This window comes from Protopterus annectens, chromosome 4.part0 (genome assembly GCF_019279795.1).
Source record: "Protopterus annectens isolate FY-2018-M chromosome 4.part0, PAN1.0, whole genome shotgun sequence".
NCBI classification, from domain to species: domain Eukaryota; kingdom Metazoa; phylum Chordata; order Ceratodontiformes; family Protopteridae; genus Protopterus; species Protopterus annectens.
The window spans coordinates 708,777,877-708,922,055 of record NC_056733.1 but is presented as its reverse complement, the minus strand read 5'-3'; positions in this window follow the sequence as shown (position 1 = coordinate 708,922,055).

The following is a 144,179-nucleotide window of genomic DNA, read 5'->3' as shown; positions in this document are numbered from 1 at the left end:
TATAAGTGAAGACATTATGTCTAACAAAGAGTAATTTAATGGGAGAACATGCTTGCTGATGGAAATCAGATGTGTCTAGATCTGGGTGAATTATTTATTTACTGATGGAATCAAACCGAAGTCTATACAATGCTTGTTGCAGATCATGGGTTTAACACTCTCTGCTATATAACCATGCCTTTAGCTAAACAGTTTTGCAAAATGGAAATTCTTAAACAGGATCATTGAAAATTGTGGGTACAATCTGCCATCTGTTACAACAAAGATAAAGTCTAGATTATAATATTCCTAATCAATGAAATTGGACTGCAGTTCCTAGAGTATACTGGGAGAGATTCGAGTGTACTGTGGTTCCATAGAATATTTGGCCATTTGGCTTACATACTGCTAAGTGTGTGAAGTGGCAAATATATATATATATATATATATATATATATATATATATATATATATATATATATATATATATATACAGAGAGAGAGAGAGATGTATATATATATATATAAGGATCAATTACATTGATACTGAACCTGATTTCAGTCCCTTTATCTCACTGAAGATTGATTTTTCACCCGAGTTAAACGTTAAGAATGCATTATCTCTTAATTCTTCAGTTTCACATCAGAGGCAACAGAAGCCAACATATCATTGTATTTTTGCAACTGAAATCTAAATTAGTATATGAATTTATTACAATGTGCATGACACACTTGGGTCATCAGTCCACGTTGCATACTAAAAGTTTGGTGAAAGTCTGCCAAGCCAGGTCTGTGAAGTATGAGCTATTAGGCAAGTCATTCAGGGAGCTAAGGGGCAACTTCATACCTATCCCATGGAGATGGTAAGAGAATTTACTAGAAATTACAATCAGAACTCATAACAAAAACATAATTTAGCAACTTTGTCTGGAAGAAGGTTTAAAAATATACCATACAAAAATTTTATCAACATACAATTAATGAAACTAAAACTGAGTCAGAGAAAAAGGAAAAACAACATTGTCTTTAGAAACAGTCTAAAAAGCCAGTGACATACAGCACAACCACTGAAATGAAATGCATTGAAAAATGCATTACTCTGTCAAGGCCTTTTCAATTAATGGGAAAACAAACTATATTGTGGAACAAACCCAGACCTGTTCAAATCAGTTTTCAGTATAACTAATTATAAAGTGATATTAACCTCCTGCCCTCAGTTGATGGAGCATGATAAGCACTACTTAAAAGATTAATCTGTAATATTTTTTGTAATTTATGCGTATATTTATCCTTTAAAAATAAACATATTCCTTATGTGGTAAATCTAGGGGCATCATCTGCAAGAATATTGCCCCCTGCTGTAAAGTTAACATTTCAAGATGCAAAACCAGCCTGACTCAGGACTATGGTGATGACCAGTATGAAGTATTGCTGATGGCAATAGTCACAGAACACTAGGTCAGTCAAGACTGCCCGCATGCACATTTACCATTCTATAACGCACTGGTCATGCCACCTCTCCTGCCACTGTTGAATTCGCTGACTTTCACACACACACCCCCTACCCAGTACATTACTTCCACACTCTTTGATCCTTTTTTACCTCTTTTTTCCAGAAAAACTGTAGAAGTGACCAGGGATGAGCTTTTAGATAAAAGAGACCCTGTTTTAGCAAGATGAAAATGACTATTGTAGTAGCTCCCTTACATCCCTTAATGTTTCGGAGTGGTGCATGCCAAAGCTTGTTGTTGTTGTAGTGGGAAACTTCACACTGCCTTCAGGTATGCCGTTGTATTCTGGTGCTTGTTGACTATTACAGTAAATGAGCAGAGGTGCCATTCACCTCTAAAATTACTTCTACTATATTACAAAGTAAAACTTGTGAATAGCAATAGCTTTTGTTCTCATCTGAGTCTAAACCTTTCCTAGCTGATAGGACCATTAAATCATTCAACACTACTTCATTTCTGGGAAAGGGACAATATGTTGGGCAGCCTCTTTCTCTAAGTTATTTATGTAAGTATGTCTTATGCATGTTATTGAATTGTGCGTTCTCATAAGTTCATAGGTTCATATGTGTTTACTAGGCTAACGACCCAAGGGACTTTTTAAGCCTAGCCATGCATCCCAAATCTCTGACAAGTTCTGATACCCTTGATAAATGTAAGCATGGGCCTGGGAGATGAACCATTTGCAGGTTACCTGTTTACATCAGAGACATGGGTGCCAAACCAGGGATGAATTTCCAGTTTCCCACCCAATTGTCCAAGCTGCACTTGTATTGGGATAGGGAGGAACTCTGCTTCACATGGATGGGGAGCCTGATCCATAGATAGGGTAGTCTCTGGGATACAAACCTATCTCTCCAGAAGGTCCTATTTATATCACAGGCAAGGTTTAAGTCTTTAGAATGGGTAATTCTGATGCTGTTTGTTTTGTGGATATGCAGGAGATCCATCAGAGTGGGGTCTGAAAATGCCCTGTATGGCAGGCATAGATCTCCTCTCAAAAGCCTGTAGGAGACAGAATACAAGGATAGGGCCTTGAGGTGATTTGCATAGGACATTTTACTTACACCCTGTATTCTTTTAGTGAAGAACCTCTGTGGACATTGCAGTTGTTGGATATGCTGGTTAGATACATACCAACGGGGGCATTGTACTCAAAGATATGGCTGATGAATGCCAAATACAGTGGAACAATGACTTCCTTGGACTTACATGCCATACCTTTGATTATAAGTTGCGCAACATGAATGATTTCCTCACCACAGTTGACACGTGATGGTCAAAGGCTAGATTACTATCTATGTGTGTCCCTAAGTCCCTGACTACTGGGTCATCTCTAAGGGGTGTGTTATCAATATGATAGTTACCAGGGATGGATGACTTTCCCAAGGATACTGTTATGCATTTCTTGGTATTTAGTTTTAGTCCATGGCTCTGACACCAGTTGTTTTTCTGTGTCAGCCCCTCCTGGAGAACATTTGAGTCAGTGTGAGATTCCATGACAGCTCCTAATTAGCCATAATCTGAAAATTTTGTGAGTGCTTTTATCCTGGTGGGTGCTGCACTTCCTAATTTTTGCCATGATTTTCTTCCTCCTGTTATATAGCCTATTGATTTTGTGATTCCACCAGGCTGGCTTGTTTTTTAAGTTAGTTCTGTACTTCTTCCTGGTGGGTACAGCTGCCTCTGTGTAAGGGGTTTATGTGAACAGTTCTGCATAGGCAGCAGTGTTATCAGGGTTTATGGGGGCTTGAAATTTTCCATGTTCTCACTTAACAGCAGGAGATTAGCCTTAGAATATGTCCTGAATATTCCAGGTTTTGCTGAGGGTCCAGGTTTTATTTTTACTTCAAGGGAAGGCATTACAGTACGGGGTGTGCCACAGTCTCCCATATTAGTGAGGACCAGATCCAGTATGGTTGCACCCCTGGCTGATGTATTGATTGTCTGGTCCAGGAAGTTTGTGTTTACAAAATCCAGGAATCTCTGTACAAGTACGTTTAAATACATGGCATGGCTTTCCTGGGTCATAGAGGGGGAATTATAGCTTGCAAAGAAGTGGTATTGGATTTTACCTATAGTGATTTGAACATGGAGTAGCTCAAGTGCATTGTCCTGTTTGACCAGCCTTGAAGTATATTTATTTTTGATGTAAATAGAGACACCACCACCTTTAGTCACTGCCTGTGAAGTAGCTGACCTAAATATGTGGAAGGCAGTATAACCCTGCATTGTTGGTGTGCTCTCCACGGCTTTAAACCATGTCTCAGTGACTGCACAGATGTCAGCATTCTCTAGGGTAAAGAGAGCTTCTTGAGAGTGGAGTTTTTTGTTTAGACATCTAGCACTGAGCAGTAATACTTTTAGATTTTCTTGGTTTTGATTTGCTATGTCAGTAGTACTTTCAATTTGGCATTTCCTAAAAAAGGCACTATAGGAAGACAATCCCCTGGATTCATGAAGCTCCATGCAAGAATAAGGCTATTCTTGCATGGAGTGGTACATTTCTGTTTAAGATAGCAGCATGCCTTGCATATGCATGAAGGCACGCTGCTATCAAAACTAATCAGCAGTCCCAGCACCTGAAACACACCCCCTTCGCTCTGAAAGTGCTGTACAGTACTTTCTGGCACGGATGAGTGTCAAACTATATAATATTAGAGCCTGGCTCTAATATTATATAGTAAACAAGTGTCCACAGACACTGAAATGTAAATATCTAATATTTCAGTGTCCGTGGACACTGAAAATAAAAAAAAAACACAAAAACGTCTATAGAAGGCAGCAGCTTTCAAGTGCCCACCCCAAATGTATGCACTCTTGCCCTACATGCATGGAAGCAGTAGGGCAAGAGGAAAGGAGTACAAAATAAAAAAAATGGAATAATTTTTTTCATGAAGTAAATCCGAAGTTTAAGCGCTGCGCAGCTTGTTTGCACTGTGTGCCGCTATGCTTAGCTTGGCTGAAATCCTGAAAATGATAGACAAGTGCTACTGTGATAGAAAATGTCATTAAGCTGCTGTAGCATAGTGGTACTGCCATGGTATAGCATGTAGAACATGTTTGGTTCGAATCTCCCCTCTGCCAAATTGTTTAATAAACTTTTAAGGATTTTGAACGCTAGATGTCAATCATATGTGTCACATATAGCACAGTAAGGGTGGAAATGTGTATAATATAAATGTAAAAAACAATTTAGAACTTTAATGAAAAAAATTAGATTTAAGCAATGCATTGCTAGTGTATGCATTGCTTACCTGCATTCAGCTCTGCTTAGCTGGTGTAAGCATTGTTATAAGGATTTACATGGAGCTAAGCATAGTGCAGCATATTAAAACTGGCCAGTCATGAAAAAGTTCTGGAAAACAGCCCTATTTAAACTGCACAGGCAGGAATATAGCCATAACCATTTGGGGACAGCACACAGCAGGACCAAAATGGCTGGTATCAGAGAAGGTGTGCGCTTCTGAGCACAACGTCGGGGCATCCAGGAGTCCAGTGTCATGGTTGGTCTCCTAGTTAAAAACCATGATGGCATGCTGCTGCAGGCCCAGGACCAGGGCTTGCAGTACAAAGCGGTGGCCTGGGACAAGCATGGACGTGATTTCACCAGTACCACTGGCATACCCCAGACTGGTGAGCAGGTACGTTAGCACCATAATGACCTGATGTGAAGGAGAGGTGCACTCTTGGACCAGTGGATCCAAGAAACCTGAGTGCAGGATGTCCCACCTATCTGTAAGTATGCAGCCTCGTGTATCTCTAAGTATGGAAAAAGTTCAACTTGTGACTGTGCAGGTGTGATTAATGTGTGATGTCTCCCGATACAGCTGAGAGGTCCCAGAATGTGCAGTGTCATGCACAGCAACTGGCCCGGCTGTGTTGGCAGCATGGTGAGTACAGAATACCCCCCTACTATTAGCAGTAAGAAATCAAAATTTTAGTAATGGTAGTACTGCTTGTATATATAATTGTGCTGTAAAAGTCAGGAATAAATTTCTGTGTAAGGCTGCCAGCGTTCCAATGGAGTATTCCTGGCTGCTGTGTAAGAACAGATATCAGTAGCAAACAAGGTACAATATGCAGGAGAGGAATATTAGAATATGTATGAATGTGTCTGAGTGAACCTACCAAGAAAGTGCCATGTCAGGGCTACTATAACAGTTACAAATGAAAAGCATTCCTCTGTGCAGATCATGCAAGAATAGTTATTGTGGAGTTCTGAGCTGTACACAGATATGTATGTTAAAACTAATAAAGGTGATCCCAAACCCTGGTGTGTGTCATCTCAATTGTACCTGATAAATAGAAATGTGTATGTCCTGCAGAATGCATTAACTGAGATGAACTGATGTAGCACTACTTGTCTGCATACTTTAGAATGGCCATGTCAAATAACTGGAAAAGAGCAACAGCACATATAGGTTCATAGGTAGGTACTAGGCTATTGGCCGTAGGGCCTATATAAGCCTAGACAAAAAGGTACCCTGGCTTTCGCCACCCAAGAAAATTATTTTCCTGTGCCCCTGTCGAGCAGAGCCACAGAAGTGATCCCTGGGGTGAATTTCCTATTTCCCATCCAGTCATCAAGATATTTCTTGAAGAGTGCTAATGAGGAGCTTTGTTTGATATAGATAGGTAGTTTGTTCCAGAGTATGGGAAGTCTCTGGGATAGGAATCTATCCCTCCAGCATGTTCTGTTTATTGTGGTGACAAGGTTTAGGTCCCTAGAGCATGTAGCTTGGAGGGATTGGGATTTCTTTAAGTGGAGCATGTCCAACAGCTGTGGGTTTGACATAGCTTTGTATGTTAGGCAGAGATCGCCTCTAAGTAGGCGATATGCAACGGAGTAAAGCTGGAGTTTTTTGAGACGGTCTGCATAAGGCATCTGTTTGAGGCCTGTAATCCTCTTTGTGAGGTATTTCTGCGGCCTTTCCAGTTGTTGTAGATGTCTTGTGAGGTACATACCAAAAGGGGTGTTACACTCTATAATGGGTCTAATGAGTGATGAGTAGGGGGGAAGAATGACCTCTTTTTTCCTGGATGAGAAACCTTTTGTGATGAGGTGTGCCATGTAGAAGGATTTCCTGACTACTGTGGTGATGTGATTATCAAAGGAGAGACTACTGTCCACCTGTGTCCCAAGGTCTCTTATCAAACTTTTGGTGTTAAGCAGACTATGCCTATGTGGTAGTTCAAGGGTACAGAGTTTTTACCAAAGGGGAATGACAATACACTTTTTTGCATTGAGCTTGAGGCCATGGCTTTGACACCAGGCATCTGTCTCAGTGAGGCCCTTTTGTAGGATGGCCACATCATTAGGAGTTTCGATTATGGCTCCTAGTTTGCAGTCATCTGTGAACTTCATTAGCCAAAGACCTTCTGTGTTAGCCCGTACTTCAGAGAAGTAGATACCAAACAGGAGAGAACCCAGGACTGAACCCTGTGGTACTCCACTTGTCACTGGTCTGAAGTCGGATTTGGAGTCTGCTACTTTCACAGTGTGGGTTCTGTCCGTGAGTAGGTTGGCAACCCATCTTGTGCATAGGGATGTATACCTAGTTTAGTGAGTTTATCTATAATTCCAGAGTGGGGGATGGTGTCAAAAGCCTTGGCGAGATCTAGATAAGCTGTGTGAACCACCTTACCCTCGTGTATGGCTTTGGTGACTGCTTCAAAGAAGTCTATCAGGTTTAGGAGACGTGATCTGCATTTTACAAACTGGAACTGGGTGAAGTCCAGAGTTTGGAAATCACCAATGTCTTTATTTATAAGTTCCATGATGATACATTCCATGGCCTTGCAGATCCAGGCTCATCAGGCTAATGGGGCAGTAGTTCCCAGGGTCCGTGGTGGTTCCCCCTTTGTGGAGTGGGATAACCGTCACTGTGCATCATTAAGTGGGCACAAAGCCTGATGTGAGGCTGTGACTGAACATGGTACTTAGGTGGGGTGCCAGTTCATTCTGTAGTTCATGTAGAATGCAGCCTGGGATGTCAGGTCCCATGGATGCTGTGTTCTTGGCATTGGAGAGTGTGGTTTTTACCTGTGCAGCCATGATTACAGGAATGTTGCATTTTTCCGGTATAGAGATGGGCCCTTTAGGGGGTGAGAGGAGGGTAAAGTTAGCACTGAAACTATCTGCCAGGATGTTCGCAATCTCAGTTGGTTCTGTATATTTAGTGCCATTGTACTGTAACCCAGAAAATATCTGAGTGTTGCCATTGAGATTCTTGACATAGCTATAGAATGCTTTGTGGTTGTCTTTAGAATCAGTGGCGATTTTTGTTTTTGTGACTAGCTTTGAAGGATTTTATGAGGGATCTCAGCTTCTTACTGAGGCTGACCAGGGAGTTCCTCCAATCATGGGATTTTACTCTTTTTTGCAACAGTTTCTTTCTTCTGTTGTAGAATTTGTTTATGGCAGGGGACCACCAGATTGGCTTCCTTTTTTTGGAGGATAACATCTTGGTTCTGTTAGGGGTAGCATGATCCATGCACTCGTATAAGTGCTTATAAAGTGCATTTGTGTAGGATTCAACAGTCATACCTCTATTGTCTGTCTGCATGAGTGTCGTGAAGTTTGCCACTTCTGTCTTGAGAAGCATAAAGTTGGCTTTGGAGAAATTTTTTAAGGTGGTTTCCCTAATGGGGGATGGGGGCAGGATGTGGATGTCTAGGGTGATTAGCTTGTGGTAGGATCTCACCAACGAGGAATTGACCTCTGGTGTGGAACACCAGTCACCCATGTTGGTAATGACCAGGTCTAGGATATTGCTGCCCATGGTGGGGATATGGATACGTTGATTTAAGGCATTGGAATTTATGAATTCCAGAAAACGTTGAGCAAAAGAGTTGGTACATGAGTAGTTTTCCCAGTTAATGGTGGGGTAGTTGAAATCGCCCATTATTAGGTTGTTGGGTTGTGCGCTAATATCTTCCAGTTTATCAAGAAATGAGGAGTGGGAATCCTGGGGCATGGTGGGGGATCTGTAGCAAGCTAAATTTTGGATTGCGGTCTTGCCCAGAGTTAGTTGCACTTGGATAATCTCAGATGCATTATGTTGAGCAACTTGGAGGTGTGGATATCCTTAATGAATATGGACATGCCTCTGCCTTTAGTGTTTCGGTCCAGGTTAGGTGGCCAAAAGGTGTAGTATGAATTATAGCCTAGTAATGCAGGGGTGCTCTCTGGAGCCTTGAACCAGGTCTCTGTCACTGTACAGATGTCGATGTTCTCCATTTTAAGGAGTGCCTCAAGTGAGTGCATTTTGAGGTTTAGATTTCTAGCATTGAGTACCATTACCATCAGATTTTGCTTGCTTGTACCTGTTACGGTGGCAAATTTGTAATTTGAACCTTGCCTAAAAAAGGCACTATATGGGTGGCAAGTGCCTTAGCCAGTATCCAGAATCCCAAAGGTGACAGGTGCAGGCCATCTCAGGCAAAGCATTGTGGTCTGTCGATCATATCATCCCAGGCAGACAGATACTGGATTCCCTTAGAATGACACCAGAAGCTTAGCCAATTGTTGAAGTCAGTCATTTTGTCCTTGTACTGTGGTATCATTCTGGGTTATGGCAGGATGCTACTCAGGACTAGGGTCATACCTGCCTGGGCTACAAGATCGGAGAGCTCCTCCATGTCTCAGTATGTGTTTTACTTGTCTGCCAGCATTGTCCTGTGTTAACCTTTCCATTTCAGCCATATGTAGCTGTGAATGTACTGAAAATGTATAAGGATAACAGGTGCAAACCTAAAACCTACACTGTGTACTCAGGAATCTAAATTGCAGTATGTAGTTGTAAAACAGTCAAATGTGAAATCCAGCTAATGTGCACATGTTTCACAAACAGTGACACCAGTATTTGTTGTGTATGCATAAAATGTACTGAAAATGGGAAACAAATAATGCAACATGTGATAATAAAAGTATTGTACACAAAAATATGTACTAGATAGAAATGTCACAAGCAAAGCACAACACTTCCCCAGTAGCTCAGTCTGATAAGGAGTAGGCCTGTAGTTCAATTCTGCACACACAGCATGGTTTGAATCCAGGGACTACCACTAGCATCTCAGTCTGGTTCATAATGTACTGCAACACATGCATTTTCCATACAAGACACACAGGTAAAGCAATCTGAATAGAAATACTAGTATGATGTGTATAACTATGAAAGGTGTACAATTGCTGTGTTGATCAGCCCCAGTCCTACAAATAGTTGCAAGCTAGACATCCTCAAGTGTCACGCTGTCACAGATAGTATCCCCAGTTGACAAGAAACCTGCACACAGAGAATGTCCCAGTAGATGTATGTGAAAGACACAACACACACCCCAGGGGCTGCAACTAAAATATGAATCTGAAATATGTGTAGAAACAGCAATGTAATGCACACACAGTTCATCTAGACAGGTCCACAGGTAAAGAAATCGGCATAGAAACAGGTCTGATGTGTATAACTAAAATAAGAGTACAATTGCTCTGTTGATATCTACAGCTGTTGGTGTGCTGTAGCAGCCCCATGGCCCAGCTAGAGTGTAAGTGTGGTCAGAATGTAGAGTAGTGAATAGTAGTGTACTGACAAATATACTTGATAGCAGCTGTCAATTGAATCTGTTCCCTTACCCCACCACTCAACTGATCCAGCCATCACACTGAAACCAACAATGGGTATGTTCCTAAACAAACCTCTACTGTTGGGATCATTGCTCCATTTGGTTTATCATTGTTTAAACTGTGCGCATACCAATGTCCCCTGTTGAATAATCATCTTATTGCCTGCCTGACATACCACTAACTGGCATGCTGTTGCAACCCTGAATGCCATTCCATATATGCATGGGTTCTGTTTGCTATGGCACTGTTATAATTGCACTGTTTTGGGTTAATGGGAATATCCATGCATGATATTTTGACTAATGTAATGTGTTGTGCATGACTAACCAATAATCATTGTTAATTTCCACACCATAGCACATATGGGAAGGCAGATCCCAATGGATCCGCCTCTCCCGCCTCACCTAGCCAATGCACCATGTCCCAGCCCATCTGGGACCCAACCCAGACTTCCCTCATTTGCTGGTCCTGCATCACCTTTGGATGGAACCGCTGCAGGGGATTGGGCTCGCTCCCCCGCAAGTAGGCACGGTGAGTACATTATCACCACGGAGCTGGATGACCGCCTGTGCCAGGTGGAGGGCAGGCTGTCACAGCTAGAGGGTCAGGTGGCCCCTCCAGCTCAGCCCCCAGCACAGCCACCTTCGGGGCTATGAAGGAGTAGTGGTGACTGCCATCAGGTGGGGACATCAGTGCCACTACTACCATCTTGGGGGCTCATGAGCCTCAGATTCCCAACCACCCTCCCTGTAAAGGTGTCTACCCCCCCATGAGTCATACACCACCCCTTCTGCTGTCTTGCCTGTCTGCAAATGCAACCTCTACTACCAAACATCCCTCACCACACTTACCAATAATTCTTCCTTAACATCCCACTCTCATCTTAAAAAAAAAAAAAAGGGCATCTGTCCCACAAAAAAAACATGTCCCATACATAGATCTGCATTTCATACAGTAACATGCACCCAGCACACAAGCTAACCCTACCAATCATCTGTATTGTATGATGCCCACATACCTCTCTGTAGGATGCGAGGTTCCAAATTCTAAATTGCCGACAATGAGAGCTATGGTCCTTTCCTACATCTGTCCTGTAAATCTCTGCTTGTTTCTGCTCTTGTTTGCCCTCCTGCTTGCCCCAATTTCACCAGTTTCCTATCTCCCTTTTCTATTTTCTTTATTTGAAATTAGCATGGGTTTAAGTGGGAGTAAGCGGCCGTAAGCGAAGCTAAGCTCACGTAAGCATCGCTTAGCTCCGCACAAACCCACTTACAACTGCTTTAAAGTCCTTAATCACTCTGTCTCTAACAGCCCTTGTTCTGCCCAGCAACAAAATAAGTATCCTTTGCAAGTCTCAAACCCAGAGCCCTGAACATTATAGCCAAAGTGATTTACCACTAAGCCATTTCACATATAAATAGGATGGATGTTTTCTCAAACATATCATCCAGCGCAGTAATTTAACAGTAGAGGAAATGTAGATATATATATATATATATATATATATATATATATATATATATATATACACACACACACACACACACACACATATATATATATATATATATATATATATATACATATGTATACATCTCTCTCAATATATAAGTAAAATTATATATATATATATATATATATATATATATATATATATATATATATATATATATTATATAGGTTCATAGATTCATAGGTAGGTACTAGGCTATCTGCCCAAGGGCATTTATAAGCCTAGCCAGAATGTGTTGGCTTTCGCCTCCCTTTTAAATTAGTTTCCTGGGCCTCTGTCCATTGAAGTGATCCCAGGGGTAAATTTATGATTCCACTCATCAAGATTTCTCTTGAAGAGAGTCAGTGAGGGGCTTTGCCTAACATAAATTGGGATTCGATTCCAGAGCAAAGGAAGTCTCTGGGACAGGAATCTATCCCTCCAGCATGTCCTGTTTATTGTTGTGCTAAGGTTTAAATCCCTGGAGCGTGTGGCTATAAGAGATTTGGTTTTCTTGAGGTGGAGCATGTCCATTAATTCTGGGTTGGACATGGCCTTGTACATCAGGCAGAGATTACCTCGGAGTAGGTGGTAAGCAACCGAGTGGAGCTGGAGTTTCTTTAGTCGAGCTGCATGGGGCATCGGTCTGAGGCCCACGATCCTCTTGGTGAGGTACTTCTGTGGTCTTTCCAGCTGTTACAGGTGTCGAGTAAGGTACATTCCAAATGGGGCATTGTACTCTATTATGGGCCTGATGAGTGATGAGTAGATGGACACAATGACCTCTCTTGATCTAGATGTGAACCCTTTTGTGATTAGGTGGCTACATAGAAGTATTTTCTAACCACTTTGGCAATGTGATTATCAAAGGAGAGGTTGGTATCTACCTGGGTCCTCAGATCCCTAATTACATCTTCCGTGCTTAGTGGATTACCACCTATGTGATAATTCATGGGCACTTTGTTTTTCCCAAAGGGGATGACTATGCACTTTTTGGCATTTAGCTTGGGGCCATGGTTCTGACACCAGGTGTTCATCTCTGTGAGACCCTTCTGGAGGATGTCTGTGTCAGCCGGAGAGTCGATTATGGCCCCCAGTTTGCAGTCATCTGCAAACTCGGTCAGCCATAGTCCTCCCGTGCTTGCCTGTACCTCAGAGAAGTATATACTGAACAGGAGGGGTCACAGGACTAAGCCCTGTGGGACGCCACTTGTAACCGGTTTAGAGTCGGACATGGCACCAGCAACTCTGACCATGTGAGTTCTATCCGTGAGCCAGTTGGCAACCCATCTCGTGACATAGGGGCTGATGTTCAAGCTGGTAAGCTTATCTATAATGCTAGAGTGGGGAATGGTGATGAAGGCTTTAGTGAGGTCCAGGTAGGCTGTGTGGACTACCTTTCCCTCATCTATGGCCTTAGTAACTGTTTCAAAGAAGTCAACTAGGTTTAGGAGGCAGGATCTGCCTTTAACAAAGCCGAATTGGGTAGGGTGCAGTGTCTGGAGGTTCTCAATGTCTCTATTAATGAGTTCCATGATACTGCGCTCCATAGCTTTGCAGACCAGGCTAGTCAGGATTATAGGGTGATAGTTGTGGCACCACCTTTGTGGAGCAGGATAACTGCTGCTGTACACCATTCTTTGGGTACATAGCCTGTGGTAAGGCTGAGTTTGAACAGTGAATTTAGGTGAGGGTTTAGTTCATTTTGGAGCTCGTGTAAGATGCAGCCTGGGATACCATCCCATCCCATTGATGCTGTATTTTTGGCTTTGGAGAGGGCTGTTTTCAGCTGCGTGTCCATGATGTCTGGGGCTCTACATTCTTCTGGGATGGACACAGGCCCTTTTGGGGGTGAGGGGGGGTAAGGTTTGCACTGAACCTGTCAACCAGGATGTTGGCAATGTCAGTTGGTTCAGTGTATTTTTTGCCGTTTTGCACTAGCTCAGAGCAGATCTGAGAGTTGCCACCTAGATTCTTGATATAGCTAAATAAGGCTTTGTGATTATCTTTAGAGTCTTTGGCAATTTTTCTTTCAAAACTGGCCTTGGATGAATGTATGAGGGATTGTAGTTTCTTGCTAATACTGATGAGGGATGCCTTTCCTTTTTGGGATTTTGCTCTATCATGTAATAGTTTCCTCCTTCTGTTGTATAATTTATGGCCGAGGACCACCAGACTGGTTTCCTCTTTTTGGAGGAGTGAGTCTTGGTTTTACTTGGGATAGCTCGATCCATGCATTCCTGTAGGTGCTCATAGAATGCATTTGTAAAGGATTCAGCGGTTTGGGCAGCATTATCCCTTAGCAAGGGGGCTTTGAAACTTTCCACCTTGGTCTTGAGAAGTGTGAAGATTGCTTTTGAAAAGTTTTTCATAGTGGTTTCCTTGACAGGGGGTGGGGTCGGGATGTGGATGTCCAGTGTGATTAGTTTATGGTCTGATCTTACCAGTGAGGGGTTTACCTCTGGTGTGGAACACACTGATCCCCCATGTTGGTGATGATGAGGTCCAATATGTTGTCACCTCTTGTGGTAGTGGTGACCAGTTGTTCCAGGGCGTTTGAGTTTATAAACTCTAGGAAGCGTTGGGCAAAGGAGTTTGTACTTGAGTAGTTTTTCCAGTAAATGTTTGGATAGTTGAAATCACCCAATATTATGGTGTTTGGTAGGACCTTCATATTTTCCAATGTTCTCAGGAATGCTGAGTGGGGGTCCTGAGACAAGGTGGGTGATCTGTAGCAAGCTACGATCTGAAAAGCAGCTTTGACCACTGCTAGTTGCACATGGATGGTCTCCAAGGCCTCATGCAGTGCTACTAACCTGGAGGTGTGGGTATCCTTCATGAAAATGGATACTCCCCCTCCTTTAGTATTTCGGTCTGAGTTCTGGGGCCGAAAAGAATGGTATGAGTTGAATCCTGGTAGTGCTGGGGTGCTCTCTGCAGCCTTGAACCAGGTTTCTGTTACTGCACAGATATCAATTTCATCCATACCGAGGAGTGCCTCGAGTGCGTGCTTTTTGAGGTTTAGACTTCCGGCACTGAGTAGCATTATCCTCAGTTTTTGGTTACTTGTGTTGTTTATGGAGGTGGGGTTGTCTTTTGAGCCATGCCTAAAAAAGGCACTATGGGGGTGGCAAGAGCCTTGGCCAGTATTCGAAAGCCTAAGGGCAACAGGTGCAAGCCATCTCTGGTGAAGCAGAGTGACTTGTCGAGCATGTCATCCCAGGCTGACAGACTCTGGATCCCCTTTGAACAACACCAACAGCTTAGCCAATTGTTAAAACTGATCATTTTATCTTTATACTGTGGAATCACTATTGGTGAGGGCAATATGCTACTCAGGGTCAGGGTCATACCAGCCTGGGCTACATGATCAGAGAGCTCCTCTGTGTCTCTTTTCATGTAGTCCAAGGAGGTATGTCTCAGGTTGTTCACACCAACACGGACAATGACAGAGTCATATTTGTACTTGTTTTGGAGTGACCTGAGTGCTTGTGTTATGTGGCAGATCCTGGCACCCGAAAGGCAGCTTACAGTAACCTTCACCTTGTTCAGTCTAGTGAGTGGGACGTAAGTGTGCCTGACAATAGAGTCACCTATTACTAGTATATTGGGTGTGTTATTTAGCCTTAAGGGCTGTGAATGTGTGGCACACTGACTTTGTGAAGTATGTGATACGTGGTTGTTGTTAGAGGGTGGAGGTTGCTTGGATGTCTGCTTTGGAGGTCTCCGATGCTTTGGCAGATTTATATATATAAATAAATATATATAAAGATATGTATGTATATATATATATATATATATATATATATATATATATATATATATATGTATACATCTTTCTCTCTCTCTCTCTCTCTCTCTATATATATATATATATATATATATAAAATATCAATATATATGTAAAATTATATATATATATATATATATATATATATATATATATATATATATATGTGTGTGTGTGTGTGTGTCTACATATCCATGTCTATATATATATATATATATATATATATAATATATATATATATATATATATATTTATTTCAATATATATATATATATATATATATATTTCTCTCTCTCTCTATATATATATATATATATATATGTCTACATATCTATGTATATATATATATATATATATATATATATATATATATATATATATCAGTATATATATCAATATATATGTAAAATGAGATATATATATATATATATATATATATATATATATATATAGATAGATATAGATATATATATATATATATATATATATATATATATATATAGATATATGTCTACATATCTATGTCTATATATATATATATATATATATATATATATATATATGTATATACTCCTCCAAACAGAAAGTGCGCATTACTGTTAAAAGGTGCTCAGAATCCAAATCACATGCAAAAACCAATCCAGCACTCAAAAATAAAAATCAAACAGCCATAGTAGGAAGAAGTTGATTAGGCTTGCCTGCCCAGGCGTGCCTATAAAACTTCTTCCTACTATGGCTGTTTGGTTTTTATTTTTGAGTGCTGGGTTGGTTTTTGTATATATATATATATATATATATATATATATATATATATATATATATATATATATATATATATACATGAAAATGTACAGCCATATACCTTAAGGTTTCTTACTACTGATATCCCTCACATGTTGTAACAGCCTAGGTTATAAATGATACATACCCCTCCCTCACAGAATGACTTACCAGGGCATATAACAGTGTTACATACACTGACCTTTGGACTGTAGAAGGACACACATGTTTTGTCCAGCTGTAGCTCACATATATATGGATCTACCCCACAATATTTGTGGGGGTCCACAACATCACTGGAATGACGCCAGGAATGCCAGCACTACATAATGATAGGCCACTACTTTACAACCTCTTACTGCATGACATATGGACAAAGCCTGGTATATAGGTGGAGGACAGAGACTAGAACATAGGGCCATATTTGCAATATTGCTGGTATACACCAAGAAAGTTGCTGGTGTTACAGGATTGGCTGCAACATACCCTTATTCAGGAATATGAAGTCAGAAAAAAATGGATTTAGCCATGTACTGATAGCACTCAACAGACAGAATGCCACTGATGTATCAGAGATAACACCTGTGTGGTGAACAGACAAAACATAACAGCCAATCCTCTGGCCATCATGTGGATAGGCCCACAGATGAGAGCTATGCAGACAGACTGCATTCCATACTAAACTAGCGTGTACAATAAAACCCTGTAAAACTAGCAGTATACAATGCATATAACAACACCACTCACATTTTCCATAGGTCTAGAACCTTATACAAATATGTAGTTGGCCTGTGTCTGCAAGTCCTGTTGTAAGAGGTATTACTACCTGCTGTCTGTAACACTGCTGCCCACACACACGAAGGATGTCTTCCATGCAGGAAAGGTAAAGGGACAAAGTCCACATGATGTAGTAATTTATAGTAGTGGGTTGCAATGACAGTGGTAATTGGAAGTACTACACAGCTGGCTTCATGCAAGTAGCAAGTGGTGAACACTGGTGCAGAGGCCATCACCTGATCATGTGCATCACCTACAAAATCCATGCTGCAACCTATTCAAAGCAGCCTAATCCCTGTAGTGGAGAGAGAGAGAGAGAGAGAAAAACAAACAGGAAAAAAATTATCTAAACCAACTAAAACTACAAACCAACCCTACATAACTAAGGGAACACATAATAGTGTACCTAGAAGAGAGGACAATACTACAACAGGTATGCGAAACATATATGCATGTAACTGAATGTAGTATTTGGTCTATAATAATGGTATAAATGATGTGGAAAGATTTATATGTGCCATCAGGAGTTGTTGTAATGATGTCTTGCTGAACAACTGCTATGGACATAGTGTCTGGTCCTGTGGGCAGTGGGCCATACCTGTCAACTGTGCAGATCAGCACTGAATGACAATATGTAAGCCATCATTTGTGTGTTCTGTACCTCAAGACATGTATAATAGTGTGGCAAATAGCTGGTGGTGGATGTAATGACGTTATGATAGACACCTGCATTTCAGACCACATCACTTGCAAGACAGTCATGTTAACATGTAATGTAGCATGCACAAATGCCATAGGTGTGTAATAGGCTTACCTGCAATCTGTCCCTATATATACCCCCCTAATGTTAGACTGTGTCCACATGTGACACCTGTCTGTGTTGTAGCAAGGCAGAACAGTGCAGCTGTGGAGGAAGGAGAGTTAGAGAGTGTGGACCTGATGTTTGAATGCACCCCATATATATATATATATATATATATATATATATATATATATATATATATATATATATATATATACCTGTATGTCCACATATATACAAACACACACACACACACACACATGCATATATATATATATATATATATATATATATATATATATATATATATATATAGATATATGTGTGTGTGTGTGTGTGTGTGTGTGTGTGTACATACATACATATATATATATATATATATACTATATTTAAAAATACATAGCTGTCCCAAAAAATAGCTCTTACAACTACATATCTCAAAGTATTAACTGATATGGTACATCACTTGTCATCTGTTTTTATTAAAAAAAAGGGAGGGATTCTTATAACATATAATACAAACATAGAAGTTCCAAGTCCCCTACATGAACTCAGTGAATGCTTATCTTGTTCATTTTTTATTGATTTTACTTATAATAATTTAAGTAATTAATTAACTAAATCAACAAGGTACCATTTATCAGAGTTCAGACTCAAATATAACAAATTAACATCATATATAATAGCAGTAACAGTAGAGTATTTTGAAAAAAAGTGCTGTCATGGAGACTAATGCCTTCTTCAATTAAAGTATGATTTAAAAATGTCATGTATATCCTGGTTAAATAATAGTAGCAAGCTCTTAGTACAAATGTCATCATTATTCTGTCTAAATATAGTTAATATCAATTATGGCAGGTATCACAGCTACAAATGCTTTTTGATCAATCCTGACATGGTGTGCGTGGTTGCAGCCATGTCTGGCAGCTAGTACAAAGGTCATTATTGTTCTGTCTAAACATAATTAATATCAATTATGGCAGGTATCATAACTTCGGGTGGTGTTTGATTAAGCCTAACATGGTGTATGTGGATGCAGCTGTGTCTGGCAGCTGTTATATGTCGCCATTTTCATCTCCGGGAAGCTGTGAGTTGTGGCTTGTGATCGAGGTTTACTGATGCTTGTGTATTAGGAAGATACATTTGGTGTTTTAGCCTGGATCCAGGGAAAGGGGGAGAACAGAACTGTGATTTGGGATATTTTGGCAGAGAATGCTTTGTTTGTTTGTCTACTGAGTGAAAGGTGGGAGGGCTGGAGGATTGTGTTGTCTCTTGATGTGGTGGCTTGCTGGGAGTTTTTTTTTTTGTTTGTTTGCTCTCTGTTCTTTTCCTAGCTGCTGCCTTGCTGAAAAGAAGGGAATTTAGGTTTGAAGTTGCAGTGAAGTGAAACTTTGCTTCAGGTGCATCGCGAGCCTCTGGTATGCAGTACACAGACACACTAACAGAAACAGATGTCCCAGGTTGCTATGGTAATGGAGACAGAGTGATGATAATGCTTAATGGCTCTGAGGAGCATCCGAGATGATTCTCAGCAATGATGTTTTTAGTTTAAAAAAAAAAAAAAATATATATATATATATATATATATATATATATATATATATATAAGGGCTGTTTTAAACCACATGTACACATATTGGTGGTCTCCCAACACTTCGTTTAGCTCATTAAGTTGATTCTTGAAAATAAATAAATAAATAATAAGCGCAATTTTATATTTAAAATGTATTTTGGTCCAAACACATTAAGGACTTCCGTAAGAGTGGAAGTCTGAGTTATTGTGAAAGACTAAGAGCACTTGGTCTTGTGCAGATCCCTTTGCAGTGGTCTTGGAGGTGAGCTTGGTCGGAAGTGTTGGGCATATGAGGATAGCTGATTCTAGGGGTGTTTGGGGTTGCCAGGAAGTGCTAGAGAGTCATCAGATTTCCTTCATGGAAATATCTGTGGGAATGGAAGGTGTGTTGAGTGGTTCACTGGCAGAGTGGCCACTGCATGGAACAGGCTGGTAAAATGGAACAAGACAAATACTGGTTTGAATACTTTAAGAAAAGCCTGGAAACACACCACATGAACTAGTGAATGGTATTCTGGCAAAACTTGATGGGCATTGTTGCCCATGCTTGAAGTACTGATATGTGTGTATGTAAAGATAGTAATATACTTATGACAAGAAACTAGAAGCGTCTCATATTTTAAAGTCTATGGACTGTATAAACATGCTTGGAAGGAGATAATAATAAGAATAAACATTACAGCTTGTGGTCTCTCAAATAACTAAGCAACAGCCAAAAATAAAAAAGCACCCAATAGTTATGTAATGTATGATTGTAGTAAATCTAGACATAAAATATATAATCATCATATAAAATAAAGCAGTCTGCTGAATTTAGATAGTAAAGACAGGATTTGTGTATAATAACACTACTGTTTTAACTTGTCATAAATGACATACAGTATATTGAACATCAAGGGGAAGAATGATAATTTTCTCATATAAGTAAATGTGCATAACAAGTCATATAATTGCTTTAACTTGAATTGTGGTTTTGTAACCCATCTTGACCATAATTGATCATAATACTTAAGCTGTTACCAAGGTAACTAATGTTTTATACATGACATCAAACTGACAAAGTTGTTCAAGGGAAACAATAGAAGCCTAAACTAGGAATGTGACAGCACGTAACAATCACATTCTGAACAAATAGTATTAAACTGACAATAATCACTCAGTTTAACCTTTGCTGATTATACAAAATAGAATGTTGCCATTTAAATCTAAAAACTTTCAGTATATGCCATAAAATGGCAATTTATGAATATGGAAAGGGAACTTGTAATCATTAATCACAATAAGTGAATTTGTTGTTTTTAATCTATAATTTCACTAATAATTAAAAGGCACTAACTTTCATCAATGTTTACATAAAACAAACTTAATGCTTTAAGTAAGATAGCAACAAAGTGATTACTTAAGTGCTGGTAAACAATGAAATATAACTTCTGATATATCAAGTAAAATGCATTGTATTATAAACATTAGGTATAAATATCATTACCATCTATTTATATTAAGTAATACGTTTTGAAAGACTTCATCAATAAGGGTGAATATGTTAAATAACTGTGTGCTATAATCTTTTTCTGAAAGTTTATATAAGATACATCCTAGTTTACTATGATTGAATTGCTTGACATCTATCTTTCGTGTAAATATTAATTGCTTATACAATAAGTATACATTTATATTGTATTAGAATTCTGTCTAATCTAGAATAGTACTACATCTGTTCAAAATAATATAAATATTGCTTATTCCTATTACAAATATTCTCCATATGATAATTCAGTTTATGGAGCTCAGATGTTCTGGATTGTCAAGGTATAAGTGATAATCTGATGGACTTAGGTTTATCCATCAGATTAGGAATGATTTTCATTCCATGGCTAGTGTGGATCTTAGCTTTGTTAACATTTATTAATTTAAATTTATTTCACAAAAACATTTTTAGTATGCCTGACCAAAACATTACTTTATTGGTAAACACTCAAAGTATAAAACTGATAATTTCCTTTAAAAGCTCAAACATATACTTTATAGTTAGAAGAAAATATTTAATAGTCACAATAAAACAAAAAATACATTGTCTAAATAACCTAAGATAGATTTAACTTTATTATCTTTAAATACCATTGGCTTAAACAATCCTAGCAAGAGATCTAATCTTCTGAAATATTTAAAACCGACCAAAGCACAAATTGTCTTCCTTCAAGAAACTCATTTCAAAACAAATGACATTTACAAATGGAATCCTAAGGAATATATGATATTTCTGCAATCCACTTATAAGACAAAGACAAAAGGAGTAACAATTTTATGGAAAACAAATGTGATTAACTCATTTATAAGTATGAAGACAAAGAAGGCCTTATGGCATTAGTAATAGTTAAATATAATAACAGGGAAGATTATAATCAGTCAGGAATACTGGCCATGGGGTGTGGCTAGGATGCTGAACTGATAGCTGCACTTCATTTCAGCTCTCTTACCTCAATACAATTCCTGACAGGAATTTTACAAAATAATATTTAATCTGAATAAATATTTATTACTGACTTATTTCTAATAACTTCGAGCATCTATAAGAAATAAATTATTGTCAGAACTTGAATAATTCCTGTCAAATTAATTACTGGAAAATCAGCACCAATATTAGCTTCACAGCATGAGTCATCTAAGGAATTCAGCACAAGACTCTTCTCTCAAAAAAGACCGGCAATCTCTCATTACAAATATACAGGAACTTACAATAAAAATTGACAAGATGGACAATAAAATAAGTACTTTTAAAGAAAAGTGCTCACAACAACTAGAACAGCTTTAAGAAATGTTTACTCAGCAGAAAGGACAGATATCACTTATTGAACAGTCATTAAATGACATTGACACTAGAGTCCAAATAGAAGAACAACAAACTGAATTCTTACTTCAACAGAACACATATTTACTAGAAAAGCTTGATGATATGGAAAATCGAACAAGAAGAAATAATATTAGAATATATGGTCTACCAGAAAAATCTGAAGGGGACAATATGATAAACTTCCTTACCACATGAATACCAGATGTAACAAAAATACCTGAAGCTCTTTCATATGGTATAGAACATGTGCATAGATCACTAGCAGCTTCTGGAAATACTTCTTCTCCAAGTAAGAACAAGCCAAGATCCATAATTGTGAGACTTTTTTCTACACAAGATAAAGGTCTTATATTAAGAAACGCTTGGGCAAATTCTCCCATCAAATACAATGATTCATTAATAAGATTTGACAATGATTATTCTACAAAGGTGGTTTCGAAAAAAAAAAAGAATTTCTATCAATAATAAAAACCTTGAAGAAGAAGCAATTGAAACTCCATCTTTTATTCCCAGCAAGACTGAGAGTTTTTCTACCAAATGGAATAAAAGTCTTTGAAACAGTAGCTTTAGCAATAAAATACCTTACCAACAACATCCTAACACATGAAGAATCTATGGACTGGACAATTAGTACACCAAAAAGAAATGCTGAAGTAAATAACTGGAAAACTGTTGAGCAAAAGAAAAAAAAAACTAAAGGACAAATAATCTTACATATGTTATATTCTGTAAAATTTAAATAATACTACTAACAACAAAAGAAAAGTTCTTTCTGTCTTCAAGTCATACCGAAACAGGTACTGTTTTCAATTATACTTTAAATGTCAAAATTAGCATACATTTAAATACATTTATCTCAAATCACATTAATATACTAAGCATAATTTAAACATTACTCTATTTTTCATTATTATCCATCTATTATTTTCATATTCTTAATCAGAGTAATCAACAAATAATAATGTTCTCAAATATTTTTATTTATTTTTTTTTGTATTTATTTTTCTCTTCTTTTTATAAAGTCTTCATTAACTTATAATACTTTAATCAGTATTTGGTTATATTGTTTAATAGGTATAGTAATAGCTGCTATATAACTTATTATCAGTTACATCTCTGACAACATTTCTTTCTATAAGTTAAAAATGTCCCTGTTTGGATAAACAGTAATGCTGGGCGGAAATGTGTTGGTTTTGAAATGAAGTATTTCAGTTTAGATGTATCATAAGACTACTTTAAATAGCCTTAAAAGATCTTCTGTCTTTGACCCATATGCACATATTGATATAGTACAGTGCAAAAATATGTTGTGAGTGATATTTTGCGGCTATGAGTCAAGTGTGTTATGGCTCCGGACATCCAGAGTTGAGAGATACTTATAAGTAGCTTAGATATCCTGTTGTCTTTTCTTTTGTAAAGAAATAAGGCATAGAATGTTTAAAATGCAAAGTTTGATAGATGTGAACACTATTCAGCAGACTAGAGTGTTCGCATGCACACTACATGATTTTGTCACAAAGTAAGAGAAGGGAAAAAAAAGAAAAAACACATACCTTTTCCCGCTTGGTTCTCGAGACAATTTAACAGCCACAAATATCACTAGAAACTCGAGTTCCTTATTGCTTGTCACATTTACTTGTATACATCATCCCGACTCTTTCTAATTGACGTCTAGTCAGGAAACAAGCTAGGTTCACTTTTAAAGATACAGGAACCTAAATTTCTTCTAATGAAACGTAAATAATATATGCAGTTCATCTAAATATACACAGATGTATTTTTTGAAGCACTTTCAGCTTATGGCTTCTGATGTCTTCTAGCACCTTGACAGATAAGGACTTATGTCTGCTTGTCTTTCTGTCAGTTTAGTTTTCCAGACATTTTAGCTATCCCTTACTATGTTTTGTACAACAGAGTTTAAAGAACAGAAATTAATCATCAGCAAATAGAATCACTGCTGTTTTACAAATTCTCTAAAGAAACTAGTAACTGTCAAGCAACGGGCAGGTTTATTTTAAGGAAAATTGCCATTTGCCACACTGGTGCTCCTACAAAAATACTACTAATGTCCTGCTGCCAAACTATGCCCTCAAGTGGACAAATGGGCTGCAACAAGAAGGTTAAATGTACATTTAACAAATCAAACATTAAAATAACAGTACAATATACTAGATAGAGAAAGTAAAAGCAATAATCATATAAACAACTATAATAAGTAACATAACAACAAAGGATTTAACCCAATGTGTCAACTATACAATATTTATATCCCATATAGGTTTGAACTTTGCTGAAGCATCCATGTTCTACACACATATTGTATTGAATCCAATTTGAATAGCAGAGGGAGAAGCTTAGCCCACACCCTAATTTATTACTAAGTTACCATGCATTGTGAATATACACTGTGGCAGGTGCTCAGCAAGCTATGCTTCCTTAGATGGCTCATGCTGTTCCCATTTACTCATCTGAGTAATGACTGCGGCTGTACTCTTCTTATTATATTACCTGGCTGTGACTACACCCTTCTTATAATATTACCTAGCTTTTTGCATTATCAAGAATGACACAATGCTAGTGTATGTGGGTATATCATGTTACTCTTAGTCTAAACAAAATGCTTGACAATGCAATCATAATTCTCAAACCTTTCTGCAGACAAATGTATAGCATTGTCTAGCAGTTGAGAGCCTGATTGTTCCTGATCAGCAGACCTGTATTTTCACGTTCCAATATGACTACATGAAAAGACACCAATATTAGTCTGCAAGTTTAGTAAGCAGCAAATTCATCAGGGATTAATTCAAGGGGACACTCATATTATAGCTAAAGCACTTGACATTTGATAAGTGTATCCTCTCAATGATGCATTCTATCTAGTCATTAACTATAAAACATCTTTTTCTGAGAAACATTGTTGTAATGCCAGTTAATTATTTGAATTAAATATTTCTATATACAGTCATAAAACAATTACCAGGATAAATAAAACTCTTGCAGTGCATGGATCACCATAGCTATCCTCTGATATTAGAGGAAAAACAAGCTTCTTAATCACCATTCTGACTTAATAAAGATATTACCCCATAGTTTAAATACATTTTGTCTATTTACTGCAAAGTGGGTTAGGAATTTTAACCTGCAACATGTTCATACATAATAGTTTAAATCTTAGCAGCTTCCATTTTTTTGATATGTTCTTCAGTATACTTTTTAAATACTATAATGAAAAGCTGCTGATGTTTAATTCTAAAATTTTATTCAATCATAAGGTTAAATTAATGGTGTTAAGTAAGCCAAAATTATATCTCCAACACTTATTGTCAGCAGATAAACTCACTGGTTAAGTGTCAGTCTAAGCTGTAAGAGTTAATATGTGATATACATAGATGTTTGCTTTGAAAATGTGGTCAAGTGCATTGTAGTTTTACCTCTGTACTGTGTCTTTTTGATTATACAAAGTCCCTATGAAAAATTGATAAAAGTGTTAACAACAAAACAGTCAAGTAACAACATTATAAGCAGTCTCTTAGATAAGGGAGACGTCTAAATTTTGATCTTGTTGTCTCCAGCCGTGGGAATTGTCTTTGAAAAGCTGAACAATGCAACCAGAGGAACATATTTAATGTCCACTAAAGAAATATTAATATACTTGTACATTGCATTGAATTTCAGGTTATGTTAAACATGAAATATGATGTGGTTTCAGAACTATTCATGTTTTTATTTCAATGTGGCTTTGCAAATACTAATCTAAGCACTGGTTTCGAACTTGAGTAATCTAAAAACATTTACACAACAATGGTATTGTATTGTACAGTAATGTCCGTAAATAGTTTTCAACAGATGTCTGCAATATACAGTTATAGATTTTAACATGAGAAAATGTTTATTAATACCCTAAACTATTTTGAAATGATACTACCTTAGTCTAAATATTTGTAACATTTTGAAACTTGATTAGAACTAAGTATTATTGAATTACAATAAGATAAGAGTAAAGAATATATTTATATATATATATTTAGCTGATTAGATTAAATGAATATATTATTCAATTATCTTTATTTAAAAAATAAGAGGATAAGAGAAACTGATCCAAATATTATTTGTGAGGGTAGAAAGTTTGTTTGGTTAGATTCACCAACCAAACAAAGAGGTATATTACCTCATAGTGATAGGGAATGGTTTTTAAGGTTAAGAATTACAAGTTTGGAAGTTCTTTGTTTTTTTTTATTTTATCACTTTGGTGTCACTCAGAAACATGCAAAAACCATCCAAGAAAAACTTTTTGAATTCTGTATCCAAGATGGAACTAAGAATAAACAATATTTACAAGAACTCGCATATAAAACAAACTCAAAACTAGGAAATGAAATGTTTACCCATAAATGTTAATGGTCTAAATAATAGTAATAAAAGGAGAAGCCTATTCAAGTACATAAACTTACATAAACCACAAATAGTCTTCTTACAAGAGACACACTTATTAGATAGAGATATAAACAATGTAAATATTAATAATTACACAGTACTAATAAACTCGCAATACAAAACAAAAAAAAGAGGAGTAGCTATATTACTTTGCAACTCGACTATAACTCCTAAAATAATTACTACTCATCAAGGTACATCAGGTATGTTTTGTCTAGGTTCAACAGAATTAAATAAGAGAATCTATACATTAGTAAATCTATATTGGATCCCAGGACTAGGATTAAGAACAGTTAAACAGCACTTTGAAGAGATAATTCATTTAACTAAGGGTAGCCTGATATTGGCAGGATACTTCAACTGTATAATGAATGAAAAAGATACAGATTCTAAATCTAAAAGAGGAAAACAACCTATCTCTAAAGCACTATTAAAATTTATAGATACATTATATTTAAAAGATATAAATGAATTTGCAGAACCAGACTCACTAATCTTCACATTTTATTCTCATAGATATAAAACTAACTCTAGAATTGATAGAATATATGTTGCCAATGACCTAATAACAAAAATTGATAAAGTCAAAATTATAAATTGTCCCTTATCTGATCATAATGCCATAGTCTTTGAGATAGAGCTTACACCTTTTTATTCAAATCCCATTACTAGGATACCTTCCTATATCACAAAATTTACAGATTTCAAAGAATTTTATGAAGAAACAATCAAAAACGTTCTAGAAATAAACTACACAGAAGATATTTCAGAAATATATGTCTGGGATTCATTAAAAGCAGTTATATATGGGAAATATTATCCTGGTACATAAATAAAAGGAAGTTATGAAATAAAGATATGCTAGAATTACAAAACAAAGCAGATAAATTGAAACTGGAAATACAAAAGGGTAATACTGCTCAAGTTCAAGAGCTTACGCAAATCAATAAGAAGTATGCAGAATTGTTACATCATAAGATTATGATTAACTTAAAAAATATAAAAAAACTCATACTCTACTAATTCAGCACACTTAACTAATAATTAAAAAATAATCAAATCTAAGCAAATAAAATAAATATTTATTCCTAATACTAACAAAAGAGTTACAGATCTAAATGATATTTTAGAAGCATTCAGACTTCAATTTAACATTGATAATTCCATAAACACTCAAGATACACCTACTAAGGATATAAAAAAACACTTAGAAAATATTCATATTAAATTAACACAAGAACAAATAGACATTATAAACAAACCAATCAATATGACAGAATTAAAATCACAAATTAAAAAGCTCAAGACAAATAAATCACCTGGCCTAGACAATATGCTACCAGAAATGTATAAATTAATACCCAATCAAGCCATATCCTTACTATTAAAAGTATATGATATAGCCAAGAAAAATTTGAAGATACCAACCTCTTGGAAATATTCATTGATATCCCCAATTATCAAACCAGATAAAGATGAGAAGCAGTGCTCCTCATATAGGCCAATAGCATTACTCAATATAGACTATAAGATGTTTATGGCTATATACGCAGATAGGATCAAACACTTTCTTCCTTTCTTAATTCACAAAGATCAAACAGGCTTTATTAAAGGAAGAAATACTTCAGATAATATTAAAAGAATACTAACATTAATAGACTATAGCAAACATAAAGTCCTAGATTTAAATGTAATCTCATTAGATATTAATAAAGCTTTTGATTCGGTTAACTGGAACTTTCTTTTACTAGTTTTAAAAGAATATAACTTTCCCTCTAATTTTAATAATCTTATCCAAATACTATATGAAAAATCTACTGCATATGTTAAACTAGGATCACATAGATCAGGCCCTATAACAATCAAAAAGGGAACTAAACAAGGTTGGCCTTTATCACCATTGTTATTTGCATTACTCATAGAACCCTTTGCAAATCAAATCAGATCAAACAATAACATAAAGGGCATTTGTATTAATAAAATGTTAAACCTTAAAATCCAACTCTTTGCTGATGACATACTATTAACTCTCTCAGATGCCAATGAGTCTTTGAATGCTCTATTTAACTCCATGAATAAATTTCAAAATATTTCAGGCTTAAAATTTAATAAAAACAAAACTAAAATTATGCCCTGTAACTGTAAAAAATATATATAAACAAAAGATTTTCCAAATATATAGTAACAGAAAATACATTATTATATCTGGGAATAAATCTACTCAATGAATTAACAGATTCTCTAATATTTAACTATAATAAAATACTAGAAGAAATAGAACAAACAATTGGTTACTGGAATAAATACATCTTTTCAACAGCAGACAGATTATATCTTATTAAAGTAATCATATTTCCCAAAATATTATACTTAATACAACATTTTTCATTGCCACATCCCAAATATATTATTCAGAGATACAATAAACTAATTTTAAATTTCTATGGTTTACAAATAAACCTCATATAGCCTTAAATAAACATTTACCAGATTGGGAAGATGGTGGAATTAATTTACCGGATATTGATTTATATATTACCTCATCTGTTATTAAAAATATAACACTATGGTTAAATAATTCATACACACCTATATGGAAACAAGCCCATGAGCAGATTTACATAGAAATCAATTACAATCACATACATGACAACTTAACAGTAATATCATCACCCCTTATATGGATGTTAAAAGATTATTTTTTAGGGAAAAGGAATAATATTAATAAATTGCCATCAAACTATATAGGCTCTATACTTTCAATGTTCCAAACATATATAAACAAAATACCAAATATTAATTCTTGGATTTTTCTTATTTTCCCTAGAGCTTTTATACCCAATATTCTAGATACATCCCAAATCTCTAAAATGAATATACTCAAGAAAAAAAATCATTATTCTTTTGGCATCAACTTATAGAGAAAGGGAAAATACTAGCAAATGAACAGATAACTTACAATTATAATATAAATAAAGACTACTGGTTGCTTTTACAAAATCTAAGACATTTTCTTATAAATAAAATAGAACAAATGCAACCTTCAGTTAGACATGAAGCTCCAAAACTTATTGAATATCTTATTCTTATCACAAAACAACCTTATCAGGGTACAGGTTATTTGTCTAATATTTATAAAATTGTTAAAAAAACAAAACGTGATCATGAAAAATCATACTGGGATTATTATACTTTAATAAACAACCATCCTCCAATTGAAGAAGAAAAAAGTAATATTCTAAAATCTTCCAAATTTTCAACATTATCAAAATACTGGCAATTATTTACTTGGAGATATCTATACAGAAGTTTCTATACACCACATAGGCTAACCAAAATGTATTCTATTGAAGATCAATGCTGGAGATGCCATACCAAGATAAAAGCAGATTGGCAGCATGCTTTTTATGAATGTATATGTCTCAATATGTACTGGAAGTTCATTAACTATTTTTTTCAGACTGTTTATAACGATAATTTTCAGTTAACAAAGTCTTTAATTTTATTCAACTCTCCTATTCCAAACTGTGTACCAAAAAAATACACTAAAATCCTATGGTCACTATTGGCAATTTCACGTAAAATCATAACTATACACTGGAAAAATGAGGCTTCTCCTACGTTCAAGAAATTTGAGAATTTAACATCAACAGTTGCTCATATGGAAATATTAACAGTGAAGAACAGAACTAAAAGATCTACTTCTTACTATTACTCTTGGATGAAAGTACTAGAAATACTCGAAAAGATTGATGAAGATATATCATCTTATGTTTCTAACTCTATATAATATAGAATTTCAATGTTATTTGCATAGACACCAATGTAAATAGTTATATAATGGTTTGAAGTTAGTAATGTTTTAGAATTGTAAATATGTTATTTATCTTTATTTCATATAATGTTTCTTACCACATCTTATTTGAAATAATAAAAAAGATTTAGTAAAAAAAAAAATATAATAACAGAATATAGAGCCTAGCCAGTCTATACTGGTTCCCAGGCATTGGATCAAGAACTGTTAAAAAACACCTGGATTTCATTCCCAATAATTATAAAGGCAACTTAATATTAGGAGGAGATTTTAACTGTATATTTGATATTTCTGAAACTACAAATAAAATACTGTTGCATACATCTGCTGTATCAAAAGCTTTAAACAAATAGGTATAGTCATTTCATCTTGTAGATACTTTCAAATTTAAAGAAGATGTTTTCCCATCAAGATCACAGATTTGGTACACAAACTAGAATAGATAAAATATTTGCTGCCCATGACTTACACTCTAAAAAATTAATTTCTCAACTACTCCCTGCCCCTTTTCAGATCACAATTCATTGATACTAAAACTTCAAAATGGGTGCAAACCATTAATCTTTAACTCCAGAATTCCAGCATATATAACTAAAATTAAAGAGTTCAAACCCTGGTTATTGGATATTAGCTACACCACACAGATAAAATAATGATATGGGACTCATAAAAAGCTTACATATATGGCAAAACCCTAACTTGGTGCAAAAATAAAATCAGAGACTGAGAATCTGAATTATTAGATCTGCAATCCAAACTTTTGTCAGTAAAAGCTGAAAAAAATCAAAATCATTTGGAGATGAAAAAGAAAGTAGAAGTATTAAACAATAAATACAATGAAATTCTAACACATAAAACTATTTCAGCTTTAGAAAAACTAAAAATTAATACCTTCGGCACTTCTCCAAAATATCTACATACTTTATCCACAAGAATCAAAATACAATCAAAAGCTAATAACATTAAAAGCATCTTCCATGAAATGAAAGGGAAAATGTCTCAGATATAGGTGTCATTCTTGATGCCTATAGAAATCACTATATGGAACATTTCCAAAAAGAAAATATACATATAGGTCAATTAAATCTAGATGAAAAATGTTCAAATATAAAAAAAAAAATACCAAAAAAATTAAAACTAGATCTGTAAGCACCCATATCCTACAAAGAAATTACAGATACAATAAAAGAGGGTAAAAATAATAAAGCTTCAGATATAATTATTATTAGAAATTCAGTCACAAGCTTTAATACCACCCTCTTGGAGATATTCCTTAATCACACCAATCCTAAAGGAAAACAAATCCCCAAACCTCTGTACTTCATATAGACCTATATCATTATTAAATAATGACTGTAAGATATTTATGACAATATTAACTAACATAATGAAAATACCACTATCCAAAACAATAAATAATGATCAAACTGGATTTATATATCATAGACACACACATAACAATATTAAAATGATAATTTCTCTTATAGATTATGTTAATAAAGAAAATAAAGAAACACTCATAATTGGCTTAGATATAGAGAAAGCCTTTATTCCCTAAATTGGGGCTATTTATTCAAAATTCTGGTGTTATTTGAATTTCTTCCTTCCTTTGTTCATCTACTAAAGAATATATATATATATATAAATAATTTAGTGTATGTTAAGCTAGGTCCTTTCACCTCTGAATCTATACATATAACAAAGGGTACAAAACAAGGATGTCCCATGCCACCGATTCTATTTGCTTTGGCTGTTGAAATATTGTCAGATTCAATACATAACAATACAAAAATCAAAGGACTAGATGTTTATGAATAATACAATTCTAAAGTAATGCTCTTTGCTGATGACATATTATTAACATTATCCAATACAAAAGAGAGATTCGAAGAATTAGATATTTTAATTGACACATTTTACAGGACTTCAGAACTCCATTTCAATAATCAAAATCAAAATTTGTATTTTGAATAAAAAAGAATTGCAGACAAAGGGGAATTGCATTATAAGGAAACAAGAATCTACCTTAAAATAACTAGGAATTGAGTTATTCAAGGATAATAATACATTAGTCTCAAAAAACTACAATAATATCATCAATACAATTAAAATCTCTGTGGAAAAGTGGAACAAAATAATATTAACATTTGAAGATAGACTACAGTTAATAAAAATGGTTTTACTACCCACGATTTTATATATAGCTTTGGCAATACAACTTTTACCAGAAAGGAATATACTCAAAGAAATAAACTCATGCTTAATACAATTTTTATGGTTTCCCAAAAGAAACAGAATAGCTTTAATATATCATATCAGACCATGGAAACAGGGAGGATTAAACTTTCCTGATATAGAGACATATATAAAAAACATCAATATCTAAAACAATCTCAGATTGGATACGTCCATATTATTTAGAAAATTGGAAAGAATTACTAACTGTAATATCAATAAATGAATGTGATTTGCAAAAAAAAAACATTTTCAAACTAAGCCCACTAAAAGTCATATGATTAATTATTACATTGATTCATTTAGAAAAAAATATTAATGCAAATATAGATTTAAAAATCTGGTTTGATCTTTTAACACCATTCATAGTTACAAAGAGCTATCCACATAAAATATACAGATAAATAATTAATTCCTGGGAACAGAAAGAATTGGTTTGTTGGTTTCAATGTATCAAATAACTAAAAGTTCTGGATATGCAAAGAATAGAACCAGCATACAAACTTCCACAACAAGATTGGCTAACTATTCAAAGCATTCTGATGTATTCACAAGATTTATGCAGAATAATTAGTAATTCTTCATTTAAAGAATGAAATCATATATAATGATTAGGATATGGGAAATAGTATTTCTAAATTTTACAAGATATTGATAAATTATAAAAACAACACCCAAATCCTCATATTGGAATTATATAACAAAAGGACACTCATTACAGCTAACTGAAGAAATTAAATCAAATAATTTATTATCAATAAAATATACATCCTTTACACAATACTGGAAAGTTTTTAATTGGAAATGCTTGCACAGAGCATTCTTAACTCCAGATAGAATTACTAAAATTAATTATTCCACAAAGGGAATATGTTAGTGGTGTGAGCAAATACACAATACAGATTAGAATCACATTTTTTTGACTGTGTTAAAATTAAGTCATTTTGGAATGGTATTAAAAACTTTTTACAAGCTTTATTTAATGAACCGTTTAACATATCTAAAGCTCTAGTATTATTAAATGTGTATAAAGGTCCTCATTTGGATGAGTCAAATGTGTATCTAGTCTGGACAATACTTGCAATCTCAAGGAAGTGTATAACAAGAAGATGGAATACAAACACAATACCGACTTTGGAAGACTTCTACCGCCTACTGAAGACCACAGCATAGTTGGAAATTAAAATTAAGGAATTAAGGATTCATACTAAGCCATTTATTAACAATCCATGGAAAAAAGTCTTATCACTGATTGACACTTTACAATAACTGACCAGATGCACTCTGATAACTGGATTGTTATACCTATAAAGTAATTGTATATATTGAGTTCTGTTATAGTGTCAGGCTGATGTAAATAGTGTACATAGTTATTAAGATGTTATATACATATACTATGGAATTTATTCAACTGTATATGAAAAATAAAAAAAATTTTTGGAAAAAAAAAAGAAACAGCAAAGTACAAATACCAGAAAGGATAGACAGTTCATTCAAGAAGAGGGTGAAAACAGTAATAAGTACACCAGAAAAACAAAACAAATGAAATGATGGTAAAGTTAAGCAGAATGGTTGGTACTGGCAGAAAATGATGAAAAAATTATTTCTTCTGTTTAGAATTTATGAAAGAAGAGAAGGAAATGGTGACACTGTGGCAAACAAAAGTCGCAAAGCCAAGAAGATTTATTGCAGTCCCTTCAAAAGGATCCTGATAGAAGTCCCAACTTCTATAGGGGATGAGGGGTAGGCTGGACTAGTTTGCTTTTACTGGATGTGGGCATGTTTTGTGGAGAAGCAGTTTGAAGTGTTACTAAAAATTTAGTGCGTGGAACTGCAATTTTAAGAGAATCAAACACCTGGCATGGGTACACAACTTGTTTGTCGATGTTTTGCTACAAAGTTGTCTTATCATAATGATAAAAAGAGGCTATTTTTGCTTTTGATGAATGTGAGCATGTTCCTTCAGAGAAGTAGCCTTGGGTTCCATTATTAAAAGTTTAGTGTGTGAAAATATAGGTGTGAGTGGGCACTCAGCTAGTTAGATGAAGTTTTTCCATAAACATGTGTTATTATAAAGCAAAAAAGGGGAATTTAAAGATTACAGAAATATAAGCCTATTTAAAATGAGAAAAATTACTCTTATAAATCACATCCTTGAAATACCCTAGTAGAGACTCAAGACTTGCCATGGATGAGGTTTCATGTGCTCCTGAGCACACCTCTTACCTGCCCTTGATTTTCAGGGTAATCCATGATTTTGTATCAAAATTTTGCTGTGTCCCCCTAATCCTCATGAAACTGGCAATTTTGGGAAGAAAGGTGATGGCTTGCACTTAATAAATAATGACAAACATTTGAGTTATACAAAATGCACATTAATTCCCATTCTCTTATTCTGCCAACTTCTCAGATTAGTGGTAGTAATATTTAAAAAAAAATATGTGCCTGATTGTTCCTGAGTGTTGTTGGATTTGCTCCTGATTCTGGAGGCAAGAGGCTGAGAGTTATGAGCCTAAGATAAAAAGGATGCCACTTAGAAAACATCACCATATGACTTAGATTTCTGTTACAGCTGCTCTGAAGGAAACATTTTGCTTCAATGCTGTTTAGAATTTTTGCAGAGTGGACTGAGATTTTCCAACAGACCCACTAAGGCCTTAATGGAGGCTGTTAGAAGATTTACAGCCATTGCGAACATGTCTTTGGTGAATGTATTATCTATTCAACACTTAGTGAATTATTTAAAGTAAAATTAGACTTGGCTTATAAACCTTGGTGGGGGGTAACTCAAAATACCCAGAAGGTAGCTGTGTTGCAGGTGGGCTTTCCCTATATCACAAATAAACTGTTGGTAGCAGCAACAAGTAAAAACACACCACAAAGAATCTTGAGTACTCCCTAATACATTCTCCTTAATCAAATCACTTGCCAAACATATTATTTTTGATCCTCAACTTCATTTCAAAGAAATAGTATCAAATGCAGTATTCAAATTTATTAAGGAAACACACAGAACATTTTAATTCCCCAAAATCTGTAATTGCACTAAGCCTTTTTATAAAAGGACAGGGCCTTGTACATATAAAAATCATAATTTAACTTGTCCCTTAATACTCCCAGTATTCAGATATGCATTATTTACCCTCTTTCCAAAATTTATTTCCCAGTATCAGCATGTGGCTATTGATCAACAGCAGGCCTTTGTCCCATTGTCAACATACTTGTAAGGATTGTACATATTCATTTTTTTAATTACATTAACAAATATGCATCAGTCACCTTCACACAACAAGGATTAAGAATCAGTCTTGTTTCTCTTAACAGCAATCTACACTGTCACTGATGCTTTAAACGACAACAGGGACTAATTGTTACTAATTAAAAGCCAGTTTAAAATGACCTCTGAGAGAAAGAATGGTGCTTCTGTTTTGCTCCTGGTGAGAAAAGGAACAGAGAGGTATTATTTTCTCACCTTCCTGGAGATTAGCAATCACTGGAAAGCCTGAAAAAATTGCATTTTAGGAATCAGCTAGTGATTAATGCTACTGCTTTGCTTCTGATGAGACAATGAGCAGTGGGGCAATTTCTCCTGCTGATTTTTGATTGGGTAGCATGTATGATATTTCACTGAGTGGTCTGGTTGCAGTTTTGGAGAGGATCTTTTTATACCCACTGTGTATATTTGTTGTCTCCTGCATCCATCTGCATTAGCTTCTAGCCAGACTATCTAACAAGAGGAGACTACAGCAAGTGCATTGAACCTAGCAACATCTGGGTTAATACTACTTCTTAGGAAGGAGCTTAGAATTTATGCTACTTCTTTGCTTCTTGTGAGAGAAGGACCTAAGCAAGGGTTTGGCCAGGCAGACACTTTGTACTCTACTGAGTACATTTTTTCTGAGCCTCACATCAATGTGTCTTTTTTTCAGGTCATATTATATCTACAATTGTCTAAATGAATGCCTCCAACAACAGGTGCAATATTACTAATCTAAAAACAACATCTTTAATAGTTTTAGGGGTAACAGCTGAAAATGTTACTTACATTTATTAAGTGCTTGGGGGGGCAGCATTTTTGACAGATGTGTACATTTTTAAGTGAAAAGTGTCTGGGGGAGGTAGCACTAAGAGTGAGTACAAAATGGAATTTGCTTGCTATATCCCTCAGCCTAAGGACCATTAATTACTAACTGCATGCAGTTGTGTTGAGACCAACACTATCCCCTCTACCAGACAGATAGCATCTCTAGTAATCAACTTTAAAATTCATAGGTGTTACTCCCCATTAAGGTCTCGTCTGTAAGCTCCTAGAACTATGAGTTTGCACTTTTCAACCATCTCTGTAGCCAATTTGGTTGAAATGGGAAAGCTGAGACAATTCAGCAGTTGTTTCCTGTTTACAGAGAACTACCTACCACTTAAACAAACTAGCACAGTGTGTGAAAGGTGCAGTTATTGCATGCCATTAAGGCCAAAATGCTCACACGACGGCACTGCAAAAAATAATCCAGTGGTCAGTAGCACACCACACCACATGAGACCTGTCACGCACAGATCAAATCAAACAAATAGACTTGCATATGCAGAGCCTCTTAAAAGAAATCTACGTAAACCACAAAGGCCTCCTAAATATTATCTAAGAAATAAGTACCCTCAGCAACCTCACAAATACACATTAAAGAAAACACTCACTTGAACGTACATCTAAGAGTCCCAGTGTCTCAGTTCTAAAGCTCATATGGCAAACCTCCATACAACCAAACATTCTAGTCATGTGTAACTCCAGTGTGGGATACACTGATGCACTGTTCACCAAACTGTATGAGGAGAGGACCTATCAGATACAAGGACTCGCCACATCACACAGGTACTCAAGACCTCACATCACAAATACACATGTGACACAGTCAAAGTACACGTGGGTGTATATGATATGAGACATACCTCCCTACCCTATATGAAGGCAGACATGATGAAGTTCTCGGAGTATGGGCTCAAGACATATACAAATCTAGCCTTGAGCAGCATTTGACTAATAATGCTGCAATATGAACAAAAGATTACTGACTTCGACAAGCTTCTGATGTCATTAAAAGGGGGTCTAATGTATATTAGCCTGGAAAAAAATGGTATAAATTCCTAATTGCACTTACCCCCAAGGCTTTCATATATTGGCTAAATCCCCCCCCCCCCCCCCACATAGTGTCTTGTTTAGACAACATTGGTCCTCAAAAGCTTCCAACATAATGAAACAGAATCTGGATAACATAACGTTACTTCTCAACTCTAGAAGCCTGAACAAAAGCTTCATTCTCTATGAGCACTCGCTAACCTGGAAAACATCACTAGAGGTGTCATCATGGATTACTGGTTCAAGACTATTGACAGCTCCCCATCAGTGTAGGGTATCAACTCCTATCCAATCTTTAGGCTTACCACACTAGATGGAGGCAATAAAGGCAGTGATTTCATCATACTTGTAAAAACAAAAATAATTCACCTCCAGACTAGTTAGACAAGATAATAATCTGGAACGCCTCCACATCCAACTTACCATTAACATAACAGCTAACTATAGGACCCCCTTTATACCCACCTTAGGCCATAATGCCTATCTTACTTGTGTGGAGTTCCTATTCATTAAGCCAAACACCATTTTCCTAAGGGATTTCAACATACCTCCATTGACTGGGTGATACATCCTGTACTATGCATGCCCAGAGATTTCTGGACTTCATCAATACTTAATCTCTGACCCATTTAGTCTGCACCCCAACCAAGGGTGATAAAATACTGGACTTGGTCCTCACTAATAAATATTATTTATTTATTAGTAATTTATTGGCATTTAATTACCAGGAAAGTATAATTGGGTAGGAGACCATTTTCAGAGGATGCCCATGGAGAAAAGATCCAAAGTATTGCAAAACATTTTAAGAACATTTTAACAGCAATAATTTTACAGTGTTTAAAAATAATACAAAAACAACTGCAGTTTAATTATACCAAATTAGACATCATATGAAAACATTGGTTAAGAATAGATAAAAGTTACATGACACTGACTTAAAAGACAAATTTTAGCCAATGTGGGACAGCATTGCTGCTTTACAATTCTAACTAACTCCATGGTCAAAATGAACCACAAATCAGTCATATTCAGCTTATGACTGAAGCTGGTAGCATCCTCCAATACCTTGTGTGAAGACTGGTAGAGAAGGGTGAAGGCTGCCAGCCTAGTCAAATAGAATTGCGCACATAATTCTGGCAATTGTAAATATAAATGTAAAATACAAGATAAAAGTTACATGACACTGACTTAAAAGACAAATTTTATCCAATGTGGGACAGCATTACTGCTTTACAATTCTAACTCCCTCCATGAGTCAAGCATTTCAAATCTTTCTTTTGAAGTTAACATTATTTCAAATCTATCCTTTGATCTCTACAGCTCGGAGTCAGTCTGTCTGGGCTAGCACATTTTTTCTATTGTTTTAACTTAAGGAATAATTACTAGAGTGTACATGTGAAATGTATTTTATTGTTCTAGCTTCCTCAGCAGGTGTTAGCTTGCTAAATAATGTAGCCTGTTGGTCTGGGAACCTCAGGCTAAGTGTAAAAAAATATGTAATGTGGGAGGGCCCAGTAGAAATATTTGTTAGTGATTTTAAAAACTATTGCTCAGAGAGAGACTGTAAGCATTTTGACATCCAACTCAGCACTGCTTATGATCTATATAAGTAAGTTACTTTAGAAGTATGTTTTCTTGTAGCAGTAGCTAGGAATTAGAAAAGACTAGACTAAGTGTATTTTTATGTCAGAACTGTACTACTGAATTATTTTAAGTTTCTGTGTGATCTCTGAACTCTTGAATAGCACTGTGGTATAGTAGTATTGTCTTGTGGTTTTAGTATTTATTATTAAATATTTTTAGACCCTTATCAACTGTGGCTGGTTTATGTAGAGATAAGTCAAGCTCTAGATTACACTGCATATTTATGGAGTTTATTGTACAAAGCTACTCTAAAAAGCCTTAAGACTGTTTAGTCACACTTACCTATTGGATAATAATATTGCACAGTAATAATTGGACACCCTTTTAAGGGCCTTTGGGTAGCTGATAAATTATTAGCTAGTGGTGGCAGGAATTACTACCGTATAGCCTGAGTATGAGGCACAGCTGAAGAATCTGTGTCAGCCTTTCCCAGGAGTGTCTGTGAAGTTGTATAAATACTTATCTCAAAGTGTGTGTGTGTGTGTGTGTGTGTGTGTGTGTGTGTATGTGTGTGTGTGTGTGTGTGTGTGTGTGTCAGCTACTTTGGCAGGGACACAAAGCACTGGCTGGACAGAGAGGGTACTGGAGGTTAGCTTGCCAGCTAGGCTGAGATCTGGACCCTATAGCTGTGCCAGTGGGGAGCCTTATTGAGGACCTGGAGAGAAGAGAGCAACCAACCCCAGACTGACTGTGATCTCTGTGTGCTCTTAAGGTAAATTGCACTTTACTGTGTGTATTTGTTATCATTTCCCCTATATGAGACACCCTCTCTGGTGTTAGTGGTGAGGATTGAAGCTCCTTGATTGCTGGGCCAGGGCACAGGCATCACATATTAATTGGTTTGCAGTGGTGGGATCCACTTCACATATTAATTGTTTGGCAATGGTGGAATATCCACATCACATATTAATTAGTTGGCAAATACTAATTGGCTTGCAGTAGTGTGGGTAGAGTGAATCCTGCAGCTTGTGTACAGTGATCTCTGAAGGTGTTTTGTACTCTAAAACAATGAATACTCAGAGTTCAGATCACAATTGTTTTATTTCTTTGGTTAGCTTAGTTAGTCAGGGTGAGCAGGCAGCATGTCAACAGAGGAGTATGGAATGCTGACAAGGAGCCAGCTGGTGGAGATGTGCCAGGCTAGGGGACTGGTGCATGGAAACCTGACTAAGGCAGACCTGATTGCAGCCTTGGTTACAGCTGCATCAGAAAACAGCCTCCAGGAGGACAACTAGACTGGCAGTGGAGATACAATATCCTTGGAGAATGGACAGCTCAGCCTTTGTGCAGTGAACTTAAAACTCCAGCTGGAGCTAAAGAGACTTGAGTTGGAGGCCAGGCATTTGGAGATAGAAACTGAAGAAAAGGAGCATCAGAGGGGGCATGAGAGGGAAATGCTGACTCTTCACCAGAGTTATGGAGGTAATGGGGAAGGGAGTAACTGGACCCCAGAAGCACAACAGGTCAGTAAATTACTTCCACAATTTAAAGAGGGGGATAATTTTGATAGTTTCATTCATATGTTTGAGAGGGTATGCAAACAGTATAGTACTGACCAAAGGCTCTGGGTACAGTTCCTGACTCCCTTACTCCAGTAACTTTTTTGTCAAAAATGCCTGATGCTGTCTGTTTTGATTATACTGCTGTAAAAAATGACTTTTAGAATGTTTTAAGCTAATACCTGAAATGTATAGGAAAAAGTTCAGTGAGCATAGATGTAAGACAGATTAACGTGTATGTGAATATGTTGCTGAACTGAGCACTTATTTTCATAGCTGGGTGAGTGGATGTCAGGTCACCACTTTTGAAGGGCTGGCAGACCTTTTGGTGAGGGAACAAGCCCTTAGCACTTTGCCTGAGGATATGAGGATCTGGTTAGCTGATAGAGAATGTGCTACTTCAGATGAGTTGGGGAAGAAAGGAGACCTATACCTAGCAAGCAGGGCAGCCCTGCACAGGAAGTGGACCCCCAGTACTGCTCATGGGTCTAAAGGAGCCCATGGTGGGCAGCACAGAATGCCACAACAGAATCTGCCAGTAGCAGGGAAAGCCACTAGTCCAGGTACACATCCATGAGCTAGGGTTAAATGTTTTGAATGCAACCAGTGGGGCCATGTTGCATACAGGTGTCCATGGAGGCAAGGTGGGGAATCAAAGGTGAGGGAGCCAGTAAGTGGGAAAGACAAAATGCCTATAGTAAGTTGTCTTGAGACAACAGGGGTACTAACTACCATCCTGCAGATGTCTTGAGAGAGAAAGATTTGGATGAGGCAGTACCATGTGCTTATGTAGTTACAGGCAGTCAGGCTAGGAGACAAGCATGTTGGTCTGGTAGCCTGGGGGAGACCCAGACAGACTGCATACTTGCAGCCAGGACTGGTGAGGTGGTTACTTCAGGGAGTGAGCTATGCTGTAGCAGTAAGACTGAAGGTGAGCCACAGATGCTTGTGGGTACTGATGTTCCCTTGGACAGGGTAACTGCAAAGGTAGAGGTGAATAGTTGTACCAAGGCTGACAGTGAGGCAGCTCTGTCAGAGGATGCCATACATCCTGTGGAAGGGGATCTGGGAAGGTTACAAGGAGAGAGATGACAGAGGCTCAGCTCTCAGACCATACATTGCAAGTCCTGAGGCAGGTAGCTAGAGAGGCGCCTGATTCTCAAGGAAAGGGGGAATCTGTATACTGGGACAATGGGTTACTATACAGAGAGTGGACCCCTGAGGGAGGGCTAGAAGGTGAGAGAGTACAGCAGTTGGTAGTGCCTACAGTCTACCGTCTGGCACTTCTAGCCCTAGCCCATGATATTCCCTTTGCAGGGTCATATTGGCATAAAACATACAAAGGGGCATATTATGCAAAACTTCTGTTGGCCTGGAATTTCCAGAGATGTAACAGGGTACTGCAGGACCTGTGAGCAGTGCCAAAAGATAGACAAGGTAGGAAACAAGGTGAGAGCTCCTTTGATGCCTTTGCCTGTAATTGACGAGTCATTTCAGAGGGTAGCTATGGATATTGTGGGTCATCTGAGTACCCCAAGTTCCACAGTGAAAAAGTATATCCTAGTGGTAGTGGATTATGCTACAGGATACCCTGAGGCAGTGGCTTTGTCCTCCATTGAGGCAGAGAAGGTGGCAAATGCTTTGTTAGAGATTTTCAGCAGGGTGGGTTTCCCAAAAGAAATACTGTCTGACAGAGGTGCCAATTTCATGTCAGACCTGCAGGCTTGTCTGTGGAAGTCCTGTGGGGTGAATAACATAAAGACCACCCCCTACCATCCCCAGACTAATGGTCTTGTTCAGAGTTTAAACTCTGCAATCAAGTCCATGCTACGGGCATATGCAGATCAGTTTAAGAGGGAGTGGGACAAATATTTGCCCCATCTGCTCTTTGCTTACAGAGAGGTCCCCCAGGAATCCACAGTTTTTTCACCCTTTGAGTTACTGTACAAGCATAGGGTGACGGGACCTCTAGATTTAATTTGAGATGAGTGGGAAGGTGAGTGTGAACCTCACAAGGAGTATGTTGGGGCATATGTCCTAAACCTCAAGACAAGGTTCAAGGAACTCATGGGCTTGGCCCAGGAGAACCTGGCAGAAGCCCAACAACAGAAAAAGGTGTGGTACGACAGGGATGTTCAGGTTAGAGAGTATGCTGTGGGGCAGCAGGTAATGGTTCTCATTCCTGTCAGAAACAACAAGTTGCAAGCAGCTTGGGTGGGTCTCTACAAGGTGGTAAGAAAGGTAAGTGATGTTAACTACATGGTGGAATTGCTAGGCAGATGGCAGGGCCACAAATTGTACCATGTTAACATGATGAAACCTTACCATGATAGGGAGGCCCTTGTGCTGAGCATTTGCAGTGGATAGCAGGAGGAGTCTGAGAGAGATCTGGTGACTGATCTCCTCAGTGAGGCTCAAGCTGACACCTCAGTGGAAGGGGTAGCAATGTCCCAGCAGCTATCTCCTACCCAGGTTTGAGAAATCCAAGCAGTGTTGCAGGAATTTGGGGACATGTTCACTGGGAAACCAGGGTGCACCCACCTGGTGCAGCACCGGGTGGATACAGGACCCCAAAGGCCTGTTAGGCAGGCCCCTTATAGGGTGCCTGAGAGAGTCAGACAGACTCTGAGGGAGGAGGTCAGGAGATGTTGGAACCAGGGGTGATTCAAGAGTACAACAGTCCCTGGGCTTCCCCAGTGGTGCTGGTGCCAAAGAAGGATGGCAGCACCAGGTTCTGTGTGGACTACAGGAAATTAAATAGTCACACAGAGTCGGATGCTTACCACATGCCTAGGACAGATGAGACCCTAGAGCAGCTGGGTGGGGCTAAATATCGCACAACCATTGATCTTACCAAGGGTTATTGGCAGGTGCCCTTGACTCCCAGTGCTAGACAGAAGTCAGCCTTTGTGACTCCTTTTGGCTTGTATGAGTTCACAAAGATGCCCTTTGGGATGAAGACTGCCCCAGTGACTTTCCAGAGGCTAATAGATCATACCCTAGTAGGAGCTGGAGGGTTTGCCCTTGCTTACCTAGATGATATTGCCATCTATGGCCATTCCTGGCCAGAGCGCCTTCACCATATCAGGGAGGTGCTGGGCAGACTACAGAGGGCAGTGTTGACCATTAAGCCGAGCAAATATCAGGTGGGTATGGCAGAGGTCTCCTACCTAAGACATAGAGTGGGGAGTGGTAAGATAAGGCCAGAACCTGCCAAAGTGGAAGCCATTCAGGCATGGCCTGCATCTGTTACCAAAAAGCAGGTGAGGGCATTTTTAGGGACAGCAGTGTACTACAGAAAGTTCATCCCCAGTTATAGTACCATAGCTGCTCCCCTCACAGACCTGACAAGGAAGAACAGGCCAGATAAGGTGGTGTGGACCCCAGCATGTGAGCAGGCATTCCAGAAGCTTAAAGAAACTTTGGGAGGACCCCCTCTCTTAGCCAGTCCAGATTACAGCAAAGAATTTGTTGTGCAAGTGGATGCTTTGAATCACAGGGTGGGGGCTATACTTAGCCAGATGTCTTCAGAGGGGGTAGAGCACCCAGTGGTTTATCTCAGTTGTAGGCTCCATCCCAGGGAGGAATGCTATGCAGCAGTAGAAAAGGAATGTCTAGCCATAGTGTGGGCACTGCAGAAACATCAGCCTTATCTGTATGGAAGAAAATTCACTGTAATGACAGATCACAACCCCCTAATATGGTTAAACAGCCCCAGCCAGCAAAATGCCAAGTTTCTAAGATGGAGTCTGGGGTTGCAAGCATATGGTATGTCAGCATAGCACCGCAGTGGGAGTAGCAATACCAATGCAGATGGGCTCTCAAGACAGGGAATGGGGTGAGGTACACTCAGATAGACCTAACCCTCTCAAGCGGCGTTTCTCAAGGGTCACTTGAAAAACTAGCTTGAGTTTTCCAGGGGGGATGTGAAGACTGGTAAAGAAGGGTGAAGGCTGCCAGCCTAGTCAAATAAAATTCTGCACATAATTCTGGCATTTCTAAATATAAATGTAAAATATAGGCTTGTTTCTTAAATGAAAAGAAATACGGCAAAATGTTGAACTTCAAGATTGTAGCAATATTGCCATCTGCTGTAAGGAAAACTAAGACAAGCATTTCACATCTTTCTTTTGAAGTTAAAATTATTTCAAATCTATACATTGATCTCTAGAGCTCAGAGTTAGTCTGTCTGGGCTAGCACATTCTTTTTATTGTTTTAACTTAAGGAATAATTACTAGAGTGTACATGTGAAATGTCTTTTATTGTTGTAGCTTCCTGAGCAGGGGTTAGCTTGCTAAATAATGTAGCCTGTTGACCTGGGAACCCCAGGCTAAGTGTCAAAAATGATGTAATGTGGGAGGGCCCAGCAGAAATGTTTGTTAGTGATTTTAAAAACTATTGCTGAGAGAGAGACTGTAAGCATTTTGATCTTGGACATCCAACTCAACACTGCCTATGATCTATATAAGTAAGTTACTTTAGAAGTATGTTTTCTTGTAGCAATAGCTAGGAATTAGAAAAGATTAGACTAAGTGTTTTTCTGTTATGTCAGAACTGTACTACCAAATTATTTTAAGTTTCTGTGTGATCTCTGAACTCTTGAATAGCACTGTGGTGTAGTAGCATTGTCTTGTGTTTTTAGCATTTATTATTAAATATTTTAAACCCTTTTCAACTGTGGCTGGTTTATGTAGAGATAAGTTAAGCTCTAGAGTACTTTGCATATTTATAGAGATTATTGTACAAATCCACTCTAATAAGCCTTAAAACTGTTTAGTCACACTTACCTATTGGATAATAATATTGCACAGTAATAATTGGACACCCTTTTAAGGGCCTTTGAGTAGCTGATAATTATTAGCTGGTGGTGTCAAGAATTACTACAGTATAGTCTGGGTATAGGAGCACAGCTGAAGAATCTGTGTCAGCTTTTCCCAGGTGTGTCTGTGAAGTTGTATAAATACGTATCTCAAAGTGTGTGTGTGTGTGTGTGTGTGTGTGTGTGTGTGTGTGTGTGTGTGTGTGTGTGTGTGTAATCTACTTGGGCAGGGACACGAAGCACTGGTTGGACAGAGAGGGTACTGGAGGTTAGCTTGCCAGCTAGGCTGAGATATGGACCCTATAGTTGTGCCAGTGGGGAGTCTTACAGAGGACCTGGAGAGCAAGGGAGCAACCAGCCCCAGACTGACTGTGATGTCTGTGTGCTCTTAAGGGAAATTACACTTTAATGTGTGTATTTGTTATCCTTTCTCCTATATGAGACACTCACTCTGGTGTTAGTGGTGAGAATTGAGGCTCCTTGATTGTTGGGCCAGGGCACAGGCGTCACACCTTGATATGTCTAGGTACATCTACTGCAATTACATGTGGGCCTGGCTAAATTTAGCAGCCCCTTCCAACTCAGTGACCCCCACTGCTTATGTAGAACCCTTTACTTCCACATTCTATGCACATCTGAATAATTGAATAGATACATATGTCCTCACGCTCTTAAGTAAATACAATGACAAATTCAAAACTAAACCCTATGTGGAATCCAAATATAAACAGACTCTATAATAAAAGAAAAACAGCTGATTGCATGTAAAATAAATGTGTAACTTTCAAGTTGAGAAAAAGTTCTTACTAAACTTAATAGGTAACTCTGGATACTGATCAAATCAACCAAAGTCAGATGTGAAGTAAAAAATGGCCAGCCAGGCAAAGGACAACCCCTAGCCTTCTTTTACTATGTTTGACCTTTTAGAAACAGTGCCCAGCACTGTGCAGAGCTACTAGTAAATGGTGTCAGATACTTCGACCCAGAGGACATAGGCAATCTACTAGCAGATAAATGTAGTTATAACTTCAACCCTTTCTCCCCTCTCCCCTCCTACATTCCCAGATCTCATACCTGCATCGATACCTCCCCTCAAATCTCCCAGGAACAAGTCCTCAATTCACTATCCAATATAAAGAACACTGCTTCTGTGGGGTCAAGTAACATAATAGGCTGCTTACTGGCCAGTCTATGGCTGAACCTGTTAGACCCCCTACAGGAGGTATTCAATGTCAGCCTACAAATAGGCTTTGTGCTGGATAAATAAAGGAAAGCAACTTTCATGCCCTTGCATAAAGGTGGGGCTTTAATGAACCTGGGAAATTAAAGACCCATACATCTGACCATCCTGATTTGTAAGACTATGGAAAGGATCATTATGGGATTAATAAATAATGATATTGGTAACCTACAAACTCTCAAACCAAGCCAGTTCAAATTCATCAAGGGCAGATCCTGCTTACTTCACCTGGTTGACTTCTCTGAAACTGTTACTGAAGCCATGGATGAGGGCAGGTCTGTGTACAATACATAGCTAGATCTTACAAAGGTGTTCAACACCATCCTACATTTAGGCATGGTAGATAAACTATCCCAGATAAATGTTAACCCACATGTAACTCATTGGATAGCAAACTGGTTCATAAATAGACCCCATGAACTTAGGGTGTATGGCTCTACCTCCTCAAGCAGACCCATCACTAGTGGTGTATCCCAGGGGGTTCAATCCTTGGGCCACTCCTCTTTGGTATTTATGTCTTGGAGGTCAGAGCTACTGTTAAGGGCTTATGGCTGGCCAAGTTTGCCATAAACTCCCTAGAGAACATCAAGGTCTTCCAAGAGGGCCTTTCCCAAACCGATAGCTGTCATTAAAACCATAAACTAAAACTAAATGTCATGAAATGCATAATAGTATTATTTTGCAAGCCAGAAGTCACATTGTCACATTAACAACAACACACCCCTGAAAACTGGTTGAGTAATTAGGTACCTGTGAACTTATGCAATGAACTATCCTTTGATCACAGCATATCCACCATTGTAAAAAGTCCTTTTTCAATGCAGAGCTTATTTCTAAGGGTATGGCATACAGGTCCAGGGATGTGATCATTACACTGTATGATGCAATCATTAGGCTGATCACTGAATATAATTCTCCTTCAATATGTACCAGAGCAAACATTTGACACAACTTGAGTGCTCATAATGCTTTCTTACTAAGAAAATCAAGGGCCCGAATCATACAAATTATGCACACCATCGCAAAGCCTTGTGTCTCCTGTCATTCTCAAACAGGTAACTGAGGTACAATTCATAGACTTCAACTGACCCCATACCTCTCAAGTTTACCTCATTAGGAGGAACGTTCCTCATTTGGGTCTTTAAAAGTCCATGTTCCTTAAAGTTCCATATTAAAAGAAAAAACAAACAAAAACACAAAGGAGGAGCAACTACAGACCCTGGAACTATCACCCATTAGCCTAACAAGTCTGATATGCAAACCTATGGAATGCATCATCATGGACCTAATAAACAAGGATAATGGCAATCTCCAAACTCTGGATTCCACACAGTTTGGTTTTGTGAAGGGTAGATCATGGCTGCTCAACTTGGTCGACTTCTTTGAGTCAGTCAACAGAGATGTGGATGAAGGCAAGATGGTTCCCACAGCCTACCTTGATCTTGCCAATGCCTTTGATACAATTCCCCACTCAGGAATCATAGAAATACTCACTAAGCTAGGCATCAACCCCTATATCACTAGGTGGGTTGCAAACTAGTGTAAAAGTAGCTGACTCCAAGTCAGACTGCCGAAAAGTCACAAGTGGAATCCCACAAGGATCGGTCCTGGGTCCTCTCCTGTTTGGTAGCGACTTCTCAGAAGTCGAGTCCAACACGAAGTTCGCAGATGATTGCAAGTTGGGTGCCATCATTAACTCCCCAAGTGATGTTGACATTCTACAGAAAGGCCTCACTGAGACCAATGACTGGTGTCAGAACCATGGCCTTATGCCAAAAAATGTGTCGTCATCCCCTTTGGGAAAAACCCAGTTCCCATGAACTACCACATCGATGGTAGTCCACTGAACACAGAAGGCATTATAAGAGATCTGGGAACACAGGCTGAGAGCAACCTCTCTTTTGACCATCACACTGCCACTGTAGTCAGAAAGTCCTTCTATGTGGCACATCTCATTACTAAGGGTTTTGCATCCAGGAAGAAAGAGATCATTGTCACCCTCTACTCTTCCCTCATTAAGCCAATCATCAAGTACAATGCCCCATTTGGCATGTACCTCACTAGACGCCTGCAACAACTGGAGAGGCCACAAAAGTACCTCACAAAGAGGATCCTAGGCCTTAAACACTTGTCTTATATGGACAGACTCAAAAAACTCCAACTATTGTCTGTCTCATATCGCCTACTTAGAGTGATCACTGCTTGACTTATAAAGCCATGTCTGACCCAGCTCTGTTAGAAATGCTACATCTAAAGAAATCCCAATCCCTCCGCACCACATGCTCCAGAGACCTCAACCTCATTACCACAATCAACAGAATGTGCCAGAGGGACAGGTTCATAACCCAGAGCTTGCCCATGCTATGGATTAGACTTCCCATACATGTCAAACAGAGCACCTCACTGGCCCTCTTCAAGAGAAGTCTTGATGAGTGGATGGGAAATAGAAAATTCACCACGAGGATCACTCCATTGACTCTACTCGACAGAGGCACTGGAAACTAAGGTTGGGTGGCACAATGCCAGGGTAATCCTATGGGCTAGGCTTGTAAAAGCTCCAGGGCCATTAGCCTAGTACACACCAATGAACCTATGAAAGGGTCTATCACACATTCAGAGTTAGGCATTTTTTAACTGATGTCCATGGCAAGTAGTACTGAATCATATTAATTCATCAAAATGACTTTTTAAATGTTCAACTCTCTATTAACTTCCTGTTGAGGTTAAAAGTGTTAGAAAGATAACTATGGTTTTTAAAATTAACAGGGTAGAAATTTCATCAGTTTTATTTTCTGGTATAGAATGCTGCTATGATATTAAATAAATGGTTACAAAACATTTTTGAAACAACAATTTCATGACATATACATATATATTTTATATATTTTTTACATATTTATATTGTTTATTTTTATATACTGTATATATATATTCATATATATTTTTCATGCATTTTAAAATATTGCTTCATACTATTTATTCAAGTCATAGACTGCATGCATTTTATTTAATTAAAAAAATGTTTGCACTTTAAAAGTTGAAGAATTGTTACATTTGGTTTGATTTGTTAGTATGTGTGCCTTATTTCTTAAGACTTGTTACTGTGTATTTTTTAACTTGTAAGTCTTTTAATTTGTAAGCTTCTTTTTAAAATAACTACTTGGCTTTGAAAACTATGCTGGGGGCTTGGCTAACACATGACTGTGTTTAGCAATCTTGATTGGTTTAGGATAATATAAAGGGAAGTGGAAATGCTTCCATGATTATCTGATGAAGTTTCAAACTCTGAGACAAAAGCATTTATGTTTTATGTTTTTATTCGTTTGATTTATATTTGTTTACTTAATAAATTAAACCTGGTCTGGAAGAGTTTGCTGTGTGGCCAAGTTCACTGTGTTGTTATATTAGTTTGTGCCTTCTTTTTCATTTGTTTGAACTTTTTATAAGGATAAAGTAGCATATTGTAACTATGCTATGACCTTCCTAGTTGAAGATGTTAGTAAGCTGCAAGAAGGTGTTCCACATTTTGCTCATTTGTTCCACATTTTGAGAGGCACTGTTCCTCATTTAGGAGATGGAAGGTTGAGAGCTATGACAGACCCTATCCTGACAGACCTACAGTGCATTCACAAGATCTCTTCTGCAACATAAAACATGTTGGAGTAATCTCTGCCTGACATACAGACCCTCAGCACATCCTGTCCTTTCAGATCTACAGTACATCTGCAAGTCCAGTGGTGGCATAAAGACCCACTCAAGAGATCTTCATCTCTTTTACAACATAGGGTCATAGGTTCATAGGTGTGTACTGGACTAATGGCCCTGGAGCCTTTATAAGCCTAGCCCATAGAAGGGATAGATATGTATCACAGAGAATACCACATCGTTGGAATCATCTTCATCTGCATAAAGCAAAGTATTCGTCTTACACTGCTCAAACATTGATCTGGACAAACAAAAAAGTAAACACAAACTCACTCCCTGGTTAAGCACCTTGTTCCTCATGGATAGGGGCAACATGTAAATGAACATCTCATCAATGGGTTATTTGTTCTTAAAAGATATAGGCTAAAAACTTCATGAGACTGTATGGCTAGGATTCCAAAGATCCTCACAGATCAATAGCCTTGTAAGTAACTACGAACATATAAACCAATGAGACCATTGCCAGTACAGTTTATATTGACAATTCTAACAACTTAAGATATGACTGGTTGCTTGGTTTTAAAACTGGCTTATAGTACAGACATTCCTGGTAACTAGTGGCATTGTTTATTCTGACAAAGGTTTATTTACTTATTTTTTTTATTTATTGATTGATTGATTGATTGATTGATTGATTGATTGATTCACATTTGGTTACCGGGAAGGTCTGACTGGGTCATGCATTACCCCTTTTCAGCATAGGCCTGAGAAGAAAAAGCTCCAAAAGCATATTTAATGTGAGAAAAACATACAAACAGATTATATCAGAACCTTTGGGAATACAAACAATTGTTTGAAATATAGCGATGACAGGTTAAACATAGACTAGCCATCTAGGCGAATATGACAAATAGCAGTTGTCAAAGAAGGAAAAGTAATAAAAGGCGGGATCACAGTAGAAGAAATAGGGTACACCAGTTGTAGAAGAGTAGGAACAGGTGAGCAAGAAGAAAAAGAAATCAAGAGATAAATGTTGGCAGAGATAATATAGATTATTGAGTGTAAAAGGGGTGAGGGGGATTGCATGGTTACAGAAAAAAAGATTATGAAAAGAACAAAATGTTACAGTTACCAATGAGAGGAGAAATTTTGTGATTTGAGAGAAGGAAATAGAAGGGGGGAACAATTGATTAACCAGGACAGGAGGAACGGGGACAGCATTTAGCATTAGGGAGATGAGTGTTGAGAAAATTCTTGAAATTGACTTGAGTCTGAGGTTGTCTTGGGGAAGATGGCAATTGGTTCCACAGCTTGGCCACATAGCATGAGTACAAGGCTTCAGCACATGCATTTGAGGCATTTCCCTCTAGGAAAGGTATTTGTCTTTACAGGGCTCTCTTGTGGGACAGAGAATTATTACTGTCCACCTCTTGCCCAAAGTCTAATAGGCAAAACTTGCAATAACCTACTGAGGCCACTGAATCAAAGTCCCCCTTTAGGATTGGTGACAGTGAAAATGTTTTTTTACAACTTAGAATTGGATCCACAGCAAAATACAAAAAAGTTATAGTAGGTGAAGTTGGTAAAACAGTTAGCTAATCAATGCATATGATCACACCTCTCGGCTGTACAGATTTTTACAGAATGCCCAGATTTTTGCCTCATATTATTGGCCTGTTTTTCATAAAATTGTGGTTTTCTAGCAAATCACTGGCAAATCATTAAAGACTGAAGTCAGAAAATAATGACAACCATTTGAGTTTCAGACTTCATACCCTTCAGAAAATTCATACTAATGCAAAACCTGTTATTCTATCAACTTTCTAAGTTTGTAAGAGCAATGTTTAAAAATCATCCCTATATTTGGGCCTTTGTCCCACCATTATTTATGACTTTGTCTAGATTTCTTGCTCTAAGAGGTTGAGATATAGGCATATGACTGGTAGGTGCTTTGTAGACAGGGATTAATTGTGTGTTTAGTAGTATCATATAATGGTAACCATGCTTATTGTACTCCAAACTTAAATATATTGGACCTGCCCTGTGAAGATGCATTTTAAGAACTTAATCTCATCTTAACTGCATAACATATTATATTTTTGATTTTTGATTCTTTATAATTCTGTTAGAAATGTAAAGTTGGTATGCATGGCTTGTTTACATCTGCCTTTTGGTGCAAGTTGTACCTGAAAATCATCTGCTAGTCAATCCACCTCCCACTTAAAAATAAATTAATTAATAAAAAAGATTACAATTTATTAGTGTCCTTTGATTCAAATTTGGCTTCTAGAAGAAGGAAAAAAGTGCAGTCCATGTGATGCTGCTGCCTGCTGTCTTTGGGTACCTGGAATTGTTTGGTCACCTGCTTTACCTCACTGACCGAGAATATTTTGTAGTTGTTAATATAGAAGAACACAATTCAGAGTGCTTCCTCAAATGAGGTAGACTTTTTGGCTTGGTCGGCAACAGACTCTGCCCTAAATCAGAGAGGTCTGAACAATGTGCATTAGTATCTTCTGTTAAAGTTGTGCAGGGGACTCTCTAAAGATCGGCAGATATGATGCCAGTTCACAATAGCAGGAGTAAGATAGAGGCTGGAAACTTTTACAACTATCAGTCCATTTGATTCATCTGAAAGATGGTTGCAGTATCACTGCTGAAGGAAGCAGTTCTGGAATACATAGAAGTCATGATGACGTACATCTCCAAACATAATGGAGTCAGAAAGAAAGGTCATGCAAAACAAATGTAACCTTATTCTTTAACTTAGCAAACAGGACAGTTGGCAATAAAGTATCACAGTACTGGAAAAAGATGTGTACAAAGTAAGAGGACACAGAGCAAGTCCTTGGCCCAAAAAATGGCTAAACAATCAGCTGAACAACAGGACACAAGGCGTCATAAAAAATGGAGTTCACTCAAAAGAAAGCATGGATACAAGTGAGGTACAGCAGAGGATCATACTGTGGCCAGCCCTTTTCAATATTTACATAAATTACAGTACAGTAAGTGTGAAAGGAATATGCATTTTTGCTGATGGCACAAAGTTATAAACAGGATTGGTATTCAACAAAGTATGACAGGATAAAAAGAACCTGACGTAAGGGAATAATCCAAAATAGTTCAGCTTACATTTAATGCAATAAATAAATAAATGGATATTGGAAAATCCCAAAAAAGAAATATACAAATAGAAAAGAAGCAACTTCAGTAACAACAGGGTTAAGGAAAGCAGGCATAGAATACTATGCAAGAAATGTTGAAGTGGCACAGAAAGCTAGTGGGATGATGGGATACCAAGGAAGAGGCATATGTAGTTAATAAGACTCTATCTAGGTACTACACACAGGGAAAGAGAGCTCATCTCTGTCCAAAAACAGACACAATAAAGGTAGTTCAGAGCATAACAATTCAACACAAGGACTCATACAAAAAGACTATAACAATGTAATATTTGTTATGTTGAAAAATATGCAGAAAGTGGAAATCTGTCATAAGCTTTTAATTATCCCTAGGATACCCCTACAGCCCCAAGAAGAACTATTAAACAAGAAAGCACTGTACGAAAGAAAGATATAAAATCAATTCTCAGGAGACCTACAAAGGAGCATTATTTGACAGAAAAGGTGGTGGATAACTACCCTTAGCTTTTTTGAAGTGGTAGGAGAACAATGAGTGATGACTTTCCATAATGTGTAAGAGCCATAAGGAAATTAGCATGAGTGCTAAGTAAACACGTAAACTGCTGATTAAAGATCATATGTGCAAACAGAAAAATTCATAGCGAATCCGTTCTCAAAATGTATTTCCTCAGGGCATATTTTTATCAACCAGAGCAAACAATATGGATAGCAAATAAAAAAAGAGTTGAAGGATTTTATCTGGGAGGGAAAGACAGCAAGAGTCAAGTAGGATAAGTTGATTATTCCAACAGAACAAGGTAGTTTGGGATAATCTGAGTTGAAGAGGTATTTGATACCCACACACTTAAGGCTCCTATACATACCACAAACAGAAAGTTATAATTCAAAGTGGAAAGGGATGATGATGAAACATGGGGGAAGTTCAAGAAGAACCCAATGTAAATATGCATATAAAACAACTACTAAATCAAAAAAGTAATATATGGTCGGCAGAAGAAGCAACAATCATAATCAAATTTTAAGTTTAAAGTTTAATTCTAATCCACGCTTTACACCAAGGTAAATAAACAGTCAGGCTTAACAGCTTTTGTCCTTCCCAAAACAGAGGACTTCTTCAGAAAAAGCTTACAGTCTTGTTATCCACTTCAGAGGGTATTTCCAACAGTTCAACAGAAAACAACCCTTTAGGTCTTAGCATGCAAGATAAAAGGTGCCCCTGAAAGACAAAGTTAAGAAGGAAATCCCTGAAGCCAAGATGGATGCAGAATGTGTCCTGTATGTGTGCATGTCTTGAACATATAACAAACTGATTATGATTGGAGATCCAATCATAATCCTCTGTGTTATGTACAGGTGACTAATTAGCTGAATCTTGCAATGCAGGACATAAGATATTCTGGCTGACTCAGGGTCATCTGTAAGAATTACTGCAGTGTATTCATTCACATTTGTACTGAGTCTCACAATTAGCAGTATTTCTCGGGTCTTCCATTAAAGCAAATGGAACCATAATATGTCAAAATACAGTGGGGCAACTTAATCTCATTGTCTGATTTCATCTGGTTTACTACAGATTTGCTGATCAGTTTTCCTTGTTCCTTTGTTTATTAATTCTAGTTATAGCAGACCTAGTGTTTGATTTTGCCCTTTGTGGCTAACCTGTGCTAAAAATATTGCTGTGGATACATTTTTAATCAAAAAGGGATGATTTCTTTCTGATCATCTCTGCATCATAAAAATAAATCAAAAACTACATGGCACTGGTCTTGTTCATATACGTCTGTTGATTAAATTGTTTTCAACACATTTTACTATAAGGGCGTTATTTTGTTTTTTTAACTAGGGCAGTTTGTTCTGCCAGGAGTTAGGCCTGCTGCACGTGTAGTACACAGCCTTTGTGAGGGAGAAGTGTCTGATTTCATTTGATCTCCGCCTCTTATGTTAATTTGCTTGTGGCTAATACACATCTCACAGTGGGGAATTTGTTTATGTGACTTCAATACCATGAACATATAGCTTCCCGAACGGCCGTACTGTATCAACTTACAGTCGTAAGAAGACTTTAACATAAGATAGGAGGGGTGGGTTTAACATAATGGTTAAGATCTTCACCTTATAGATACAGGGTACAGAGTCTGATTCTGACCTCTGGTCATTGGCCAGGCTTAAAATAACCCTTCAGGGCAATTAGCCTAATATTCACCAAATTCTCCCCTTCATTACCTTTGGCAGTAAGCACAAAAGTATCAGTTATGTAAGCTACGTCTGCCCAGCCAACCAATATTGTACTTGAGTTAACTGCCCCTGTTACAAATTGTCTTTGGAAACTCCTCCCAGTTTCATTTCAAGTACTTATACTAGTGAATACTAAAACATCAGACTTTGAAGTTCCTCCTCTTAGACTGCTAAAGCTCAAGTTAACCTTTTTATTATCGTTCTACCTGCTTAGTGCACATACCTCTCAACTGTACAGATATTTGCAGAATGTCCAGATTTTTGCTTCGTATTTTTGGTCCACTTTTCATAAAATTGCGGTTTCCTGGCAAATTAGTGGCAAATTATTAAAGGCTGAAGTTAGAAATAATGACAGACATTTGAGTTTCAAACTTCATACCATTCAGAAAACTCATTTTAATGCAAAACCTGTTATTCTATCAACTTTCTAAGTTTGTAAGAGTAATATTTAAAAATCGCCCCGATTTTTGGGCCTTTGTCCTACTTTGATATATGGCTCTGTCCAGATTTCTTGCTCTAACAGGTTGAGAGGTATGTTAGTGCACATTGCACTGCCTAAAAGGTTTCCCCTTTTTTTGCTGTCTTCAAAAATACATTACGTATTGTAGTTGCCTTTACTGTCTTTTGCACTTGTCACTTGCTGTCTAGACTTTTACTAACAATTGTGTCCTTAATTTATTAATATTATGTGCATATAATTGTAACACTGGTGCTTTGACTTATTGGTAGTATACAGAGTGACACCCTTTCTACAAATTCACTTCATCATCACTCATTAATGCCCCTATTTCATCAGGCACTAAGTATCATGAAGTCACAGCCTATCTCATCATCTGTTACCAGCCTGATATCACAAGGGACATTGCAAGAAAGCTCTAATTGTTTGATTCTTCTTATATATGGTTTTACTTGTGAGGTAAAAGTATCTACTAACCTTGCAGGACATCCTGTCTTCAAAGACTGTAGACAATACCTAGCATCGTGTTACTTCTGACACCCATGTCACACAACCATGTCCACCATGCCCTAGACAAACAAGTAAGCCTTCCTACACTGAGGTACTTAAAAGTCCCTGCCTAAACCATAAATGCCTCTTAGATAAATATTTGGTACACAGGAGATTCAGTGTTACACCAAAAGGCAAGCAACAGACAGTATAGACAACATATTTACCAAAAAGGGTCACTCAACTGGCAGGCCGGAGACCTTCAGGCAGCTAAGCTGAGACAGCATATCCGATAATATCTTAGTCATTAGTGACTCCATAATCAGGCAGATAGATGCACCACTCACCAGGCTGACCAAAGACCAGGCAGATAGATGCACCACGCACCAGGCTGACCAAAGACAGAGTGACAGTTACCTGGTTCTCAGAGGCCAGGATCTGCACAGCCATTAAGTCCCTCAAGTCCCTTAACTCTAAGTATACATATATGACCTGTTCATTGCACATGTGGGGGTAAGTCACTTCTGACATACCTCCTTTGATCATATGAAAATGGATATAATGGAGGTCTCATAATATGTATCTGAAATTGGTGTGAAACTATTATTGTGTAGTATCCACCTACTTGCCAATAATGATACCACAACACAAACAAAAGATAACTGACTGAATATTCTTGTTTATCAGAAAAATGCCCCCTTCCTTAATGTGTTTGCAATATTTACACAAGCTACATGCCACACTTTTTCATGTGCCCAAACATTATTCACTCCCTTTGGTTTCATCTCAAAATTGTTTTTTTTTAAGTGTCTGTCTTTCTTGAATACTATGGTGGGGTGTGAATCAATGAAAGGTCTAATGGCTTTCTCTTGGTTTAGAATGGTCCAATCTTTTCCAAGATTTTCCTTAATGCAGAACTGTCATTGGTATATATAGTAATAAAAGATGTCTTATAGTCCTTTTAAGTTCTTGATTCTGCACACTTAAAGACAGGGTAAAATTATTGGTACTGCTGGTGCTGTTATCAGTGTCTGTTATTAAGGGGCTAAATACCCTCTCTCCCTTTTATTTACTACCTCTAACATAATGTCAGTAATAAACTTGCACAGGTAGCCTCTTCTTGAAAACATGGCTTTCAAATTGTCACATTCGCTAAGGAAATCATCCATAACTGATACCATTCGGGCCGCCCTCACAAATTGTCTCCTCAAATTACCTACATATCCAGTCAAAATCAACACTATGTAAAGGAAGCACTACTCAATGCTAAAAGCCTAAACAAAAAGTTGTAATACTTAATGGCATAGTAAATAAAACTCTGTAACATATCATAGCCAACTGCTGTAAACCTTCCATGCCACCTGCAGCCCATGAGATATAGCTAAACAAACTGATATCCTTCATTATCAAGTGTAACACTATTTTGGGAGACTTCAACTTTCCCTCCATTAACTGGGAAACCTACACAACTGCAAATAAATATCCACAAAGATTCCCAGAATTTATTAATTCCTGCTCCCTAGACCATCTGGTTCAATTTCCGGTTTGGAGTTTAGCAATATTAGACGTGGTTCTCACAAATATTGCCACCCTGTGCTCTAACCTACAATTGCCAAATCACTGGTAAAATCTAACATCATTTGGTAGCACTTACTGTGAGGGTAAACCTGACTTACCACTAAACCCTTCTGTCTTTAGAGACTACTTTAAGATGAAACTAAAATCCTCCTAACCGATGACCTGATGAAATTTAAGGGCCCTCCTCTCCACAATGACTCCATCTCTCACTTTGCCACATTGGTGGATAATTTCTACATCCATCTCAAAGCATGCATCAAGGCATATATCCCCATAAGACACACACACACACACACAATGTCTAATTCAGGAATAAACCCCTATGGTGGAACCCTGGTATAAACAAACTGTACAATAAGTGGAAGAAACTCATAGCCCATAATTCCTCATTATCTGGAGAAGAACTCTAAAAAAGTCAACACAGAACTAAGAAACAAAATCAAATTCTCCAAAAGTTAAGTACAAATAGAGAATTACTACCTCTGTGAAGGACAACCACAAAGCCTTCTTTAGATATGTCAGGAAACCTTAGAGGTAATGCCAAACAATAGTCAGACCTAATACATAAAAGCACTTACTCATCTGCTGTGGACACAGCTAGCATATTAGTGGATGAATTCAATGCTGATTTTAGTTGCCTATTCCCATAACTTTCCCCAACTTATTAGCACACCTACACCACCCACAATCAGCACCTCTGAGCAAGTCATGAATGCTCTCTCCAAGACCAAAAACACTTGCTCTATGATTCTTGATAAGGGAACAGGCTTCATTGTTGTTAACACTAGATGCTGTCTGTTAGGCTCACTACTAAGCCGATTCAGTCAGAGCCTCTCCACAGAATCTGACAGAGGACTGAAGAACTGCAATAGTCATCTTGCTCCACATTGGGGGCTTCACTACTGATTCAGGAACCTATGGATATCTATGCCTTACCAGCATTATCTGCAAAGCAATGGAATGCATTATTATGGAGATTATTAACAAGGAATTAGGCAGCCTACAACCTCTGAACCCAATCCAGTTTAGATTTGTTAAAGGCAGATTTTGTCACTTGAACCTGAGCTTCTTTAAACAAGTCACTGATGCATTAGAATTGGGTAAATCACTTCACACTTTCTGTCTAGACCTGGCCTAGTTCTTTGATACCATATCACATTCCGGCATTATCAATGAGCTAAGAGCTAATCAAACTAAATGTAAAAATGTTACCTGTTGGATATTGGACTGGCTAACATAACCCAGTCTATTAGTGCTGAAGGCACACTGTCTTCAGAAAGAGTAGTTAACAGTGCTATCCCTTGTAAATTAGTCCTAGGACCACTTCTCTTTGGAATGTATTTCTCTGAAGTCAAGGCTGACATCAAAGGTCTATGGCTGACCACATTTGCAGATGACTGCAAACAAGTAGCTGTCATTAACTCACCATCTGACTTCCAAATTCTTCAAGAGAAACTAACTACTGGTCACTGGTGGTGGGTTGACAGCCAAAAAACAAATTCCAAGAAATGCAGCACTGTTTCCTTTGGCAACACTGTGTACTCATGCACCTACTACATAGGTGACACCCCTTTGAAAGTTGATTTGCTTTTAAGGACCAGGGCACTTTCATTAACAATGAACAATCCTTTGATCACTTTGTATCTACTTCTTCTTCTTCTGGCTTTTCCTGGTTAGGGGTCACCACAGTGGATCACCTGTCTGCTCATGATTGGCAGTGGAATTTTACAGTGTCGAGTTGCCAGCCCGGTGCCCAACCTTCCACGGAAGGCACACACACACACACACATGGCCAATTTACAGTGTCCAATCCACCTACAGTATGTCTTTGGGATGTGGGAGGAAACCGGAGCACCCAGAGAAAACCCACACAACCACACGGAGGACATGCAGACTCCGCACAGAAAGCACCCCAGCCAAGAATCAAACCGGAGAACCTCTATTGTAAGCAAATCCTTTTATCTAGTCAGACTAATCACCAGAGGTATTTCTTCTAAGTTTAAGGAGGTTAGTATCCCTCTCTACTCCTCCCTGATCCAGCTGACAACAGACTATAACAACCCCTTTAATATGTACTTGTCTAAGCAGATGGCCTAGCTTGAAAGGCTGCAGTGTTTATTTTATTTTATTTTATATTTTGTAGTAAAGAAATGGTTTCTTTAAAATATGTTTAATGAATACAGGAACAACTGAAGAGTAAAACAAACTGTGAGAAAAAGGAAGAAAAAAGTAATTGGTGTAGATAGACCAGGACAGGGGCACTGGATGGTGAGTGGAGCACTGTGGAGCCCTTTTGTCTAGGGTACCCGGTGACCAAAGGCCGGCCCTGACTGCAGGCTGTTTAACTTGCAACTCCATAGTTTATCCTGGGATGTATGATGTCTGCCTCTTAATGGATCACATCCAGAGCTATGGGTGCATTGTGGGTCTGGTGTAGCCCAGCAGCTGTAACTGTTGTATCTGAACCTTGGATGGTATTTGTTCTAGCAAACAGCAATCCAGCAAAAAAAAATGCATTCATGCAGCCTTCTCATTTGGAGAAGACCAATGTGATACAGAAGCTGCACTGCAAAATTGGAAGCCCAAGTTTCAGATTCATTCTCTTATCACAAGCATGAAAACAAATCAACATATATGTGCAAAATGGTAAAAGAATAACCTGATGAGTATAAGAATTTGTATTTAGCTTGAATATGCTGGGATAAACTGAACAAAACTTTTATATGCTAGGCTGTGATAAAGTGACCGCAAGCTTGTCTGTGTTTTTCACGGTTTCCCAGAATGTACATACAGACAAAAAGTTTTGGTTAGTCACCTGTTGATTTCAGGATAAACTCCAGTGAATATCACTGTGGGAGTAAGTGAAGGGTCTCTTGTCCTCTAAAATGGGCTTTCATGTGGTATCTTTTAACAGCAAAAAAAAAGAAACATCATCTCTTTCTCTCTGGAAAATCTGAGGGAGATGAGTAGAATGAGTAAGTGTTTGTTCCCATCTGACAGCAATTATTGCAGCAAGCGTCTGCAACATGCTGCCGTCTCGTTAAAAATTAATGGAGCTTCAAGGCATTCTCAGAAAGAAACTTGGAATGCATCCAGATAGCTTTGTTGTGGCTTCCACTGAATATGTTATTGGAGAAATGTAATATATTGTGTTTACTTTCAGGGATGTCAAGAAATCATTTTTTAAAAACACATTAAAATGTGCTTTTTCTCAACCCCTTACCAAACATTTTTGAAATTAGTATATTCTTCTCAATGACATAGCCTACCAACAAAACCAAAGGCTGCACTATCCCCTTTTTCCTACATGGACTGTTCTTCAGTTCTTTTTTTAGCCTGTGAAGTGTCCTTCAAAGGTAGCCTGATAGTGAGAGGTCCATACCTATGTAATGGAATAATGGGGAAATAGAAGTAAATATGGGAACACTCCCCCCTCCCCCAAATACAGATGTAGCAAAGACAGAGCCCAAGAACTTGCTTAGCAGTTGCTCTGACTTCCTCAGGCAGACAATTTTCATACACAGAAAAAAATGCAATATTTATTACCATATAGTAACCTGCAATACAGGATAATGAAGGACAGTTTTTTTGTGTCTTTCGGCTTTTCCCGGTTAGGGGTCGCCACAGCGGAACTCCGGTCCGCTAATGATTGGCAGTAGATTTTCACGTGCTGGCTTGCCGGGCCTAATGCACAACCTTCAATGAAGGAAGGCCCATTCATGCATGTCGACACACAGAAGACGCTCTAACTGAGAATCAAATGAGCAGCGTCTAACTGTGAGGCGACAACGCTACCGCAGCACCACCACCGCAGGACATAGGATAATGAAGGACAGTAACATTTAAATTAATATACACTGCAGGAATTCAACATAGCTTGGCCTAATACATCACATGCAGTACAGCTGCATGTAATATAGTGAAACACAATATAATATAAAAAAAGAACACAGTGTAATACGCTAATATATATGTAATACAGCACTTTAACACAACATCACACATCACAGCTCTCCAGAAGTTTACAGAAAGCCCCTGATTTTACCTCATATTTTTGCCCCATCCTGGGTAAAATATTTACTCTTCAGACAGTCAATTATGCCAGACCTTAGAGTTTCGTACTTCTTAATTTGTTCAAAAAATGCATGTCGATGCAAAATATGTTAAAATTTTAATCCAATACTATTAATATTTAAAAATTGTCCCTGGCTTTAGGCCTTTGTCTCCCCATAACTTAAAGCTCTCTGCGTAATTATTGAGGAAAGAAGTTGTGAAGTACACTTAGAATATAAAAGACAGTAAATACGGTGCAGTTATACTCCATAAACTAAAAATGTAGTTATATTCTAATGGTACAATCCAGACAAGACACTATAAAGTAGCACATGAAATACACCACACTTCATTAACACAGAGTACAACTAGCACAATACATGGCACTAACACAGACTGCAATGTAAAGTGTAATGCATTCATTCATCCTCTGTACTCAGGTTATCTAATTCAAGGTAATGCAGAGTCACTAGCTGCCATGTCAATCAATAGGCATTAGGCAGAAACAGGAAACACTCTTTCATGGAATACCATTCCATCACATGACACAGGCACGCACACACACACACACACACACACACACACACACACACACACACACACACACACACACACACACACACACACACATACACACACACACGTGAGCAATTTGACCATCAGTGGTTCATCTAACTGCATGTCTCTAGAATATGAAAAAAAAAAACAGAGAGTCACAGACCCTCATGAAACCCCAGGTACACTAAGAGGATGTGCAAACGTCACACATGCAACACCTCAGCAAAATGTCAAATGTTGAACCAATTGTTGCTAGGAAGCACTGCTAACTGCTGCAACACACTACAGCAAAATACAATAAAATGCCAAAGGAAAAACACAATGCACTATATTATAGTGAATCAAAATACAGTGATGTATACAACACCATCCAGAAAGCATGGTTTAAAATAACACACAACAAAAAAAAGTATGATGTGATGCATTTTAGCAGAATGTGCTACAGTACATTAAAGCATGGTAAACTATATACAGAAAAGAAGAATATAACTCTGCACAGTAAAATCAAAATATGTAGAAAAGACAGTGCATATATGAGTGTGATGCACAGGATAATAGGCTTAGTAATAGGCAACAATGATAGATATTGTTATAGTGAGTTGTTTGGCTGGTGAAAGAAACTCCTAACAATGCCTCGTGTAGGCTTCCATAACCAAATGAACATCAAGGCTTAGCAACTCTGCTGTCTTTGAGGAAGTATGTTCAAGTTTTTGTGTGCATGTGTAAGACAAACTAAACTCTCCTCCTCTGGCAAAAAAAAGTGTTTTACGTTGTTGTATGGTCCACTGGTATTTCTACCTACTGCAGTAACACTGACATGCTGTTTGTGGGCATTGTGTTCTAACCTGTTGTGCTGTAGTTGTCATATACCTATTACATCATAATACTATCTGGAACACCTGCTGTGCTATGGTAGTCATGTACCTATTACATCATAGTGTCTGCAACACCTGTTGCGCTTTGGTAATCATATACCTATTATATCATAATATTATCTGGAACACCTGTTGTGATGCAGTAATCATATACCTATTACATCATAATACTTTCTGGAACACTTGTTGTGCTGTGGTAGTCATATACCTATTACATCATAATACTATCTGAAACACCTGTTGTGCTGCAGTAATCACATACCTATTACGTCATAATACTGTCTGGAACACTTGTGCTGTGGTAGTCATATACCTATTACATCAATTTACTATCTGGAACATACCTATTACATCATAATACTATCTGGAACACCTCTTGTGCTGCGGTAGTCATATACCTATTACATCATAATACTATCTGGAACACCTGTTGTGCTGGGGTATTCATATACCTATTACATCATAATACTATCTGCAATACCTGTTGTGCTGCAGTTGTCATATATCTATTACATCATAATACTGTCTGGAACACCTGTTGTACTGCTGTAGTCATGCACCTATTACATCATAACACTATCTGGAACACTTTTTGTGCTGCACTAATCATATATACCTATTACATCATAATGCTACTAGAACACCTGTTGTGCTGCAGTAGTCATATACCTATTACATCATAATACCTATTACATCATAATACCACCTGGAACAGCAGCAGTGCAGCACAGTGGAATAGTAATAATTTTTTATCACACATGAAAAATATGTTTCAAATACTACATTACTTTTTATGCCCTAAAGGTGAGTGTTCATCCATTTGAAGCTGAGTCCGTCTACTACCCGATTTAAGCTAAACCTAAACCACTGGATGGAGAACAGGAAATTTATAAAAGGTCTGGCATCCATGCCCCTTATGGACAAAGGTAGCTTATAAATGCCTGGCTTTCAATGTCCTATTTGGATACCGGATGTCATTATTCTTTCAGGAAAACATAGCTAAGCTTAGAAAGTCCCTCCAGTTGTTAACTAATAACATTCTATGAATCTATAGACCTCCAAGAGCAAAATTTCAGAAACTCATCAGAATACATAAACACATCAAGGCAATATGGAGGAAAGCATTCACGTGTGGGGTATGTAGTATTTTATGTAACAAATGATGCAGTAGGCTTTGGAAAATCTATTGAATCAGCCATGATAACTCAGTAAAAGTCAGAAGACATCATGGTTATCTTAGAGTTCAATAAATGATAGTGCAAAGGACCTAACATTGCAGTAGAGAAGCTTTCATCTAGGACTCCAATGTCTTGGGTTCAATTAGTGTCCTAACTGCTGAATTGTCATCTGAGGGAGATAATAAGCAGCTCATGGCCATCTGTCCTCTCTTGTGGTGGACTTCACTGTCTCATGGCCAGCTTTCCTCTCTTGGGTGGACTTCACTGTCTGGCAGTCTCCATGCAGGATGTCTGGGAGCTTATATACCAAGACCAAGCTGATGGGCATACAGAGCAGGAACAGACATGCAGATGTACTTACACAATTCTTGCACTCATATTGCTGTGATTTGAATGGGAAGGGGACCTGTGGGTAAAGCATAAAAAAACTTGACCTTACACTGTCATGATATCAGAAGATGTGCTATCCAGCCATTGCCTCTTAAGGGAACAAACAAAGAAAATGGATCCTTCCTCCCTTGGGATTTGAAGCCAGCATATAGAGCTCAAAATATGGAGACTCTAATGCCTTTATTTGTTACATTTAATTCCTACTGAATACCATTATGCAATATAGCATATGGTAAGATATTTGCTAATCAAAGCATCTGAGCAAAGGGCAGGCAGTCAATATTAAAGTGGTTTGATGCAATATCAAGTAACTACAAGACTACCAGAGCAAGTGTTGAGATGTAATGGCAGTGGCATAAATGCCACAAAGCATGATAACATGAAATACCAAGTAGCTTCACTGCTACAGAATGTGATGAGGTACAGTGTCAAGCAACTACAGTACCACAGAGTTTGGTTTGGTGCAGCTATAGTACCACAGAGTGTGGTGAGGTGCAAGTACAGTACCACAGGGTGTGATGATGTGCAGGTACAGTACCACAGAGTGTGGTGAGGTGCACTGCCAAGCAAATACAGGACCACAGACTGTGGCGAAATACAATGCAAAGCAGCTACAGTACCACAGATTTTGGTGAGGTGCAGGTACAGTACCACAGAGTGTGGTGAGGTGCAGGTACAACACAACAGAGTGTGGTGTGGTGAGGTACACTGCCAAGCAACTACAGTACCACAGAGTTTTGTTTGGTGCAGCTATAGTACCACAGAATGTGGTGAAGTGCACGTACAGTATCACAGAGTGTGGTGAGGTGCAGTGCCAAGCAAATACAGTACCACAGACTGTGGTGAGATACAATGTATAGCAGCTACAGTACCACAGAGTGAGGCAAGGTGCAGGTACATTACCACAGAGTGTGCTGAGGTACACTGCCAAACAACTACAGTACCACAGACATTGGTTTGGTGTAGCTATAGTACCACAAAGTGTGGTGAGGTGCAGATACAGTACCACAGAGTTTGGTGAGGTGCAGTGCCAAGCAGCTACACTATCACAGAGCATGGTGAATACGTTTATAGAATGATACCGTAATCAAAGTCAGTTATCTTTTGTTTGTAATGTGCTAGCTTTCTTGACAAGTGGTTAGATAACACACAAAGTGCGGAGAGTTACAGTGTCAAACGACTACAGTACCACAGATGGTGAAAAGATGCAATGCCAAATAGCTATAGTACCACAGACAGTAATAAGATGCAATGCCAAATAGCTACAGTACCACAGAAGCTGAACAGGTGCAATGGATATATATATATATATATATATATATAAAATAGATAGATATATGTATGCATAGGTGGTGCAGCGGTTAGCATTGCCACCTCACAGCAAGTGGTTCTCCGGTTCGATCCTCGGCTGGGGTGCCTTCTGTGCAGAGTCTGCATGTCCTCCCTGTGGTCGAGTGGGTTTCCTCCGGGTGCTCCAGTTTCCTCCCACATCCCAAAGACATGCTGTAGGTGGATTGGACACTCTAAATTGGCCCTAGTCATGAGTGCGTGCATGTGTATGCCTCCTGTGGTAGGTTGGGCACCAAGCTGGCAACTCAACACCGTAAAACTCCACTGCCAATCATGAGCGGACAGTGATCCGCTGCGACGACCCCTAACCGGGAAAAGCCGAAAGAAGAAGAGAATGATGTAGTAAACTATTAATGATAACAGCTTATCCAAAAAGATCTGCTAAGCAAAATTCCATTTTTCCATTGATGTTGTGACATTGTAAACTGCTTCTTGAACTAAATGTTGTAGCAAATGTTTGCATCTGTTAATATGTATACGTTTTATAGCATATCCTTGTATCTGAAAATATGTTTTGTTTATTTCTTATGTGATCCTATTCACCCAAGTTATGCCTGCAAATGATCCATTGAGATCAGCATACCACACTGGAAAACAAATATAAATAAATAAATGAGCTTAATGCTGTAGTGCCTTGTACATGCTGTGTGACTAAACCACCTACCACACAATATACTGGGGACATCCCTGCACTCCTGAAAAAAGACACTTCTGTTTCATCAAGGTTTTCAATAAAAAAATAAAAATGAAACACACACCAACACACACACACACACACACACATATATATATATATGGATTCACTTCATAACTCTGAAACTTCATACACACCCCCTGCTAATTATATATATCTACTCCAAGATTGCACTTAACTACACTATGTGCAATCTTGGAGTTGATATATTTAATTAGCAGGGGGTGTAGCCCCAAAGGGGGTGCAGGGGGTAGAAATTGTTATGATTTATGTTGTTTAAGCTGAGTTTACGCATAATATGTGTTTTCAGTATTTTGAGTTTCAGTATTTTGAGTATTCAGTATTTTGAGCTTTCAGTATTTTGGTTTCAGTATTTTGAGTTTCAGTATTTTGATATTTCAATGTTATGAAGTGAATCCATATATATATATGTATATATATATATATATATATATATATATATATATATATATATATATAAAAATATATATATGCACATATCTAGACCTCGCAAAAGCATTCAACTCCATCCTACACTCACAAATCACATACAAACTGTCCCAGCTAAATGTTAATTCCTATGTATCTCATTGGATACCAAATTGTCTCCCAAACAGAGCCCATGAAATTAAGGTGGACTGCTCTACCTTCTCCAAAAGACCTGTCACTATTGGCATACCCCATGGTTCAATCCTGAACCATTTCTCTTTGGCATTTGCCATCCTGGAAGTCAAAGCTACTGTTAAGGGTTTATGTCTGACCAAGACTGCAGATGACCAGGGTCTATATCATATGAGCAACTCGCACAAATTGCGAACGCTCATAATATCGAACGTACCGGACCTCAAAGTGCTTTTTCTGAGATTGCGGTACAGTGAAGAATGAGATATTTGCCCTTTCCTCATTGTAGTGCAATCCCGGAGTTGGAATATATATTTAGCAGGGGCTGTGTGGGGCACAGCCCCCCACAATACAAAGTTCTAGGTCCGATACGTTCGATATTATGAGTGTTTGCAATTTGTGCGATTCTCTCATATGATATAGACCTGATGACCATATGCTTGATGCCATCATAAACTCCTCACAGGGCACCACAAACCAATAGCTGATGTCAAACTGTGGACTAAAACTAAATGCCAAGAAATGTTAACAATAATACTTCAGCAGGCAAGAAATCACTTGCAACTATCACACTGACAACTGACTGACAACATACCCATGAAAATCGATCCAGTAGTCAGGGATCTGGAAATCTACTAAGTCAGCCTGAGCTATATTATATGTATTATACTAAAAAATGCAATTTACTGTTCCAGACTTTGTCAGTACAGCAAACTAATGTTTTTGGAATATTTATTTGTTAACAACTGGCTGTGATAAAGCATGTTCATATTGTGCTAATGCAAGAGCAGAACACTAACATTCATGTGGTCAGAGATGATTCATGAAGTTATAGGGTCAAGGAGTCACGGAGGCACAAAGGAAATTTTTGCATGATCATAAAGAATATAACTGACATGTTCATGGGGCAGTAATTTGCAGTTTCATGCAATACAGTCTGTTAAGTTTCGAATTTGGCTTGCATTCTGCAGTGATTTAGGATTACAGAAAGCAAATAAAATGTGACTTTAAATGCTATATCTGAAATTTTTGAACAAAATGATGACTTATCTACCTGACTGGGAAGCATGTCTGGACAATGCAGTATCAAAATACATCCAAAAGTGACACCAATTATCCATCCAATACAAAAAGCGCCATTGGTACTGACACAGAAAATTGTAAAAGGAATGAAACAACTGAATCTGTGAGAATAAGACCCAAATAAAATGTTCCCGCAGCTTGGTGACTGTGGACAAAGTTGGTATCTACATTGACAAAGATGAACTGAATAAAGAAACTCTGTGGACACAATACCTACTCAAAGCAGAAGAAGGTGCCATCTCATTGATGCAAAGAGCATTTTTTTCACTTGGTGAAGCCAAGCAAGGGCTTCTTGCAAACCGGATTAGATCCTGACAGCACCAAATGTTTTACTTTTAATACCCAGTTGGGGAAGATATAGATTTGTTTTGATGTCATTTAGGATCTGCCCCGCTCCAGATGTATTTAATTTGAGCAGCAGATAAAAATAAGTGAAAGCTTAGTGGGTGTTTTGGATATCACTAAAAATATCTTGGCAGGGGATCACATCACAGAACAGCATGCTGTAATGTTAAAATGCATGCTTAGCCTACTGTGATTCAGAAAATTAAAATTTAAGGACATTTGATAGCCATCTCACTAGTAGTATTTATATGAGAAATAAGTTTCTCCATGTTTCACGGACGCATCCCACATCATTAACTTTTCATTGTTGAGAAGTGTGACTCAGTTTTTGTTGGGAGAGAAGCCCCCCCCCCACTGCACCCCACATGTGTGAGACTTTGCCCCTCACACCTATAAAGTGGATGTCCTTCTCTTCACTGTTGCAGTGCTTCTTACAGTGGGGATCTCTTGTCAAGGGGAGTCTGATGTCCAGTCGGTATACCAAAGCCTTAGGTTGTAATAGGGATGTTGTATGTCACATGTATGCTCCCCACACATGGCATAGGGCATCAGGTTGACATACAGATGTACCATCTTCTGATCTGAAGACCCCCAGGAGGAACAACAGTCCAAGCAGAAAGAAGGAACCTGTGCATCTAGAAGGAGAAAGAAACTGGGGGGAGGCAAATACTGCAACAGTAAAGAGAAGGACATCTACTGTTATGGTAAGATTTTACACAACTGTACCATGTCCTTTCATATCACTGTTGCAGTATTCCTTACAATAGAGATAGAATATAAGAGTTCAGGAAGAAAGTTAGGAGAATGAAGGCCCAGTAGAGCCCTCAAAGAAATCCATGCAAGATAGCCCTGGCAAATCCAGCTCTAGACCTAGAAACTATATCCAGCTTATAGTGCTTGGTAAAACTATGAACAGAGGTCCAAGTATCTCCCCCAGGAATGTAATTAGTATCCCAACCTTTGAAAAAAAGCACTAAAAGAACCCACAGCCCTGGTAGAATGAGCCTTAACAGAAGAAAGAAGACTTTTCCCATGAAAAGAGTAACAAAAGGAAATGGCTTTAGAGATCCAAGAAGAACTAGTTTGCTTAAAAACAGCCAAACATAAATACCTAAGATGAAAGGAAACAAAAAGCTGGTTAGATTTACAAATGACTGACTGAGCTAAGGGACAAAAGAACAATCTTCCTGGAACACTGCTGTAAGGAAGCTGAAGCTGCAGACTCAAAAGGAGCCCAAGTCAATTTTTTCAGGACAAATTTAAGGTCCCAGGAAGGAGGAATAAGCTTTTTCAAGGCCTAACATGAGGGAAGCCTTTAAGAAATTGTCTGACCTTGAATCTAGAAGCCAAAGGGGTAGTCAAGGGCAGACAAGTAGAAATGGCTGACAGGTGGGGTTTAACAGAAGAATATGCCAATCCAGCTTTGAGCAATTCATACAAATATAAGAGAACCAAAGGAACTTCCACAGAAAGTGGATACAGGTCACAAATAAAATACCAAACAGAAAATCTCTTCCATTTGGATAAATAATACTTTCTGGTAGAGGGTTTCCTGGTATCCAGCAGAACCTGAAGCTCATCCTCAGAAAAAAAGATGCCCAAAAGGGATCAAAACCCTATTACTCAAAGTATCCGTTGAAGAGTGGACAGGTGAGGCTGGATCAGAGATCCCATGTCTTGTGTGAGTTAGTCCACCCTGTGAGGTAACTTGTGATGATTTCCCTTGGCTAAATGCATAAAAAAGTGTCCAACAAGGCAACAAGAACAGGAGGGACAGCAGGGGGCTTGGGAGACTCCATTGGAAGGAGTTCATAATATCTGTGCTGGACATCTGAGACCTGAGTACAGTCCCACTTAAAAATACTCCACCAAATGGTAAACTGTATAGCCAAAGAAAACCTCAGCAAAGGGAGAATCAGGATTAATAGATTCCTCTTAATCAAAACCGTTGTCTAAGGGAGAGGGAATCTGGGAGGAACAGACCAAGGATTCTTCATCAGAATCAACATCCTCATCAGACAAAACCTGCTCCCTAGGCCTGTTAAGAGGAGTAGAAGACCAAGGGGAAGCAAGAAGAGAGACCCCATGAGGGAGCTTAAAAGCCTTAAGGGCATTAAACAAACCCTGTGTGAAATCGTGCTGCTCACGATGAGGATCCTTAGAAGCAGGAGAAATATGCTTAGTTTTCTACTTCTTTTTCAAGGGGACATCAGCCCTAAAGATCTTAGGAGGCTTGGACCCCTGTCTACATTCATAGGTTGATAGGTTCTAAGGTAGGTACTAGACTATCGGCCCTGGGGCCTATATAAGCCTAGCCAAAAAGGTTCCCTGGCTTTTGACACCCAAGAAAATTATTTTCCCCTGTCAAGCAGTGCTGCAGAAGTGATCTCCAGGGTGAATTTTCTATTTCCCATCCAGTCGTCAAGATTTTTCTTAAAGAAGGCCAATGAGGAGCTTTGCTTGACATGAATGGTAGTTTGTTCCAGAGTACAGGAAGTCTCTGGGACAAGAATCTATCCCTCCAACATGTTCTGTTTATTGTGGTGACAAGGTTTAGGTCCCTAGAGTGTGTGGTTCAGAGAGATTAGAATTTATTTAAGTGTAGCATGTCCAACAGCTCTGGGTTTGACATAGCTTTGTATGTTAGGCAGAGATCGCCACTGAGTAGGTGATATGCGATGGAGTAGAGCTGGATTTTTTTGAGATGGTCTGAATATGGCATATGTTAGTGAGGTATTTTTGTGGCCCTTCCTGTTGTTGTAGATGTCTTGTGATATACATGCCAAATGTGGCATTGTACTCTATAATGGGTCTCATGAGGGATAAGTAGAGAGGAACAATGACCTCCTTTTTTCTAGAGGAGAACCCTTTTGTGATGAGGTGTGCCATGTAGAAGGATTTCCTGACTACTGTGGCAATGTGGTTATCAAAGGAGAGACTACTGTCCACCTGTGTCCCAAGGTCTCTTATCATACTTTCAGTGTTTAGTGAACTACGCTACCACCTATGTGGTAGTTCATGGGTACCGAGTTTTTCCCAAAGGGGATGACAATGCACTTCTTGGCATTGAGCTTGAGGCCATGACTTAGACACCAAGCATCTGTCTCTGTGAAAACATAAACCAAGTAAAAATCTTTTCCCTAACAAGGATTTGTGGAACACCCCTAAACCCTTTGGAAATAATCAGCCACTGTTCCCCCTGAACATCTGAAATGGATGCCTGCCTCTGGAGACATGTGAGAAACCAGATCTATGCCGGCCACCGAAACAGTTATGGCAGAGGAATCCAACTGAATAAAATGGATGATCCTCCAGGCTTTCACCAGTCTTGAGAGATGTCTGGTGAAAGCAGTACAGCTGAAGAATCTGACCAAGTTTTTGTAGTCTTCTTCTTCAAAGATGACTGGCCTTTGGGCTGGGATGATTCCACCATAGTACCCTGAGCCAATAATTTAAGATGTTGGTTCTCAAGGTAAATGACTAAAGAGGAGAGATGACTATGCAAAGTCTTTGTAGCAAGTGTCTGATTAATCGGACAACACATATGGTCGTGTGAAGCATCTAAGCAAAATAAACACTGCTTGTGACAGTCCTTATGGGGAATCTGTATCCCACACTGGCATTTTCCCTTTCTAGATGTCATGAAACTAAGAAGAAAAACCCCAATGGGGCACTTATCTGAAAAATGGCTTGGCAACCAGCAGGCAAAAGAGCATTCAAACCAACAATTGAAGATGGTGTTTGGACTGGCAACAAAGAAGTTCTGAGGATAGTACAGCCATAGTCACCTTTATGCCCTACACCATGCACAGGGAGCATACATGTGACATAGGATGTTCATATTACATCCTAAGGTTTTGGTATACTGGCAGAATGTTGGGCTACCCTAGGCAGGGCATCCCTACTGTAAGGAATACTGTAACAGTGATGTGCAAGGACATCTTATATACCAACTTCATGATCACACTACAGGGTGAAAAGTGAAAAAGAAACACTGCAATGCACACATGGCTTGTTCCATACAAGTAACTGCAGCTTCAATGAATTTTGAAAAAAATAAATTGCAATAAAGTCCTTCAACAAAAAATACCTCACTAAACTGTAGGCAAGCCTGAGAGATGTACTGACCAGTCAAGGCATTCGAGCTGATCATGAGAAAGTAAGGGCAGTAGTCCAAATGGAAAAGTCCTTGTGACAAGCACCCTTTGTTCAGATTTTTGATTATGGTACAGCGACTATCCAAATTTAGGTAAAAATGTCTGAGGTGACAATGCCATTGAGGCAATTACTACAAAAGGATGTCTCATGACACTATGAACAGATGCAGGAGAGGAGTTTTCTACTCTTTAAAAAACTAAGGACTGAAGCTCCAACATTATAATGGCTCCCTATTGAAGTGTTGGCACTGAAAATGGAAAACAGTGAATATCAAACATCACTGTTCTCCTTTAAACTTTTTTTTCTGGGGACAAGCCCCCCCTGCACACCTCCAAGACACACACACACACATATATATATATACACACACACAAACACACACACACACACACACACACACACACACACACACACACACCAACTCCAAGGTTACCATACTTGGCCATCTCAGGCTTAATTTTTATAAGTCCATATTTTTGGGCATTATGTCTCAGCAAGACATGCTCAGTAAATTGGGTTTCGACATTTCAAATGTTTACTCATCAACATATTATGATGTGACCAAGCTAGTGATGTTGCAGGTTGATGCCAGTGGGAATGGCACTGGATATTTGTTTACAAGAGCAATTATCAGTAGCATCAGCTACAGCTCTGCTAAAAAGGGGCTTTGCCAGCTGGACTTTCCTGGTAAACAAATGCAAACAAGTATGGTTCCAGGGCACTCACTGATGCATGGACAAAGTCTGAGCAAAATGAAAAGGAGCTCCTAGTCATTGTGCATGCATGTGAAAAATGCTATGAAAAGATTTGTGTTACATTAGTCACTGCGGAACTTGATCCAAAGCAAGTGCAGAATATCTTCCATAAACCATTACATAAGGCTCGCCTGAGGTTTCAGATAGTCGACTTTCATGGCAACAATCTCAATCAGCTGTTGTATACAAACATGGCAGATAAATGCATATATTTAAAGCATTTTCCAGAGCTTACCTCAAGGAACAGAGAAAAACTTACAGCATTACAATCTGGAAAACACATTAGTAGATTCTTACCCATTAATGTGAGAATCCAAAAATCCATGATTTTATCTATCACACTGAAAAATACTTAGAGCTTCATCTGCTTTAAAATAAGGTACTGATAGGACGTCCAGATGAAAAGAGAAAAGACCCAAACTGCCAAGAGTGTGGCAAACCAACTACATAACCAGATGTTGGCTCTTGCCTGGAGATTTCTGTCCTTCAGGAAAGAAACCAACATTCACTTCAGTATTTGGCTCGTGATTTGCTCTGCTACTGTTATTAAGCAAACATCCTTGAAATTCCCCAAATGTTTTATGCTTCTAAATCTTGTACACAGGGACTATGCTTGCTGTTCTCCACTCTGTGTGCACCTCTGTAATGATAAGTTATCCACTGAATACCTTTATCAGAAGACTTGTCAGGCCATCACCCAGACTCTTGGAAACTGTTTGAGGTAGCCTACCTGGGCCTCATGCCTTACCTTTCCCAAGGGCAGTCAGATCCCTCGTTCAACTCTTCCAACTCTGTCCTGGTGTCTGTCTGCTGCTCTTCCCACTCTGTCCTGCTTTTCTGGCAGCAGGGTACCCTTCCTTGCCTTTCTTTGAGAAGACTGGAGCAAAGTATTCAGTCAGTGTCTCTCCTTTTGGCCATTCATCTGTGATCTCCCTCCTAACTCTGCCCAGCCTGACCAGGTCTGTCCCTCTTTTCTTCACTTCTAAAGCCATTGTTATTCTTCCTTATTTATTTAGCCAGTCCCCTTCAACTTGCGCATTTGTGTTGCTCTTTTCATTGCTTCCCTCACGTCCCCAACCCTCTTCAACCTCTTCCTCACTGTATTGTCCATACTGCTGGCTTCACATTCATAGATAGTTATGTTGACCATCTCCTGTTTTTTCCTATTTTACTTACTCCTCAAAACCTGATCCACATCTCTGAATATCTATTCTTGATGATTTTGACAGCTTGTTTACTCTGTCACTTTGCTGCCAGTTTCATAACTCAACTTTGACCTTCTCCCCAACTTGGCATACTCCACTTTCCCAAAATCCCACATCATAATTTTCATCATTGTATTGTTATCATCCCCCCATTATAAATCACGCTGTGACAAGGTCACTGCTGGATAATGGCACCTTCATTTAGACATCCATGTTAATATCTCTATCTCAGGCCACTAGGGTCTGGAATTTCATCCTGACTTTGGTCCCTCTCCATGTGAAATTTTCCACATTCTCTCTATGTCCACGTGACTTTCCCTAGGTACTCTGGTTTTCTACCAAAAACATGCTGATTGACTAGCTACTCTAAATTATCCGCATATACTGCATTTATTTATGTGCTTGTAGCCAAACATAGACTCAGTCAGTTACCCTCTTAACCACTTAACAGAATGAATAAATTAAATTAAAACAGTTAGGAATTTTGATCTTTTTTGGAACAATCCTGCTGTAGTTGGCTGAACTATGCATGAACTAAAACCTAAACCAGTTCCTGCACTGTCTGTACTCAGTAGCTCAGAGTCTTCCACTTTGCTCCTGGCAGGTTTAGGTCCCTCATAGTTCTACTCTCTTCCTTTGACCTCAGTCCTTTAGATTTATAGATATTGCAAGGTGACTGTATCTCATGACCATTCTTGCCGTACCAGTATGTTTCCTCGGGCAGTACCTCCTTTCTCCAGGAGGTCCATACTGCTCAATCCTGGAGTAAATGTGTGGATACCCATCTAGTCATTTAGTTTATGTTTAAGGAAGATAATCAGTCACACTGCTTAATATGCAAGGTAAGTTTATTCCTAAGGTTTTGGAGGTGCCATGTTATAAACCTGCCCCTCCATTATATTTTATTTATCTTTTGGTTAAGATTTATGTCCCTTATTCTAGTATTGGTGGAGATATTAGACTTGCTGAGAAATAAGAGGTCCAAGACAATTGCATCCCCAATGGCATGGTATGCAAGGCAGAGCTCTCTCCTCAAAAGTCTATCAGACACCGAATACCAGAATAGAGCTTCCAGCCTGTCTTGGTGGCACATGGACTTTAGATCTATGGTAGTTTTGGTTAGGAAACTTTGTGATCTTTCTATCTGGATGATATGATTGGTGAGAGACATACCAAAGGAGGCATTGTACTTTTGATGATATTCCTTTGACAATTAGTTGGGATAAACGGGTGGGAGGTTGGCATAATGGTTAAGGTGCTTACCTTAGAAACACAAGGTGCAGGGTTTGATTCTGACATGAGGTAATTGGCTAGGTTTAAAATGGGCCATAAAGGCAGGTAGTCTACTACTAACCTATAAATGAAAAGATTTCCTGATAACCATTGTTGCATGATGGTCAAAAGAGAAGGCATAATCAACCCACATACCTAGTTCCCTAACTACATTTTCATTTTGCAAAGGATTGTTATCTTTACAATATGATGAGAGGAATGGTTTATTACCAAAAGTGATGTATGTCTCCCAAATATGCAACAAAATCTAGAAGATTTAGAATATTTGCTCAGAAATGTTTGCATAGATATTTTTATACCCCAAGTAGACTCCAGAGAAATTTTCCTCAGGCAGACAGCAAATGTTGTAGGTGTAACCAGGAAGAAACAGATAATTGGGAACATATTTTCTGGGAGTACAGTGAGTTGGCAGACTTTAAGAATTCCCTGGGGGATGCACTGCCAGAGATGCTGGGTGGGCAGATTGGTATGACAAGGAATATGACTCTTCTGAGCTATGATACACAATCGGTATTGCCTAGACATGGTAAGGCCTTGCTGTGTCTAATTAAGGTGACTACCAAAAAAGCAATTACTAGAAAATGGAAATCAAACTCTAAACCAACTCTATTAGAAGAAGTGAATATAGTAACAGAGATAAAACAAATGGAACTGAGATCTTTACAAAAGGATAGGAGCAAACTACATACAAAAAATGGGAATTGTGGGAACAATGCATACAAGGAGGAGATCGTAAGTTTACCCCTGGGATCTCTTCTGTGTTCCTGCTAGACAGAGGCACAGTAAACTAACCTTAAAGGGCTATCTTCTGTGACGTACTATACAGAGGCACAGTTAACTAATCTAAAAGGGAGGCGAAAGCCAAACACACTCTGGCTAGGCTTATAAATGCCCTAGGGCAGATAGCCTCGTATCTACCTATGAACCTATGAACCTATGAATTAGGTCTAAAAGAAGGCAGGCTTTAAATGCGCTATGTAATGTTTGATTGAAACTGATTGGGTAGATTATAAGTGATGTATAATGTTTGCAATTAGGAGTGTGTCAGAATGGTTTGTGACGTAAAATGCTTGGTTTGTTTTTATTTATATAAATGTATGATTGCCTATTTCATAAGTGATGGTTTAATAAAGATGTTTCTTGTTTAAAAAAGGGCAGGAATTGAATCGTTTATATAATGTTGCTTAAGTTATAGGATATATAGCAATATATGTGAAGCATGATATTTGTAAACGTGAACTTGTTAATACAGTTTGATTACTTTTATGCAAATGTAAATTTGCCTATGTCACAAGTGATAATTCAATAAAGGTGTTTAAAAAAGTCATGATACTACACTTTGTAGCATTTAGTTTGAGCCCATTTATAGATCACCTAGAGTTTACTAGGCATAATTCATTCTGAAAGGTTTGGGTACCACACAGTGACTTAACAAGAACCCCCAGTTTACAAACAACTGCAATTGTTTTTAACCAGAGGTCTTGGCTCTCTGCTTGGAGATCTGAGAAGTAAATATCAAAAAGGAGGGGTCCCAACAATGAGCTCTGAGGGGCACCACTGGTCACGTTCATGCTTTCTGATGAGACACCTGCAATCCATACTGTGTGGGTTCTGTCTTTCAGACAATTTTCTATCCATCTTACCACATATGGATCAAATTTTAAAGCATTTAGCTTTTGCAGGATGCGAGACTAGAGAATGGTGTCAAAGGCCCTGGCCAGGTTAAGATACCGAGAGTGCACTGCATGACCAAATCTACAGCCTCTGTAACCCTTTCAAAGAAATTTATCAGATTAATATACAGCATCTTCCTTTCACAAAACCAAACTGTTGAGGACCAAGTCTAACAAGTCTAACAAGATTCTTGATATTGCAGTTTATGAGGTTAGTTATAATACATTCCATGGCTTTCTAGATGCGGCTTTTAAAGCTGATAGGTCTATAATTACCCAGGTTGGTTGTAAGCCACTCTTATGGAAGGGCATCACCACCATCACTTTGTGCCACTCACTGGGGACAAAAGTAATACCTGACCTCAAGTTAAACAGCTTGAGAAGTGTGCCTGCAAGAGCCTGTTTAACACTCTTAATCAAGCAACCTGGTATATTCTCTGGTCTCCTGGAGGAACAATTTTTAGCCTTGGTTAGCATTTTCAGTAAATGATCTTTAGAAATAATTGGGTGAGTAAAGGATCCAGATATTTCAGGTATTCGAATAGAAGTCTCAGGGGTGAAATTGGCACTAAATTTGATGGCAACAGCCTCAGCATAAGAGCCCCATTATGAATAAATAACAAGCAATGTAGCATCTTTTTTTCAGTTTTCTAGCATAGCTGAAAACGGATTTATAATTATCATTGGTTTCACAGGCCTAGTCTAAGTTCATAGGCTCTTTTTCTGGATTTGACAGTTCTACAGTTTTTTTTGTAATATTTTTGAAATTATCGTTAAAAATATGGGTTTTGCATCTACTAAATAATTTAATGAGCTTCTTTCTTTTGGTGTATCATCTATTTATGGTAGTGGACTATCAGCGTGGTTTGTTTTTCAATGTACCATTATACTTGGCTTTGTAATGGACTGCGAGCTCTATATATTTTTATAAATGGGTGTAGAATTCCTTAGAGAATCTTTCTGCTGCATTAAGGTCCAGGGTGGTGCAGTCATAAGTTTGATATTTTGTCACATAATAGGTTGAGCTTGGTGTGCTTGTTGTCCTTAAATTCAGTGAGTTTTACTGTAGGCGTTTTGGGGAGTTTAAATGAGAAGATCGTAAGTTGTTGTCAGACTTCACTAGGGAAATGCAATATCAAAGGGATAGTGCAAGAGGCAACCATATTTGTAAGAATCTGGTCCAGAATGCTGTGCCCTCTAGTAGGTTTATTAACCAACCACTCAAGGGAAATTTGATTTATTAAGTCTAGGAATTTTGGAGCATAGCCTACACTGGAGGTATAGATGCCCCAGTTTATTGAAGGGTATTTAAAGTCACCCAAATATGGAAGTTTTGCAGTAGGGCAATAAGTCTAGATGTATTCAACTATTTTTTTGGTTGATAATCCTCTTATTCCTGTCATACAAGGCCTTCCTAAGATTCATAAGAATAGCCTTAAACCGCCCATGAGACCCATTGTTGCAAGACATGGCTGATGTACGGAACCATTCTCTCTATTTGTTGAGAAGAAGCACGCCCTATTTTAGATGCTAACATATCTCCTGCAGGACTAAACATTTTCTAGGTAATTCATATAACTATACTGTTAACCATCCATCACCTGACCATTTTTTGGTTACAATGGACGTTCAGTCCTTATTCACAGTAATCCCGAATGACTTTGGTCTGGATTGCATGAAGCGTTATTTGGTTAAGTATAGTCCCTATGATGATAGATTGATTGATCTATTGGGTTTTTGTATGGAAGTAATTTTGGAAAACATGTTCTTGTTTAATGGGTCCTTTTATCTACAGAAACATGGTGTAGCTATGGGCACGTCCAATGCCAATAGCTATGCCAATATGGTGATAGCAATGTGGGAGGAAGACTATATGCTAGACACAAATGGCTTCAAAACATATGTTCCCTTCTAAAGGTGATTTGTTGATGATCTGTTTTTTCTATGGACAGGTAGTGAATCTGAGTTACAAGATTTTCATGGGTTCATTAATGATGTTATCCCATTTTTTAAATTTACTATGACATCTTCTAGAACAGAGGTTAATTTTCTGGATATTACTGTAACCTTGTTGGCAGATGGTGCGTTTAATACCAGAGTGCATAGGAAGTCATGCTACAAGAACACCCTCCTGTATAGACACAGCATGCACCCCAGACATATTTTTAGAAATATAGTCAGGTGACAAGGACTCAGGGCCTCTAGATTGACAGACGTAGGATTCAAAACTGAGATAGCTGACTTGAGGAAGAGGCTTGGTAAGACAGGATATGATGTGAATGAGATAGATGGACAATTGGATATGGTCCCAGGTGTGAGGGATACTATAGGGAGACCATATTTCTCCAGTAGGTCACAGGATACGCCAAGCAGCAGTTCAAGCATGTAAACAGATAGATCCATTTCTCTGTCTCTTTTTTACACTACTGATGTGAATAAGATCTCACAGATTATTAGGAAACACTGGGGTGTTCTAACCTCTAATCCTGGTATTAGTAAATTAGTAGGTAATACACTGAGTTTTACTTACAAGAATAAAAAATCCATCAAGAGACTACTTTGCTATCCGAGGCTTGATGCTAATGTGATTACTCTGTCTGAAGGTTCCACCAACCCATGAGGAAGGTGTAATTACTGTAATTTCATTGATAATAGTGGTCAGTTTTTACACCATGACACCAGATTTGTTCACTATTTTAAGGTGGATGCAGACTGCTCAACTCCCCATGTTGTTTACTTCAGTTACTGTGTGGTTTGCAAAGTATTCTACATGGGGAAGATGAACAGGAGGTTAAAAGAGAGGATAAGAGAACACTTGCATAGTGTTCGTGTTCGGTCTACGAATAATGCACTCTCCAAGCATGTCCTGGCTGAAGGGAATGAGCGTGAGTTTAGGTTTATGGCCAATTATATGATACAACCTTGCCTATGCAGAGGGGATGTTGTTAACTGAACTGAGACCAGGGAGGTGGTGTATTATTAAGCTGAGAGCTGACCATGGGAGGGGGGTGCAAGGAACAGGTACCCCTTAAACCAATCTTGAAAGGTCACTTCTTATGTACCTAGAGTTCTAATTCTGCATGTGTTAGATTCCTTAGAGATAGATATATATTCTTGTATACATGTTTTCATGAATGTATTTTTTATACTGTTTGTATTCTTAATGTTTACATACTTTATATTTTATAGAGGTTTTGCTTTTATGATATATGCATTTAAGACCCTAATAGGTTGTCAACTGGTATGATTAACTGATTGCTTTGATAGGCTGGTTTGGAATTTTGAGTTAAACTGTTGTGTATATTAAGTATCTGTGTGATGAGTGTTTCAGGTCTGATGAAGCTGTATGTGAAAGCGCTTACCGTTTTTACTTATTAAACCTCGATTGTTTTATGAAGTCACGGCTGCTGCTGCCTGGCTCTGTTGTCTTATTTTGTGCTCTAGTTGTGATTTCACCGAAAATATGGCAGTTTTGCCAAATGAGAGATCATTTAGAACATTGAGGAATCTTACGTGGTCATCTAAAGACAAACAAGGTGCAGTGTAACAAGTTATTAGTTGATAAGTAATCCTACCAAAGATCATCTGTAGTTTAATTAGTTTAGTTTGTGAGTCCCCAGGGATCTGTCTGCAGGTAATGTATTCACTGACAAATATGGAAACTCCTGGGCCAAAAGCATGAAAAGTGCAAAACCCTAGTATAGAGGAGGTACTCACTTTAAATTTAAACCAAGGTTAAGTAACTGCTCAGGCATGAATGTTTTCTAAATGCAGGAATTTATTCTCTTCCCTCAATATGACTGGGTGTCACTATATTGTACTTAGCCACCAACTCTATCTGGTGTCTCCTTCGAAGCTGCCAGAGTACCTAACTGAGGTTCTGTCCCTACATGTTCCCTTTTCTCCTTCATGGAGAAGTGTTCCTTCTTCTCTCATAACTCTGGCCTCTGTTATATAAACTGCAACTCCATTTCCATTTCATCCTTCTCTACCATTCATAAGTAGACTATACCCAGACACCTCCATGCCCCATTTGTTCTTATAATTCATCCATGTTGCTGTGATACCAACAGTGTTTACTCTTTCCTTCTACATCACTGCTCACAGCACCCTATGTTCCTACACAGACTCCTTGCACAGCAAAGTAAGGCTATGTACCAGCACTTCTTCCTCTCTCATGTTCTGTGTCTGTCTCTCCCTTTTGTTTACTGTCTCAAAATCTACCTCATTTTCTCTTTCCATGACACTCCCTCCCCAGGCCATCTTAGCTTAAAGATACAGTCATTAAATAGACCTTCCCAATACATCACTAAGCATTGGTGGTCATCCTGGCCTACCATAGAGACTACCCATTTCTCAATCTACTGTCTTTCCGACACGTCACTTCCAATTTCCCCTCCAGTCTCAGCCAGGCTCTTCTCCTTTGCCAACTGTCACGCCAGCCATACTCTGATTTTTCTCTTTCTTCTTTGTGTTGGCTGTTTGCACTGGTTAATGCTTCTGATAATATTGCCTTCAATGTTTTCTTCTACCATTTCTCTGCTACTTTGCTGGTCCTGCTTGCTACTAGCTCTCTCCTCTAATATGTCACTGGTGCATATATGTACCACAGAATGCATCTACTCTGACAACCTTGGTCACTTCCACTTTTGTCTTACTGCATCTAAGCCAAGACAGTTATTTCAGTGAAATGTGGTCTCACTTTTCTTCTTTTTGGCCAGGACTCTTAATCCCCTTCATTACTGAGTCACTAGTAATCAAAACCACCAAGTTATCGAAAAGTCTGAGTCTCTTCCTCATTACATTCCACCTAGTGCCATAACCTATCCTATCCTATCTGGAACCTTTATGACATCACCACCCCAACTCTTCTCAATGTCTTTGTTTGGTGCCTGAGACTTCTGTCATTTTCACCTATATAACTCCCATCTGACAAAGTGCTGTCCCTGCTGACTTTCCTTACATTCTATATATGACGATAGCTCCTTCATGGCAACTTCTGATTCTGTATGCAGTTTATCACTTGTCAGTGCTGTCTGCGACTGTCTTTCCACAATGCTTTCCTTCTTCTCATCATCTGGTTTAGGACTGCATGTAGTACTGTAACTAGGGTGGGGCAAAGCATACAGCTGCCTCAGGTACCCTGGGTGCAAACTGTCAGGGGGTGATTGATAGCACTGAAGAGCTGTTGATCAAGTAAGAGCAAATTTCCAGCATTTCTGGTGAGGGGGAGCACCATTCTGGCATCTGCCCAGTTTGCAAAATTATCTGTTTGATGCTCTAACTGCATCATCAATTACTTTACATTCATAGGTTAGATTGTCAGGCTTAGGGCCTAGTAATCTTCAGGAAATTTGACTACAATAACACCATGAACATAATATGTATTTGTGTGTGTGTGTGTGTGTGTGTGTGTGTGTGTGTGTGTGTGTGTGTGTGTGTGTGTGTGTGTGTGTGTGTGTGTGTGTGTAGGAAGCACTAGAAAGCAAAACGGAAGATGAGTAATTTGGATTCAGACCAAAATGCAGCACAATGACCCAATATTTACACTGAGACCATAAGTGGAGATGAAGCTAGAAATTAGGAAAAAGTCCAGCTGTGCATTCTTAGACTTGGAGAAAACATAGGACAAGGTCTCAAGAAATCTGATTTGGGCAGTCCTGTGTTGGTTTAAAGTTCTAGAAATACTGCTATAATTAGTACAGACTGTGTGAAAGGAATCAATGACACAAGCACAAATAATGTTCAGGTTCACAGAGGGGCTCCCAACAGAGATGGATGCAGCACAAGGTGACCTAAGCAGCTGCCTTGGGACCCATGCTGTCAGGGGGACCAGTTGTTGTTGTGTCCTTCAGCTTTTCCTGGTTAGGGGTCACCACAGCAGAACTCTGGTCCACTAATGATTGGTAGTAGATTTTTACATGCCAAGTTGCCAGCCCTGACGCACAACCTTCAGCAAAGGTACACCCATTCACACACGTCTCCACACAGAAGACACTTTAGCTGAGAATCGAACAGGACAACGTCTTACTGTAAGGCAGCAACGCTACCGCAGCACCACCACCAGTAATGCAAAAATTAGTTTAAAAAAAAAAAGAAACTTTTTCTTCCTGTACAACATTGAATGCTCTGCTGGGCATCAAAACTACAAAAATTCTGCTGACCACAGATTTCCACAACATTAAAAAAATTATGTTCATTATCCTAAGTAAAAAAAAATGGAGTGCAACAGGTTCTACTGGCTGGAGCTGGCATACAGTTTGGGCATATCATTTAACTGAAGAGATGGAATGAAGTAAATTTCTATTTTAGAAGAAATGCACTTCTATTTTGTAAAAGCAGTGAGAGAAATCAGCAGCTCATTTTAAACAGCACCAAACTTAGAGAAAGCAGCAGCTGAGGGCTTAGGGCCAAGAAAACAGGTCTTGGCACAGGAACTTTAAAAAGCTCTGCCTGAACAGGTTAGTAGCTGAGGACTTTTAGCAGCAATGAGCCAGCAACTTTCCAACTGAACAGGTAAGAATTGTGTATGCGTGTGAGGCATTGGCTTGTCAGCTGACTTCCTCAGTCTCAAACCCTGCCCCTGTGTGTGTAAAATGCCCCCACTAGGAGGCACTGGCTAGTTAATTGACTTCCTCAGTCTCAAACCCTGTACCTAAGGGAAGGGAGACAAGAGCCTTAATCCCACACCAATTGCCACATTTGATAAATCAGTCAGTATTACAATCAGTCAGTCACTGGAGTTTTACAGTTCTAGTGTATCAAAAACATACATTGATTAAAATCCCATTGTTCTGTTAACTTAAGTGATATGTTCACAGGTAAGTACTAGGCTAACTGCCCTTGTGAACCATTTTAAGCCTACCCAATTTCATTCCAAGGCAATTGTCAAACCCTGTACCTTGTATCAATGAAGTAAAGAAATTAATCATTATACCACCCCCAACTGATTTAGAGTGGTGTACTCTTATCTGCTTTCAGTTTAGCAGAACATCTCTTATTTTGCTTCATATTTATGCCCTGTCCTTGAGCAAGTTACTTTATAATTAATAGGAGTTTTATCATATGAGCTATGCTCTTTGGATGTAATCCTTGGATTCCTTAATGTTGGCAGTGTGTTTAATAGTTAGCTGCAAATAAAGTGGACAGCATAAGTCTGAGTCCCATGTTAATATTTTAACTATGAATACATTTTTAATTTAGCTTGCTTTTACAGGCAAACTGGAGTGAAATGCAATGCCTGGGCTACAGCAGTTTGTCTAGCACTTAGTGCGGAGGACTAAGTCTATGAGCAGTTAAAGAACTGCTTCCTGTAGTACATGGTTTGGTTCCCCCAGTCTTCATTTGTCTCCTGTGAGTTGCTGCCATGTTATATCACCAGAAAGTACTCCAGAAAAGGGACACTTGTGTCTAGTGGGCTGTTCCAGGCTATTAGCCATTGCTATACATTTGTCTTTTGAATTCCTGCACGCTTCACATACACTCTAATTAGTATTTCACTATATGCTGTTTGAGTATGAATCCCAGCATGTCTTTTGTAATTTAATGGGTTGCTAGATGTGTTTTCACTAAATATGAGTTTCAAGGGAAGAGACATTTACTGTTTCTAATGATAAGTCTGTTTTCAGTGTGAGAATGTTTTGTTTTATTAAGAAAATGACTGTCAGTGTTCTATTAAATTTGAAATAGAAGTTGTAAATGAAATACAAGTATCTGTGATAATTGCAAAAGTAACATAAAAAATAATATGTACACTGACCGGTATGAACAGTGTTTTGGGAACTGGGAAGAGACAGACAAGTAATGGCATGCTGGAATGACTGTGCAGGGGTCTGAGTGGGTGCTGGTCCATTACCTCCCTAGAACTCCATTTGACCATGATCCAGATCTTACACCCAGTGGGAGTAGGTGGGCATCAGAGTTCAGGACTCTTTACACTGGTGATGGACTACCTTAGCAAACAGGTTGGAGGAGACAGATCAATAGATCAATAAAGCTGCTGTATGCAGACGGTGTACCATTATAGGCAGACTCTGAACAAGAACTTCAGCAAATAATAAGGGGAATGGAATGGAAAACTTGAAGGCACATGGTTTGAAACTGAGTGCAGACATGATACCCATCAAGGCAGCAAATGAGAGAAATGAGAAGAATCTGAAAACTGAGATAGAAGGGGAAATACTGGAAAAGATTAAGACCCTCAAGGATCTAGGTGGGGTGGCTGTGTAGAAGGGAAGTCTGAATGAGAAGGTCAAAGCTTGAATAAGAAGTGCTATGGTCAAATGGCATCGAGTGTCATGGGTAGTGTGTGATGAAAGAATGCCAAAGAAGCTGAAAAATAAGGTGTACAAAACAATGGTACAACCAGTGTTTCTGTATGGCACAGACTCTTGGACAGTGAAGGGGGAGCAGTGGAGGAAACTTGAAATGATGGACACAAAGTGTCTGAGACAGGTGGTAGGATGGAAACTTTGGGTCAGATGTAGAAATGTGGGCATCATAGCATAAGCCAAAGTAGCCCTACTTGAAGAGAAGGTCAAGCAGAACAGATTATGGTAATTTGGTCACATGCAGGAAAATAGAAGAAAATTTAGTAAAGCAGGCTTGGGACAGACATAAGGAAAGCAACAGCAGACAATAACATTTAACCAATATTTGGATGGATTGTGTTTCAGAACACTTGCGACAGCCTAGCATGACTGTCGAAGAGGGTGTGAACATTACACTGAATCAAGAGATATGGTGACAGTTGACACAACACCTGGACTCCATATACAAAATGGAAGAACAGTTTGTTGATGATGATGATGATGATGATGATGGTGATACTTGTGTGTGTGTGTGTGTGTGTGTGTGTGTGTGTGTGTGTGTGTGTGTGTGTGTGTGTGTGTGTGTGTGTGTGTGTGTGTGTGTGTGTCTAGTACTACTACTGAACTGTCTAGTATGTGTTAAAGAATTCTCCATGTTATGCTTCCATATCCTGGTATTTTATAACTTTATCTCTCAGTAGGCAAGACACTATAATCGCTAGGTGTAGCTGTTTCAATAATTAATGACACTTTTATCCTTTTTTTATTCAGCTACAATATTTAGTTTTTCTGTTGCTTCCTTTTTGAATGTTGATATTGGATGATCCCATGTGATCTTCATTTTCAAGAATTCTTTGTGGTTCATGTTTCCAGTTAAGCTTGGCTACCTCTACGATGTAATGTTTGCACAATCTCCATTGTATGTCTTCCCACATTATTGTGCCTCTCACCATACAGGCCCTCAGCCATGAGCGTATCACATCCACAAGATATGCAACTGTTTCTAGAGCTGTACTACAGAACCTTAATTTGTCTGCATCTCCCATTTTCTCTGTAGGCTTTGTAAACAGCATGCGTGTAGTCCATTATCCAGAGCTCTCATTATAAACCTTAATCTTGTTGTTTAAATTTACCTTACCTTAGCCATTCATTTATAAATTCTTGATTAACTTGTGGTTGCTTCAGCAATTCCTTATACTTGCCACAATAATGGGAAGATTTTCTCTTTTCTTTCCTTTAATTTTGGTCATGATCTTTGTATTCTTCATTTTTGTATAATTTTCATACCCCTCCTTTTCAAAATGCTTGTGCTAGTCTGAGCAAAGAGTTCTATTTATATTATATTTAAATCCACTGATGTCAGCAAATATGCTTGCAATTTTACGATTGCAGACCTGTTTTCCTGTCCAGATCCATCCACCCATCCACAACTCTTTTTTTTCCCATTTTCCACATAGGGTTGGGTGTCACTTCAACTGTGACACTCATCTACAGCTGAGATTCACACTGCTGGGTCGCTGGCCCTGCCATGGTGCTTCCATACCACTCACACGTATGCTGACTCATGATCTAATACTTTTTAGGACCACTCAAGCATGCCAAAGCTGTAAGTAAGAACCAGAACAGCAAACTGATTTATAGCCTGAATGTTATTACCAGATGTCAAGGCAGTTTGCTGTATATGTTTTACTCCTCTAAAACATTCCTTACTAAGCTTTGTTCTCAAAGGTTCATAGATTGATACTAGGCTATCGGCCCTAGGGCCTATACAAGCCTAGCCATAACAATTCCCTGGACATTTCTTCCCACAACATTTACTTCCCTGGACCCCTGTCTAGCAGGGTGACTGACGTGATCCCCGAGGTGAATTTTCTATCTCCCACCCAATCAAGGTTTCTTTTGAAGAGGGCCAAGGAGGCGCTCTGCTTGACATGTATGGGCAGTCAATTCCAGAGTATGTTTTGTTCACTTTGATCTTCCAGTTTAATAATTTATTGATGCTTCAGTTTTCACACATTTATCAAGACAAAAAAATTATTCCCTTATCATCCAAAAAAAAGATTTAATCATTTGTAATTGTGCTTTCAATTGCTGGCAAAGAATGCAGTTTCAAATTATCCTCAAAAAGTAGATGAAATGTCATTTGGCAAGGATGTTTTCTGGAAGTCATCTTATAACCATAGCCTGGTATGTTAAGTAAACAGCTTAAAGGGTTAAAAGCAAGACAAAAGAGCAGTGCCGACAAATAATCCCCCTGCAACATTCTTCTCTGGATTTTTATCCCTGGAGAAATAATTTGCCTTTTATGATGACTCAGTTGTAAAATTATTTACCACTGTTTCATAGAGGCTGCTGTGTAATTTATCAAAGTATGGTGTATTTTGTATGCCTGTGAGTATTCTATTAAACATACTTAGGCTCCTTCCTTTTTATGGATCTTTATTATGACTCTATTTATTAATAGATTATCCTTTGCTCTGCATGATATTTGTTTTATTGCCATGATTGAATTTTTATTTAAATGACTGTAAATTATATCTACATTAGTTCTAGTATATCATTTATATGTTGCTGGAAGGCAAAATACTGTTCTGTAGCTCTTAGGATGACTTGCAGTTTCATTCTTAAAGATGAGTATAGTTTTCATATTATCAACCACGGTGACACCCATTCAAAATGTGCATACAATTAGTTTTTACTCAGTGCTAAATCATTGTGCAACATTGTTAATAGTCAGGTACTGCATTTGAACCTTGGGTTTTCCAGGTAGGAAAATATCTTAATGTTATCACACTTTCCTCTGACTATAACTTTATTCCATTCCATGACTTTTCTATCCATTTAGTATTTGTGTTATGTTTAACTGCATCTTCATAAATACTTCTCCAAATGCATTGATTTCATATTTTTAGATGGTTGCTCTTTATTCCTCGTTCTCTAGAAAAACATTTGAGATCATCAATTAATTGATTATTTTATATACCTTCTGATTGTTTCTGCTTGTGCTAATTATTTTTAGTTTATTGTGGTACATGGTGTAAGATTCTGATCTGCTTAGATGTTGACTGATGCTTTTATCATTTACTTACTAAGATTATCTATTCCCTTTTTTATATTCTTCTAATAGTGGTATGTATTGCCTTAGTAGCTTTATGGTTCTTTTTCTTCAACATTACCAAGTTAGCCTGCTGCTTGTTTTTTACAGTTAAGTTGCACAGTCATATATTCTATTTATTTTGGTTACATCACATGAATTTCTCTTAGTGGTCTCACTATGTTCAGCTGTTTTTCTAACAGTCTGGATCTTAATTTGGTTGTTGAAGTTTCTTTTCACTCATTTGTCCTAATATGCCTGTCAAAGTTATTAAATTAAGCAAGTCTTCTATTATATAATTTATTTTTGGTTAAGGGCATTCTCCTTGCTCTCTGTTTCTTGTTCTTTCCTCTGCTACATAACCCAAACTTGACGTTTGAACATGTCTCCTGAAGAAGGTTCTAATACCATACTTTGTATGTGTCTTGCTCTGACTGTTGTACCATTTACTGGGGATTTATTGCCTCATCATTTTGGAATACTGTCTGTATCAGAGTCTCCAAACCCTCCACTTCTTAATTGATCTATCACTTCATTTTCAGTCTGTTGCTTTTCTCTGTCAATAAGTCACTAAAATCATTTATGTCTCAATACATTCAACATTTTATTGTTAGACTTTTCTTTGCAAAAATTTAGAATGTCCAGATGGCTCTGATTGTACATATCTTCAAATATCTTTGCAGATGCAGCAATCATATTGTTTAATATAGCTTTTGTTTTCTGCATAAATATTGTGCCATATTACCCCCCACCCTCAAGTGCAGGTGAAAGTATAGATTTTTGGAAACTGAAATAGGGACCACTTCTTATAGCATATCCCCTGAAAAAAAAAAGTTTTCATCACAAAAAAATGACCACAAACAGAATCTGTAGATTTACGTCCTTGGTCCATTGCTTACAGCGTCACTGTGCAGTCAAACAAAAAAGCCAAATGGCTACTCATCAAACAGCACTCAGACCTACAACTCTGTTAATTTTGTTTCAAATGATTAAAACTGTAACCTTTTACTTATCTAGCTAGTAGGTTAACATGCTACCTTCCAATATAACCTGCCCTGTCACCCCAATGATGCCTTAGGCCTAAGTACCCTAAAACAAAATATAGTAATAATTTATCAGTAAACCACTACAAGATTGGAACTAAGTCTTTTTTTAAATTATTATTATTATATACTTTTTTCTTACCATTCTTGCTTATCTGTTTACAAAAATCTCTTTATAATAAAGCCTCTATAACCAGCAGCAGTGGTTCTACAGTCATAGCACAATGGAATGAGATCCTGTTGAATTACTCTGTCCTTATTATGTATATACTGTTTCAGTGTTTCTATGGAATAATACCACCTGCGTAGCAACACATAAATCCCATACTGTATATTTTTGTCATGCACAATTGTATAAGGAAATTCTTGTGATGGCCCCACACTATGCCTGATCTGCTCTGAATAAATATATCACCAGGGCAAAAAAAAGACAAATAAACATCACACCTCTATCCAGAGCAAATTCAGAGTAAATTAACTAGAAATTTCACTGGATTACGTCCACTATTTCTCACTGACGCCTGAAATCTCTTCTGTTTTTCTATTTCTTTTAAGGCAACATGGAGGATCACAGAGTATTTTTTCAGGTTCACAAATCAGCTATTTGTACATGAATGAAGTTAAGTTGCCCAAACTTCAAATAGTCCCTTGTTAGTATCAGAAAAAGATAATAGTAGTCTTTTAATAACATTGCCTCTGACATGCCAGATAATTCAATTACTTAACTTCAGAAGTTGCATACCTGTGAATTATTTCCAAGCAGATATAAATAAAACCAAATTTTTATTGAGATTTAGAATACTTCACACATCTGAGTCAAAGATAGTAGTTTAAGTGAACCGTAATTAGGAATTGTACAGGGTTTCTTTAGCTAACATTTCCTAACAGACTGACAAACTGACTGAATGAAACAACAATATAGTATACCAGTATACTAAAAAAAACAGTTGTATGAAGCACAAAGCCATACCACGCAGATGTAGTGCATGTCAGTGAAAAGCAGCCAAGTGCAACATTTATTTATTTATTTATGTATTTGCATTTGTTTACCAGGATGGTCCAAATAGGCCACAAGTGCCCATTTTCAGTGGAGTCCTAGGGAGAAAAGCCTAACTAAGACATTACACATACAATACAGTATTTACATTAATAAAGACATTTAGTACATATTATTGGCAGCTTAAAAAACAGTTGCTTAAACATAGTCATATAAAAGATAGTATATAAGCAACAGAGTATATATATATATATATATATATATATATATATATATATATATGAGAACATTCCATACACATAGTTTGCCGCTGGCAGAATTTAAGATGGACACTTCATGCAGTTGGTCACTACTAAACCATGGACATACACGTCATATCATTTTACAGACCCCACTACTAAACCATGGACATATGTGCAATATCATTGTACAGTGCCCACAACTAAACCATGGACATACGTGTCATATCATTCTACAGTGCCCACTACTAAACCATGGACATACATGTCATATCATTGTACAGAGCCCACTACTAAACCATGGATATATGTGTCATATAATTGTACAGTGCCCACAACCCACAACTAAACCATGGAAATACATGTGATATCATTGTACAGTGCCCACTACTAAACCATGGACATACATGTTATACCATTGTACAGAGCCCACTACTAAACCATGGACATACATGCCATATCACTGTACAGTGTCAATTACTAAACCATGGACATATGTGTCATATCATTGTACAGTGGCCACTACTAAATCATGGACATACGTTTCATATTATTTTACAGAGCCCAAAACTAAACCATGGACATATGTGGCATATCATTGTAAAATGCCCACTACTAAACAATTGACATATGTGTAATATCATTGTACAGTGCCCACAACTAAACCATGGACATACGTGGCATATCATTGTACAGATCCCACTACTAAACCATGGACATACGTGTCATATCATTTTACAGAGCCCACTACTAAATCATGGACATATGTGTCATATCATTGTACAGTGCCAAAACTAAACCATGGACATACATGTCATATCATTGTACAGTGCTGACTACTAAACCATGGCCATATGTGTCATATCATTTTACAAAGCCCACTACTAACCCATGGACATAAGTGTCATATCAATGTACAGAGTCATATCATTGCAGAGTGCCCACAACCCACAACTAAACCATGGACATGAGTGTCATATCATTGTACAGTGCCCACTATTAAACCATAGACATATCATTCTACAGTGCCCACTACTAAACCATGTACATATGTGTCATATCATTGTACAGTGTCCACAACTAAACCATGGACATATGTGTCATATCATTGTACATTGCCCACAACCCACAACTAAACCATGGACAGACGTGTCATATCATTGTATAGTGCCCAATATTAAACCATGGACATATGTGTCATATCATTGTACAGAGCCCACTACTAAACCATGGACATACATGCAATATTATTGTACAGAGCCCACTACTAAACCATGGACATATGTGTCATATCATTGTACAGTGCCCACAACCCACAACTAAACCATGCACATATGTGTCATATTATTGTACAGTGCCCACTATTAAACCATGGACATACGTGTCATATTATTGTATAGAGCCCGCTACTAAACCATGGATATATGTGTCCTATCATTGTACAGTGCCCACTACTAAACCATGGACATATGTGTCATATCATTGTACAGTGCCCACTACTAAACCATAGACATGCGTGTCATATCATTGTACATTGCCCACTACTAAACCATGGCCATATGTCTCATATCATTGTACAGTGCCAACTACTAAATCATGGATATATGTGTCATATCATTTTACAGAGCCCACAACTAAACCATGGACATATGTGCTATATCATTGTACAGTGCCCACTACTAAACTATGGACATATGTGTCATATCATTCTACAGTACCCACAACTAAACCATGGAAATACGTACCATATCATTGTACAGTGCCCACTACTAAACCATGGACATATGTGTCATATAATTGTACAGAGCCCACTACTAAACCATGGACATATGTGTCATATCATTGTACACTGCTCACAACCAAACCATGGACATATGTGTCATATCATTGTACAGTGCCCACAACCCACAACTAAACCATGGACATACATGTCATATCGTTGTGCAGTGCCCACTACTAAACCATGGACATATGTGTTATATCATTGCACAGAGCCCACTACTAAACCATGGACATACATATATCGTTGTACAGTGCTCACTACTAAACCATGGACATATGTGTCATATCGTTGTGCAGTGCCCACTACATAACCATAGACATACGTGTCATATCATTGTACAGTGCTCACTACTAAACCATGGACATACGTGCCATATCACTGTACAGTGCCCACTACTAAACCATGGATATATGTGTCATATCATTGTACAGTGCCCACAACCCACAACTAATTCATGGATATATGTGTCATATCATTGTACAGTGCCCACTACTAAACCATGGACATACATGTCATATCATTGTACAGAGCCCACTACTAAACCATGGACATACATCCCATATCATTGTACAGTGCCCACTACTAAACCATGGACATATGTGTCATATCATTGTACAGTGCCCACTACTAAACCATAAACATATGTGTCATATCATTCTGCAGTGCCTACTACTAAACCATGGACAAATGTGTCATATCATTGTACAGAGCCCACTACTAAACCATGGACATACGTGTCATATCATTGTACAGTGCCCACTACTAAACCATGGACATAAGTGTCATATCAATGTACAGAGCCCACTTCTAAACCATGGACATATGTGTCATATCATTGTAGAGTGCCCACAACTAAGCCATGGACATACGTGTCATATCATTGTACAGTGCCCACTATTGAACCATAGACATATGTGTCATATCATTTTACACAGCCCACTACTAAACCATGGACATAAATGCCATATCATTGTACAGTGCCCACTACTAAACCATGCACATACACGGCATATCATTGTACAGTGCCCACAACTAAACCATGGACATATGTGTCATATCATTGTACATTGCCCACAACCCACAACCCACAACTAAACCATGGACATACGTGTCATATCACTGTACAGTGCCCACTATTAAACCATAGACATATGTGTCATATCATTGTACAGAACCCACTACTAAACCATGGACATACATACCATATCACTGTACAGAGCCCACCACTAGACCATGAACATATGTGTCATATCATTGTACATTGCCCACAATCCAGAACTAAACCATGCACATACGTGTCATATCATTGTACAGTGTCCACTAATAAACCATGGACATATGTGTCATATCATTGTATAGCGCTGCTACTAAACCATGGACATATGTGTCATATCATTGTACAGTGCCCACTACTAAACCATGGACATGTGTCATATCATCGTACAGAGCAGACTACTAAACCAAGGACATACATGTCATATCATTGTACAGTGCTCACTACTAAATCATGAACATACATGCCATATCATTGTACAATGCCCACTACTAAACCATAGACATATGTGTCATACCATTGTACAGTGCCCATTACTAAATAATGGACATACATCTCATATAATTGTACAGAGCCCACTACTAAACCATGGACATATGTGTCATATCACTGTAGAGTGTCCACAACCCACAACTAAACCATGGACATACATGCCATATAATTGTACAGTGCCCACTACTAAACCATGGACATATGTGTCATATCATTGTACATTGCCCACTACTAAACCATGGACATACATGCCATATCATTGTACAGCTCCCACTACTAAACAATGGCCATATATGTCATATCATTGTATAGTGCACACTACTAAATCATGGACATACATGTCATATCATTTTACAGTGCCCACAACTAAACCATGGACATATGTGCTATATCATTGTATAGTGCTCACTACTAAACCATGGACAAACGTGTCATATCATTGTACAGTGCCCACAACTAGACCATGGACATACGTGCCATATCATTGTACATTGCCCACTACTAAACGATGGACATACATGTCTTATCTTTGTACAGTACCCACAACTAAACCATGGACATACACTTCATATCATTGTACAGTGCCCACTACTAAACCATCAACATATGTGTCATATCATTGTGCAGTGCCCACTACAAAACCATAGACATACGTGTCATATCATTGTACAGTGCTCACTACTAAACCATGGACATATGTGCCCTATCATTGTACAGTGCCCACTATTAAACCATGGATATATGTGTCATATCATTGTACAGTGCCCACAACCCACAACTAATCCATGGATATATGTGTTATATCATTGTACAGTGCCCACTACTAAACCATGGACATACATGTCATATCATTGCACAGAGCCCACTACTAAACCATAGACATACATCCCATATAATTGTACAGTGCCCACTACTAAACCATGGACATATGTGTCATATCATTGTACAGTGCCCACTCCTAAATCATGGACATACATGTCATATCATTTTACAGAGCCCACAACTAAACCATGGACATAAGTGCTATATCATTGTACAGTGCTCACTACTAAACCATGGACATATGTGTCATATCATTGTACAGTGCCCACAACTAAACCATGGACATACTTGCCATATCATTGTACAGTGCCCACTACTAAACCATGGACATGCGTGTCATATCATTGTACAGTACCCACAACTAAACCATGGACATGCGTGTCATATCATGTACAGAGCCCACCACTAAACTATGGACATACGTATCATATCATTGTACAGTGCTCACTACTAAACCATAAACATATGTGTCATATCATTTTGCAGTGCCTACTACTAAACCATGGACAAATGTGTCATATCATTGTACAGAGCCCACTACTAAACCATGGACATACATGTTATGTCATTGCATAGAGCCCACTACTAAACCATGGACATACATGTCATAGCATTGTACAGAGCTCACTACTAAACCATGGACATATGTGTCATATCATTGTACAGTGCCCACTACTAAACCATGGACATAAGTGTCATATCAATGTACAGAGCCCACTTCTAAACCATAGACATATGTGTCATATCATTGTAGAGTGCCCACAACTAAGCCATGGACATACGTGTCATATAATTGTACAGTGCCCACTATTGAACCATAGACATATGTGTCATATCATTTTACAGAGCCCACTACTAAACCATGGACATACATGCCATATCATTGTACAGTGCCCACTACTAAACCATGCACATACACGTCATATCATTGTACAGTGCCCACAATTAAACCATGGACATATGTGTCATATCATTGTACATTGCCCACAACCCACAACTAAACCATGGACATACGTGTCATATCACTGTACAGTGCCCACTATTAAACCATAGACATATGTGTCATATCATTGTGTAGAGCCCACTACTAAACCATGGACATACATAACATATCACTGTACAGAGCCCACCACTAAACCATGAACATATGTGTCATATCATTGTACAGTGGCCACAATCCACAACTAAACCATGCACATACGTGTCATCTCATTGTACAGTGCCCACTAATAAACCATGGACATACGTGTCATATCATTGTATAGAGCCTGCTACTAAACCATGGACATATGTGTTATATCACTGTACAGTGCCCACAACTATACCATGGACATGTGTCATATCATCGTACAGAGCAGACTACTAAACCACGGACATATATGTCATATCATTGAACAGTGCTCACTACTAAATCATGAACATACATGCCATATCATTGTACAGTGTCCACTACTAAACCATAGATATATGTGTCATATCATTGTACAGTGCCCATTACTAAATAATGGACATACATCTCATATCATTGTACAGAGCCCACTACTAAACCATGGACATATGTGTCATATCACTAGAGAGTGTCCACAACCCACAACTAAACCATGGGCATACATATCATATAATTGTACAGTGCCCACTACTAAACTATGGACATATGTGTCATATCATTGTACATTGCCCACTACTAAACCATGGACATACATGCCATATCATTGCACAGTTCCCACTACTAAATCATGGCCATATATGTCATATCATTGTACAGTGCCCACTACTAAATCATGGACAAACATGTCATATCATTGTACAGTGCCCACAACTAGACCATGGACATACGTGCCATATCATTGTACAGTGACTACTACTAAACGATAGATATACATGTCTTATCATTGTACAGTACCCACAACTAAACCATGGGCATACACGTCATATCAGTGTACAGTGCCCACTACTAAACCATGGACATATGTGTCATATCATTGTATATAGCTCGCTACTAAATCATGGACATACGTGTCATATCATTGTACAGTGCCCACTACTAAACCATGGACATACATGTCATATCATTGTACAGAGCCCACTACTAAACCATGGACATACATATCATATCATTGTACAGTGCTCACTACTAAACCATGGACATACATGCCATATCATTTTACAGTGCCCACTACTAAACTATAGACATACATGTCATATCATTGTACAGTGCCCACTACTAAGCCATGGACATACGTGTCATATCATTGTGCAGAGCCCACTACTAAACCATGGACATATGTGTCATATCATTGTACTGTGCCCACAACCCACAACTAATCCATGGACATACATTTCATATCATTGTACAGTGTCCACTACTAAACCATGGACATACATGTCCTATCATTGTACAGAGCCCACCACTAAACCATGGACATACATCCCATATCATTGTACAGTGCCCACTACTAAACCATGAACATATGTGTCATATCATTGTACAGAGCCCATTACTAAACCATGGACATACATGCCATATCATTGTACAGTTCCCACTACTAAACCATGGCCATATATGTCATATCATTGTATAGTGCTCACTACTAAACCATGGACAAACGTGTCATATCATTGTACAGTGCCCACAACTAGACCATGGGCATACATGCCATATCATTGTACAGTGCCCACTACTAAACGATGGGCATACATGTCTTATCATTGTACAGTACCCACAACTAAACCATGGACATACATGTCATATCATTGTACAGTGCCCACTACTAAACCATGGACATATGTGTCATATCTTTGTATATAGCTCGCTACTAAATCATGGACATACGTGTCATATCATTGTACAGTGCCCACTACTAAACCATGGACATACATGTCATATCATTGTACAGAGCCCACTACTAAACCTTGACATACATATCATATCATTGTACAGTGCTCACTACTAAACCATGGACATACATGCCATATCATTTTACAGTGCCCACTACTAAACTATAGACATACATGTCATATCATTGTACAGTGCCCACTACTAAACCATGGACATGCGTGTCATATCATTGTACAGAGCCCACTACTAAACCATGGACATATGTGTCATATCATTGTACTGTGCTCACAACCCACAACTAATCCATGGACATATATTTCATATCATTGTACAGTGTCCACTACTAAACCATGGACATACGTGTCATATCATTGTACAGAGCCCACCACTAAACCATGGATATACATCCCATATCATTGTACAGTGCCCACTACTAAACCATGGACATATGTGTCATATCATTGTACAGAGCACATTACTAAACCATGGACATACATCCCATATCATTGTACAGTGCCCACTACTAAACCATGGACATATGTGCCATATCATTGTACAGTGCCCACTACTAAACCATGGACATATGTGTCATATCATTGTACAGTGCCCACTACTAAATCATGGACATACATGTCATATCATTTTACAGAGCCCACAACTAAACCATGGACATACGTGCTATATCATTGTACAAAGCCCACTACTAAACCATGGACATATGTGTCATATCATTGTACTGTGCCCACAACCCAAAACTAATCCATGGACATATGTGTCATATCATTGTACACTGCCCACTACTAAACCATGGACATATGTGTCATATCATTGTACAGAGCCCACTACTAAACCATGGACATACATGTCATATCATTGTACAGTGCCCACTACTAAACTATGGACATACGTAACACAATACATTTACCACCAGGCACAGAATCTAATAACATTTATGGCACTTCAGATACAGGTCACCCTCAAACTCATAACCAGAAATTCATGGCACATCAATTACATGTCACCACAAAACATTACTTGACAGTCAAGGCATGTTGGACAGAGATACATATCACCACTTATTGTCAAAGCAGCTGTCTATCTTTCTTGTTTTATTTTTCCTCTGTGTCTACTCAATGCATGCCATTAGGATATTACTTAATTTTTTACTCTCTCAGGCCAAATAGGGTTATGATTTTATTTACTTCCTTAAAGTTAACTTCAAATTCCTTTTCTTAAATCTAACTTCATATCCCTTTCTGTTTTTAAAATTCCTTGAAATCTGAGTCAAAAGAGGCAATTGGTACTTAGTACAGAAATGGAATAAACCCAGACAACAATTATTTCTGCATAAAGGCATATCTTGAGCAATGATGAACCATTTTTTTTCCCTGGAAGAAAGGAACGTAAACAAAAATGAAAAAAAGGCTTTAATTTTTATTTTTAGTGTATGAAACAAGGTAGTACAGGTAAATTTTATTCTTTATTCATTTTATTGAATGAATTGATAAATCCCTCAGTGCCAGTTATGTTTTTTTTTTGTCAGGGAACACCCAAGGGACAGAAGTCTCCAGAGAATTCTTAATCCCTTGAGAAATCTTAACGTTATTAACGCATTCAAAGCTGCACAAAGTAATTCACTGGTAAGCATAAAGTTACAAGAATATCACATATCCCACATGAAGGAACTGAGATGAAACAGTATTTGAAGAAGCAATGGATGTACAAATTGGATTACTACACCATTACGTTTTACTGACAAAAATGAGTGCATAAGTACCTTGATAGTATCATGTTACAGTTACAAAGGATATGGATGGAACGGCCTTTAACAGACATGTGTAAATAACTGGTATGCAGGTACAGTCAGTGTTACTTTAATCAGAAGCTGACAAATAAATGGTTGTTGCAGTAAATACAACTTGAGTCAGTAGCAAATAATTAGATTACATGATATGAGTGATTTTGCCAAAACAGCATATAATGAGTTGTAATAATTGTATCAATGCAGTAGATCAGAAATTCAGCAGAATACCCTAATAAAACCAAGATGTGGAAAACAGAAATGGCTGTAGGAATATCTATGGCAAAAGATCTATTTATTTTATTGAAAATAACTACCTTATGGTACAGTGTGTGATACATATTGTTAATGAAAACTAGAAAATGTAGCTAACTGATATTGTGTTAGATAAAACATGGTCTAGATGTCTTTTTGCATCATGTCAAATAAATGCTAGAATGTAATGGTGTGTTAGTGTATAGTCACTTTCAAAGAAAAACAAAATTCAGCGGTAGAGGAATTTAGAAAACAGAAATCATTTTATGTGCACTTATATGTGGAATAAGAAAATAATGTAGTAAACAATGGTATCATATTACAGAACTGAAAGTGTTACTTACTTTATAAAATGTTATTGTGAAAATGCTGCACTGCGGTCGCGGTGCTGCAGTAGCGTTGTCGCCTCACAGTAAGACGTTGTCCGGTTCGATTCTCAACTAAAAAAAGCATCTTCTGTCTGGAGACAAGCGTGAATGGGCGTACCTTCATTGAAGGTTGTGTGTCAGGGCTGGCAACTCGGCACATAAAAATCTACTGCCAATCATTAGCGGACCGGAGTTCCGCTGTGGCGACCCCTAACTGGGAAAAGCCAAAAGACAAAATTGTCAAAATGCTGCATTAATGAAGCAATGAGAAAATGAATGCACATGGATTCAGAAACATCTTAGGGATATAAAACAGAGAAACTAGTGTACCGAGTTTACATATAAGTCCCATCACTTCATAGATAAAAACTAGGTTATTAGACTACAGAGTATTACAAGCCTAGCCAACAAGCAGAGATCAGAATCAAACCCTGTACGCTGCACCTGTGAGGCAAAGGTCTTAACCACTAAGACAACCCCATACAATACAAAAGGGCTTATAATGAACAGGATTATGGGCATATCAGTGCCAGACACTTTTTATTTTCCTTTCAGTTTCAAGTTTGCTATGCTATATCAGTTTTTAACTTTCAGTCAGGAGAAAATGTTGAAATGTATGCTATAGATTAACAGAGAGAGGAAGCAGTCAATATTCATTGTACAGAAATTCAGTATACTCACCAGTCCCCAAACAGCCTAATAAGGAACTTAAACAGAAATATTTCTAAAATAATCAGTTAAGTAGTGTCACTGGTTTTGCATAAAAAAGTGCGCTTTTAAATGGTTGCATATTAAACTCCTAAAAATGCTTAATGGCAAAGGCACCTGGTTGTGTATAAAGAAAACAGAAAGCTGACTGCATTGACATATTATTGATTTTGTTATTTAAATTGTCAAGAAAGATCTCTACACTTAGAAGACAGATTAATTTGTTGTCTTAATTTAGGAGCAGACTGCACAATTAACATAATAGCCAACCATGACTAACTGAACCCTACAATATGGTTTAGAGTAATATATGTATTAATGTGTAAGGCTGATAATTACAAGACATAACAATGATTCACCATAGATGACATGGTGAGATTAAGCTGTAGGTATTGGCTTGTAGCACTCATTGTCATTTGTGACTATGTCCTGCAGTATGGATATGTTATGCCCCTACAGAAGCATGCATTGGGTTTCAGAAGGTGTGCTTCCACTTCTGTCCAGAAGGTAGTGAAGGCTTTAACCTGTCCATCCAAGAGTACAACAAACTGTGACAGAAAATTTTGGCGACATGATTCACCAGACCTGTTTTTCCAAATTTAACAATTGTTGTGCTCACCTATTAAAATAAAACCTTGAGGTTGATTATGTATAATTGGGAGGTGATAGCATCTCCCTTTGCCCACATGTGTGTCCAGGTTGCCCCGAAATGAAATAATTTGTTCCATTAGCAGTTCAGTAAAACAGGTTCTGAGAATCATATTTGACTGCACTGTGTTTTAGTTGTCATTAGGAAAATCCTAGTCATAATGGGAAATAGTTACATAGCAGAGGAGCTTATGAACTAAGATCTCTATCACCAGCTGCATGTCTGGCTGGAAGGGGTAGAGTACCAGGACACAATCCTTGTGACTCTTCTATCATAGGAGGGTTTGTACAGAGTGCTGCTACCGCTTATTACCAGGACACAATCCTTGTGATTCATATCATAGGAGGTTTGTACAGAGCGCTGCTACTGATTATTACCAGGACACAATCCTTGTGACTCTTATCATAGGAGGTTTGTACATTATTACCAGGACACAATCCTTGTGACTCATATCATAGGAGGGTTTGTACGGAGCGCTGCTACTGATTATTACCAGGACACAATCCTTGTGACTCATATCATAGGAGGTTTGTACAGAGCGCTGCTACTGCTTATTACCAGGACACAATCCTTGTGACTCATATCATAGGAGGGTTTGTACGGAGCGCTGCTACTGATTATTACCAGGACACAATCCTTGTGACTCTTATCATAGGAGGGTTTGTACAGAGCACTGCTACTGATTATTACCAGGACATAATCCTTGTGACTCATATCATAGGAGGGTTTGTACGGAGCGCTGCTACTGATTATTACCAGGACACAATCCTTGTGACTCATATCATAGGAGGTTTGTACAGAGCCCTGCTACTGCTTATTACCAGGAAACAATCCTTGTGACTCTTATCATAGGAGGGTTTGTACGGAGCGCTGCTACTGATTATTACAAGGACACAATCCTTGTGACTCATATCATAGGAGGGTTTGTACGGAGCGCTGCTACTGATTATTACCAGGACACAATCCTTGTGACTCATATCATAGGAGGTTTGTACAGAGCGCTGCTACTGCTTATTACCAGGAAACAATCCTTGTGACTCTTATCATAGGAGGGTTTGTACGGAGCGCTGCTACTGATTATTACCAGGACACAATCCTTGTGACTCATATCATAGGAGGTTTGTACAGAGCGCTGCTACTGATTATTACCAGGACACAATCCTTGCGACTCTTATCATAGGAGGGTTTGTACAGAGCGCTGCTACTGATTATTACCAGGACACAATCCTTGTGACTCTTATATCATAGGAGGGTTTGTATAGAGCGCTGCTACTGCTTATTACCAGGACACAATCCTTGTGACTCATATCATAGGAGGGTTTGTACAGAGCGCTGCTACTGATTATTAACAGGACACAATCCTTGTGACTCATATCATAGGAGGGTTTGTGCAGAGAGCTGTTACTGATTATTACCAGGACACAATCCTTGTGACTCATATCATAGGAGGGTTTGTACAGAGTGCTGCTACTGCTTATTACCAGGACACAATCCTTGTGACTCATATCATAGGAGGTTTGTACAGTGCGCTGCTACTGCTTATTACCAGGACACAATCCTTGTGACTCTTATCATAGGAGGGTTTGTACAGAGCGCTGCTACTGATTATTACTAGGACACAATCCTTGTGACTTATGTCATAGGAGGGTTTGTACAGAGCCCTGCTACTGATTATTACCAGGACACAATCCTTGTGACTCTTATCATAGGAGGGTTTGTGCGGAGCGCTGTTACTGATTATTACCAGGACACAATCCTTGTGACTCATATCATAGGAGGGTTTGTACAGAGTGCTGCTACTGCTTATTACCAGGACACAATCCTTGTGACTCATATCATAGGAGGTTTGTACAGTGCGCTGCTACTGCTTATTACCAGGACACAATCCTTGTGACTCTTATCATAGGAGGGTTTGTACAGAGCGCTGCTACTGATTATTACTAGGACACAATCCTTGTGACTTATGTCATAGGAGGGTTTGTACAGAGCACTGCTACTGATTATTACCAGGACACAATCCTTGTGACTCATATCATAGGAGGTTTGTGCAGAGCGCTGCTACTGCTTATTACCAGGACACAATCCTTGTGACTCATATCATAGGAGGGTTTGTACAGAGTGCTGCTACTGCTTAACTGGTAACATGCATTTTGGTACAGACTTTGCCTATAACACTGAGCTGCTGGAAACAAACCTGCCTGTCAGTTTTGTCCGTTGCAAAGGAAGAAAGGGCTATGCAGTGACATGTGTTGTGGGACATAACTGTATTGAATTTAACAGTATGGTGATGTGCTCTTTAGAGGCTTTGCATATCACCTATGCAAGTCAATGGTAAGGCCACAAAACATTGCATCAAAGCTAGAGAAGCCTGCCACATTGTGCTGTAAGTGGATAAAGCCCTGACTGCAGCCAAGGTGACCTGAATTCAATTAGTAGCTTGGGTGTCTGAGGTGCGGCTGAGGAGGGATGAGTATGCCTATCCTGGTAGAAGGGCATGTACCTGGATGCACCTCACGTTAGATCCCTAATGGAGGCCAGAAACACATAAGAGGGCATTGCTTTAAGTGGGAATAGGCAGGTGACATTGGCTGAGTCACCATGGCGACATGATAATAAACCACATGTCCCCATTGTGCATTCACCTATTGTACATGCACTGGCATGTGCAAATGGAAATGGGGGATAAAGGGCTTAAGTTAAAAATACCCCTCAGCAGCAATATGACACTGCATGGGGGTGCCTCAGTGTCCTCACCAGCCCCAAGTATGGATCAGAGTATGTCTGTGAGTGGGACAGGAAAGCCTGGTAGATCTGGTGGGAGAGAAGAGGCGCTGGTGGCAGCCAATGGTCAGCTGCAAGAAGGAGGCAGGGTAATTCTGATGATGATTTATTGATAGCATCTACTATTCTGTGAAATAATACAAGTCTCTAAGTACCTTCTTTATATGATGTTTTCAGAGTATTAGAGTTTCATCCAGGTGAACTCTGAGGTATTTGAAAAACAGAATCATCTTCCACATTGGTTCCACTCAAGGTCTGGAGGTTCAGTTTTGAAAACCATCATCTCTTAAATGATGCGATCACAACAAGACAACATTGTCTGACAGTAGTACTGCCAATGAGACCACCAGCAAGCAGACAACGTGTTCCACTCCAAAAACAGATTTTACCTAGTTTTCTTCATCTGTCACCGAAAGTATGGTTTGGCGGAGCTATATGTATACTGGATCAGTAATGCTTTCCTGCTTTGTTGCTTCAGCATTCATGAATAAAGAAAAATAAAATGAAGCCAAGTACTGACCAATGTGCAATATTTATAGATAATTCAAAAAGTTAGTGAAACAAGGAAAATATAAGTCAAGCAATCCGGCCCAGATTGGTCAAGTTTTGGCACAAAAATCTGTAGCTCACGGTAAGAAATCTTTTTGCAAGATGGCCTAAGTGGGAATCCATTGTTTTATTCCTTATTTTTGCATCATATTACCATTATGAGTGCCATATCAGACCCAACTGCAAAACCTATGGTGACATCCGGTAATAGATCCTGGTGAGTTAAATGGCTAGTCATCTGCTTGCGAATGGTTCTATCCAATGCCTTGGCCAGGAAACTAAGTAGTTCAAGAGGGACTCATTTGAATCCTCCCAATAAGAAAATGTGACTTTATGATCAGGGGTCTGTAAAACATGTAATGGGACTCACTATTTTGGATCTTTTATGTATTTCAGATTCAATGACTTCAAGCTACAGTAATGACAAGATGGAACTAAAAAAAAAAATCAAAAGAAGAGACAGAACGGGAGAGTGGCGACAAGTTTTTGGGCACTCTTTGTGACTATTTGCACTCTGTTTCATTGCTGAACTGTTGGAGGATGAGTGTGGATCACAGCACTAGATTGAGTGTGCTGTTCAGCCCCGAAATTATGTAATCAAGCAGCAGGAAACCAGTGCTGGCCAATATCAGGACTCAGAGCTGATTAAATCAGGTTAAACAACTGCTACACACCATGGTGAGAAACTTTAAAACATATTTTTATTTTTTTCTTAATCTTCTGTTCAGTACTAATATTCCTGCATCACTTTAATTCAATCTGCCCCAAAATGGCATGAAGGGGTCTACAACACTGGTTTCATTTTGTTTTCATCCAAAGTTTCTTTTTCATACTCTTTACTCTGTGTGACATTTTATTTCCATTCCTTTTCTATTAAGCTGCTTTTTCGTTCATTTACGATGGGAATACTACTGCATCTGTATGGATCTCAAGAGAAGCAGTGTTTTTTTTTAAATGATATCCTTGGATTACTGTTCCTTAAATCCTTTAAGCAAGCTTTCAACCTCCACTTCTTGGAACAACTATAAATAGTTCATACTAGCTTTTGTACAGAACAAACATTTCTTAGATCAACTACCACTCATCCCATCCCACTAGCTAAAGATGTCAAGTTTCCAGTCATCAGTGGCAGGGCAGCAGTTTCTAGTCTGCTTGATGCAAAAATATAAGACTGCATTCCCCAGGCACAATATGCCTTTTAGCTACAAGTGGGACGAAATACACTTCTATAAATACTTCACAGTATGGTCTTTTCTTTTCCTGGCCAAAAGAGTAAATGTAATGAACAAAAAGATGTAACCGTCAGTGAGACAAATTCTTAGAAAGTAATTTGCTTTGCTAAGATTTCATAAAAACCTAAGATGATGTACGCATCTAAGACTATATCAACTGCCCCAAAATGGGAGAAACTGTTAAATAAAGCTTTAATTGTATTTGGCAATGTAGGACTCCTTTTACATTGCCAAATATAATTAAAGCTTTACATAAGCACTGCAGTGGTGGTGCTGCGGTAGCGTTGTCGCCTCACAGTAAGACATTGTCCTGTTCGATTCTCAGCTAGAGTGTCTTCTGTGTGGAGACATGCGTGAATGGGCGTACCTTTGTTGAAGGTTGTGCGTCAGGGCCGGCAACTCGGCATGTAAAAATCTACTGCCAATCATTAGCAGACCGGAGTTCCGCTGTGGCGAACCCTAACAGGGAAAAAGCCGAAAGACACAACAACAACAAAAAAAAGGAATTCTTTTACATAGTGGAAACTATACTCTGGAATGAAAAAAAAGGTGTGCTGAGCATGCAGTTGATCTGTAAAGAGATGTTAAGGAGGCCATTACTTCAAGCAGCACCCCAAGAAGATAACAGCTTATGCAAAATATTATACCACACAAAATAGAATACCTCATGCAAAAACATCCAAGAATACCCTAGACTCTTCAAAACTGTCATAGCATCAGATATTGATATCCGAGTGACATGCGCACAGTTCTGCTAAATACCAGTCCTCGATCTGTAATAAGGTAGTCAGGGGAGTAAAGCAGGATGCAATATCAGCTACTACTGCTAAGAAACCACTATACAACTTTAGCTGAAAGGAATGTGATATGCTCACAGTTCTGCTAAATACCTGTCCTCGATCTGTAATAAGGTAGTCAGGGGAGTAAAGCAGGATGCAATATCAGCTACTACTGCTAAGAAACCACTATACAACTTTAGCTGAAAGGAATGTGATATGCACACAGCTGATAATTGATAATTATAAAGTGGGAAGATGTTGCTTTTTATTACAGTTCATTCTACCCAGCGGGGAGGTAAAATCCAGTATTTAACTCCAATGAGCAGGAACTTTAGGTAGGATTTTTAGAATTGTGCACTAGGTTGTACACCAACTTCTACAATGTTGCCCCTCCCCCACCTCTGTCAACCAGCGGTCTGAGCAAAGCATATTTCAGGACTCTAAAGTGAATATTTTTTGAATATTAAAAAAAACTCCTAATGGCAAGCAGAAATGCAAATAGAAAAAAGTACATTTAATACATTTAGCCACCCATACAAGTCAATATTTAAAAAAAAATCATTACTTAGCAAAATAATAATAATCACTGGCAACTTAATGTACAGCTTTTTTACTTTAAATTCTATCACCATTTCACAAACTAAATGTTTTTAAAAGGGATATGCTCCGGCATACGATTATCTTTTACTGACTTGCTGTTCGAAACACTGTAAAACACAATCCACCAAGGCAAGGCTCTGACACAAACTGTATTTTTTTATCGCTTTCATTCTTTAAGTCCTGAAGAAGTTCTTGTTTTTACATTAAAGAATGAAAGTGCTAAAAATACAGTTTGTGTCTGTAGCTTTGCCTTGGTGGATTGTGTTTTACAGTGCTTCTGGTTTGTTGTTTTTCTTTCGGCTTTTCCCGGTTAGGGGTCGCCACAGCGGAACTCCGGTCCAGTAATAATTGGCAGTCGATTTTTATGGTGCCAAGATGCAGCCCGAAGCCCAACCTTCAACGAAGGCACGCCCATTCACGCATGTCTTTTGAATGCCACTCGACCACGGGGAGGACATGTAGATTCCACACAGAAGGTGCTCCGGCCGAGAATTGAACGGGAGAACCTCTTGCTGTGAGGCGATAATGCTAACCACTGCACCACCGCGGCTTTGTGTTTTATACCGCACTTGGATTTACTTATTGTTCATATACATATTTAACAGAAGATACTAAAATACACAGACTGTGTCTAAAAGTATACTTCCTCTATGTTTGTGTGATCTCGGATGCAGTATATTTTTACTATGTGGTATAAGACCAGAACCTCACATCAGAGAGTGCAGAGGGGCTTGCTCGTCCTGCAAAATATATTGTTTTAAAACTTGCTGTCAATTGTTTGCATATCAAGACTCCAGTAGCTGGCAGAAACTTGTTGAAATCAAACCCCTGATAGTTGAGTTAATAAAGATCCAGAGCATGCATTTGGCCAGCTAGGCCCCTGCCAGTGAATTTGACAGCTGCACTTGCAACATATCCACATCATGCATTTGGCCAGCTAGGCCCCTGCCAATGAATTTGATAGCTGCACTTGCAACATATCCACATCATGCATCTGACTACCTAGGCCCCTGCCAGTGAATTTGACAGCTGCACTTGCAACATTGAAAGTCAGCTTATATATATCTCTAAATTTATAGCATCCTTGGTGGTATGAAATGAGCACTGCTGCCTTGAGCTATGACCAACACCAGATACACCCAAATAAGCTTCACTCTAAATAATATAGAATTAGAGCTATGAATGCTGGCTTCACATGAAATCACTCACCTCACTCTCAGTGAAGTGTCTTTCAGTAATATCTCACCAATGGTGACTGTTTAGGGGGTATGGAAGATCACAGCAGGGCTAGCCAACTGGTGGTGTGAACTTTGGCTCTAGATGATTGTCATTCTTGAAGTGTCATCCTGACCCCATGTGCAAAAATGGGAAAAAAGGGGTTGTGGGTGGATGGATTGCAACTGTATCCTGGCTGAAACTACTTTATCTCATACACACACACACACACACACACACACACACACACACACACACACACACACCAAATGAGGCAAAAAATACACTTTTCAATGTCACCTGCTTTTACAGTAACATGCTGGCACAAGCCAGGTTTACCACAACAAGGTCACAATTGTCATGCTCTTTTAAAATGAGAAAACCATACAATTAACAATGTTACCTTCAGCTAAGCCTTCTCTCCTCAAAAGATGGATGCCAACAGTTATAATTCACCTGTTTTACACAATTGCCCTTACATACAAGTAACAGTCAACCACAGGCTTTTGATATAGAATAATATAATTCTTTACTTATGATTAATTAGGCAATACAATTTAAAATTAAATATACAGGCAAAAATACTCTTACACAGAGAAATGTGAAATTAAAAACTTTAAACAAACAGAAGGAATAAGAAAAAATATCTAACAGCTGTCTGGCTCTAAAACTAACACTAACTAATGATAACTGTAATCAAGTCTAGCTCTGACTTTCATAGGTTCATAGGTTCATAGGTTCATACTAGGCTATCTGCCCGAGGGCATTTATAAGCCTAGCCCATTGTTTTGTGGCTTACGCCACCCCTTTAGTATGGGGAACTATACCCATTATTTTGCTGTGCCTCTGTCGAGCAGTGACACTGAGGTAATTCCTGGGGTATATCTGCGATCTCCCATCCATTGGTCAAGATTTCTCTTGAACAAGGCCAGCGAGGTGCTCTGCCTCACATGTACCGGGATTTTGTTCCACAGCATAGGGAGTCTTTGGGTGATGAATCTATCTCTCCAGCACGTCCTATTAATAGCCGTGTCGAGGTTTAAGTCTCCGCCCTTGTGGCTCTGACGGATCTAGATTTTTGAGGTGAAGCATATTCATCAAATCTGGGTTTGACATGGCCTTGTATGTTAGGCAAAGGTCACCTCTGAGCAGCGTGTGTTTACTGAATAGAGCTGGAGTTCTTTCAGTCGGGCAGCATAGGACAGATTTTGAGACCCTTTATCCTTTTGGTGAGGAACTTTTGTGGCCTCTCCAGCTGCTGCAAGTGTCGGGTCAGATACATTCCGAATGGGGCATTGTACTCAATCATTGGTCTGATGAGTGATGAGTAAAGGGAGACTATGACCTCCTGGATCTAGATGAGAATCCCTTCATGATAAGGTGGGCAATGTAGAAGGACTTCCTAACTACTTTAGCTACATGGGTGTCGAATGACAGACTACTATCAACCTGGGTCCCCAGGTCCCTGATAACTTCTTCTGTGCTCAGTGGATTGCCACCTATTTGGTAGCTAGGGGTAACCTTGTTTTTCCCGAAGGGTATGACTATGCATTTTTTGGCATTTAACTTTAGGCCGTGGCTCTGGCACCAGTTATCTGTTTCTGTGAGACCCTTCTGAAGGATATCTGTGTCAGATGTGTTTTCTACTATGGCGCCCAGTTTGCAGTCATCTGCAAACTTTGTCAGCCATAACCCTTTCATGAGCAGTTAACAAAAAAGAGAGGCAGGCAGGCAAAATTTGTAGGCATGAGCTTCTAGGCAGTAGGTTGTCTCCCTTCTCATCTGCAGTCCATGTAAAGATTTTCTTTACTATTCACAGGCTTTGTAAGAGTCCACAACATACTCCAAGAGTAAACCGGACTGGCATTCAACAGATTTTCAAAGAAAAAAAATCACATTACCTGAAGATACTCAGGAGAAGTACCTTGGGATGAAACAATGCTGAACAATATCATGTTAGCACAGTCCTACTCACTTTCTTAGATAAAAAAGTCGTAACCCTTTATTTCCTACTTCAAATTTTTAAACTCAAATAACGTTCTCCACATCAAAGTTGCTTATATAACCAGAAAGTTATAACCCTAAATAAGATAACATAGTTTCTGACAAGAAATAGGAATTTAAGCAGCCCAAAGATCCATTAATATGCTGGTATGACAGAGTGTGTGTGTGTGTGTGTGTGTGTGTGTGTGTGTGTGTGTGTGTGTGTGTGTGTGTGTGTGTGTGTGTGTGTGTGTGTGACAGTTTAATTCAAAGTTGTGTTGCATTTCTTAAGAGGAAAAAATAGCAATTACTTGTTCAGTACAACTTGTTGCATTTCATGTCTTCAACAAAAAAAATGTTTTACAACTTTTCCCATTATGTCTTTTATAGATCGCTAGTGGAAAAACAATTACGTCTTTTGTATAGTTTTTCACATTTCCTATATTAACCATGGTAGGATGCAATAATTTGGTTCCAACCTTGTGACTAAACAATACCCCCATCATGTGCAAAACAGGAATTATCTATTCCCTGCTATGGTGTATAACTTAAATAAAAGATGCTCTTTGTAAAATGTATGTCTTAAATGTCAAGTATAGCTGCTTGTAAAATATATTGCTATTTTATGCTAGTTTACTGTTCATTCTACTATTCATCCAGGCATAAAATCAGTGAAAATGTGTCCCTCATATGCATAACTACACTTCTTCAGTCTGTCTGTCTTGTCTCTGGGACAGGGGAGTCACCTCATTGGATGGTCTACTTTTCCTTGCATCACCTGATACAACTTAGGCTACATTACCTCTGTTCTCACATACAGATCTACTACACCACATAAAAAGCAAACTCTTCATAACAAACTGTGGTCTTCCTGACCAATGTTTTATGCTAAGTAATATAAATTCTAGAGTTCATTATAACATGTTACAAAAGCAGATGGTATAGCAAAGGGGTTCACCCTCTTAAGAAAGCAAATAAGAGTGAATCCCCAAAAAAAGTTTGTTCAGTCACTATAAGTAAAAGGAGTGATGCTATACATTTGGTTCTAACCCCCCGACCCCCACCCTGATTTTTTGACCCTTGTAGTCTTTGTTTGTTTTATTTCCTAATAATGTTTGAAAAACAAAATACAGACAAGCAACGGAAGAATGGCCTCCAAAAAAAAAAGAGAGCTCTATAGTTGTGGTTTCTTTTTATTATTGATTTTAATAATATAGTAAAAAGAAAAGGCCTTTTGAAAGAAAATGAAATGGATTTCATCGGATATACTTTAGCATATAGGAGTTGAGATTTGTCTTCATCATACTGAATGACATTTGACGACCTTTATTACACTTCCATAACATAGCTTTGATCACCAAAGATTTATTAATTACGACTGGACATAGTTTAGTTGATTCTAAACACAGCATAAACATCCTTGTAATGTTAATCAGGACAGTGCACCTACTCATCCTGCCCAGTAAGCAGCGTCCATACCTCTGCTAGCTTACTTTACTTTACTTATGAAGCAGCGTCCAAGACTCACTTCATATCCCATTTATTGAATTACCCATCCAACCAAATAATTCAGGATGACAGGACCTTACTCATCTTGACCCAGTAAGCAGTGTCCATACCTCTGTTCGCTTGCTTTACTTATGAAGCAGCATCCCCATCTCACTTCATACACCATTAATTGAATTACCTTCCAACCACATAAGCAGCATCCTTACCTCCACTTGCTTATATATTCAGCAAGCTTCCTCCAGCTGCTCATTTTTTTTCCCCAAATCCTTGAAATGAACATCCAAACACCAGTGGGGGAACAGAAGAGGGAAGCCTGTGCCTCTTCTCCGCTTACCCCAACTGATAAAATAACCACAATCCCCACCAACCCAACAACAAAAGGATGGTGAGTAGGTAGCAGGTTCACACCAAAATGTGATTACTTACCCAGCTACACTTGTTTAAACCCCTTAAGACCCTCCCCACCCTTACATCATTTCCTTCCAATCATCCCTTCCTCCCTCTATTTAACCCTTTCACCTCCCCAACCCACTTAACTCCCACTAATATATCAATCTAACCCCTCTTGAAGATGTCCTGGGACAACTTGGTTTGTTGCCAAACCTCATTTATCCTGGTCCCCATCAATAAACACATCACACTGAATGACCTTTATTACATTTCCATAACATAGCTTTGATCACCAAAAATTTATTAATTACAACTGGATACAGTATAGTTGATTCGAAACACAGCATAAACATCCTTGTAATGTTAATCAGGACAGCATACCTACTCATCCAGCCCAGTAAACAGCGTCCATACCTCTGCTCGCTTACTTTACTTATGAAGTAGCATCCAAGACTCACTTCATATCCCATTCATTGAATTACCTTCCAACCAAATAAGCAGCATCCTTATCTCCTATTGCTTATCTATTCAGCAAACTTCCGCCAGCTGCACATTTTTTTTTCCCCAAATCCTTGAAATGAACATCCAGACACCAGAGGGGGAACAAAAGAGGGCAAGCCTGTGCCTCTTCACTGCCAACCAGCCTGACCAGGCTGTACCCCCTCCCTTCGACCCAAAATTGCTCAACCAACTACCTCCCATAAAGGAAAGAGTTAAACCAAACATCATTCGGTGTACCATCATTTGTAAAGTACATTAGAACCCCATCATCAACCCCATGCCTTGACTTACCAGCACTGAAACACGCTTTAATGAAACTAAATAAAGTAGGATTACCCATGACCCCACTACACCACTGGAACATCCACTCCAAGAGAATATATTCCCTTTTAGTCCGCTTCCTTCCAGCCACTAACCATGGCTCAACCTTTCCGGAATGACAATCTATAGCCATAACAAATGCCATAGAAACTATAACCCCTTGAACTCAAATCTGTACCCAGTCGAAGAAAACTCTTAGCAAATCCCGAACCCAGGACCCTGTCAACTACAGCATATCACATTAGCCCACCAAACTACACAGCTCTGGATGTGCAGTAACCTGATTATTGCAGGGAATAGTCTAACTACAAAACTTTAATGACCTAACACTAAGTGCCAGAAAACCAGAACCCCTTGACCTAGTTCCTGAAAACTTGCCTATGCCCAGCAATTAAATACTCTACGTGTCCAACCTTAAACACCCCTAATTCACTCATTACCAAATGGCAATCAGAACCCAGAACTAGAACCCAAGCCACCCCACTCAGAACCTCAACCCCCCCCCCCACTCACTTCTTCTTAGCAACCGTCCTAGCTAGAACACTCAGACTACTAACCATTTTTAAACACTGATTGTCTCTGGCCTTTCCCTCAAAGGTTCTCTTCCCTTATGTTACTTATACCTCTAGTAAAGACTTAAGACCTGGCCTACAGCTGCAATATCCTGCAACAAAGCTTCCCTTACACCTTCTAGCTCTCGTGTAAACAACTCACCCAGTTTCTAAAATTACCTCATAACAGCCATCTACCTACCAGGCTTCCTAAAACCCTACCTACAAAATTCACCCAAACCACAAGTGAAATGATCCTTGTGCTATTCTGTAAAACCTTAACCTGTTATGTGATATTAACACTACCTACTCAAGGGACAAATTTGTCACCCCAAAGATATCACCCATTAGGAACAAACTCCAGCATCCTGTCAAACAAAAACACGTCATTGGCCCTTCCCCCAAATACGGGTTAAACAACTGGATGAGTAACTATAATCATCGCAAGGTTCCAACACCCTCAAGGGTTGAACTCAGTTGGCTTGCAAGAGCCATAGAGCTTTAGCCTAATAAGTTCCTGTGCTCCTATGAATGTTGTGACTCTACTCCTCCTGTGGGATCCCCATACTCCCCATAAATCATCCCCAACAGTGTTTACCCTGGCCCCCACCTACCTCTATCTTACTTGTCCTACAATCCAACGCAATAATCAGCTCCCACACTACTTAAACACAGCGCTCTAACATGCCTTATTGACCCAAACAAGGGGGATTACCGGTGACCACATTGTGTGCCACTCCAGTCAACAAAACACCCCCCAGCAAAATCCATTACCTTGCAATTTTACCTCATTCCTGCCACTGACCATTACTCTCTGTGCACTGCCCTCTCAGCTTCGGTATACACCACTGTGCAGACTGTGACTTCCACTTCAACCAGCCTCCTTCACTCTGGCCATCGATTGATCCACTAACTGCTGCTGCTCTGCACTTCTGCCGTCTGTGACCCCATTGTGATCTGCAAAACAAAGAAAACTGTAAATCCTCTTGACACACAAGATGTGACCACCTTAGTCACTGCCAAGAGCCTACCTCATACCAAAATGCATAGATTCATAGATTAATACTGAGATAACTGCCCCCGTGGGCCATTTTAAGCCTAGCCAATTAAGACAGTCACACATTCCACAGTAATCATCTAAATGGTCTTAGAGGTAAGCAAAACTGAAGCATTATTTCATTACAAGACCCCTAATAAAAATGAAAACAGCACATTTTAACCATCCTATGGATTTCTTAGGTACAGAAGTTAGTGAGCCCTAGGGGTAATGCCCAGTGATCTCGCACTACCCTACTAGAAGATGCAACAACCCCCTCCCAAGTAGGTAATAGTGTAACACAAGTATCCCGCAATGTCTATCATGACCTGCTAACCTCAGTCTTAAGTGATTAGCCTCCTCCACCCACAGTGCTGTGAGACAAGAACTGAAATATGGAAATGCTGCAAAACTCCTTCTACTTCAAAGCAAAGAACCATGAACTGAATATGGACATGCTCCAAAACTCACCCTACCTCAAAGCACAGAATTATGCACCCCCCCTTCACATCTTTAATACAGCAAAGCAGAAGCCCCTCCTACTTGACCATCATGTATTAAACAAGAACATCAAGCCACAAAGAAAAGAAATGCGGCATACCCATGTTTGCATCAATTGGGGCCAAAATGTCACTTCCACAATCCTGTCACCCCAAAATTTACCCCACCAGAAATTTAACATTATCACAGTATCTCGCTCCAAAATTTACACCACCAGGTAATTAAAACTATCATGGCATCTCAGCATTATCATTCACCTGCACCTACCTCTGAGCCGGGAATTGGCTGCATTATTTAAATAGAGCTGTCCTTCCGGTGTTCAATCCCCAACTACAGCAATCTACTAATCATACCACAAGGGGAATGGGAGATGAGTCAAAGTAGTACAATTCAGGCTTTACCAAACACTGCATTCTACCAAGGAGCAGCAGTAAACAGCACTGTGAAAGTCTGTTCCATGGCATTTGCACTGTTAGTTTTAAGTAGTCATTGAATAGCATGAAATGTTTACTTAAAATTCACTGACTGGAAGATAGCCATGCATGCATGTAAACTCAATGAAGTGGCAGCAGCTGTAGGACTATGCTCACCAAGAAATAGGCATGCATGCCACCCATGCCGTCAAGGAATCTGGACTAAGCCATAAATAAAACTGGTACAAAAGTCCAGAAATAGGACCAAGTTTCAATTATTGCTCTAACATACTTAGAAAGTTGAAAATAACTGAAAGAAGGCTTTCTTTTTTATCCTTCCCTATAACAGTACATTTCGTACAATCTTACCTTGCTTGACTCAGAGTGACCCCACTGCATATCACTAAAGAACAAACCATGAATAATGTGAGACCAATGTCCAACAGAAACTCAAAATGTGCAAAACGGGTTACCCGCAGCATGGATTTCTGAAGGGGTATGAAGTGCAAACACACATATCTGTCATTTCCTAACTTCTGACGTCACTCAGATGTCATTCATTTGTCCATAAGCTCGTAGTAACTCTGTGCTGTACTTTATATTGCAATGAGCCTAAAAAAAATGCCCATGCATGCTATTCATCCTTGTCTTTATTTATTTTTTATTGTCTACATATACTCATAGATATAGACAGCTGCACCTACCACTAGTTAAAACAACCCGTAAACAACATTCCGTGAGTCTGTACTGGGAAAAACAAAGGAAGAAGAGGACAGACTCGAGCAGGACCCCGATTCATCAGCTAAATGGCTCCAGTTGTGGGTGAGCATGCGCAGCTCCAAACCACTACTTGTAGCACTTCCCAGGCTACAACATCCCTGCAAATCACCTCTCAGTCTTTTGTGCAAGAAATCCAATGGGAACAGGTTCTAAATGCTGCCTTACAAACTTAAGTGGATATTTTATTTTTTATTTTTTTTTTTTTTAAATAACTGGATTACTCTTCACACATTACCAAAGGGTATGAAGCAGTGTCCAAATCCCCAGTTAAAAATCACCCTTGACACACAGACATATGGTAACTCCTGGCCTGGTGGAATGAACAACAACCGTGCAGCCAAAAATAATCGAGTTCTGCAACTGATATGCTGGCCTTAGTAACCACAAACTCCGGAAGGAGCAGCCCAAAACACCAAACACAACCAGAAATTCAGGCATTCTGGCCACTAGCACTCTACAATATTGTGTCTATAATGTAAAATGTGACTGCACAACAACTTTGCATTAACCTGACCTTACTGAAGGCACAGTCCATTCTAAGCCTCCAAAAATCAACATACCGTAAATCCCCATTTGATGTTATGATTAATATGAAAGAGCCTGCCTCGGCAGTGGATTTAATTTTCAATTTACACTCTTCTCACTTAAAGCAACTTGCGGCTGTAATTATTCTTAACTGGTCCTACGTGTGAGAACACACTGCAGACACCTTGTCTATAACCATTAATACATATCATTACATTTAACGCTGATGCTTTATACCGACCACAGTGGAGTTTCCAAAGGCAAATACCAATCCTTTTTAATTCCTGCTGACAGCAGTAGTCTAGCAACAGCCTGCTAAACTATCTTAAAGGAACACATAAAATGTTGAACTCAAAGGGAATGAATGCCAAATTCTGAAGCAGGTACTATACTAGAATGAGGCACAATGGTGACGTGCATGATATCACGCTGGAAGCCCGTGAAACACCACAAATTGTAGCCTGTGAGTCCAGCAAGCACCACCCAGCTACCAGAGGGTACGAGCTACCAGCCCGTCACCACCAATATCCTTCCAAACCGAATAACCACACATCCAATTCACCCCACTGTGCACAGCATCACAAATGTCAAAAGGGAAACTAAATAAATAAATAAGTAAGGGGGGGCTAGCCAAGCCAGATGAAATGAAAAACAGCCTACCAATAACCACCCTGACTACAGCCAACAACCAACCATGTTGCTTACCAAAGCCTAACTTAAGGATCTTTAGAATAACCGTCATATGACTGCTGCAACTACCCCCACAGTCCCTAGCCATAAATCCTTCAAAATAGACCACCAGAGCACCTAGCAATCTAACATTCCACAGACAAGGGCACTGTGTTAAACAACAAACCAATACTTTCACCTACCCAAACTTTGACTAACTAACATTACCTACCTCTTCTCTGCCACAAGGCCTACCTGACCACAGCAGCAGTACCTAAGGTCGTCTCAGACATAAACCTGTACTGTAGCAAGTTCATGCCAAAATGTGATTACTTACCCAGCTACCCTTGTCTAAACCCCTTAAGCCCCTCCCCACCCTTACCTTATTTCCTCCCAATCATCCCTCCCTCCATTTAACCCTTTCACCTCCCCAACCCACTTAACTCCCACTAATATATCAATCTAACCCCTCTTGAAGATGTCCTGGGACAACTTGGTTTGTTGCCAGTCCTCATTTATCAAGGATAGAGCATGAAAATTCAACAAAAAGTTTATTGTATCTGGTGGAAATAAACAGTCAGTTTTGCTGGCAGCAGGAAAGTGGTTATTTATAATTAGATAAGGATGACTTTCACAGAATTATACTTAGACACACATACATATGTGCACATACTCACCCATACACATACACACCCAGTCAAGATTCAGAATAATTCATGAAGTTTCTTTTTAATAAATGCTGTTTTGGTAGCCACTTGTTTTCCCAACATCATACCGTTGTACAGTGCTTCTCTTAAATGGAAAAGATAGCCTGTCCTGGTTTAATATATGCTTTGGAGTACTGTTTTGTTTTGTTTCATATGGTTTTGGGCAAATTTATCTGGAATGCAAGTTCTTTGAACCCCTTGACATGACTTTTCAACTCTATCTCTCTAGAGTCCAAGTATTAAGAAAGAATATTCTTAATGCAGGTTTGATTTATGAATTCATTTTAATACTCAAGAATTAACTTGTTTAATATGAAGGAGAAATAACCTTTTTACTCTTTCAGTCAATAAATAACACTGCAGTCAAGAAATATACCTGGACTTGACTTGGTGATAACATTGTATATGCATTTGATGTTGTGGTGTCTCCTGCCATGTTATTATTTTTGTATCATTGGATTACTTTTATTGTTATTGTTATCGGACTGGACATGGCTTGTTTATTTTGTGTCTTGTCAGTTACTGAGATGCTAATGTTTCTTTGCAGCTGTGCCTTTCATTTCACAAATAAGTTTTTACATCAGGCATCCATTGTTGCTAATGCGCTACTACTTCACAGTTGGATTGCAACAGTGGTCACTGTATTGTGCTAAGCTAGGATTTTCCAAAGTCTTTCAGCACTAATAGATAGGAGAATGTTCATGATATTTACTCCCTCAACTGTGTGCCTAATGAGGACTTCCTGCCTCTAAGTGCCTCTAAGTGACTATATCCTAGATGTTCTTCGTGTTTCACTAACGCAGTCATTACATTTGGGTTATCTGCCTGCAGGTAGCCCTCAGCCTGCCTGAATACCAGAGTCTTGGATTCCTGCATCAGATGCTGTCTCTTCTTCCATGACGTCAGGTCGTCAGGGGTATAAAACATGCAGCTGACGCCATTACATCAGTCTTTATTGCCGCGCAGTGCCTGAAGCAGAAGCAGTTCGCGAGTGCCGGTCAGCCGACTCCTGAAATTTTTGTTTTCGAGTTTCAGAACCGAAGTCTTCGAAAAAGCTAAGTACTCCATTGGGGATCCTTTTTCTTGCTCTTAATCGATGTCAGTAAAAGTTAACAATTGTCTTACCTGTGGAAAGCAAATACCTCATAAAGATTTTCATTCATACTGCATTCCTTGCTTAGGCCCAGACCATGACATTACTCACTGTCGGTTTTGTGCCTTATTCAACCCCCAAACTATTCGTCGTCAGTCTATTTTTGCAGCAAATTATTTTGTTACTCAGTTTAACTATCCAGAAATGGCTTTGGTAAGCCATCCTATTACCGATATTCCAGAAAAAGTAAGGATAAAGACAGAGACAGACCGCATAGGTCCAAAACTGCCAACAATGCTTCTGTTAAGCTAGTCACCAGTTCGCCGGTACTCAGTGAGGTGCTTTCGCAGCCCCTGATACCCTTTACTTCAGATTCGCAGGCCTCTACTGAGACCCATTCAGAGTCCGGTATGCTGCGAGATGCTTCTTCGACTATGGAACCTGCGGATGTCTCTACCTTGGATGGGTCCAGAACCGCTGTGCAGGCACCAGCTTCTGAGAGTGTATTCAGGCCTACAGATTTGCATTTTAAACCAACGCCATCTTCTTCGTCCAGGCCTAAAACTCAACCCACGCCTAGAAAACCGACGTCCAAACTGCATGGTCAGGCCCATATGCCTAAAAAACAAATGCTTAGAATGGCTGAAGACCTTATTAATTTAATTAGGGGAAGCCAGACTTCCCCCTCTAAGAGACCTAGAACTGATTTTCCTTCTGATTCTTCTGATCAAGATTCTGAAATTTATGTTTCTTCTGATTACCAGGATTTGCCTTTACCTACCTATGAGGATTCTGATGCAGAGGACTCCATACCCTATGCTTCCCCTCCAGAAGATTTTTCTTTTGGTGAAACCTTGCACACTCTTAGGGAGCATTTCCACTGGGAAAGCCAGGATTACTCTGACTCCAAAAAGAGGCTTAGGGAATTCTTACTCCTCCCTCAACACAGGCCTTTAGCTATCCCTCCTGTTCTGGACATTGTAGATGATGCCTTCTTGGAATCTAGCCTGTCCCCAGACACTTTACCTCCAGCTCCCAGAAAACCTGACAGGTATTACAGAGTACCTGACTCTCACAAGTTCCTCTTCAAGAATCCTACTGCGGATCCAGAGACCATTTCCCAAGGACCAAAGGGCATTAAGGCTACTGCTGCCAAAAATCCTACCCCCTCTGATAGAGATTCTAGGGCCTTGGACAGATGGGGTAAGAAGGTATACACTTCTGCTACTTTGGCCATTAGGGCCTTAAATTGCCAGTTTCATATGTTAAAGTATCAACAGCTTATTATGGGACTACTTAAACAGAAAATGATGTTGATTCCTGACTGTGCTGAACATAACGAATTACAGGATTTAATGCATTCTGCTGAACAAGTTGGTAAACATACTTTGCAATGTGGTTTTGACTCTAGAAGCATCTTGCAGGCCTGCTGTCACTGGGTCTGTACTTAGAAGGCATGCTTGGCTTAAGGAGCAAAACTTGCCAGATCATGTTAAAGCTAAATTGCTGGATGCTTTCCTGGTAACCAGAAAAGACAGCTCCTGGTGTCCTATCCTGGACCTCTCTATTCTAAACACCTTTTTGGTAATCCCAAAATTCAAAATGTTAACACTTTAACAGCTGATTTCTATGCTAGGCAAAGATGCCTGGTTGGCAACCTTAGACTTAAAGGCAGCTTATCTGCACATTCCAATAAGGGAATCTTGCACGAAATACCTACGCTTCAGGGCAGGCTCCATGCACTATCAGTTCTCTGCACTTCCCTTTGGCTTATCTACTGCGCCCAGGGTATTCACAAAGTGTCTAGCTCCAGCCATTGCATTTTGCAGGCAGAGAAATATTCAAATATACCCATACCTGGACGATTGTTTGATTCAGGCAGAAAGCCAGGACATGCTATTAAAACATCTGGCATTCATAAAGAAACTTCTAACCTCGCTGGGGTACACCATAAATGAAAAGAAATCTCATATAGTACCCTGCCAACAGATTGTATTCCTGGGGGTAAGCTCGATCACAACTTCCCAGATGGCTTACCTCACTCCAGAGAAACAAGTTTATTTGACAACCTACTTCAAACTACTGACCACAAAGACCCAGCTTTCTGCAAGGAAAATTTTGCAAGCCCTGGGGTTCATGGCCTCTTGCATTCTGCTAATTCCATATGCAAGACTGCATATGAGGAAACTACAATGGAATCTAAAAAGCCTATTGTGTCAACATTTTCAGGACCTGGAATCAATGATTCCTATCATTCCTTGTATAAAGACAGAGTTCCTTTGGTGGGCAGAGGCCTGCCACCACAACAAGGGGCTCCCTTTAAAATATACCCCCTGCTGCCCAAACCCTAACAACAAACGCATCAGACTATGCATGGGGGGCTCACTTGGCAGGGCAGTGCATTCAGGGCAAATGGAACCCGAGTCAGATGCACCTGCATATCAACCAAAAAGAAATGTTAGCTGTACAGAATTCCCTGACAGCCTTCAAAGACCACATCCTTTCAGGAAATTATTAGTAAAGACAGACAACACCACAGTTATGTGGTACATAAACAAGCAGGGGGGAACCCACTCATACCCTCTCTGCAGACTAGCCATGGCTCTGTGGAACACAGCCTTGAGCTACCAAGTGCACGTACAAGCTCATTTCCTGCCAGGCAAGCTAAATTCACTGGCAGACGAACTAAGCAGAAATCTCATGGACCCACACGAATGGAAACTGGAACCAAAAATATTCAACCTCTTGAGGAACAAATGGGGGACTCCAGAGATAGACCTGTTTGCCTCCCCCCAGAACTACCAATTGGACAAATTTTGCACAAGGACTCCCCACAGTCAAGCTTGGAAAGTGGATGCCCTGTCCTTTACCTGGGAAAGCCTCTCGGTTTATGCCTTTCCCCTTCTGCCTCTCCTCTCGAAGGTTCTGCTAAAGATCAAACAGGACAAACCAAGGACAATACTTATTACACCAGACTGGCCTCGCCAGCACTGGTACCCCCTCTTGCGCAGCATGACACTGCTCGATCCATGGCACCTACCTCAGACACCTTTCCTGCTGTCCTAGCAGGCAGGCCAGATTCTTCACCCTCAACTTCAAACCCTGAACCTTGCAGCCTGGCTATTTCCTTGAGCTCTCCAAAAGCATTCCTCAGTAAGCAGGTGCTAGATGTCATTCTAGAAGCAAGAAGACCTAGTACTAGAAAATCCTATGCTGAAAAGTGGAAAAGATACTGTTCCTGGAGCCAAACCCAGGTTATGGGCACTATGGTGCACAGCTTACCTCATATTCTTCAGTACTTAGCAGAAATGCTTCAGAAAGGCCTATCCTTCTCATCAATTAAAAGTCATGCCTCTGCCATTTCAGCACATTAGAATACTAAACCACCCCTCTTCTCTCACCCCCTGTTAAAGCAATTCCTCAGAGGGGCTAAAAATTTAAGACCCCCCAGGTGAGCTCCTACTCCAGCCTGGGACCTTAACTTTGTACTGGAAAAGCTCACTCTCCCTCCATTTGAACTGGCTGCAACTGCAGAGTTGAAATTCCTTTCTTGGAAAACAGCCTTCCTTCTAGCCATCACTTCAGCAAGAAGATTGTTTGAATTACAGGCCCTCATAGCAGTGGAGCCCTTCATTATCTTTCATGCAGACAGGGTTTCCCTCAGGACCAATCCTTCCTTTATGCCCAAGGTGGTGTCTAGTGTGGCCCTAAATCAGTCCAGTCATTTGCCTACCTTTTTCCTGAATCCACAAAACAAAGGAGAATGAATTCTGCACTCTTTGGACGTGCACAGACAACTTAGATTTTATTTGGACAGGACTAAGCCTCTCAGAAAATCTGAACAGCTGCTAGTTGGCTTTGCTGCAGGGGCAGAGGGGAAGGCCATTTCAAAGCAAACCATTTCTAAATGGATAGCTCATTGCATTCATTTCTGCTATAAGCACCATGGAAAACCTACCCCAGAGGGGGAGGGGATAAGATCACATTCCACCAGGGCTGCATCTACCTCTATAGCCTTTCTCAGAGGGGTCCCTACCAGGGACATCCTAGAAGCTGCTACTTGGAACTCTGTACATACCTTCACCAAGCATTACCACTTGCCTCTTTTTTCTAACTCCAGAGCTGGTTTTGCCACTACAGTTGTGCAGGGGTTAATAGCTGGCACTAATGCTCTCTAACTTCCTCTTCCCTTCCTTGGCTTTGGGAATCAACCCAAATGTAATGACTGCAACAGTGAAACATGAAAAACATAGTACACTTGTGTACATTTACCATAAATATAGATGTTCGAGTGTATTCACTGTTGTAGTCCTGGTTACCCTCTCTCCAGCCTCCTGACTTCTCTTGGCTCAACCTTTGTTTCTTGTTTTAAGCTTTCTGGTGTATTTGCTTTTTGATGGAGGTGTAACATAACATATACTTGCTTCCCTTTGTGGGGGCACCTGATATCTAGGGCAAGAAAAACTGATGTAATGGCATCGGCTGCATGTTTTATACCCCTGACAACCTGACGTCATGGAAGAAGAGACAGCATCCGATGCAGGAATCCAAGACTCTGGTATTCAGGCCAGCTGAGGGCTACCTGCAGGCAGATAACCCAAATGTAATGACTGCAACAGTGAATACACTCGAACATCTACATTTATGGTAAGTGTACACAACTGTACTTTATTTGGTTAATAACCTAATTACTTTGCATTAACTTGTGTGACCGAGTTATGTTTTGATCCTTTTAATGAATGTAAAATTGTAAAACCTGGTTTACATGTTTATATGAAATAGTATTTTGTAGTATGAAGTTTGGAGCTTTTCTCCCCGGGCCTCCGCTAAAAATGGACATGTATCCAGTCAGACTATCCCAGTCAACAAATTTAAAAAAAATAAATAACTTTAACTGGAGCTATATTCGGCAGCAAAGTTATTTATGTTCTAGTGAGTGTTTGGGCCTTTGTGCTGTTCTGCCTGCACTTGTGTTACTGCTTTACTAACTGCATTAATTATTTAAATTCCTGAATTCTGTTTTGCTATTCTACCTGTAGTTGCTATTTTGTTTTGCTAACAGTTATGAAGGCTGTTTTATTCTGAATGGAAATATAAGCTGATGCCACTTGCTTTTTTTTTTTTTTGGATATTTTATTATTTTATTTATTTTATTTTACATTTGTTGACCGGGAATGTGTGACTGAGCCGAGGCCCTTTTTCAGCAGAGGCCCGGGGAGAAAAGCTCCAGTATATACAAGTATAACATTAAGTACATTAGTATAGATTTTATACAAGTCAAATACAGCTAAATCTTATACAGATAACAATTGGTTGTACATATATTAGTTAAGCAGAAAGGAATATAAAGTACAAAAATCAGGTGTTTTTTTTTTTTTTTTTTTTTTTTTTTTTTTATCAAATCAGACCAGTAGTTATGTGAGTATTACAGAGAGAAGTACATAGATTGAGGAAAAGTTGAGAATGGAAAGTTTTCAAGGAGGGTTTGAGCACTGGCATATGATACCATGCTAGATTTATTGTTTCATATAGAACTATTACTCACTCAGACTGTTTAGTGTCGAATAACTTTCTATTTTATGATGTTTCTATTTATACATATACAATCTTTATTCTTCTGTGTATTTCACTTCATTGTTTCTTTACTAAAAGTGCTTAGCCTTAAGCGCTCAAAGTTGAATTAGTTATATGCTGACAGGGTCAGGGAGACAGCTATGTAAGGGCACACAGCACTGGCATGTTATTGCTTGTGCAAGTAGCTTTTCCTCTTGATTTCTGTGATCATGTACACCTTGTTCTGAGAGGAGAGAGTGGTCCACTAGCTGGTGTAACTTAAGATATAGTCCCGATGCAGCTTAATATAAAAGTGTACTGGATACAGCAGTCACTTCCATCCCTTTGCACTCACCCGTTCTCCCTTGTGTGTCTGATGAGGTATATGTGTGTGTGTGTGTGTGTGTGTGTGTGTGTGTGTGTGTGTGTGTGTGTGTGTGTGTGTGCGTGTGTGTGTGTGTGTGTGCGTGTGTGTGTGTGTGTGTGTGTGTGTGTGTGTGTGTGCGTGTGTGTGTGTGTGTGTGTGTAAGTGCATGAAGGGTATCTAATGTTAATAAAATGACAAAACTGAAGGGGAAGGAAATTTAACATACAGGTATACTAAAATAAATACGCACAGGTAAAATAACCCATGAATGATTTAAGGGACCAAGGAATCAAAAACTACATGCTTTAAATGAACTATACAATTGTTCTACCAGTTCTGGACATGGCCTTCCATCATTTCTTATCCAGATCATGAACTGACATACGTTTGTAATGTTTTTTAAGGGGAGAATAATTTTAAATCTCATATTTATACATATATAATATTTTATTTTCTATGCATTATACTTCACTGGTGTTTTAGTAAACGTTCTAAGCCTTAAGCGCTCAAAGCTAAAATTCAATATAGACCTATCAAATGGTTTAGGTTCACAAAAAATACATGCAGTGTATATGCTAGTCTGTTTTATAAAACACTGAATTCTGATAAATAAAAATGATGATCGACTAGATAAGCCTGTGTGCTCCCAATATCAATAGGTAATCAAGCAGCAAAAGGCTCTGATGCAAGGATCTCTAATGCACTGCTGGAAAAGGCCAAACACGAAATACCGCTATCTTATCATTGTAGTGCACCTGCAGTGTCAAGGGTCAGGTTAAATGTCATGATTTTGAAACTGCTCAGTCAAGTGAAAATTGTTACTCTTCAGGAGCAATGCCCTTAACCATTCTCCACTTTAGTCACACTTCATTCTGGTGGTTGGCCACACCCACAGTCTCATTTGACCTTCCCACTTCCATACTGCTCATCCCAGAGCCAAATAAGCAAAGCAGTCCAAAAATAGAAGTAACAGGAACTGTAAAAGATATAGTACTTTAACAGTGGCCTATAAGAAGACAGGTTTATATCTTCTGAATATGATGTGTCTGGGAAGAAGTAATTACTTAATGTGTGCACAGAATAAGGGTCATTGGTCAGTCGTGGGAATGAAGACCACAAGCTGTGAATCTGAGGAAGTAATTGCCTGAATCATGTTTGGTCTGAGGTGTGAGACAACAGAATGTTGTTGTTATTATGTTATTCTAGGGGCTTCTCCAGTACAAACGGCGGAAACTATATGAAACAAGACTCCTTAGATAATGGAGGAGCTATATAAGAAGGCTTTCGCATTATGTAGTTTACCTATCTGGAAGGACATCAGCATTAGAGGAAATAGGGAAACTTGTGAAGACCTACAGGGGACCACTTGTGGATTAAAACATGCCATGCACACCTCCCTAATTTGAGGACTCAGTGAGATGTGATTTCTGCACCTGGCATTGAATGGTGATACAAGCAAGTTGAACGAGCTCTGGCCCACAGTAGCCATTCATGTGACTTCCATCTTTTCATCATTCTTGACAAACTAATTATTTTCAGTAACTACAGCTTGATTTGTCCATATCAGGGTCTACTTATTAGTTCCCCTCAGATATTTGGCAGTGCCCTCTACAGACACAGACACCTTGAGTGACATTTTTCCTGTAAAGCCCAATTGAAATTTCACCAATACCTAGTTGCACACAGGACAACTAGTTTGCAGTGATAAGCTCTACCACCAGAGTTGCAAACCAGATACTCCTGACATTGCTTTATATTCTTACTCCAACTGTCTAATCAATAAAAAGTGTCTGTTGCCATGGATATGAACTTTCCTACTGTCTCTATTATTGTCTTGGTGGATATGGGCATCCTGAGCCAATGCAGAAATTGCCTCATGTTTACTGACAACCAGTTAATTCTCAAACAAATTGATATGGTATGTGAGAGATGTATTTACACAATGTCAGTGGAGGCAAATCTCTCACAAAAAAGTACCCCTAATGTCAATAAGGTTGTCAGTAGAACACAAATTGAACCCATCACACACAATTCAAAGGAGACACATAAACCCACATATTCTGAGGCACTTAAATGTAACCTTCCTAAACCCCGAAGACCTCCTACATAAACTATACATAACAAATACCCTCAACAGCCCAAAACAACACCCAGCTCCAGATGCACTCTTTCAAAACAACCCCCACATCATCACATACAGCCACATCTCATGGAACCTCTACTTCTAAGCCCATAAGTCAAGCCACCACAAAATCCATCATTCGGGTCATTGGAGACTCCATTGCCCTTTCATCAGAATGAGTAAGGAGAAAGGCACAATCAGTTGCTTATCAAAGGCTAGGATCCACCACATTACACAAACACTGGACCTCAAGTACCAGTATGACTCTGTCATAGTCCATGTGTGTGCAAATGACCCAAGACATACCTCCCTAGACTATATGAAGAGAGACATCATGGAGCTCTCAGAATATGTGTCCAAGGCTAGTATGAGCCTAGCATTGAGCAGCATTTTACCTTCCCCAAGGATCCTGCCACAATATGAACAAAAGATGACTGATTTTAATAATTGGCTTAGTTTCTGGTGTCATTCTAAGAAGAGACAATATTTGTCAGTATGGAAGGAGATGGTCAACAGACCATGCTGCTTTGCCAGGGATGGTCTGCACCTCTCCCATCTTGGCTTTTGAATATTAGCTAAAACATTGCCTTCCCCCATAATGCCTTTTTTAGGCAATGTCAAACTGAAAGCACTTCTGACATAGCAAATCAAACCCAAGAAAATATAAAGGTATTACTGTCAATGCTAGGAGTCTAAACAAAAACCTCCAGTCCTTTGAAGCTCTCTTCACCCTAGGGAATGCTGATGTCTGTGTGGTCACTGAGACATGGTTTAAAGCAATGGACAGCACACCAACAGTGCAAGGTTATAATGCCTTCCAAATACTTAGGCCAGCTACTTCACAGGCAGGGACTAAAGGTGGAGGTGTCTCAGTTTACATCAAAAAGAAATATACTGCAAGGCTGGTCAAACAGGACAATGCACGTGAGTTCTCCATGTTCAAATTACCATAGGCAAAATCCAATACCACTTCCTTGCAAGCTAAAGGTCACCCTGTATGACCCATGAAACCAATACCATGTATTTAAACTTATTAGGAACAGTCACCATCCAACCCAATACCATATTCATGGGTGACATTAATTACCTCAGTATTAACTGGGAATCCTATACGACACCAGATGTACAGGCACAGAGATTCCTGGATTTTGTAAACACAAACTCCCTGCATTAGATTGTCAATACACCAACCAGGGGTGCAACCATACTGGATCTATTCCTCACTAATATAGGGGGTGCTGCACACACCTTAGTGTAATGTCTCCTCTGGTAAGGTCAGACCACAAAATGGTCTCCTTTGAAGTAAAAAGAAAATCTGGACCTCCAGCTAATGCTGGAATATTCAGGAACTACTCTAAGGCTAACTTCCTGCTGTTAAGTGATACCCTAGCAAAATTTCAAGCCCCATAAACCCTGAGAACATTGCTGCCTATGCAGAACTGTTCAAAGAAACCCTAAACAAGCATGTTAATAGCTGCATAGAGACAGCTGTACCGACCAGGAAGTAGAAGCCACCCTGGTAGAATCAGAAAATCAATAGGCTTTATAACAGAAGGAAGAAAATCATTGCAAAAATTAGGAGGTGCAGTGCCATTAGGATAAAAGCACTCTCACCAAATTAAATAACCAACTCAAAATACAAATAAAGTCTATCAAAGCCAGATGTGAGGCAAATTTGGCCTCCCAGGCCAAGGACAACCACAGGCATTTTTTAGCTATGTCCGCAACCTCAAAAGCAATACACAATTGTATGCAGAGCTCATTGTAAATGGAGCTACCTATACTGAGCCAGAAGATACAGCAAACTTACTGGCAGACAAATTCAGCTCAAGCTTTACCTTCTCTTCCCCTCAATCTTCCCTCAGGAAATACCATCATATATAACTTCCACTGCTATCACTAAGGAACAGGTTCTTAATGCTTTCTCTAAGGCCAAGAACACTGCATCAATGGGCTGAGACAATATCCCAGGATACCTTGTAAATAGTATAAAACATGATCTATCACACCCTCTGGAATCACTGTTTAACTGTAGCCTCCAAACAGGCTTTGTGCCTCATGAACGGAGAAGAGCAACAGTCATTCCTCTGCACAAAGGTGGACCATCTACAGACCCTGGAAAGTACAGACCCATAAGTCTCACTAGTCCTATTTGTAAATCCATGGGAAGAATTATCATGGAAATGATCAATAATGGCATAGTAAAACTCCAGACACTGGATACAACCCAATTTAGTTTTGTCAACCGCAGGTCATGCTTACTCAACTTGGTGGAATTCTTTGAGAAGGTCACTAAAGTAATGAATGAGGACAAAATGGTTCATACTGCCTACCTTGACCTGGCCAAGGCATTTGACACAATATCCAACTTGGGAATTGTTGACAAACTCAAGAGGTTAGGTACAAACCCTTATGTCACCCAGTGGATAGTCAACTGGCTCATAGACAGCACCCAGGAAGTTAGAATTGGGGAGTCCACCTCTACAAAGAGACCAGTCACAAGCAGAGTTCATCAGGGATCAGTCCTGGGACCACTCCTTTTTAGCATTTACTTCTCTGAAGTCAAGGCCAATGTCAGTGGCTTCTGGCTGAATAAATCTGCAGATGATTGCAAATTAGGAGCTGTCATTGAATCCTTCACCAACACAAATGTTCTCCAGGAAGTACTGACACAGACAAACAACTAGTGTCAGGGCCATAAACTAAAACTAAATGCCAAGAAATGCATGATAGTATCCTTCAGTAAAGTCATCCACCCCTGGCAACTATCATATTGACAAGGCACTCCTAATAGTTGACCCAGTAGTCAGGGACTTGGGGACAAACATATACAGTTATCTAGCCTTTATCATGTGTCTACAATAGTGAGGAAATCATTCTATGTTACTCAGCTTATAAATAAAGGTATGGCATCTAAGTCCAAGGAAGTCATTGGTCCACTGTATTTGGCATTCATCACCTATGATTAAGTACAATGCCCCCTTTGGTATGTACCTAACAGGCAAATCCAACAAATGGTATGTCCACAGAGTTTCTTAACTAAAAGAATACAGGGAATAAGTAAAGTGTCCTCTGCAGACCACCTCAAGGCCCTATCCATGTATTCTGTTACATCCAGGCTGTTGAGGGGAAATCTATGCCTGGCATACAAGGCATTGTCAGATGCCACTCTGATGAGCCTCCTGCATATCTGCAAAAGAAACATCACCAGAATTAACAGTTCTAAAGACTTAAACCTTGCCTGTGATATAAATAGGACCTGCTGGAGATATAGGTATTTATCCCAGAGACTACCCCATCTATGGAACAGGCTCCCTATCCATGTGAAGCAGAGTTCCTCCCTAACCCACTTCAAGTGTAACTTGGACAATAGGATGGGGAACAGGAAATTCATCCCTGGTTTGGTACCTACATCTCTAATAGACACAGGGAGCCTGTAAATGGTTTATCTCCCAGGCTCCTGCTTGTAAATGTTTCATCTCCCAAGTCCCTGCTTACACTTATCAAGGGTACCAGAACTTGTCAGAGATTTGAGATGTATGGCTCGGGTTAAAATGGCCTTTTGCCAAGTAAACACCTATGAATCTATATATATATATATATATATATATATATATATATATATATATATACACAAATAATTCAAGCACAGGCATTAATGCCCCTGTTGCCTGCCAATATACCCAATAGTTGTTCCCATAATAAGTATCCAGGCTGTTCTTAAAAATATCTAAACCAGTACTTGCTTTAATGTAATTTGGTAGTCTGTTCCAAGCATCAGCTACTCTGTCAGAGAACCAATTAGTACACTTTTCATTCCTACAGAATCTTCTGCATAGGTTGTCTGATGATTTTCTGCTATTGTTTGATAACCCCAAACATTCAGATGTAGTTGTCTCCAAATGCCCTATATATCCAAATACGATCTCCTGTTAAATATCTATCTGACGCACTATACAAGCTGATGTATTTTAGTCTTTCATAATAACTTTCAAATCTGTGAATGCCTGTGGCATATTTCTGCTGCACTCTTTCCAGTTTATTCACATTTGTTTTCTTATACATTTTCCATATTGTTATTCTATACTCAAGTTTGGACCTAGTGTAACTAATAAACAATGACTTCATCATTTCTGATTTCTTAGACTTTATAAATCTTTTTATACAACCTATAGTTCTATAACTATCACTTACCAATTGGTTGATATGATTAGAAAAACTCATAGCTGGATCAACCCATATACCCAGGTCCTTAAATGAGTCTACAGTTTCAATCACTGTGTGCTGTATAAATATTCACCTTTCAATTTATGTCTCCCAAATCTTATATGCTTAATTTTTGATATAATTATCAGCATATTATTAACCTGTGCCCAAACAGCCAATTAAGTCGAGTTCTTTTGCAGGCAGCATCTGTAACATATGTAATCTGTTTACCCCAATTTCAAGTCATCTGCATACAGACTGTAGAACACCTCAGATGAAAAAGATAGGTCTGAAAGAGATAATTTAAACAAGTAAGGGCCTAGGACCGAGCCCTGTGGGGCACCCTTACTATAACCAAGGATTTCACCTGTCTAATTGCTGTATGATACCTGCCATGTCCTATTTGTAAAGAGTACATCAATACCTAGTTGTTCTAATTTATTGATCAGTGTTTTGTCTATGACCCTATCAAATGTTGAATTTAAATCTATATAAATCACATCACAGCACAATATTTCATTCATAGCTGTTATTATATTGTTACAGAACATCATGTTACAGGTGGTAATAGATATATTTTCAACATATGCATGCTGATATATGGTTTCAAGTCCCAGCCTTGCAAGTTCTGACAATAACTTATCCAATATTACCTTCTCCATTATTTTTCCACAACATGAAAGTAGACTTAAGGTTCTGTATAGCTCTGAGTTTGTCCCACTCCCCTTTCCCTTAAAGACAGGCTTAATAAGTACATTCCCCCATATTTATTCAACCTAGTAAATAACAGATATAATGGCACTGCAAGTTCTTGTTGAAGTCTTCTCAGGACATTATTATTAATTCCATCTCCACCTTGTCCTTTGTTTGGATCCAGTTCTTTTTTGATATAATCTAATTTGATTTTAGTATCTGAGTTTACCCGGATGTCATTAGGACAACTTATCACCTTCTTTGTGGAGCCAAACTGTTTAGCATATGATTTTCTAAATGTGTATATAAATTGTTGTATCTGAAAATAAATTTTAGAATCTACACTGTTTGTCAATTTGTATGTCTTTACTCCTTCGACATCTTATGTATCTATAAAGTGGTTTCCTATTATAAATATATCTTCCTAATGTTTAGTGCCTAGATCTTGACGTTAAACTTTTTTTATTTTTATTATTCAAACAATTTTTCTTTCAAAATTTCTACATTCTTTCTGCAGTTTTTCTATTGAATGCATCACTCCAATTAGTTTTACAGAGTGGCTATTATGCTTATATATAATTTGTTATTAATCCTCTGTGTATTGGTTTGGATTTCAGTTTGGAAGACTTATCTAGTAATAAATTAATCTTTATAACCTCATGGTCACTGCACATCAATGGTGACAAAACTTGACATGAATTAACAGTAATTACTTCAGGAACACAAACAATATCTAGTATGTTCCATTCCTTGGTAGATTTTTTGGGTCTATATTACATCACTGAACACTTAAAAAAGCGAAAGATGATTAATCGACCCCATGTAAGCGAAAGCTTACAATGTCGAAACCTCAGAGAAGTGATTTTTTTCCAAGGGGGAAAAAAAAATCGCTGTTCCAAAATAAATAAATAAGTAAACCTTTAAAACATTACATAAAGTGGGGGGCTTTGCCCCCCACACCCCCCAACATGGGGGACTGTGCCCCCCACACCCCCTTTACTTAAATATACCAACTCCAAGATCGTACTACAGTGCCAGAAATGGCAAAGTAATGGAAGTGGCCAAGCAAATTCTTTCCCAGGGAAAGAAATCACTTAAAAGCCGCTTCGCTATTTTGCCTTTTCGCTCTTTTATGTTCGTGTCTTCAATCACGTAATAGGAACCCAATTTTTTTACAATCTTAAGTAATTACTGTTCATGAACATACGTTGTGAGTAATTTCCTTACTGAATTGTTGAATCCATATTATTCCAATCTGTTTCTGGTAAATTTAAGTCCCCACCAACTATTCTTCCCTCTTGTGTTTCATGCAAGAAATGTATGAATTTCTCTAAGTCATCAACATATGACTTTGGTGGTCTATGCACTCCAACAGTTATTATAGTTGTGAACAACAGAAATAATGAGGGATCACACACTCTTCCATAGTGAACTGGCACCAACTAAGATGTATTTGGATAACAGAAGAGTGGTTTGATTGGATAGACTATTTGCAGTAAGAGTGTGTACATCTCTTGTTTGTTACTGTATCAGATCACTTTCATAATACCCAATTAAAAGTCAGTCACGCAGTGTGTAAGAAAGTCCAGAACTGTTGATATCACAGAAAAATGATTCTGATTTCCATTGCAGTGATGTGGAAGTTTGATTAAGGCACATTTAAACACAGTGAAGCTTCAGCCTGTTGTAGTGGCCACCAGCAATAGGGCAGATTCATCCATACCAACAAAGGCCAGTGATGGTGGGTTAACTGGAAAGCTTTTCCAACAGTCACATTTTCTATCTATGCAAAGCATTTCCAACAGTCACATTTTCTATCTATGTCCACCAATGAATGTGCTGTTTGCAGAATTTTGATATCTTGGCATGATGAAACACGGGGTCTAAAGTTTGACACTACTATGAAGCCTGGTATGGGATAACATCAGTATGGCAAATGCCATTATCACAAGGATCTTCATAAATGACCTGAAGGCTCATTTGGAATTAGAAATTTATTAATGTGGTTTTAAAAAAACAATATCTTTGGCTGTTGTGCATATGCAAGCTAATGCATGTTGTACAGATGGGTGCCAAGGAATGTCAGCAAAAATACTGTTGTCAACTGACACTTTGTAGAAGTCACCATGATAACTAGAAAGTGGAAAGGACAGGGGCTCAGTGGAAGTGTTTACAGACTAAACAGTTGGAGCAGTTAGGAGACAGTTGTACATGTATTGGAGGATCCTAGGTCTCTGCAACCTCTAATGGGTTGTGACTACTGGTATGTGTTTGGAAACATACTGGATGTTGATGTGATACTGGCTGGGAGTGACCACAGGCAATTTTGACTGTCTCACCTCCCTCAGATCTGTAGGTACCTTCTTAACTGTACTACACACTGGATGCAAATATAGGATTCCTGGAAGACTAACAATCAAATGCTTTATCCTCTTGATACACAGGAAAGGACTGTTCATATTGTGACCATGTGATTTCTTTGTTTGAGAAGAAAAAGTGTTTAAGCTGCAAACACTATTGACTGCAATAAGGTACTTTGTATGTTTAGGTAAAAGAAATATGGAACATTTTCTTCATTTTACATGTCTTATATGTCTGTTGTGACTTCCTGGATATCTGTTTGATTGGAGGTTGGATACCTAACTAATGGAGTATTTCTGATGAAATATGAGATAGGGCATTGGCCAAGGGTAAGTCTATTGATATAGTTTGGACTTGGAAGGGGTTCATATCACCCCTGGATGTTACAAACCTTATCTGCCAATCAATGATGATGGGTTCCAAGACAGAAATATGGAAGGACAAAATCAAATAACTTGCGCGATTGCTCATATGAGCGAATCCTAAGCATGAAACTCAAAACCGCAACAGTTTTTGATGTTCAAAAATCAGCAAATCGAAAAGCTGATTCACTGATTTTTGAACACAAAAGTCGAATACAAAGTGTAATAAAGTGTAATGCAGGGGGCAAGCCTCCCTGCCCCTCACACCTCCCCCCACTTTAATATACTAACTCCGAGATCGCACTACAGTGGGGAAAGGGTTCATTTTCCGATCCCCACTATAGTGCAATCCACACCCACAATGCTGAATCTGCAATGAGCAAATGTCATTGTGCATTCACTCATTGCACATTCAAAGCATTTTTCGTTCGACGTTTGGGAACTTTGCAAACATCCTTTCGAACATCTGTCGTTCGCCCATGTGCAGAACGCACATATGAAGGTAGACCAACAAATAACCACTGACAAACTCAACAGTGAGACAACTGAGCAAGGTCTCATGAATGCTGTAGGCTACCTGTGGATAGATGTGGCATCAGAATGTTTGCAAATAATCCTCAGTCTTCTTCCTACTGTTTTGATGTAAGATGCCATCATATGGTCATTGCAGATGGTTGGGTTGCATGGTACATCTATACCATTTGCTGATGGCTCCTTAGCACCATACAGAATATTTTTTAGTGGTGCAGATGCTTGACATTTATCTGTGAGGGTTTTGCCCTCCATTCCCACATTTTCTCAGTGCTGTTTGCCTTGTGTACCACATACAAAGAGCTCATCAAAATGGGGGATACTGTAAAGCTTGCCTCATTGTCCTTGGTGAACAGCACATGGTGCAGTAATATGTGCCACGGAAAGTCAATAGTGGATTCAGGGCCATATGTGTCACATCACCATTATTATAAAGTAAAAGTATCAGATGTCACTCATGGTGAAGAATGTCAAGGACTGAGAAACATTTTTGCTAACCCATGTAGAAATGTTTTTGCTGTCCCATGTATCAGCCCTACCACATTGCACTTGCAGCTTATTGGTTATGTCTCATTCAGTATTCATCACTGAGTGACATGGCTGAAAGCCCACATATTGCACAGGGGGTAGATGCATAAATATCCTTCTAAAACTAGTCTATCACTCTTGAATTCTTCTCTGAATGATGGATAACATGGCTCTGGGGCTGGGGATTTGGAGTCTTCCTAATGGCTTCTATAAAGTTAATAGTGCCAGACTAGGGAATCTCAAACCAAAAGGAACACTATGCAGAAGGCAAGAGGACACAGTCACTGTTCTTTGAGACAGAGACCACAGTGTCATATTATAATATATCCATCATGGGAGGTACTACCAGGGAGGACTGCTGAGTGACCATACAGAACATATGGAGTCTCCCGTTTTTGGGCTATATGTTTCATTTGCCATACATATTATCTCCATCCCAGACTGCAGTTGGAGCAATGTCTGCTAACCTCCCCTAGTAAAATCAATTGCTATTACAAACTCACTCTAATTCTCTCCTCTGACTCTAGTGGCAGCAAATTGAAGATCTCATGACAAGAAGGGCTTTTTAATAATACCCCTTACTCTCACTGTATTACCACACCTAGTCTACTTTTCCAGGATTTGGTGGCAAAACAGTCCACACTTCCTGCCATTATCCAGCATTTGGTGACAGCAAAGGTTCATCTACTTTTCTTTTAACAATAGCAGACAGAAGAGAGGCTTATCAACCCCTCACACCATAACCTGACACTATTATCAACACCTCACACCATAAACGTCCACTGTTATCTATCCCCACACCATAAACTGCCACTATTATCTACCCCTCACACCATAAACTGCCACTATTATCTACCCCCTCCACCATAAATTGACACTGTTATCTACCCCTCACACAATAAACTGACACTATAGATTTATCCCACTTATTATAAAAAATGTCCCTGTTGACTAAAAGTTAAAAAAATATATATATATATATATATATATATATATAAATATATATATATATATATACACACACACACACACACACACACACACACACACATATATACCACTATTAAGTGAAAATTCCAGTTGTTGACTGTCAGAATGTCACTGTCAAAACATTGAAAATACTGACATTCACATGCCAGTACACATGCACAGATGGACATCCTCAGTGCATGCAATCTTTCATTTAAAAAAAAATAAAATAAAATAAAACATATTTTTTGAGGGCAAACTGCTCTGCACCACCAAATCCCCTGATAATTAAACATACTAGCTACAAAATTGCACAAATATGGGGTAAGGGCAAATTTCCCAACTCCAGAATTTATGTGATCTCGTGCAACTGTCAGTGAGCTACCTAGTTGACCATATACAGTTGGCTAGGCATCTGTCAGCCTAACACTATTTGACCAGGTCACTACCACCCATATATATATATATATATATATATATATATATATATATATATATATATATATATACAAATGAAAACCCACTGTATAACGTGCTACACAGTAACAAAACCCACTGTGTAATGTGCTACACAGTAAAAAAATGTTATGCCGTACTATCCACAGAATGCCACAGTGCTACGATCAGAACACAGTGACCACAGAAGCTCTGTGTGGCACATTAAGGGCTGGTACTTTCCTTTAAGAATATTTATCTCAGATAAACATTGCACACTACTGGCTACAGTGGTTATAATAAAGCAGTTATATATAGTAATTAACGTGTGTTGCACACTTCTTATTACTGATGCATGTATTGTACCTTCCTTACTAATATGTGCTGTATCTATCTTATTAATAAAACCTTTGTTACACCTTCCTTACTAATAATGCACACCTTACAACTTTCTTACTAATAATTAACACATCTGCTACACCTTCCTTTTTAATACTGCCTGCCTTACAACTTTCTTACAAACAATAATTAACATGTGTGTTGCATGGTCCTTATTACCGATGCATGCATTGCACCTTCCTTATTAATTTGTGCTGTACCTGTCTTATTAATAAAATCATTGTTACACCTCCTTTACTAATACTGCATACCTTACCACTTTCTTATTAATCATTAACACGTGCTACACCTTCTTTTTTAATACTGCCTGCCTTACAACTTTCTTAGTAATAATAATTAACGTGTGTTGCATGTTCCTTATTACCAATACATGTACTGCGCCTTCCTTACTAATATGTGCTGTACCTGTCTTATTAATAAAATCATTGTTACACCTCCTTTACTAATACTGCATACCTTACCACTTTCTCATTAATAATAATAATTAAAACCATGTGCTACACGTTCCTTATTAATGATGTATGTTAAGTCCTTTCTTATTAACATACGCATGCCAAGCCTTCCTTGCCAATAGCACTGGTGCTGCACTGTTGCACCTTTCTTATTAGTGACATATGCTGCAAGCCGCATCTTTCTTACTATTAATGCATTTCTTGCACCTTATTTACTAACAGTACTATACACCTTCTTAACATTGCCTGGGCTGCATCTTGTTTATTAATACCTTCCTTACTAATGGCATTATATACATCACAATCATTAAAATGTATGTGATGCATCCTCCATACTCATACAGTGCATCATTAGTAATAAAATTCTATACTCAAGTTCCTCATTAACACCTTCCTTACTAACTTCATAATATAATGTGTCATCTTTAAAATATAAGCGATCCTTGATGATACTGTGCTTGCAACAGCTTCCTTACTGACTAACATTATATCCTTCATCTATTTAATATTGTCTGTGCTGTATCTCCTTTATGAATCCCTTCTTTACCAATTGCATTATATACGTCACATTCATTAAGATGCAAGTAATATACTTTCTTTACTCACATTGAACATGTTATACCTTCCTTACCAAGATAAACTGAACCATCCCTGAAATACATGTGCTGTGCCATCCTTTTTGTACTGTACATGCTGCAGCATCCTTACTAACCAACAGTATTATTTACTGCAAGTTATTTACAATGAATGTTCTGTGGCATCTTTATAATGGGCCTACTTCTAAATTTTGAACTTTCACATCTTCAAATTTATTTATTGTTGAGATCATAAGATCGAAGTTTTGAAACGTCAAAATTTAAATTAAAAAAATAAAACCAAAAAAAATATATATTTTTTTCTTTTTGCATTTTTTCAGGGGGGAAATCCCCTCTGCATCCCCACAACCCATGCTACTTAAATATACAAACTCTGAGATTAAACTTCAGTGAGGAAAATGGCAAATATACTGTTCCACGCTGTACGGCGATCTACATTTAAATGGTTCGAAGTTTGAAAACTTCAGTCTTATGGTTTCGACCATAAGAAATTCAAAGTTGTGAAAGTTTGAAATTTAGAAGTAGACACCTTTGTAAAATATAGGCTGTGACTTCCTTAATAAGAGCAGTCAGTATATGTTGCATATAACAATGCATTTAGTGCAACTTCTGTATGAAAAAGCACATGCTGCACTACCCTTGCTAAAAGTACATGTGCCACACCTTCAATGAACCTTATTTTTATTTTTATTTAATATTTAACTGGTCTGGTGGTATTTATACTACTAGTGGGGGAACTTTACCAGTATTTATTTGGTGTAGGTAGACCAGGATGGGGGCACTGGGTGGTGTGGTGGAGGGTGCCATTGTGCCCTCTGCCTAGGGCACCAGTTGACCTAAGGCCACTCCTGGGTGTAAATGTGAAGGCAGTCGAGCTTTCACAAGAGATTATGTTTTTGGAGGAAATAGTAATGGAAGGAGAGGAGCAGAGGATCAAAACAGCTGAGATAAGTGAAGTACAGAAGGAGAAATAACTGAAGGTAAGCGAGCTTTCACATGATACAGAACTATTGTTTCAGAAGAGGTTTGTGAGGGAGATGCTGAATCGCAGCAGGAGTGTATTCTTATAACCCTTCAATTGGGAATGTCATGGGATGTTTATTTAAAACAATGAATGGACCATAGTGAACCAGAAATTAAGAAGGCAATGTCATGGGGTGAAATAATGGAGAGGATACAAGAAAGAGAGGTGGAAGAAATAAGACGAGAAGTAAAGAAGCTGTATGCACAAACCATAAGTAGGAAAGAAAAGAAAATGGAGGTAAAAAGAAGTATCATATAACAATAAGCAGTAACAAGGAGAAGGAACTTGACAGGTATGAAATCTGAGATAATATTACTGCAACATTGGGTACCGCTTCCAGGGAGGTAAGAACATTTATTCATATTAGTAACGATTCTTTTTGTGACATTTGCTTGAATCAGGACAGTATATGGAAATATTTTTCGAATAATATGAAGCAAAAAAAATTATAACCTTGGAATTTATATGTTGTTCAAGCATTCAACGGCGAGACAAAAAAGAAAATGTATGTACAATTTTGAACTGAGGTAGAAAAAGAAGTATTGCGAGACTGTTTAAAGACCGTTTACATGGATGTTATGGATGTTGCAAAAATATATCACAGAGGCTTGTGGACTGGGGGATGGGAATGAACTGTTGTATTACAAATTAAAAACAAAAATATAATACATGTACCAAATATGATAAATGTGGATGGAAAAAGAAGCTTTGTGAAATATTGGGATCAACAGAAGATATGTTTCTTTTGTGGTAAAAATGCTCATTTAATTAACAATTGTAATAAGAGAAGGTGTTATATTTGTGGTAATGCGACTCACGAACCAAATAAATGTGTACTGAAATATATAACATGTGAACAAATGGGGCATTCATGAACTGATTGTGAAAACATGAAGGAAGAAAGAGGGGAGGATGAACATGTACAAGAAATTGTTATAGAGCATAATACAGAAGCATAACAAGAGGAAAAGCAGAATGAAAATATAATGGTAGAGAATATAGAATTAGGAAAATATAGATATAAAAGGGGAGAGAAAGAAAAGGAGGAAGAAGCAATCAATTCTAGTGAAGAGGGAGATATTAACTGTGTGATGATTAAAGGTAAAAATAATTCTATTAGGAAAAGAGTTATAGGTAGAAAACGTACATTTAAGAATGTAGGCTTGAGAGGGAATAAAACGGTAATGGTAAATAATTTTGTATTGATTTTAGCTATAAAAATGGTGGTATAGTATAAAAAATATTAAAAGAAGGTTAGGTGTATTAGAATGGTGCAGATCTCTTGGCATGCATATTATAATATTGACAGACATCAGAATTTTAACATCAGGAGAGAAATGAATTGTGGTAAGGAGAGGTTACTTGGAATATAGGAGAAGAAAAGTGTTCAGGTATTGGAATTTTAAGTAGAAACTCAAAATACATTTTGTACTTTAGTAAATTAGGTAGCGTGACTACTGGATGTGAGATGGAAAAACAAGTGTATAGAATTATTGCAATATATGAATAGGCTTCACAAAAAGAAAGGGAGTTGATGTTTAAAAGATTTTTAATTATGCTAGTGTTAATATGCAAATAATATTGGTAACAGATTTTAATTATGACTTACTAAAAAGGAGAAAAGAAGGGGTGGATGTTAAAGTAATTACAGAGATTTCAAAAAGTGGAAGATTTTAAGTATGGAATAACAAAAACTGGACATATAAAAGGGGTAATTTAAGAACAGAAATTGATTTTTTCATGATTTCAGAAAGTTTGAAAATGTTAGATAAAGGCACAAAACTAACAGTTTTTTTTTTTTCAAATCATGTGGCAATTTGGATAGAGATTCAAAAAGAGGGATAATAATAGATAGGGGTATTAAAAGAATAAATGAAACAGATTTAAATGAAGTTAGAGAAATAATTATTCAATTATTGAAGGATCATATAGATATGAGAGTGTTTTATGAGACTTGGACAAGGTGGTGGATACGTTTTAAACAGAAATATAAAATAAGTGTTCTAGAATGGCAAATGCTGAAAAGAAAAACAAATTTACACAGAAATCAGTCAACAAGCATTTAGATAGTTGATAATAGACAGAAAAAGATTTTTTGAAAGAGTAAAAAGATATGTCAGATGAATCAAGGATAAATCAAACAAATGTTTAAATAAATATATTTTACAAGGAAAGAAACAGGAAGTAACACCTTAAAGTTATAATAGAAACTAGAAGAGCAAT